Consider the following 113,459-nt stretch of genomic DNA (forward strand, 5'->3'; position numbering starts at 1 on the left):
AAATCTTACAAACCCTGATGTTCGATTTAATTCAGAATGGAGAAATAAGTTTAAAAACATCCAGTTAGCAGGAGAGAAAAACCTTCATCACAGAATCTTATAAACTGATATTTTACTCAAAACAGAACATCTAAAAATATCCTGAAAGATGTGAGCTCATCTTCAATTTAATTGCAGCAATATGTATCATAAAAAATGGGACAGGTTCCTGTTTCCCACTGTGTGGCGTCTCCTCTTCTTTTAACATCAGGCTGCAAACATCTGGGAACTGAGGAGACCAGCTGTTGGACCTCTGGGAGATGGATGTTGTCCCATTCTGTCTGATGTAGGACTGTAGCTGCTCAGCAGTCCTGGGCCATTTTTTTTCAATGTTTTCAGGTGGTGAAACATCTGGACTGCAGGCAGGTCAGTCCAGCTCTAGATGCAGCATGTGGTTTAACATTGTCCTGCTGAAATATGCAAGGCCTTCCCTGAAGAAGACATCACCTGGATGGAAGCACATGTTGCTCTAAAATCTGTTTAGACCTTTCAGCATTGATGGAGCCTTTCCAGATGTGCAGTTTCCAGTTCCATATCAGGTCTGTTTTTAATGCAGAGCTGCCTGAAGCAGAGATGTCTCCAGATTCTCTGAATATTTTCATGCTATTATGGTCTTTAGATGCTGAATATTCAAAGTGTGAGGAACATTTTCCTGAAATTTCTCCACAATTTGTCTCTAGTTTTATGCAGATTTCTGAACCTCTGCTCATCTTTACTTATGAGAGACTCTGCCTCTGCAAGGTGCTCTTTTTTTAATACCCAATCATTTTACTGACCTGTTTTTTTTTTTCAATTAACCTGCCGAATTGCAGTATGTTCCCCCAGCTGTTTCCTTTTTTGGCACCACTTTTCCAGCCTTTTGTTGCCCAACACTTCTGAGACGTGCTGCTGCCGTCAGATTCAAGATGAGCTCATAACTTTTCATAAAAACAGTGAAGTCTCACTTTCAACATTTAATGTGCTCTCTGTGTTCTGTTGTGAATAAAAGATGTTAATTGATGAGATTTGGAATGAATTTAATCCTGATTTTCTCAACATTTTACTCAACTTTTCCAGAATTGGGATCGCCCTGAAGCTCCTGTTAATAAAAAAAAAAAAACTTATTTTGGATCCTCAGAAGCAAAATATGAAGACGTTTTTCTTTTTTTCTTCACCACTGAGGTCATCCTCATCATCATCGTCACCACCACCTCTTCCTTCATCTTCTTTGTTTCCTTCTCCTCCAACATGGACAGTTTTGACACCCTCACCATCATCCCTCCATCACTATTATCATGCCTTTGTTGTTTATTTTCTACATCTTCATGTTCTTCTTGTTCAGCTTCACAGATCTCTTCATCGGGTTTATTTTCCAGCCATCATCATCCTCATTATCGTCTTCATGATGAAGACCACCCACTGATCTTCGCCTACAGTAAGTTTTGTGAGCTTCATTTTCACCGTTCTCACCTTGTTTTGTGTGTGTCACAAAAAAGTGTCACCTTCAGCATCATCGCAGCCTTCATCACCACCACTGAAGCCTCTGTTTTCACCCATCAAACATGACTAATCATCTTCATCCCAGTCATAATCAGGCTGTGGTAATTGACTCCGGACCCGCTTCTTAAACTGTTTTCTTTCATATTAAATAAAATAAATGTTTTAAAATATTAAGGGGGGGGGGGGGGGGTTAAAAGAGGAACATGCATTCTCACCTCTTTGATCGTGCAGTATTCCGCCTGTGGAGACCATATTCGCCTCCTGTAGAAGTAGTTCAGGGCGATGAAGAGCGCGGAGCCCAGGGCGGCCACGGCGGCGGTCAGGGCGACGGAGATGTGCCGGAGGAGAACCATATGTGGCCGGGGACCGGAGACGCGTCCAAGCCGGGGTTCGCTGCCTGCTTCCTGGACACCGACGGCGCTGAGAGTGGCTCCTCCTCCTCCGTGGTTGTCGCTGCTGCACGCGCTGCTTGTAACCGAGAGCTCTCTGCTTGTTTTTGTTTCGGGGAAGCGCGTGAAGGGAAAAAACGCTGCGTTCCCTGCAGCTCGGAAACTTCGCTTCTTTCCTGTCGAGGCGGCTTTTCGGTGACGATAACGAAAGCGACTATTTTCTATCTACGACTGCTCTTTTTATTCATTATTCGTTTCTTATTACCTTTTTCTTTTTTACATCTAAAAAAGTCCATTCAAGTTAGAATAATGTGATTATAACCCCAAAATATCAGATGAAGTTAAATTATCCACCAGGACCTGAAGGCATCACAAGCTTCCTAATATCAGACAAAAATAAAAATTACATTTAATGAATTTGAGCTGAAAAACAAAGAGGTATTGGTTTGAATCTGAAGTGAAACATAAGCTCAGTTTTAGGTGATGGGTGCTGAAGCTCCTTAGAGACTGAGGTTTGCACCTTCCATGAGAGGAGCTCAGAGCTCCACCTGCAGTCAAGATTTATTTAAATCACAATTAGATCTGAAAGGAGGAACCAAGAAAGAGAAGATTTGGAGCTTCTACTCCAGGCTTTATACTGCATGACAAACCAACATTAATTGGCAGCCATTCATACAACACGAGCACATTTATACACACAACATTCACAGGAATGTAAGATCACCAGTTAAATAGTCATGACAGTGCAATCTTCAGATTTCCTACGTCTTTAAACTTTCCAAAAGAGTATTCTTGCTACAACAGCCCCTATGTAGTGTCTTACTCTTGGTCCTTTCTGTGCTCCTTGCTCTATAAAAGCACTGGGATGCTCCTCATCGTGGTTTAAATGCCGTGGTTACCAGTAAACTGTATGTAGGTGAGGCAACAACACGTCCATCAATCAAAGTATTCAAATAATTATTTACAAAGTACTCTGTGTCATTGTTCTGTTTCCTGCTCCTGGCCACTTCTAACACACACCATATGGTCACTTAAAATGACTTAGCTGTTATTCATAACTGGATTGCCCTGTTGATGCTAATGCTCTGCAAACCATAATACTTAGAGTAGTGCACAATAGTAGAAAAATATGAGCTATACAAGTCAATAAGCGGACCAGAAGGTTAAAGTATAACGGAACTGTGTCCTTTGAGCTGTGTGTGCAATTTCAAAAAGTATGGAGCACAGCCTGAACCCTCTTAGACCAGCTTTCTGTAATTTCTTTAAGTATTCTTCAGGAATAGTTCTCCAAGCTTCTTGAAGGACATCCCAAAGCTCTTCTTTGGATGTCGGCTGCCTTTTGTTCCGTTCTCTGTCAAGATGATCCCACATTGCTTCAATAATGTTGAGGTCCGGGCTCTGGGGAGGATTCATCCCTCCATAAGACCTGTTGCCACTGATTTTCAGTCCACTTCTTTGCTGGATTTTTTCCTCTTTCTAGAGGACATCACTTTCAGATACTGTTCATCTGCTGTAGATAGTTTTTCAGGCCTGACTCTTCTTCTTTGTCCTCCACTTGTCCAGTTTCCTCAAATGTTTTAAGGACACACTGCACACCATGCTGAGATATGCAAAGTTTTCAGCTGAAAGCTCTTTGGGAATCACTTTGTTGGAGCAAAAACACTATTTTCTGTCTGTCAAACTGTGTTATCATTGGGGTTTTTCAAAGATGCAACTAAAGAAATGGGAAGAAATGCTGTGTCTTTGTGACAAGCTGCTAGTAACAAAGTGCCTAAAGATACAATTTAAACTGTTTCTTTGCTAAGTTGTCTGTTATGTGTAGACACAACACTGGTTCATCTCTTCAGTTAGGAGCCTTTTTTCTGCTTGAATGCTTCATAGGTCAGAGTTAAGTGGCTTAACAAACAAAAAAACATATTCCTCTGAAAATGTTCAAGTACAAGGACTGGACAGAAAATGTGTGAAAAAGCAGTGAATCATTGATCTGAAGAATGCAGAGTTTTATGTTTTTACAGCATCTCATGAGCAATTTTTAAAAGAGTCACGTATAATTAAAAAAAAAGTGAGTGTGGAAATTTCAGAATTTTAAACTCAGATTTGGTCTTGTTTTTTTCTAATGGAACCTTCAAGGACAAACATTGGAAATTTCTTGTTTCAACCACAAGCTGTAGGAAAAAAACTGACATAGTTCACACTCTCAGACCAGATGCTGAACATCGTTGGCTTCAAAAGACTTGACATCTCAATGACTTCTCTGAAGTTGGGTCTAATGGGTAAAAGAGAACATTTCTCTGAGGGTTAATAGACAGGAAACATTTCTAAGAGTCTTTCAAAAACCTGTTTCGTGAAGTCTTGGCTGTTCTGTTTCAAACGTTGTTTAAGTTTAGTTAAATTAATCTGCTGTGGTTTATTTCCTGGCAGAAAAACTGAAAACAGTTGCAGGACATTACTGTGTGATGGCGTGAACACAGATCCATACCAGGAAGGGATTGATCATTTAAAGCATTACAATGAAAGAAGCACCGCATGGTAACACGCTCTTCCCAAACTCCTTCCATACCGGATTCATCTGAGTGTGCAGGTAGATGTATTTTAGAGAGTTGTTTGGACTAACGACCCCCCTCCCCCTTTTTATTTTATTGACCACAATCTGATGAGTTTTAGGTGATGTAAAGCCTGTAAAAACTAACCTGAAGTCCGCAATAGGAGAATTCCTGCAGCAGTTCATCAGCTGGCCTCCAGGGGGCGACGTTGGCCTGCAGGTTTGTGTAAAATGAAACAAATGAAACAAAAATCCCTTTTCTGTCTCCGTACTTACTTTTCTTTTTGTCTAAAGTGTTCATTGATCAAGTGAACAATTAGTCAAGATGAATGAATAGTGAATTATTTAAGTCATTTGAAATTTATCACGCAATTCCTTTGAAAGTTTAACCGAAAAACGAGACTTATTACATTTTTAAACAGAGTTTAAGACTTTCCTTGATAACAAAATAGGATATATGGTTAATGATGTAATGATTTAAGCTGAAAAACATGTCAAAGGGTCACATTCTGTCAAGCTGTGACTTTCTGCCCCCAGCAGAGACTCATGAACATCTAAAGATATCCAGACTGAAGAAAAAACACAACTAGCTCAAAATGTCAGAGACAATTATGGTTGTTGTGTGTCTCTGTCTGTGTATCCTATGACCCTGTGGTCAACCTGCATCTGTTTTGATCTGTTCTGATGACACTTTGTGGTAATTTGGCACCTCTTCGTTGTTGTCTGTGCTTCATTTGAGTCTTATTTTGATGGCTCTCTCTGATGTTAGTTGACGTTAGTGTTTCATCTTTACTGATTTCATGTCACATCATGGGTTTCATTTTGTGCATCTTTGTATACAATTTGCATCTCTTTGTTGTCATTTTGAGCCTAATTTGAGCCAGTTATTCAGTTGTTGTGTTCATAATACAGTCAGTTTGTTTGTTTATGATTGGAACAAATTATGACTCATTTTGATCATTTTACATCTGTTTGTGGTCTTTTTTAGGGTTTTTTGCGTCTTTGCTTGGTTTGGGTCACATTGCACATTTATTTTAGGTCATTTTGTGTCTCCATGTGGCCATTTTACATCTCTTTAGAATATGTTTTCACCAATCTTGGTTATTTTTATTGGCATTTTTGTTCTTTAACATTCAGTTTGTTTCACTTTGTGGTCATTTTGCATCTCTTTTATAGTTGTCTCTGTTCCATGTATAACATTTTTGTCTCTTTTCGCTCATTTTCAACCTTCATTTTGTTTGATTTGTGTCTTTGTTTGATTTGTGGCACATTGTTTTGTGTAATTTTGGTGCTTTTGTTTCTCTTTGTGGTAATTTTGCCTCCTCACACTATCTCATAACGCCTTATTTACACAGTTTCTTTTTCTTTGTGTTCACTTTGTGTCTCTACGGTCTTTTAGGATGTCTTTATGGTTGTCTCTGTTCTGTTTAGAACATTTTGTGTCTCATTTGGATGCTTTTAAATCTATTTGTGGACATTTTAGAACCCAGTTTTTGACTGTTTTCGGTTACCTCCTTATGGTTCCTTTTATTTTTTCGAAGTTCACATCAATTTTGAATCACTTTGAGGTAATTTTTTATCTCTTCGTGTTCATCTTTGTTCCTTGTGGAGCGTTTTGTGTCTCATTTTTTATTTTTTTTGTCTGTTTGGTTTTATGAAATCTCTGCTCATTTTTAAATACACTCTTTTAGGTCAGGCTATTTTATTTGTACCCACAAGTAGTTGTTAAAGACAGACAGATAACTAAAAAAATTTACCTTTAAAAACAATAAAATAGCTTGAAATAGAAAAACGAATACAAGTTATCTGATTCCACAAATCAAGACTGCCAGGGGAAAAAAGGCTGAAATCATCCTGATTTTGTTTATTGACCGGAAGTCTAATTTTGTAGGCTGAATTGGTCAATACTCGTTTTATTTTGAAACCGGAAGTGAGACCGTTAGTGACTACTATGCCTTGATCGCGGTTGACAGAAGTGGTCGGGACTGAGGGAAGTTTACCGCCGCAGCCGGAGCTATCCTCCCGGCCGCATTTGAACGGAGAATTTAACAAGACAACAGAGAAGTTTGTGGCGGATTGACGGGATTTTAACGGCTGTGGATTCGCTCGCTACTTTCTTCTCCGAGGGCGGTTCAGAACGTTCGTAACCCCCGGGGCTTGCGGCTAGCATCGGTTACTGTTGCTAAACATGGTGGCCTGGTGGTAGGAGAGGAGGCAAGCTCCGTCTGGGGAATTTGGAGGAATTTTTGGAGCCGCTCGGACCACATTTTACCGGGAAACACCGGAGCTCCGGAGACGTTCGCGTCTTCGGGTTGGTTTTGCATGCAGGTTTGTGGACTTAGGGAGCCAAACCACCGCTTCTGTTGGTGTAAAGACCGAACAGCAGCCGCAGAGAGAGGACCAGCGCCGTCCGTGTTCTCTGGACCGTGGATAATTGTAGTTTACTTCAAAAGTTATCACCAGGCCGCCTCAAAGTTTCCAGCCCGATCGGGAAAAGTTGGAAGACACGCTGGAAAACACGGCACGTTACAAAAAGGATTAGTTTTGACCCCGTTGTGTTTATATTACGGATGCTGTGACTCTCGGAGATGAATCGGTGCAGCCAGCTGGAGCTACTTCATCCTCTGAAATAGGTCCCATTAACAGCCCCCTTTTTTGAGGTTTGCTTCGTGAATAATCTGTGGATTATTATGGATTATTACGATGGCCTAATCCCGACCGTTGCAGGCCGGGTATTTTGGGAATAAATGCGCATTTTTGAAGATGATGATGACAGAGAAAAGCGATGGTTTCCCTTCGTTATGATTCTGAATAGAGAGGAGTTTATTACATGGAGACTCGCCTGACATGCCAAGGAAGGAGTTGCCACTACCTGAAGGTTGGGAGGAAGCCAGAGACTTTGATGGCAAAGTTTACTACATTGACCACATTAACCAGTGCACCAGCTGGATCGATCCCCGGGACAGGTAGGAATGTGTGAGCTCACCTGAAACAGATGCTTTGACCCCTGACATGTGTTCATTGATAGTCAATGGAAAACTATTCTGAATATATGTGCATCATATAAAGCACAGCAGGTCCCGAGTTTAGGTGACATTTAACTGCAGATTCGACAAGCATTTATTGATTTTAAGTAATTAGAAAGTAACAGTCCTGTACACAATTCTTAATCCATCTTTTATTTCTTTATGTTTTCCCTCCAAGCAGCCAGACTTTACTGTGATCTTTTAAAGTGGTCTTGAGCAATAGTTCTCCAGGCTTTCTGAAGGTATTTCAAGTTTTTCTTGGGCTGCTTTTTCACACATTTTTTTCAATCCAGTCCTTGTACCTGAACATTTTCAGAGGAATGTGCTTTTTTTTTTCTTTGTTAAGCCACTTAACTTTGACCTGTGAATCATTCAAGCAGTAAAAAGGCTCCTAACTCAAAGGGTGAACCAGTATGTCTACAAATAACAGACAACTTAGCAAAGAACTAGTTTAAAATTGTATCTTTAGACATTTTGTTAACAGCAGCCTGCCACAAAGACTCATAATTTGTTCCCATTTCTTTTGTTGCATCTATGAAAAACACCAATGATAACACAGTCTTACAGACAGAAAAAAGTATTTTTGCTCCAACAAGGTGATTCCCAAAGAGCTATTAGCTGAAATAGTGTGTCCTGAAAACATTTGAGGAAACTAGTCACATTAAAAGTCATCCTAAAAAAACAATTTACAGCTGATGAACCGTGTCTGAAAGTGATGTCCTTAAGAAAGAGGAAAAAAATCCAGCAAAGACCTGAGAGATGCATCTGGACCTTCAGTTGATGCATCTACTGTTGGCCCAAGCCTCATCAGAAATGGTCTCCATGGAAGGGTGGCTGTCAAGAAGCCATTCTTAAGGAAGGGAAACAGGGAGAAAAGGCTGAGCTATGCCAAATGACACAAGAAGTGGACTGAAAATCAGTGGCAACAGGTCTTATGGAGGGATGAATCCTCCCCAGAGCCCGGACCTCAACATTACTGAAGCAGTGTGGGATCATCTTGACAGAGAACGGAACAAAAGGCAGCCGACATCCAAAGAAGAGCTTTGGGATTTCCTTCAAGGAGCCTGGAGAACTATTCCTGAAGACTACTTAAAGATGTGACAGAAAGCTGGTCAAAGAGGGTTCGAGTTATGTTGAAGAATAAAGGTGCTCAGAACAAATATTCACTTTCAAGCTCCTTGAAACTGTACAAAACTCAGTTTTTGTCATAGATACTTAATTTAATTTTTATGTTTGACTATATTTTAATAAATGACTGAACCTCTTTCCTGTTTTCCTGACAGTAAACATAAAGAAATGAGGGTCGGCTCAAGACTTTTGCTCAGTTCTGAATGTTAAAAAGTGAAAGAGGCTCCCAGCAGTCTCACAACCTTCTTATGAAGTTATTCCACCAGTAGTTTTTTTTTTTTTTTTTTTTTTTAATTTAAAAAAGGAAGAAAAGCGCAGTGAATCAAACTCAAGCTCAGCAAATATCACAAGAAAGAAGTTGGTTCGTATCATTTAAGGAGAATATCATGATTATTTCTCTGTAATCGCTTGTCTTTAAACTTTATTTATCTTTTATTGAAGACAAAACGAGCAGAAGCTATAACCAGGTCGGAAGCCCGCAGCCAGTTAATGGCTTTAATAAGCAGTTATTGGAGAAAAGTGGCGTCTCATTTGCTATAAAACATCACCTTTTTGAGTTTGTCTGCAGGATTTGTGTTCTTTTTCTTGGCTTTTTGATATTTGCATGTCTGTGCCAGCTTGGGTTGTTGATATCTTTTGGTTTCAAACGTCTTGATAAGAATTTCAGCATCCCAGCTGGCCGTCTGAGAGGTTAAACCTGGTTGTAAAAATGAATGCTGCTCAGCGTCTGTGTGGATAACTTAATTTCATAGTAAAACAAATGGAAGCCAATGTTTTTGTGGAGATGCAACGATCCGCTTTTTTTGGGCTTCCGATCCGATTCACTTATGTGAATTTGGATCTCTGTTGATTCCGATATATTCCGTTATCGAATTGGCTTTATTTGAATCTTCTTCTTCTTCTTCTTATTGTTGTTGGTGGGGGTGGATTTCTGTAAGGTTTCATTGGGTGTTAGTAAATAAATTTTTTTAAATTTATTATTGAAAGAGCAATAAATGCCCCAAAAACTATCCATCCATCATCTGCCGCTTATCCGGGGGTCGGGTCGCGGGGGCAGCAGCTTGAGCAGAGAAACCCAGACGTCTCTGTCCCCGGCCACTTCCTCCAGCTCTTCCGGGGGGACCCCGAGGCGTTCCCAGGCCAGCCGAGAGACATAGTCTCTCCAGCGTGTCCTGGGTCTTCCCCGGGGTCTCCTCCCAGTGGGACGTGCCCGGAACACCTCCCCAGGGAGGCGCCCAGGGGGCATCCTAACCAGATGCCCGAGCCACCTCATCTGACTCCTCTCAATGCGGAGGAGCAGCGGTTCTACTCCGAGCCCCTCCCGGATGACTGAGCTTCTCACCCTATCTCTAAGGGAGAGCCCAGACACCCTGCGGAGGAAACCCATTTCGGCCGCTTGTATTCGCGATCTTGTTCTTTCGGTCACTACCCACAACTCGTGACCATAGGTGAGGATGGGAACGTAGATTGACCAGTAAGTAGAGAGCTTCGCCTTCTGGCTCAGCTCCCTCTTCACAACGACGGGTCGGTGCAGAGCCCGCAACACTGCAGACGCCGCACCGATCCGCCCGTCAATCTCCCGCTCCATTCGTCCCTCACTCGTGAACAAGACCCCGAGATACTTGAACTCCTCCACTTGGGGAAGGATCTCATTCCCGACCCGGAGAGAGCATTCCACCCTTTTCCGGCTGAGAACCATAGTCTCGGATTTGGAGGTGCTGATTCTCATCCCAGCCGCTTCACACTCGGCTGCGAATCGCTCCAGTGAGAGCTGAAGGTCACGGCCTGACGACGCTAACAGAACCACATCATCTGCAAAAAGCAGAGACCCGATTCTGAGGTCGCCAAATCGGACACCCTCAACGCCCTGGCTGCGCCTAGAAATTCTGTCCATAAAAGTTAGGAACAGAATCGGTGACAAAGGGCAGCCCTGACGGAGTCCAACTCTCACCGGAAACGTATCCGACTTACTGCCGGCAATGCGGACCAAACTCTGGCACCGGTCATACAGAGACCGAACGGACCCTATCAAGGGGTCCGGCACTCCATATTCCCGGAGCACCCCCCACAGGACTCCACGAGGGACACGGTCGAACGCTTTCTCCAAGTCCACAAAACACATGTAGACTGGTTGGGCGAACTCCCATGCACCCTCCAGGATCCTGCCGAGGGTATAGAGCTGGTCCACTGTTCCACGGCCAGGACGAAAGCCACACTGCATCTCCTGAATCCGAGGCTCGATTATCCGACGGATCCTCCTCTCCAATACCCCCGAATAGACCTTACCAGGGAGGCTGAGGAGTGTGATACCCCTATAGTTGGAACACACCCTCCGGTCCCCCTTTTTAAAGAGGGGGACCACCACCCCAATCTGCCAGTCCAGAGGCACTGTCCCCGATGTCCACGCGATGCTGCAGAGGCGTGTCAGCCAAGACAGCCCTACAACATCCAGAGCCTTGAGAAACTCAGGACGGACCTCATCCACCCCCGGGGCCTTGCCACCGAGGAGCTTTTTGACCACCTCGGCAACCTCAGCCCCAGAAATGGGAGGCCCCGTCTCCGAGCTCTCCGACTCTGCCTCTTCCGAGCACGTGTTGGTAGGATTGAGGAGTTCCTCGAAGTACTCCCCCCACCGACTCACAACATCCCTAGTTGAGGTCAGCAAAGCCCCGTCCCCACTGTAAACAGTGTTGACTGTGAGCCGCTTCCCCCCCCTGAGACGCCGGATGGTGGAACAGAATCTCTTCGAGGCCGTCCGGAAATCGTTCTCCCCAAAAACTAATTAAATTCATATGTATTCCAAACCTTTATCGGGCTCCTGAAGTCAGTATTTGAGATTAAAGATCGAGAACTTCACAGACACATAAATATCTACACTACAAAAACTTAAAATCAACCAATAAGCTGAAACAACAGTGTGCCTGGCTGCTTCCTAACTCTGAACAGGACGAATAAAGTCAGGCTGTATTGTACAATTGGTGACTTTCAGTGTGTAAGCCTCTTAAGAATGAATGGATACAATAGATGCCTTTTAATTTGAACAACACTTATAAGATGAAAGGAAATAAGTAGAACGTTATGTTGGAATAAAGAAGACGGTGGCTCTCTGAATGGTTCCATCTGATGAATGCAGTTAAAAGGCTTCCAAAGAACATAATATTTAAATGAATGGAAGTCGGTGTCAGTCTCACAGGTGAAATCAATGGAGGTCAATCTTGGATGAATGTTGGATCTCAGAGTAAAATGAGTGAAGGTCCAATTCTGTCTGGGTGTTTGAACGCCACAAACAGATGAATGGAAGTCATATGTTGTATATGAAAGGTTAGATTTTATAGTGAAAAGAATGGAGATCAAGTGTTTGGTTTTTGCACTGCTTATCAGTCGGTCTGATCTGTTGAATCTCGGTCGAATGAATAGAAATCAATGGCTGTCTGAAAGTTGAAGTTCACAGAAATAGGAGCAGAGTTCAGTGGCTGTTTGGATGTTTAGATCTTCTGTTTTATTTCTGCTTCTTTGGACATTTAAATGGTTTTCGTTTCTATCATGAATTTTTCAAAAGACATTTTTCTGGTCATTTTTGTGGCTTATCTGATTGGTCGTCCATACTGTACAGATTTGTTGCAAAACCAAACAGGGTTTTTTTGTGACTAACTTCCTCGCATATACGGTACATTTCTACCACACGGAACATTCTGCCAATTATTTAGTATCTGAAAGCCTTAATTTGTCACAAAAACACCGCTGAGGTGTAAATACAGCCTGACAGCAGGAGTTATTTTGGTCTGCTGTGCAGCTCCATGGGTACATCCTGCTTTTTTACACGGCTGTAATTAAAAATCATGTATGAAGGTGTGAGATAGCTTCTTTTTTTTTTCTGCTCTGTTATAGAAATCCCTCGGCGTAATCGGCTTAAAGTGCCGAGCATGACACAGTCCCACTCGTACAAAACAGCGCAGGGTGGAGAGGAGGGCAGATTTTCTCGGGGACTCGTTTTTCATCTCTACCAGTTACTTAAGACCCCTCGGACTTTGACACCAAATCTCTTTAATGGCTTATTTCTGGAATTCTTAAGTCTTACCACTTGTTTTCTTTTTTTTTTCTTTTCTGTGTGGGATGTTTTATTGCAAACCAACACAGGATCTTATTGCAGTTATTTCCCTTTATCTACTGTATTTTACACTTTTTTATTTATTTATTTTTAGATATTATGTTGTTTGTTTCATCTGAGAAATTTACCCAGAGGTGGGACCAACTTCAAAATTGATTCATGTCTCTTGGTGACCTGGATCATCATGTTTATTTATAGTTTTTTCTTCTAGGGGCTTGTGTCAAATCTGCTCAGTTCAAAAGGAAGACCAAGAAAAGGAGACTTGGTCTTTGGGAACGTTTTGAACCCCCTCAACGGTTAATATAAAGAGGTACACGTGCCTTTAAGAGCTCAAGCATGTAAGTTGGAGCCTGTCCATTATGGCAACGTTTTAAAATCGATCCTCTGGTGAACAGGAAGCCAGTGAAAGCAGTGGAAAACCGGTCCATAGACGGGTGGCAGCATTTTAAACCAACGGCAGACGTCAAATGGGTGACTGATCTAATCAAGACGAGGAGTTACGAAGGCACAAATCACCCTCTTTAAGAGATATGGCTTCACTGTTTTGATGCTAATTGGGAGAAACTGGACCTGACTAATTTAAAAGCACTATGAAAATATACACCAAGATAAACAAACGGACCAAGAGTGCTCATATCAAGAAGTTTGAGATTTCCAAAGACTAAAACCTCGGTCTTACTTTTATTTAGCTGAAATAAGTTTACACTCGTTCATGACTTATTAATTAAGACAAGCAAGCTTTTTTTGGGGTGGATATAAGGCTGATAATACAGTTTCACCGCTAAATTGGGGCGAATAGAAGAGGTTAGCATTTTGTTGAGCGGCGGTATCGTAGATGGGACGCAAGGCCCCCAAACCAAACGCGGTGCGAGAATTTGACGATTCAAAAGTAAGCTCGTCCAACACATAGGTCAACCATTGGTTCTGATTCTAAAAGACCGCCTTTTAGATGGAGATCGGGCCCTGGAAGAAGAGCAAACCCACACTGCTTCTTCAACGTTGAGTGTGAGGCGTGAACTTTGACTATAAATAACACGATGTGACGTCTCTACCTGCTACAACCGGATCATTAGCATACATCTGAAAACCTGCACCAGAACTTGAGAAAGATCAGTCTTTTCAAGACAAAGATGAAGACAAAGATGATTTGTCACCATCTGTGATGAGACACATTCTGTTGGAAAGACTGGATCAGCTTCTTGTTTTATTAAACAGAACAACACGGGTGGATATTTGATGTCTTGAATGAGGTTTGAAGAGTGTGTTGTTCAGTTATTCTGGCGGTTAGTGAGCTATCACACCCACTTTCTCCTGTTGGTAAAGCCCTCTGTTTCCTTCACACTCTGAGCTCTAAGAGCACAGAGGAGGATGAAAACTTTAGCAAACAAACACACATTCCTGAAACACACGACACGAAGGACCGAGCAGAGCCTCGACTCGCCAACCAAAGGGTCGATTCATCTGAAATCCCTTTCACCGCCTGCCAAGGTGCACGGGGTCGAAGTGCATCGTGAGGCCCTGCAAACTGTTAACTGGGATCAGAATAGAGGCCGGCTCCGTCGCTGCTCTGCGGTTGCTTTTAATGCTTAACCAACTCTCCCATGACTTATTTATTTGTGGCGGCTCTCAAAACGGCGTCGAGACCTCCAGGAATGTGTTTCAGTTTGGGACGTCGGTGATGCTTTTGTTCACGTGCGTGGAAACGATCCAGTAATGCCCACACTTGTCTTTGCTATGATAAAGTTTTAGAGTTATTTAAAGGTCAGTTTGTTCATTTGAACTTACAGGAGGAGCAGGTTGTGTCTTTAACCTCTGCTGTAACACTTGACAGCCATATTTTAAATTCTTTAACCACCCATGTGCAGCTGTCTCCTGTTAAGTTGCCTGTTTTTCGCTGATCTGTTTCTGGTTAACATCACTCGCCGTAAATCCAAAGCATTTCCGATCGAGGGACGAGCTCTTCTCCCTCTGCTGTGCCAGCGTTTGTTTTTTGTCTTCCACGCTCTGCTCTCTGTTCTTGAAATTTCATCCATGAAATTTCTAGCTGCTCCTGCTGGGAAGAGCTGCGATTGGCTCACGCAGGAACGTGTTTAAAAGGTAGCGCTTGATTTGCTTTGCGTTGCATTGAAGGCATTTTAAATATCGGACGATCGGCCATTTGTTGTCTTCCACTTATCAGAGATCGGGTTGTTGAGGCAACAGGCCCAGGAGGGAAACCCAGACATCCCTCTCCTTTGCCACACTCTCCTGCATCTCCAGAGGGATACCGAGGCATTCCCAGGCCTTAAGGGATATTTAATCCCTCCAACGGGTTATGGGTCTGTCCTTGGGCCTCCTCTCAGTTGAACGTGCCTTTAAAAAACCTCTAAAGGGAGGCGACCAGGAGGCATCCTAACCAGATGAACCACGTCAGCTGACTCCTTTTGATGTGGAGGAGCAGCGGCTCTACTCTAAGCTCCCTCAGGATGGTGGAGCTCCGCCCCCTTATCTCTAAGGCTGAGCCCAGACACCGTCTAAAGGGAACTAATTTCAGTTTATCTCAGAAGTGATGCCTACTGTGATCCAGCGAGCAGAGTGCGCCTCAGGCTTTGCTATAAATATTAATTACACTGTGTTGATGTCCCATGATGGCGCACAAGGAACGGGAGGACCAGGCAGCTTCAATCTCAGGTGTGTGGATGAAGGTTAAAGATCCTTCACCTTTGTTGGCACCATCATTAACAGGGTTGAAGAGATCTTCGATATATAATATATCCATTAGGACAGCTTAGCTCCTTAATTACCTGATGTTAAGGCTTATTGTTCTTGTCTTTGTTGATAATTTATTCAACATTGAGGTTGTTTGACTTCCCCTTCCTTCGCAGAAGTGTCTCTTATGTTGACAAGAAATGAGGGCAACTCGAACATTTGAATCTCACCATCTGTTGAACATAGTTTCGAGGATTAGAAGACGAGTCAAGTATGAATGCCAGTAATTTAGATTATTTTAATACTGGCAGCGCATCTTGGAAGTTTCGCCCTTGTTGCTGTTTTCTCATGCTGTTCCCAATAACACATCTCGTTCCCTGTGACATCGCTGAGGCCACTTTGACTCGCTCTGAACGAAGAGGAAGAAACAAACTGTTAAGATTGCTGAAATATTTCCCACAGTCAAGTTTAGCCCTACTTATGGGTAAGATGTGGCAACATGTTCGACCAGTTATGCGCAGGTGTTGAGGAAAAAAACCGCATCGACGTGAACATGGCCAGAAATGTAAGGACAGAGGATGTGTTTTAATTTTGGGTTACGGTGTCGGAAAACTTCTGCTTCCTGGAAGAGGGAATCGACATAAAAAGAGACGGAAACATTAATGAAATTCAAGAGCTGGATGGTTTAAATTCTCTAACCCTCCCATGTCAGGTTCAGGAATGAAGAAAGACCGCACACCTTTAGTCACCGTCAGCTTTAGCGCATTCAGAGGAAGAGCGAAGGTATCTGATGCTCCTCATTTGAATATCTAAATGCCCCTGCAGCTCTGCACAGCTTCCAGATTGTAGTGCTGATTTCCTATGTTTAAACCCACCTGGTTGATATTTCTTTTGACATTCTTTTGCTCTTGTATGACTTGCTTTCTGCCCACAAACATAAAAGAAAAAACCAGTCCCTCATAAAAAGTGGCCCGAAGCTCACTCAGCATATAAAGCTAAAAGTTGAGCAAAAAAAAAAAAGTCAAATCCCAGGGGGAGGAAAAAAAGTGCCTGTGAAGTGGTTATAAATTCTTCGGAGTGCGGTATCTCCTTTCCACCCTTGCAGTGACGCATCGAATGCATATCGTCAGGTGAAAGGAATGTTGGCTGCCAGATAACACACCGACTCTGGTATGACAAGGGGATAATTTGCAGAAAGGCTGAGACAGTTTTTATGATAAAATCACCGTCTATTTGGAATCATGGTGGGTTACACGGAGTGTGAAGCGGGAGGCAGTTGTGTGGTTACTTTACAGTCGGACCTTGAGCTGCTGTGTAATGCAGTTTGAGGAATTTATGTGCTTTGAATGAGTGTTTCTCTGCATTGCCGTCTGAGTCACCATTTAGCTATGCGGCTTACCTTTCTGTTTGTTTGCACTTGGCCAGTTTGCATCAGCCCAGTGTGGCTCTTTACCTGAGTATCTCACACCTGGGGGGGCTGATATGATTACTCTTGATAACCTTTAACTTTATTTTGATGCCCAAACAGCTCAAGAACTGAGTATTTTCCTGGTGGAGCGGGAGATAAGCCTCTTAAGAAAACATGCAGCCCTTCATGTGATGCTAATTGAAAGCTATGCTTTTTAAATGGTAGGTGTAGTTATGTTAGGAATACCTGTGGGAGGTGGAACCTCATGTATTGCCTCATGGCTGCAGGGATAGACTTCAGCCCCTATCACCTTCTGCAGCTACTGGATGGATGGTACTGGTTAGCAGTTATATAACCGGTAGGATGCAACCATGCAGTTGCCTCAGACATGTGGTCAATTTAAAGAGGAAAAACAGAGAAAATGAAACTTTACTTTGTTCTAGTTGGTGGTGTGGGTGAAATCGTACATGTGAAAACTCGGCCTTCTTCTACAAGCTTTGCCAGTGGAAGTCAATGAAGCTGAAAAACAAGAATAAAACCATTAGAGACATGGATCGAACTCTGGAAGATTAAGAAGAAAGAATGCTCTGGTAGACCAAGGCCTTCACTTTTATGACAGAAGAATCTTCTAGAAATAATCAGGACTGTCGTGCACGTGTAAAAACAGCTGTATTTGCCAAAAAGCAATTGTTAAGGTGCAAGAATATAATATGATTCTTCATAAAGAAAGAGCATCTCTTTAAACCTAAAGTAACTTATATGAGGGACGTTACTTCTATTTTGTGTTAACCGAGAAACCACAAGATTCATGTTCTGTCTATAAGATGACCAGAATAAAATCAAATAAATTGGTCAAAGCTGTTAGAATTAAAACCACAAGCAGTGCAACAGCAACTAATGTGAAACGTTTGCTGTTCCGGGGGGGCGGTTGTGCTCATTATCTGCTTCTGTCGTGTCGGGCTGCCACAGCCACAGCAGGCAGTGATAGTATCTGAGATCCGCTACAGGTGGCTATTGAATGACAGTGAAATGGAGGCAGTTGCCGTCAGTTGGTCCCTGACCGAGCGCGGCGAGTTGAGGTCAGCGATTAGAGGGCAGGATTTAGTGGGTGAGAAGAAAGAGGAAACTAATAATGGGGATGTGGGTACCCAGCCAGTCGGCTTTCTCTGGGATCGGCAGTCGGCAGCAGGCTCCCGTTCCTCCAGAGATAAATTTAGAGCGGAGCTGAGGGGGTCTCCCAGGGCCCCCTTTCATTATTCACCAGCTGAAAAAGGACCCAGTTCAGTTGCTCTGTGGTTGTTAGCGTCTGCACACAAAACACAAGAGGCAGCACGTTAGAAAAAGGCAGAGATGAGTCTCAGTTTCTGCTCTGCAGGTTGTGTCGGTTCATTCCGTTTGATTTCAGTCCTGTTTGGATAAAGCTTTGCCGAACGATGTATTCAGTTGCTTTCTACCAAGGAGAGTAATGGGAACTTTTCTTATTCATATCTTCTAAAATTGAATCCAAACGGCGATCGAAATCCTTCCATTGTTCCAGCGGTGACGGCTTATTTTCAGGATCCCTTGTCCACACCGTCCCTGCTGTCGCTCAGAGGAGAAGCTGCACCACCACACAAAACTTACAATTTTAATAGCGATCGAATGGCAATTATCTATAAAAAGTAGCATCAAGCCAACAAACACGCTGCATTCTGTGTAATAACAAAAAAAACAGTGGGTGGGAGCGATTGAAAACTAATGTTTATGTTTATGGTTTATTTGGGCCAGATGATGAGGAAAAAAAGCAGCTGAGCTGCTGTTACTTATCAGAGGAGGAAGTTCAGAACACGAGTCCCCCGTGGTTTACTTGGTTAGATAGTTGAAGAAAAAGTGAGTTTTAATGGTTTTGTAATGGTTTAAAAGCATTCATTCAGCAACACAATATGTGATGTTCCTTTGAACAGCAGGTTGTATGTCATATAAAAGTGATGCATATGAAAGACGCTCGTATATTAAGCCGTTGCGTTTAATTGCCGCCAGATTAACGTAACGAAAAGCGTGTTGTTACAATAACAGAATGCTTTATTTAAATGCATATGTGATTACAAACTTCTTCGTCTTTTTATATTCTCTGAAAGATTCCACTAACGAACATTAGCTCAGCGGCTGCATACGAAGTGAATCTCTACTCTATAAATCCTGTTTATTTTACTAAATATCTGCTTTAGTTTGTTTTGGGTTTTTTTCAACACGCAGGCTCATTATCGCATGCTGATTCAATAAAAAGTGAACTGGATGGAGCAGTTTATTCAACACATTGTTTCAATCCTTTTGTGTAATCAAAGTCTGTTTATTATGGGTCATTATATGATGCCGGTTTGTCGTCGTCATAACACCAGGTGGTTTGTTTTGGGCGGCTGCGTTTAAGTCGGCGTATGGCCGCTGTAAGGCTGAGGGTTGCCCCGGAAACCTCCAGGCGATGCGTCAACGCCGCTTGTGGAATTCCACGAGTCGGTTTCCTCCTATTGTGGCCCAATAGAGGGTTCCCCCCCCCTCTCTGCTCCACCCTTTCTGTCCTACTCTCCCCTCTCAGGGGGTGAATAGAGGACTGGAGTAACAACAGACCGTCCACCTCCACCCCCCCATACTCACCCCACCTCCCAACGCAGAGAGCAACTCCAGCTCCCAACTGTTACTCGTATGACTGATAGTTCTGTTAAGAAAACCATCAAAACCTCACATTTAAGGAGAAAATTTGTGGTATTTCCGTATGATTCTGCAACCCTGAACAGGACCAAGCTTCTGTAAAAGGTAGATGGATGGATGGACATTTCTATGGAGGATTCACCAAACTGTGACTGATCCTGCTGCTGTTCTCCGGAACTGGTCGCGAGGCAGTGTTTGGTCAGCAGTTTGGACCAAGAAAAATGTCCGCATGGGACAATAAAGTATATTCAGTTTGATTTGAAGTGATGCAGTCAGGTTGAGGTCAGATTTGCTGCTGTGTTTGGGATCATTGTCCTGTTGATGACCCAGTTTCAGCCAAGCTTTAGCTGTCAGACAGATGGCCTCACATTTGACTCCAGAATACTTTGGTATACAGAGGAGTTCATGGTGGACTCAATGACTGCAAGGTGTCCAGGTCCTGTGGCTGCAGAACAAGCCCACATCATCAGCCCTCCACCACCGTAGAACAGCCCTCTTGTTCAGATGTAACTTTCCAAACCTAAGCTGTGCTGCCATGTTCTTTTTAGAGAAAAGAGGCTTTCTCCTACAACCCTTCCAACGAGCCATACTTGTTCAGTCTTTTTCTAATTGAGCTGTCATTAACTTTAACATTTAACATGCTAACTGAGGCCTGTAGAGTCTGAGATGTAGCTCTTGGGTTTTTGACCTTGGGGTGAACTTGCTGGGACGTCCACTCCTGGGAAGATTGGCAGCTGTCCTGAATGTTTTCCACTCTTGAATAATCTTTCTCTCTGTAGAATGATGGACTGTAAATAGTTTGGAAATGGCCTTATAACCCTTCCCAGATTGACGGGCAGCAACAGTTGCTTCTCTAAGATTACTGCTGATGTCTTTCCTCTTTCATCCAGAAGTTTTTCACGCTCGACTTCTGCATTTTGTCTCATTTCTTTTTTTAGTAAATGAATGATGACACAGTGTTATATGTTCAGTCTTGTTCATCTGATTGAATGTATTTATCTAAGTTTAACACCTGGTAATGAGGACCAAATAATTCTATTTTAAAGTCCTGACATGTGAAACCTTAGAACTGAAAGACGGTGAGCTTTTTTTTTTCAGATTAATGTCACATCAGCTCACCAGCTCACCTGCTCTGTTCCTTTCACAGAGGCTGCAACTGTTACCTTCAACAGCCTTTTGTGAACCAAATCCATGAACCGATTTCCTCATGCAACATCAAAATGCCAAATGATTGGTGACAGAATAGTCGAGTGATCAAATTTTTCTCCTTTTTTTGTGACTTTGACAGCAGTCGAGTACAAGATGCTTTAACTTTAAACGTGTCTCTTTAAGAAACACCAGGAGAACAATAGTTGAGTTAGTTTATAGGTGGATTATTAATGACAGGGTTACATGCACTGCCTGTGAGGTTGTTCAGAGGGATCAAATGTTTGTGGTGTTCAGTAGAACAGAAACTTAAATAACTACAGTAAGTGGGTTGTGTCAGAAAATAGCTCCATCTGTGACACAGAGCTTTTTGTTTCTTGTCTTACTCTTCACATGTAAGTTGTTTCTTTTCCTCTCACCATGAGCATCTTCCCTGTATCTGACACGGTTCTCTTTCTGCAGGCAGACGAAGCCTCTGTCGTTCGCCGACTGCTTTGGAGATGAGCTGCCGGTCGGCTGGGAGGAGGCGTACGACCCGGTCGTCGGACCGTACTATGTCGACCACAACACCAGTGAGTTCTGCTGCTTTCTTATTGAGATGCACGATGCAGGCTTTGGTTCAAAGTACCTGTTGGTTCAAGCACAGTGCGTCTTTGTTGCGCTTAAACGCAAAGTTTCCGAACAGAAAGTGACCGTCTCTGTCAAAACCCTTGGAATTATGTCAGTTTTAACCAGAGAGGTTCAACCAACAAACCCTTCGCCAGGCGAAGGGTTCGTTTCTGTATGTTTGTACGTTGGCTCAGGACACACCGTCATGCTGACTGTGGAGAGTTACGTACGTACGTGTTTCTGTGCGTCCCCTGTCATCAAAACCTGTCTCTTAATGAGGTAAACACAGACATAATGAAGCTATTCCTCCAGCTCTATATATAGATTTAGATAGTTTAGATTTAGATATATATAGATTTAGATCTATTGAGGGAAATAGTTGAGCTACGTAGCTGTAAGTTAGCAGCTGATGCTAGCAAACAGCACTTTCTCATCAACAGTAATGGACCAAGATAATAGTAATGGAGATGTACACACTGCAGTAAATACATGTGTACCTTTAATTACTGAGTGAAATATTATGTTACTCTGTCTGTTTAAAAGTGCTGGAAAACCAAAGTTAATATTATCATTCCACGCTGTGACGGGCCGCCTGTGATGTTATGCATAATAATTTGGAACACGGTGTAAACCTGAGTGTGGAAACTCGACATAATCTCTGTATTCAGAAGCTCTGCCATTTTCATTTCCTTCCAGCATTTTGTAAGAACTGGATAATCCTTAAAAAACATGGAAATGGTTATCTTATCTTTGGATCTCTAGCATGATTCGTCTCTTCTTTGGGGGCTTTGTGACAACGAACCTTCTGCTTTTCCATGGTTGTAAGCTTAATTTTCCCCATTCCTCCTTAATATAGCTTGTGTTCCACCCTCTAATTATTGCAATGCATTGTACAGTTTTGATCTGTTTCTGTGTTTTGGACCTGAATTAGACTCACCCAACTCATCCTTTGTTATGGTTCTTACCAGATGGCGCAGAAGTTCCAAAAAAAGATTCTTATGATCCCGAAACTGTCCGAATGTACCCCCTTTATTAATATTTTGTGTTGAGAAGCACTTTGTGACACATGTTCTTTAAAAGTGCTGCATGAATAATTGACTTCACTGACTTGCTTTTCCTCCAGAGAGCACCCAGCTGGAGGACCCGCGGGCCCAGTGGCAGCGGGAGCAGGAGGCCATGCTGCGGGACTACCTGGCCGTGGCCAGCGACGCTCTCAGCGCTCAGAAGGAGATCTACCAGGTGAAGGAGCAGCGGCTGCGGCTGGCGCAGCACGAGTACCGGCAGCTCAATGACGTGTGGAGGGACAAGTCGACATCGCAGACGAGCTGTGAGTGCGGTGGGGGGAGGGAGCTGTTTGTTTGGATCATATCGACAAGGCTACAGTCGCACTACTCAGAGTCCATATTTTTGCTGAGATACAGTTATAGTTTAGATGCGACCACCATCGGACTCCAATGTGAACCGTCTACGGCCCTCGAGTGACCTGCGTGCACGGAAGAAGACGTTTATTGAAGTAAAATACGGGTCCCGTCGCCCTCCAGCGCGAAATTATGACGTCCGTCTCACTTCAATGACGTAAAAGTGGAATGAAATGCGACCAATCGATGAGTCAGCTTTTCTTCTTCCTCGTCCTTTTGGGCTAACGCCGCCCCAAACGAGCAGTTGATGTGACCGCATGACGTTGATGTGGCCTTCCCCGCCCAATTCGAACTATCCAGGTGTGAAAGTTTCCTGATAGACGTCCAGAAGTCTCTGGTGTGACGCGAGGCCTCCTCCACTTCTTCTTTTCTGCTTTGATTTTAAACCGCATTCGTTTAAACTCGTTTTAATGCCGCTGTTTAAACACTTTGACACTCAGTTTTATCTCTTATTTTAATTGGAATATATTTAAATTCTTTGTTTTATTTGTTATTCCTGTATTTATCTTTGTATTTTTTTTCATTTACATCTTACTGATCAACTTTCTTTAATTTGCTTTAACCATATATTTTACATTTCTTGCACTTTATTTGAGTAGTTTACAGATGTTTATGCTTCTCTGTCATTTCTCCCCATTTATTTCCCTCTGTTTTTACATTCCTTCTCCACGTCCTGCTTCATGATTCAAATGAGGGGGTGATCCTCCAGATTACGAGTAACAAATAAACAAAGAAAGAAATTCAATTCATTCCAATTAGAATAAGAAATTAAATTGAACTGAGTGGCAAAGTATATTATAAACGGCGACATTAAAACAAGTTTAACTGAATGCGGCTTGAAATTAAAGCAGAAAAATGTATTAATTTTTCACGTTCTCGATCGTCTCGTCAGCACCGATCCAATCCAGAGACTTCTGAATCCAACGATCTTCTCCAATCACTCATGTCGGATGAGTTTTGATGCTCAGATTTTGGAAACCGCTGGGAAGCTGCTGATGTTAGAGGCTTGATACAGTTTTCTTTCACAGTATTTACAGCTTTTCTTTGACCTACAGTGACTCGAGGGGATGGCTCCTTTGGTTGATTTTCTGTCAGATCTCACCAGTTTATCTCAAAAAGTTTTAATTTCAGCTCTTTAACACAGCTCTCTGATTTCTGTTTGTTTGTCCTGCAGTGAATTCCAGATCATCGTCCTCCAGTAAATACGACCCAGACATCCTTAAAGCTGACATAGCCACGGCCAAAAGTCGGGTAAGAACACCGGAGAAGATGCAGCCAGATCACGTGTGAACAATAGTTCCAACTCATTTCAACCAGACATGCGTACCACAGGTCAAATATCCAAGAAGAAGTCACTTTCTGGAAACAAACATCTCTTTCCTCCATTCAGTCTGACAGAAACCAAACGTTTGAACCTGTTTTGGAAAAAAGACTAATTTCTATCTCTACAACTCGAGTAGAACATTTGAACGTCAGTGAAGACGCAAATAAACTGCAACAAATGCGGCAAAATTCCAGTGATGATGACACAAAACTCAAGATTTTAAAGGTTGATCACATAGTTTCAGAAAGTCACCGCAGGACTTCGCCATAATTCCCCAAAATAAAGTAAAGAATGCTGAGTTTGTTGCGAGTTATCGCATCTGAGGAAGCCCAAATTACGATGACGGCGTTAATCAGAAAAGTAGCAGGACCATCAAAAACTGTTTAAGATCTTTGATACCTTTAGTAACAGCTGGGAGTTTATGGAGCTCTTTAAATGTACAAATGAGAAGAAGACAACACACACACACACACGTTATACACTCGATTTTCAGGATGGAGACTCAATATATAACAAAAACACTTCAGTTATCTCTCTCTCTCTATATATATATATATGTATATATATATATATATATATATATAGAGAGAGAGAGAGATAGTTACTCTATTGATCCCAGAGGGAAATAGTTTAGCAGTGGAGCTATATGTTAGCAGCAGATTCTAGTAAACAATGCTTTCTCTAATCAATGCTAATGGACCAAGCTGGAGATTTACACAGCGTAGCTCATAGTAATGCATGTGTACCGTTAATTACCTCGTTTAAACATTTTGTGTATATTAACCTCATTAAACAGTTGCACCTACATCTTTATCAGAAACATGCCGATAATGTAATGTTAACACACCGAGAGAGGTACACAGCGTTTAATGCAGCAACGAGAGTCAGGAGAGGACCCGTGTTACACCTTATCCACACAGCTGCAGGTTGTCTGAATTACAGAACATAACTGTTCAACTAGAAAGCTTCAGTTAACAAAGTAATGTGGTAACAATGATGTTGATCTTTCAGAAAGTAACAGCAATGACTCCTTAGAAGTTGGTGTAGATGCATGGATGGATGGATGATAGAAAGATGGATGATAGATGGGTGGATGGATGGATAGATTAATGAATGGATGATAAATAGATAGATGGAAAGATGGGTGATGGATGGATAGATAGATGTATGGATTCATAGAAAGATGGATGATAGATGGGTGGATGGATGGATAAATTAATGGATGGATGATAAATAGATGGGAAGATGGGTGGATGGATTCATAGGAAGATGGATGGATGATTGATAGATAGATAGATAGATAGATAGATAGATAGATAGATAGATAGATGGATGAAAAGTGGGTGGATTCATAGAAAGATGGATGGATGGATGTATGGATGGATGGATAGATTTGTTTGGGTTTCACTAAAATAAAAAAGGTTGAACCTGACTTTGAGAATCATCAGTTATGAACCGGATCAGAGGTTTTGGCTCTCAGAATAACTCTGTGGTTTCTAACTGGAGTTTCCTTTTGTATCGGATGATTTTTCTGGGTTTTTCACGTTTATTTTCCCGATCTGAGTCGGAGCGTGGCAGGAAATTGCATCCGTAACAGTTTCCCTGTCCTTCTGTCGCAGGTGAACAAGCTGAAGCGAGACCTGGCCTGCATGAAGCAGGAGCTGCAGTACAAAGAACAAGGCTTCAAGACTCTGAGAGAGTAAGTGTTTCAGCCATTTCTTTAAACTTAAGACTTTTATTTCTCTCTCTATGAGCTAATGAGCTTTTTAAAGACCCGGGGAGGGACACTGAGTTTGTCAGAGTTTGTCCAGATGTGGTTTCTAATAGTTGTTTGGGGCTGTCTGTCGTTCATTATTTAGCTAATTGATTATTCCATTGATTATTGCAGTAATATTCAATTATTTGAACTTATTTGATTTGTTTTTGACTGTCACACAAACTTACTTATTGGTTGGTTTCTCTGTCCCAGAAGGGAAAAACCTAAAAGCATCAGATGAGTAAAAAACTGAGCAGAGGCTTATGGAGTTTTTCTCCCACCAAAAAGAAACTTCTGCTCAGCTTCTAACCATTCTGACAGCAGAATCCTCCCGCCTCCGTCTCCTCCGTTTCTCACAAATTCTTTTTCTAAAGAGGAGATAAAGACGCGAGGACTTCCAGCTGTCGAAACTGCTCGGCTTTTCAAGGCCGACGCAGGTGAGCCGCTGCTTATCGCCTCGGCTTTATCACACATTCCATTCGACCATTAAACAGCAGCACAGCTGTCAGTACAGGAAACGCTCCGTCTGTCTGACCTACTTCTGCGCCGCAGAACCCGAAGCGAGCGAACTCTGAGAGAGGGCCGAGGCCTTTCTGTCGGACGCTGAACTGAGCAGGAATGTCCGCTCTGTTTGTCTTACCCCCTGCAGCACGGTGAGAGTGTCAGGAGGATTAAACAGCAGCTGAAGCTGAGCCGTCGGACGGCATTCCTCCGTGACTTTCCTCTCCCGTTGCAGCCGCCCGACGGCATTCAGAAATAGGCTTAGACTGGAATGCAGCCACACACTCCGGCGCTGATAAGATTTCACCAAATAACTGCAGCACAGGAGAGTCAAAGTTACGTTTCCTGGACTTTTTATTTGCTTTCGGCTGGTTTTGGCCCGCACGGTTTTTAATATTCAACACGCAGATATTTTGCGGATTGACAGTGGAGAAAAGCAGAGAAATATTCGATATTTCCCCTCCCAGAAACTGTGAAAGTAAAGCTAAATTTATGATTTAAGTGTCACAGTTTATAATGGTTTGCAAGCAGACATCGATGGGTTTTTAGACCTTTTTTCAGGCACAATATTAAAGTTTCTCACAGCTGAGACAGTGATGAAATATTTCTCCTTCACTCCTGGGAAGATTGACAGGAGTTTTTCACACTCTACTTCTGCATTTTGTCATTAACGGCGCAGTGGGACACGTCACGTGTCGACCTCATCAAACTGGAGAACTGATCGAGTGTCTCTTTGCTGACCGTCCAGGTTTGAGTGCAGAGCCCCTCGTTCTGTCCCTGCAAAGCAGCTGTTTGGATTCTAATCATGAAAATCAGCTTTCAGTCCATGTTTGAGAAGGACTTTGAGAGGATTACTTGTTCCCTGTCACAGACGAGTGCCTCCCTCCCTCACTTCCTCATTCTCTCTCACTTGTTTTCGACACAGTCCTCCCTCTCCTCGTCCTTCACTGAAGAATGTGGAGGAACCGGTTTTTTTGGGTTGCTTGCATGACTTGCTGGTGTTGGGTGTGACGTGGCTGCTGCCTCGGCGCTGTTGTCAGGTAGTCTGAGCAGGCGTCGGTCGGCCGGCTCGGTGTTTTTCCTGATGTGAGCACTGATGGCACCTCGTTAGTGAGAGAAACGTCTTTTGAATCAGCTTGTCCAGCGTGAGCGCTCACGCTGAAGCCGTTGGATGAACAGCAGATTAAAGCTTATAGTGTGAGCTTTGCACGACTAACAAAAGAAGGAGAACCTCTGCCTGGCTGCAGGGTTTGATATGTGTGCAGCATCACTCTTCTTCAAGTGTTTTGTTTTGCTTTAAAAAGAAACGCATCACAGAAAAAAAAGGGACTCTGTGGGAGTACTTAGGGAGGTCTCCATAACCAAAATAAGAGCTGTGTCCGCATTATTGGCACAAAGGCGAGCTTGTTGGACTCCACCGGGGCTGCAGTTTCTGCAGTGAAGTGGCCTGGGCCAGATATTGTTTGAATACAACAGATAATCCCAGCGTTCTGGTTTCATCAGGTTAGACTATCCGGCCAGAATGTGACAGCAAAACGATGGAGAAAAAGCAATAGAATAAACAGACGGAACATGAGGACAGTCATCCATGAGCAAATTTCTTGACGTTAGCAGTAACTTAAATATTCAGGGATAGAAGTTACAATTTGAGCTTTCTCTTAAAGATGGATGTGGCTTGGGATATTTTTAAGTTTTTACCAGTGATTTTCTTTTTATTCTCGGGCTGTGTGTCGGAATGAGGTTTGAGGTGGACTCTCTGAACCACCTTGTTACATTTCACCGGCATCCTGGAGGTAATTTTACTCTGCAAAGCCTGAGGAGGTTCTAACAGTGGAAGAGGAATGAAACTCTGACCATGACGAGGCAGCGTCAGACTTTCTTTTGAAGAATTTCCGGCTCGGAGAGCACAGAGAGCGGAAGACGATATCCCAGCTTTAAAAGCAGAGCAGCATATTTATCCTCAATATGACATTTGAAATGAAGGAATTCATTGATGAATTTCAACGGCTGTGTTTTATGTAGTTCCAGGTTTTCCCTCCAGATGCCTTTGAGGCCAAAAATGCTTCACTGACTTCCCTTAAAACCGCACTTTTTAGTCTTACTGCCATTGCACCGTAAAACCATTCAGTCTGAAGCGGTGATATTTGACATTTCTGCCGTTTTTCCATTGTAGGTCGCTGCTTGTTACAGACTTACAGGGGTCCCAAGAGGGATTTGTTAGTGTGTGTGTGTGTGTGTGTCTCTGAGGCGTTTGAGTAAAAACGGGAGCTTTCCGTGTCAGACTCCCCGTCGAAAGCTTGTGTCTCCTTCAGATTCACAGATCTGGGCGGTGACTGAAAGGAGGTCACGGAAAAACAAACAGGTGTCGTATATGAAGATTTAAAGGGCCGGGACCTAAAACTGTACCTTCAAGGGACACCATAATTGATTTAGCTTTCAGCTGATCGATCCTCCTTTGTAGTTTTTTTTTTTCTGTCCGAGTTAACTGTATGAGGACGAAGACGCCTGTCATGTTTTGAATCGTTGTCCAAACTGACCTCCACCTCCCGTTTTTCTCCCCTGCTCACCTTCCAGGATCGACCAGAAGGTGTCGAACAGCCCGTACGGCTACAAGCTGCAGGAGGCGCAGGCCATCCTCAGCGAGGTCCGCTCCATCCGAGACGCCATCAGCTCCGGGGAGAAGGAGAAGCAGGAGCTCATGCAGGTAATGAATGAATCCCATTTTAAGAAGAACATGTGCTACTTCTCCTTTCATATCTTATAGTAGAAACACAACATGAGCTATACAAGCCAATAAGCCAGCCAGATGGTAGAAATATAACAGAACTGTGTCCTTTGAGCTGTGTGTGTAAATTCAAAAAGTATGGAGCACAGTTTGAACCCTCTTAGACCAGCTTTCTGTCATTTCTTTAAGTAATCTTCAGGAATAGTTCTCCAGGCTTCTTGAAGGACATCCCAAAGCTCTTCTTTGGATGTCAGCTGCCTTTTGTTCCGTTCTCTGTCAAGATGATCCCACACTGGTTCAATAATGTTGAGGTCCGGGCTCTGGGGAGGATTCATCCCTCCATAAGACCTGTTGCCACTGATTTTCAGTCCACTTCTTGTGTCATTTGGCATAGATCAGCCTTTTCTCCCTGTTTCTCTTCCTTAAGAATGGCTTCTTGACAGCCACCCTTCCATGGAGACCATTTCTGATGAGATTTGGGCCAACAGTAGATGGATCAGCTGAAGGTCCAGCTGCATCTCTCAGGTCCTGTGTCAGGTCTTTGCTGGATTTTTACCTCTTTCTTAAGGATATCACTTTCAGACACGGTTCATCTGCTGCAGATAGTTTTTTTTAGACCTGAATCTTCTCCTTTTGTCCTCCACTTGTCCAGTTTCCTCAAAAGATCCCGGGTCACTGTTCCACAATCACTCCGAACCGTTTGGTTCGGACGAGGCTCTGTGGAGTTTTAGTTGGCGAATCTGCTTCGCTGCAGAATGAAAGAAGCTTCTTAATGTCAAAGACATCTCTGTTGTCTTCGAGTGAGCTACTTGGTCCAGTTTCTGCTTGTCGGGGGCTGATCTTTGTTTAAAAGCTGCTGGAGGCTGTCTGTTTCATTTCTGATCTCAAAGCATCCGCTCCTTGAAAAACAAAAGAGGGAAGAAAGGGAAGAGAAACAATCCAGTCGCTGACACCTGACCCGCAGAGCCACGTGAAACGTGTCAGAAAGTTTTGTCTTCTAATCAAAGCAGAAAGTGTTGTTCAGCTGTAGTGAAAGGACAGAGTCGCGGTTGTTCTTTTTATCTGTTTGGATAAAAACGTCTCAGCAAGAACGACTCGTCTTTGGGTCGATTTTGATGGTAAATGAGCAGATATAAGCAGAGTCTACGGGAGAGCGTTCCTGGGAGCATATATTAGGAGGTCTGAAGTCACTGGCAAGTGTAAAACTCCCCAGAAAGAGTTATTTTTGAAGGATAAACGATCATTTTCCTTCTTTTGTTGTAACTGTGGACCTGTTCAGTCATTTCAAATGTTTGGATTTATTTATGGTGCAAAAACAAATGTGTACATCTGTTATATTGTTTTCTGAATAGCTGAATAAACTACTGCAGACTAAACAGTCATAAAATATCCCTTTATGAGGTAGTTTGTAAGAAGGAGAGCTGTGCTGCTTCGCTCCAACTGCTGCCTCAATGATGTTGACCCAGATAAAATATTAAAGGTGATCAGACGGAGCAGTAGACCAGATATTATTAGTTTATTATTCTAATGTCTAAACGACCCAAAAGTACTTAATTCATGATGATTATTTAGCTTAAAAAGCTGAAACGGGACAGATGTCACAGCTGCTTGGACTGTAAACTTCTGCAATCAGCTGTTAATTATTGACAAACCTAATTTAAGTCAACCTTGTATTTAATCTCATCGTCTGGCTGCGAAGCGAACTAAGAACTAAATAAAAAGATAGTTTTGTTAGACATCAATGTGATGAAAATCTGCAGATTGTTTTCTTAAAACGGGAGTCAATCAAACTGTTTAATCCTCTTATTTCATCTGTTGTTCGTTTACACGGGTAAGACTGCACGGGTTTTCTTTTTGTTGATGAATTTAAAGACAAAGAATCAGAGATAAAGCATCAAATTTGCACATTTCCATGGCAGAAGCCAGCAAACGTTTCTTGTTGTTGCTGAAGAAGCATCTTAGATAAATGTTGGTTTATCAGAGTAGCTGCAGAACGATGCTCTGCTCTGCTCAGGGCTTCAGAGACACCAGACGCCATCAAACATTAAACCAAAGATGGCACAGAAATGAATATTTTCTAAAGGTCTGGAGGCTGCGGGGCTTCGTTTTAACTGAACGCTTCGAAGCCTGAAGCTTTTGCTGAAGACGAAATGTTTAAATTCATACTTCAGTCTGGTTCTGTCTCTTTCATCGTCTCCCTTCAAAGCTCCACAGCTCTCCAGACGTCTGTTTTGCACAAACGACAGTCTGATTTATAGTTTATATGTGCCACCCCTCCTGTATTCATCCACCAGCCTTCCCTGCATGCGACAGCGCCGCAGTGTTCACTCATACATATTTCCAGCACGGCTGCAGAGTCTATTAAAGTTGCATGATGGGAGTTGGAGTCTGCTCTCAGGTGTACATGGCGTTTGTTTATGGCGATTGCTTTGAAATCCCTCAGTGTTATAGATCCAACAGGCACCCCCGTAGGAACACGTAGTCTTAGAATATCAGGTCAGATCTGGGTGCGTGTTTGTTCATCTCATATTGGTTAGAAGGTAGAGGAAGAAAAGTGTGTTTAATAATACATAATCTGCTCACTGCCTCCCCCTTTGCCATCTGCAGCTGACAGCTCAGTGCGTCTGCTGTCGCCTGTGTTCATCTCCTGCATCTTTGTGTGGCTGCAGGTGTGTTTGTTGTTCATCTGCAGGGTTTTCAGAACAGATTAGCAGTCAAAATTAGAGAAATTAACATTAGGATTAACAGCAAGACTGGCAGTTACAGGTAGAAAATGTTGCTTCAGTCCAAAAACATGAATATTTAAGGGTGCCAATGCGCAGCTGGACAGAAGACGTGCAAAAAAAGGACATGGAAACAAGCGCCCCCCCTTTGGCTACCAGCAGCCACGTGTTGCTCGAAACGCAGCAACATCACTTACGATAGAGGCGCTTTGTTGTTTTCTGCTCCATCTGAAAAGCAGAGATAAGGTGCGTTCCTGAGCGGGCTTCAATACGAGCCGCGTGTGATTTTCATCACGGCCTTGATGATGAAACACGGCGCTCTGTGGAGCTGTGGGTGCGACTCAGGGAACACAGAGGAAGTGGCCTTTACATTTTACTGCTTTATTGCTTCACACGAGCCCTTCGACCCGAACAGCTTCAAGTCAAAGACAAGCGTGTAAAAAGGAGTAGTTTGTTCATAAAGCAGCTACAGAAGGAATCCTTGGACTCCAATGATGGTTCTTTGTCTCCTTTTGATATGGGGGATGACTGGGTTTTAAATCCCAGAGCTGCAGATCCTGCAGTTCAGGACTTCTGTTTGCAGAATTAACTTTTGATTTTGAAGAAAACTAAGAAAACATGATTGTTCTCTTTCAGCCTCTAGACTCTAGTGTTACAAAAAATCCCCACACATTTTCAGTGATTACGATGAGGTAAAATGACGTTTTATGGGATTATCATTCAGGGTTGTTCAGCAGAACTCTTCATAGTTTAAAAACGGTTGTCATGTTGGGGCTTGAGTAATCTGCAGCATCCCTGTGTTGCTTTTTTTCTCAGAAACTGGCGGTTTTAAAGGATGGATTCCAGCTGGATTCGGGCTCCCAGCAAGAGCTGTGGAGCAGCAACCCGTCACTCGCCAACTCTGAGATGTCCATCCCACGACTCTACTCCGACGCCGGCTCCCAGACTGACATCCCCGCTGAGGTGAGTCTCATGCAAGCGCTCAATTTCACTTTCTTTCCCTGAAGAGAAGAAGAAATTAAGCCTTTTTCCAGCAAATCTATTAAATGTGCCATTAAGAATTATGGATTCACACTTTTTCCTTCTTTGTCTTAAAGCTTTTTGCACCTGTAAAAGATTCACAGTGTTACATAAATCCAGTTATTAAAGTTATTCTCTCCCACTTAACAAGCTGCTTCTGAACGGCCTGAAAAGCCTCGTTTGTAGTTTCCTGGACTTGATGACATCACACTGTAAGACATTTGCATAAAGCCTGCTGATTGGCTGCTGTGGCAGTCCCCAAACAAAGAAATTCAGACCCTTAAAGAGACAGGAGCTAAAAGGTTCCCCAACTATAAACAGCAGATGCAGATGAACACAAGATCTTTTTGTTTTTTTTTTTAAATGTAAGCTTATTCTAGCAGATCCACAAAATATATTTACATACCTCTAAACGAGCTTATGATACCGTGAGAGATTGTCAGTTGCACCGGGGGAAATTGTCCAAATTTCACTTAATCAGTCCAATAAGATTTTTATGATTCAGTTGCTGCAAATAATTTGCTATCTTGAGCGTCTTTGTTTGGAATAGCGGCTGGCTGAGGAACTAAATCCTCTTCCATGTCAGCAGGTGGCACAATACAGACCTTATTCATTAAAGACAGCAGAGTTAATAGATGCAGACTCTAAAACGGGACATCAATGTACGCGGTTTAAGAGCCCAGAACGAGTAGTGGGGAAATAAAACAAAAATATAGCTGCAAGCAGCGATGGCGGGGTCTAGCAGAACAGCATGTAAGCCTGCGGCTGCTCAGGAAGGCATCATGAGTTCATAGACCAAGTTTGGTGTTTGAGATGAACTCGTCTTCATCCAGGGATTCCAACGGTACCTCATTTGTCCAATTTGAACCAACGGCTCCAAAGCTATGAGCAAAATGCAGTTTTTCTACTTATAGCGCCCCCACTGGGTGGACGTTCACCAGACTTCTTGGGCCTCTTAAAGACTTGGTCATGAGTCTGTGTTATAAGTTTGATGTCAAAAGATTAAATGGTTGCTGAGATATGGCCTCACGTCCTGTTTGGCGCGTCATTGCTGAGTTTGATTGGCTGCTACGGGCAAACGAAAGCGAATTTAAAAATTTCACATAATAGCTCTTGTGAGGCTTGGTCGGAAGATTCTATGTATCAAGTCCCGTGGAAATCAGACAATCTGGGTGACCTGTAATGCGTTTTGGAGGTTTTTGACATAATTAAAAATGGCGGACAATCCGAGATGGCGCGAATGACGTCATAGGATTCGTTGACCTCGGCTATATCCACGGATTACAACAATACCTCATTTGTGAAATTTGGACAAACGGGTCAAAAGTTATGAGGAAAAATGCATTTTTGCTAAATATAGCGCCACCTATAGGTCAAAGTTCTCCAAAATTCTTGGGCCTCTTCAAGATCGAGTTATGAATATGTGGTATGAGTTTGATGTCAAAAGATTAACCGGTTGCTGAGATATGGTCTCACGTGCTTTTTGGCGTAGTCGCCGTCAACTTTGATTGGATGTACTGGGTGAACAAAGTTGAATTTGAAGTAAAAAACGAGCAACTTTTGTGCGGATTGGTCCTAAGATAATCTCTGCCAATGTTCATGAGAATTGGTCAAAATTTGTGACCTGTGAAAATTTTTTAAGGTTTTCAACAAAATCCAAGATGGCGGAAAATCTAGTTAGACGGAAAATGACGTCATAGGGTGCGTTGGAATCGTCATGATCCAAGGATTCCAACGATGCCTTGTTTTTGAAATTTGGATCAACGAGTCAAAAGTTATTTAGCTGAATGGGCTTCAAACTTTGACATGTTGGTGGCGCTAGAGAGTTTAGAATTTGGGCACGAAATTTGTTGAATTTGCTAATGGGAATGTGCTAAATAGATGTGCCAAATTTCACAACTTTTTACCATTGCGTTAATGGGGCTGCCATAGACTTCAATTGCAGCGGAAAGTAGAAGAATAATAAATATAGCTGCAAGCAGCGATGGCGGGGTCTAGCAGAATAGCAGGTAAGCCTGCGGCTGCTCAGGAAGGCGTCATGAGTCCATAGACCAAGTTTGGTGTTTGAAATGAACTCGTCTTCATCCAGGGATTCCAACGGTACCTCATTTGTCCAATTTGAACAGACGGCTCCAAAGCTATGAGCAAAATGCAGTTTGTCTACTTATAGCGCCTCCACTGGGTGGAAGTGCAACAGACTTCTTGGGCCTCTCAAAGACTTGGTCATGAGTCTGTGTTAGAAGTTTGATGTCAAAAGATTAAATGGTTGCTGAGATATGGCCTCACGTCCTGTTTGGCGCGTCATTGCTGAGTTCGATTGGCTGCTACGGGCAAACGGAAGCGAATTTAAAAATTTCACATAATAGCTCTTGTGAGGCTTGGTCTGAAGATTTTATGTGTCAAGTCCTGTGGAAATCAGACAATCTGGGTGACCTGTAATGTGTTTTGGAGGTTTTTAACATAATTCAAAATGGCGGACAATCCGAGATGGCGCGAATGACGTCATAGGACTCGTTGACCTCGGCTATATCCACGGATTACAACAGTACCTCATTTGTGAAATTTGGACAAACGGGTCAAAAGTTATGAGGAAAAATGCATTTTTGCTAAATATAGCGCCACCTATATGTCAAAGTTCTCCAAAATTCTTGGGCCTCTTCATGATCGAGTTATGAATATGTGTTATGAGTTTGATGTCAAAAGATTAACCGGTTACTGAGATATGGTCTCACGTGCTTTTTGGCGTAGTCGCCGTCAACTTTGATTGGATGTACTGGGTGAACAAAGTCGAATTTGAAGTAAAAAACGAGCAACTTTTGTGCGGATTGGTCCAAAGATAATCTGTGCCAATTTTCATGAGAATTGGTCAAAATTTGTGACCTGTGAAAATTTTTTAAGGTTTTCAACAAAATCCAAGATGGCGGAAAATCTAGTTCGACGGAAAATGACGTCATAGGGTGCGTTGGAATCGTCATGATCCAAGGATTCCAACGATACCTTGTTTTTGAAATTTGGATCAACGAGTCAAAAGTTATTTAGCTGAATGGGCTTCAAACTTTGACATGTTGGTGGCGCTAGAGAGTTTTGAATTTGGGCACGAAATTTGTTGAATTTGCTAATGGGACTGTCCTAATTAGATGTGCCAAATTTCACAACTTTTTACCATTGCGTTAATGGGGCTGCCATAGACTTCAATTGCAGCGGAAAGTAGAAGAATAATAATAATAATAAGAAAAGCTAGTAAAACAATAGGGTTCTGCAGCTTCGCTGCTAGACCCCTAAATATAGCTGCAAGCAGCGATGGCGGGGTCTAGCAGAATAGCAGGTAAGCCTGCGGCTGCTCAGGAAGGCATCATGAGTCCATAGACCAAGTTTGGTGTTTGAAATGAACTCGTCTTCATCCAGGGATTCCAACGGTACCTCATTTGTCCAATTTGAACAGACGGCTCCAAAGCTATGAGCAAAATGCAGTTTGTCTACTTATAGCGCCTCCACTGGGTGGAAGTGCAACAGACTTCTTGGGCCTCTTAAAGACTTTGTCATGAGTCTGTGTTAGAAGTTTGATGTCAAAAGATCAAATGGTTGCTGAGATATGGCCTCACGTCCTGTTTGGCGCGTCATTGCTGAGTTTGATTAGCTGCTACGGGCAAACGGAAGTGAATATAAAAATTTCACATGATAGCTCTTGTGAGGCTTGGTCTGACCATTCTATGTGTCAAGTCCCGTGGAAATCAGACAATCTGGGTGACCTGTAATGTGTTTTGAAGGTTTTTGACATAATTCAAAATGGCGGACAATCCAAGATGGTGCGAATGACGTCATAGGATTCGTTGACCTCGGCTATATCCACGGATTACAATGGCACGTCATTTATGAAATTTGGACAAACGGGTCCAAAGATATGAGCAAAAATGCATTTTTTCTAAATATAGCGCCACCTATAGGTCAAAGGTCTCCAAAATTCTTGGGCCTCTTCAAGATCGAGTTATGAATATTTGTTATGAGTTTGATGTCAAAAGATTAAACTGTTGCTGAGATATGTCCTCACGTCCTTTTTGGCGTAGTCGCCATCAACTTTGATTGGATGTACTGGTTGAACAAAGTCAAATTTGAAGTAAAAAACGAGCAACTTTTGTGCGGATTGGTCTAAAGATACTCTGTGCCAATTTTCATGAGAATTGGTCAAAATTTGTGACCTGTGAAAATTTTTTAAGGTTTTCAACAAAATCCAAGATGGCGGAAAATCTAGTTAGACGGAAAATGACGTCATAGGGTGCGTTGGAATCGTCATGATCCAAGGATTCCAACGATGCCTTGCTTTTTAAATTTGGATCAACGACTCAAAAGTTATTTAGCTGAATGGGCTTCAAACTTTGACATGTTGGTGGCGCTAGAGAGTTTAGAATTTGGGCACGAAATTTGTTGAATTTGCTAATGGGAATGTGCTAAATAGATGTGCCAAATTTCACAACTTTTTACCATTGCGTTAATGGGGCTGCCATAGACTTCAATTGCAGCGGAAAGTAGAAGAATAATAAATATAGCTGCAAGCAGCGATGGCGGGGTCTAGCAGAACAGCAGGTAAGCCTGCGGCTGCTCAGGAAGGCATCATGAGTCCATAGACCAAGTTTTGTGTTTGAGGTGAACTCGTCTTCATCCAGGGATTCCAACGGTACCTCATTTGTCCAATTTGAACAGACGGCTCCAAAGCTATGAGCAAAATGCAGATTTTCTACTTATAGCGCCCCCACTGGGTGGACGTTCACCAGACTTCTTGGGCCTCTTAAAGACTTGGTCATGAGTCTGTGTTAGAAGTTTGATGTCAAAAGATCAAATGGTTGCTGAGATATGGCCTCACGTCCTGTTTGGCGCGTCATCGCTGAGTTTGATTGGCTGTTATGGGCAAAGGTAAACGAAATAAAAAATTCCACATGATAGCTCTTGTGAGGCTTGGTCTGAACATTCTATGTGTCAAGTCCCGTGGAAATCAAACAATCTGGGTGACCTGTAATGCGTTTTGGAGGTTTTTGATACAATTCAAGATGGCGGAAAATCAAAGATGGCGCGAATGACGTCATGGGGTGTGTTGACCTCGGCTATATCCACGGATTACAACGGTACCTCATTTGTGAAATTTGGGCAAACGGGTCAAACGTTATGAGCAAAAATGCATTTTTGCTAAATATAGCGCCCCCTATAGGTCAAAGGTTTCTGAAATTCTTGGGCCTCTTTGAGATCAAGTTATGAATATGTGTTATGAGTTTGATGTCAAAAGATTAAACTGTTGCCTAGATATGGCCTCACGTCCTTTTTGGCGTAGTCGCCGCCAACTTTGAGTGGTTGTAGTTAGTGAACAAAGTCAAAATTGAAGAAAAAAACGAGCAACTTTTGTGCGGATTGATCCAAAGATACTCTGTGCTAATTTTCATGAGAATTGGTCAAAATTTGTGACCTGTGAAAATTTTTTAAGGTTTTCAACAAAATCCAAGATGGCGGAAAATCTAGTCAGACGGAAAATGACGTCATAGGGTGCGTTGGACTCGTCATGATCCAAGGATTCCAACGATGCCTTGTTTTTTAAATTTGGACCAACGAGTCAAAAGTTATTTAGCTGAATGGGCTTCAAACTTTGACATGTTGGTGGCGCTAGAGAGTTTAGAATTTGGGCACGAAATTTGTTGAATTTGCGAATGGGAATGTGCTAAATAGATGTGCCAAATTTCACAACTTTTTACCATTGCGTTAATGGGGCTGCCATAGACTTCAATTGCAGCGGAAAGTAGATCAATAATAAATATAGCTGCAAGCAGCGATGGCGGGGTCTAGCAGAATAGCAGGTAAGCCTGCGGCTGCTCAGGAAGGCATTATGAGTACATAGACCAAGTTTGGTGTTTGAGATGAACTCGTCTTCATCCAGGGATTCCAACGGTACCTCATTTGTCCAATTTGAACCAACGGCTCCAAAGTTATGAGCAAAATGCATGTTTGCTACTTATAGCGCCCCCTCTGGGTGGACGTTCACCAGACTTCTTGGGCCTCTTACAGACTTGATCATGAGTCTGTGTTAGAAGTTTGATGTCAAAAGAGCATATGGTTGCTGAGATATGGCCTCACGTCCTGTTTGGCGCATCATCGCTGAATTTGATTGGCTGCTACGGGCAAACGGAAACGAAATAAAAAAATCAACATGATAGCTCTTGTGAGGCTTGGTCTGAACATTCTATATGTCAAGTCCCTTGGAAATCAGACAATCTGGGTGACCTGTAATGCGTTTTGAAGGTTTTTGATATAATTCAAAATGGCGGACAATCCAAGATGGCGCGCATGACGTCATGAGATTGTTTGACCTCGGCTATATCCAGGGACTCCAACGGTACCTGATTTGTGATATTTGGACAAACAGGTGTAAAGTTATGAGCAAAAATGCATTTTTGCTAAATATAGCGCCACCTATAGGTCAAAGATCACTATAATTCTTGGGCCTATTAAGGATCGAGTTATGAGTCAGTGTCTTAAGTTTGATGTCAAAAGACCAACCGGTTGCTGAGATATGGCCTCACGTCCTTTTTGGCGTTGTTGCCGTTAACTTTGATTGGTTGTAATGGGTGAACAAAGTCGAAATTGAAAAATCCGCTTCGTATCCTTTGTGCGGATTCGTCCAAAGATACTCTGTGCCAATTTTCATGAGAATTGGTCAAAATTTGTGACCTGTGAAACTTTTTGAAGGTTTTCAACAAAATCCAAGATGGCGGAAAATCTAGTTAGACGGAAAATGACGTCATAGGGTGCGTTGCACTCGTCATGATCCAAGGATTCCAGCGATATGTTGTTTTTGAAATTTGGATCAACGAGTCAAAAGTTATTTAGCTGAATGGGCTTCAAACTTTGACATGTTGGTGGCGCTAGAGAGTTTTGAATTTGGGCACGAAATTTGTTGAATTTGCTAATGGGATGTTCCTGAAGATATGGGCCAAATTTCACAACTTTTTACCATTGCGTTAATGGGGCTGCCATAGACTTCAATTGCAGCGGAAAGTAGAAGAATAATAATAAGAAAAACAGCTAAAACAATAGGGTTCTGCAGCTTCGCTGCTAGACCCCTAATAAATATAGCTGCAAGCAGCGATACGGGGTCTAGCAGAATAGCAGGTAAGCCTGCGGCTGCTCAGGAAGGCATCATGAGTCCATAGACCAAGTTTGGTGTTTGAAATGAACTCGTCTTCATCCAGGGATTCCAACGGTACCTCATTTGTCCAATTTGAAACAACGGCTCCAAAGCTATGAGCAAAATGCAGTTTTTCTACTTATAGCGCCCCCACTGGGTGGACGTTCACCAGACTTCTTGGGCCTCTTAAAGACTTGGTCATGAGTCTGTGTTATAAGTTTGATGTCAAAAGATTAAATGGTTGCTGAGATATGGCCTCACGTCCTGTTTGGCGCGTCATCGCTGAGTTTGATTGGCTGCTACGGGCAAACGGTAGCGAATTAAAAAATACCACTTGAAAGCTCATGTGAGGCTCAGTCTGAAGATTCTATATGTCAAGTCCCGTAGAAATCAGACAATCTGGGTGACCTGTAATGCGTTTTGAAGGATTTTGATGGAATTCACAATGGCGGACAATCCAAGATGGCGCGCATGACGTCATGAGATTGATTGACCTCGGCTATATCCAGGGACTCCAATGGTACCTCATTTGTGATATTTGGACAAACAGGTGTAAAGTTATGAGCAAAAATGCATATTTGCTAAATATAGCGCCACCTATAGGTCAAAGATCACTAAAATTCTTAGGCCTGTTAAGGATCGAGTTATGAGTCAGTGTCATAAGTTTAATGTCAAAAGACCAACCGGTTGCTGAGATATGGCCTCACGTCCTTTTTGGCGTTGTCGCCGTTAACTTTGATTGGTTGTATTGGGTGAACAAAGTCGAAATTGAAAAATCCGCTTCGTATCCTTTGTGCAGATTCGTCCAAAGATACTGTGTGCCAATTTTCATGAGAATTGGTCAAAATTTGTGACCTGTGAAACTTTTTGAAGGTTTTCAACAAAATCCAAGATGGCGGAAAATCTAGTTAGACGGAAAATGACGTCATAGGGTGCGTTGGACTCGTCATGATCCAAGGATTCCAACGATACCTTGTTTTTGAAATTTGGATCAACGAGTCAAAAGTTATTTAGCTGAATGGGCTTCAAACTTTGACGTGTTGGTGGCGCTAGAGAGTTTTGAATTTGGGCACGAAATTTGTTGAATTTGCTAATGGGACTGTCCTAATTAGATGTGCCAAATTTCACAACTTTTTACCATTGCGTTAATGGGGCTGCCATAGACTTCAATTGCAGCGGAAAGTAGAAGAATAATAAGAAAAGCTACTAAAACAATAGGGTTCTGCAGCTTCGCTGCTAGACCCCTAATAATAATAATAAGAAAAGCTACTAAAACAATAGGGTTCTGCAGCTTCGCTGCTAGACCCCTAAATATAGCTGCAAGCAGCGATGGCGGGGTCTAGCAGAACAGCAGGTAAGCCTGCGGCTGCTCAGGAAGGCGTCATGAGTCCATAGACCAAGTTTGGTGTTTGAAATGAACTCGTCTTCATCCAGGGATTCCAACGGTACCTCATTTGTCCAATTTGAACCAACGGCTCCAAAGCTATGAGCAAAAGGCAGTTTTTCTACTTATAGCGCCCCCTCTGGGTGGAAGTGCACCAGACTTCTTGGGCTTCTTACAGACTTGGTCATGACTCTGTGTTATAAGTTTGATGTCAAAAGATTAAATGGTTGCTGAGATATGGCCTCACGTCCTATTTGGCGTGTCAGCGCTGAGTTTGATTGACTGCTACGGGCAAACGGAATCGAATTTAAACATTCCAGGTGATAGCTCTTGTGAGGCTTAGTCTGAAGATTCTATGTGTCAAGTCCCATGGAATTCAGACAATCTGGGTGACCTGTAATGCATTTTGAAGGTTTTTGACATAATTCAAAATGGCGGACAATCCACGATGGTGCGAATGACGTCATAGGGTTGGTTGACTTCGGATATATCCACGAATTACAACAGTACTTCATTTGTGAAATTTGGAAAAACGGGTCCAAAGTTATGAGCAAAAATGCATTTTTGCTAAATATAGCGCCCCCTATAGGTCAAAGATCACTTTAATTCTTGGCACTGTTTGAGATCGAGTTATGAATATGTGTTATAAGTTTGATGTCAAAAGATTAAACTGTTGCTGAGATATGGCCTCACGTCCTTTTTGGCGTAGTCGCCGCCAACTTTGATTGGTTGTAGTTAGTGAAGAAAGTCGAAATTGAAGAAAAAAACGAGCAACTTTTGTGCGGATTGATCCAAAGATACTCTGTGCTAATTTTCATGAGAATTGGTCAAAATTTGTGACCTGTGAAAATTTTTTAAGGTTTTCAACAAAATCCAAGATGGCGGAAAATCTAGTCAGACGGAAAATGACGTCATAGGGTGCGTTGGACTCGTCATGATCCAAGGATTCCAACGATGCCTTGTTTTTTAAATTTGGATGAACGACTCAAAAGTTATTTAGCTGAATGGGCTTCAAACTTTGACATGTTGGTGGCGCTAGAGAGTTTTGAATTTGGGCACGAAATTTGTTGAATTTGCTAATGGGAATGTGCTAAATAGATGTGCCAAATTTCACAACTTTTTACCATTGCGTTAATGGGGCTGCCATAGACTTCAATTGCAGCGGAAAGTAGAAGAATAATAAGAAAAGCTACTAAAACAATAGGGTTCTGCAGCTTCGCTGCTAGACCCCTAAATATAGCTGCGAGCAGCGATGGCGGGGTCTAGCAGAACAGCAGGTAAGCCTGCGGCTGCTCAGGAAGGCATCATGAGTCCACACACCAAGTTTGGTGTTTGAGATGAACTCGTCTTCATCCAGGGATTCCAACGGTACCTCATTTGTCTAATTTGAACAAACGGCTCCAAAGCTATGAGCAAAATGCAGTTTTTCTACTTATAGCGCCCCCTCTTGGTGGAAGTTCCCCAGACTTCTTGGGCCTCTTACAGACTTGGTCATGAGTCTGTGTTAGAAGTTTGATGTCAAAAGATCAAATGGTTGCTGAGATATGGCCTCACGTCCTGTTTGGCGCGTCATTGCTGAATTTGATTAGCTGCTACGGGCAAATGGAAGTGAATATAAAAATTTCACATGATAGCTCTTGTGGGGCTTGGTCTGAAGATTCTATATGTCAAGTCCCGTGGAGATCAGACAATCTGGGTGACCTGTAATGCGTTTTGAAGGTTTTTGACATAATTCAAAATGGCGGACAATCCAAGATGGCGCGAATGACGTCATAGGATTCTTTGACCTCGGCTATATCCACGGATTACAACGGTACCTCATTTGTGAAATTTGGACAAACGGGTCCAAAGATATGAGCAAAAATGCATTTTTTCTAAATATAGCGCCACCTATAGGTCAAAGGTCTCCAAAATTCTTGGGCCTCTTCAAAATCGAGTTATGAATATGTGTTATGAGTTTGATGTCAAAAGATTAAACTGTTGCTGAGATATGTCCTCACGTCCTTTTTGGCGTAGTCGCCATCAACTTTGATCTGATGTACTGGTTGAACAAAGTCAAATTTGAAGTAAAAAACGAGCAACTTTTGTGCGGATTGGTCTAAAGATACTCTGTGCCAATTTTCATGAGAATTGGTCAAAATTTGTGACCTGTGAAAATTTTTTAAGGTTTTCAACAAAATCCAAGATGGCGGAAAATCTAGTCAGACGGAAAATGACGTCATAGGGTGCGTTGGACTCGTCATGATCCAAGGATTCCAACGATGCCTTGTTTTTGAAATTTGGATCAACGAGTCAAAAGTTATTTAGCTGAATGGGCTTCAAACTTTGACATGTTGGTGGCGCTAGAGAGTTTTGAATTTGGGCACGAAATTTGTTGAATTTGCTAATAGGAATGTGCTAAATAGATGTGCAAAATTTCACAACTTTTTACCATTGCGTTAATGGGGCTGCCATAGACTTCAATTGCAGCGGAAAGTAGAAGAATAATAAATATAGCTGCAAGCAGCGATACGGGGTCTAGCAGAACAGCATGTAAGCCTGCGGCTGCTCAGGAGGGCATCATGAGTCCATAGACCAAGTTTGGTGTTTGAGATTAACTCGTCTTCATCCAGGGATTCCAACGGTATCTCATTTGTCCAATTTGAACCAACGGCTCCAAAGCTATGAGCAAAATGCAGTATTTGTACTTATAGCGCCCCCTCTGGGTGGAAGTGCACCAGACTTCTTGGGCTTCATACAGACTTGGTCATAAGTCTGTGTTAGAAGTTTGATGTCAAAAGATTAATTGGTTGCTGAGATATGGCCTCACGTCCTGTTTGGCGCGTCATCGCTGAGTTTGATTGGCTGCTACGGGCAAAGAGAAACGAAATGAAAAAATCCACATGATAGCTCTTGTGAGGCTTGGTCTGAACATTTTATGTGTCAAGTCCCGTGGAAATCAGACAATCTGGGTGACCTGTAATGCGTTTTGAAGGTTTTTGACATAATTCAAAATGGCGGACAATCCAAGTTGGCGCGAATGACGTCATAGGATTCGTTGACCTCGGCTATATCCACGGATTACAATGGTACGTCATTTATGACATTTGGACAAACGTGTCCAAAGATATGAGCAAAAATGCATTTTTTCGAAATATAGCACCACCTATAGGTCAAAGGTTTCCAAAATTCTTGGGCCTTTTTACAATCAAGTTATAAATATGTGTTATGAGTTTGATGTAAAAAGATTAAATTGTTGATGAGATATAGCCTCACGTTCTTTTTGGCGTAGTCGCCGCTAACTTTGATTGGTTGTAGTTAGTGAACAAAGTCGAAATTGAAGAAAAAAACGAGCAACTTTTGTGCGGATTGGTCCAAAGATAATCTGTGCCAATTTTCATGAGAATTGGTCAAAATTTGTGACCTGTGAAAATTTTTTAAGGTTTTCAACAAAATCCAAGATGGCGGAAAATCTAGTTAGACGGAAAATGACGTCATAGGGTGCGTTGGAATCGTCATGATCCAAGGATTCCAACGATACCTTGTTTTTGAAATTTGAATCAACGAGTCAAAAGTTATTTAGCTGAATGGGCTTCAAACTTTGACATGTTGGTGGCGCTAGAGAGTTTTGAATTTGGGCACGAAATTTGTTGAATTTGCTAATGGGACTGTCCTAATTAGATGTGCCAAATTTCACAACTTTTTACCATTGCGTTAATGGGGCTGCCATAGACTTCAATTGCAGCGGAAAGTAGAAGAATAATAATAATAATAATAATAAGAAAAACTACTAAAACAATAGGGTTCTGCAGCTTCGCTGCTAGACCCCTAATAATAATAATAGGAAAAACTACTAAAACAATAGGGTTCTGCAGCTTCGCTGCTAGACCCCTAATAATAAGAAAAACTACTAAAACAATAGGGTTCTGCAGCTTCGCTGCTAGACCCCTAAATATAGCTGCAAGCAGCGATGGCGGGGTCTAGCAGAACAGCAGGTAAGCCTGCGGCTGCTCAGGAAGGCATCATGAGTCCACACACCAAGTTTGGTGTTTGAGATGAACTCGTCTTCATCCAGGGATTCCAACGGTACCTCATTTGTCCAATTTGAACCAACGGCTCCAAAGCTATGAGCAAAATGCAGTTTTTCTACTTATAGCGCCCCCTCTGGGTGGAAGTTCCCCAGACTTCTTGGGCCTCTTAAAGACTTGGTCATGAGTCTGTGTTAGAAGTTTGATGTCAAAAGATCAAATGGTTGCTGAGATATGGCCTCACGTCCTGTTTGGCGCGTCATTGCTGAATTTGATTAGCTGCTACGGGCAAATGGAAGTGAATATAAAATTTTCACATGATAGCTCTTGTGGGGCATGGTCTGAAGATTCTATATCTCAAGTCCCGTGGAGATCAGACAATCTGGGTGACCTGTAATGCGTTTTGAAGGTTTTTGACATAATTCAAAATGGCGGACAATCCAAGATGGCGCGAATGACGTCATAGGATTCGTTGACCTCGGCTATATCCACGGATTACAACGGTACCTCATTTGTGAAATTTGGACAAACGGGTCCAAAGATATGAGCAAAAATGCATTTTTTCTAAATATAGCGCCACCTATAGGTCAAAGGTCTCCAAAATTCTTGGGCCTCTTCAAAATCGAGTTATGAATATGTGTTATGAGTTTGATGTCAAAAGATTAAACTGTTGCTGAGATATGGCCTCACGTCCTTTTTGGCGTAGTCGCCATCAATTTTGATTGGAGATACTGGTTGAACAAAGTCAAATTTGAAGTAAAAAACGAGCAACTTTTGTGCGGATTGGCCTAAAGATACTCTGTGCCAATTTTCATGGGAATTGGTCAAAATTTGTGACCTGTGAAAATTTTTTAAGGTTTTCAACAAAATCCAAGATGGCGGAAAATCTAGTCAGACGGAAAATGACGTCATAGGGTGCGTTGGACTCGTAATGATCCAAGGATTCCAACGATGCCTTGTTTTTTAAATTTGGATCAACGAGTCAAAAGTTATTTAGCTGAATGGGCTTCAAACTTTGACCCGTTGGTGGCGCTAGAGAGTTTTGAATTTGGGCACGAAATTTGTTGAATTTGCTAATGGGAATGTGCTAAATAGATGTGCCAAATTTCACAACTTTTTACCATTGCGTTAATGGGGCTGCCATAGACTTCAATTGCAGCGGAAAGTAGATCAATAATAAATATAGCTGCAAGCAGCGATGGTGGGGTCTAGCAGAACAGCAGGTAAGCCTGCGGCTGCTCAGGAAGGCATCATGAGTCCATAGACCAAGTTTGGTATTTCAGATGAACTCGTCTTCATCCAGGGATTCCAACGGTACCTCATTTGTCCAATTTGAACCAACGGCTCCAAAGTTATGAGCAAAATGCATGTTTGCTACTTATAGCGCCCCCTCTGGGTGGACGTTCACCAGACTTCTTGGGCCTCTTACAGACTTGGTCATGAGTCTGTGTTATAAGTTTGATGTCAAAAGATTAAATGGTTGCTGAGATATGGCCTCACGTCCTGTTTGGCGCGTCATTGCTGAGTTTGATCGGCTGCTACGGGCAAACGGAAGCGAATTTAAAAATTTCACATAATAGCTCTTGTGAGGCTTGGTCTGAAGATTCTATGTGTCAAGTCCCGTGGAAATCAGACAATCTGGGTGACCTGTAATGCGTTTTGGAGGTTTTTGACATAATTCAAAATGGCGGACAATCCGAGATGGTGCGAATGACGTCATAGGATTCGTTGACCTCGGCTATATCCACGGATTACAACGGTACTTCATTTGTGAAATTTGGACAAACGGGTCAAAAGATATGAGCAAAAATGCATTTTTTCTAAATATAGCGCCACCTATAGGTCAAAGGTCTCCAAAATTCTTGGGCCTCTTTAAAATCGACTTATGAATATGTGTTATGAGTTTGATGTCAAAAGATTAAACTGTTGCTGAGATATGGCCTCACGTGCTTTTTGGCGTAGTCGCCATCAACTTTGATTGGATGTACTGGTTGAACAAAGTCAAATTTGAAGTAAAAAACGAGCAACTTTTGTGCGGATTGGCCTAAAGATACTCTGTGCCAATTTTCATGAGAATTGGTCAAAATTTGTGACCTGTGAAAATTTTTTAAGGTTTTCAACAAAATCCAAGATGGCGGAAAATCTAGTTAGACGGAAAATGACGTCATAGGGTGCGTTGGAATCGTCATGATCCAAGAATTCCAACGATGCCTTGTTTTTGAAATTTGGATCAACGAGTCAAAAGTTATTTAGCTGAATGGGCTTCAAACTTTGACATGTTGGTGGCGCTAGAGAGTTTAGAATTTGGGCACGAAATTTGTTGAATTTGTTAATGGGAATATGCTAAATAGATGTGCCAAATTTCACAACTTTTTACCATTGCGTTAATGGGGCTGCCATAGACTTCAATTGCAGCGGAAAGTAGAAGAATAATAATAATAAGAAAAACTACTAAAACAATAGGGTTCTGCAGCTTCGCTGCTAGACCCCTAATAATAGGAAAAACTACTAAAACAATAGGGTTCTGCAGCTTCGCTGCTAGACCCCTAATAAGAAAAACTACTAAAACAATAGGGTTCTGCAGCTTCGCTGCTAGACCCCTAAAAAACAGCTAAAACAATAGGGTTCTGCAGCTTCGCTGCTAGACCCCTAAATATAGCTGCAAGCAGCGATGGCGGGGTCTAGCAGAACAGCGGGTAAGCCTGCGGCTGCTCAGAAAGGCATCGTGAGTCCATAGACCAAGTTTGGTGTTTGAAATGAACTCGTCTTCATCCAGGGATTCCAACGGTACCTCATTTGTCCAATTTGAACCAACGGCTCCAAAGTTATGAGCAAAATGCATGTTTGCTACTTATAGCGCCCCCTCTGGGTGGACGTTCATCAGACTTCTTGGGCCTCTTACAGACTTGATCATGAGTCTGTGTTAGAAGTTTGATGTCAAAAGAGCAAATGGTTGCTGAGATACGGCCTCACGTCCTGTTTGGCGCATCATCGCTGAATTTGATTGGCTGCTACGGGCAAACGATAACGAAATAAAAAAATCAACATGATAGCTCTTGTGAGGCTTGGTCTGAACATTCTATATGTCAAGTCCCGTGGAAAGCAGACAATCTGGGTGACCTGTAATGCGTTTTGGAGGTTTTTGATATAATTCAAAATGGCGGACAATCCAAGATGGCGCGCATGACGTCATGAGATTGATTAACCTCGGCTATATCCAGGGACTCCAACGGAACCTGATTTGTGAAATTTGGACAAACAGGTGTAAAGTTATGAGCAAAAATGCATTTTTGCTAAATATAGCGCCACCTATAGGTCAAAGGTGTCCAAAATTCTTGGGCCTCTTCAAGATCGAGTTATGAATATGTGTTATGAGTTTGATGTCAAAAGATTAACCGGTTACTGAGATATGGTCTCACGTGCTTTTTGGCGTAGTCGCCGTCCAATTTGATTGGATGTACTGGGTGAACAAAGTCGAATTTGAAGTAAAAAACGAGCAACTTTTGTGCGGATTGGTCCAAAGATAATCTGTGCCAATTTTCATGAGAATTGGTCAAAATTTGTGACCTGTGAAAATTTTTTAAGGTTTTCAACAAAATCCAAGATGGCGGAAAATCTAGTTCGACGGAAAATGACGTCATAGGGTGCGTTGGAATCGCCATGATCCAAGGATTCCAACGATACCTTGTTTTTGAAATTTAGATCAACGAGTCAAAAGTTATTTAGCTGAATGGGCTTCAAACTTTGACATGTTGGTGGCGCTAGAGAGTTTTGAATTTGGGCACGAAATTTGTTGAATTTGCTAATGGGATTGTCCTAATTAGATGTGCCAAATTTCAAAACTTTTTACCATTGCGTTAATGGGGCTGCCATAGACTTCAATTGCAGCGGAAAGTAGAAGAATAATAATAATAATAATAAGAAAAGCTACTAAAACAATAGGGTTCTGCAGCTTCGCTGCTAGACCCCTAAATATAGCTGCAAGCAGCGATACGGGGTCTAGCAGAATAGCAGGTAAGCCTGCGGCTGCTCAGAAAGGCATCATGAGTCCATAGACCAAGTTTGGTGATTGAGATGAACTCGTCTTCATCCAGGGATTCCAACGGTACCTCATTTGTCCAATTTGAACCAACGGCTCCAAAGCTATGAGCAAAATGCAGTTTTTGTACTTATAGCGCCCCCTCTGGGTGGAAGTTCCCCAGACTTCTTGGGCTTCTTACAGACTTGATCATGAGTCTGTGTTAGAAGTTTGATGTCAAAAGAGCAAATGGTTGCTGAGATATGGCCTCACGTCCTGTTTGGCGCGTCATTGTTGAGTTTGATTGGCTGCTACGGGCAAAGGGAAACGAAATAAAAACATCCACATGATAGCTCTTGTGAGGCTTGGTCTGAAGATTCTATGTGTCAAGTCCCATGGAATTCAGACAATCTGGGTGACCTGTAATGCGTTTTGAAGGTTTTTGACATAATTCAAAATGGCGGACAATCCAAGTTGGCGCGAATGACGTCATAGGATTCGTTGACCTCGGCTATATCCACGGATTACAATGGTACGTCATTTATGACATTTGGACAAACGTGTCCAAAGATATGAGCAAAAATGCATTTTTTCGAAATATAGCGCCACCTATAGGTCAAAGGTTTCCAAAATTCTTGGGCCTTTTTACAATCAAGTTATAAATATGTGTTATGAGTTTGATGTAAAAAGATTAAATTGTTGATGAGATATAGCCTCACGTTCTTTTTGGCGTAGTCACCGCTAACTTTGATTGGTTGTAGTTAGTGAACAAAGTCGAAATTGAAGTAAAAAACGAGCAACTTTTGTGCGGATTGGTCCAAAGATAATCTGTGCCAATTTTCATGAGAATTGGTCAAAATTTGTGACCTGTGAAAATTTTTTAAGGTTTTCAACAAAATCCAAGATGGCGGAAAATCTAGTTAGACGGAAAATGACGTCATAGGGTGCGTTGGAATCGTCATGATCCAAGGATTCCAACGATACCTTGTTTTTGAAATTTGAATCAACGAGTCAAAAGTTATTTAGCTGAATGGGCTTCAAACTTTGACATGTTGGTGGCGCTAGAGAGTTTTGAATTTGGGCACGAAATTTGTTGAATTTGCTAATGGGACTGTCCTAATTAGATGTGCCAAATTTCACAACTTTTTACCATTGCGTTAATGGGGCTGCCATAGACTTCAATTGCAGCGGAAAGTAGAAGAATAATAATAATAATAATAATAAGAAAAACTACTAAAACAATAGGGTTCTGCAGCTTCGCTGCTAGACCCCTAAATATAGCTGCAAGCAGCGATACGGGGTCTAGCAGAATAGCAGGTAAGCCCGTGGCTGCTCAGGAAGGCATCATGAGTCCATAGACCAAGTTTGGTGTTTGAAATGAACTCGTCTTCATCCAGGGATTCCAACGGTACCTCATTTGTCCAATTTGAACCAACGGCTCCAAAGCTATGAGCAAAATGCAGTTTTTCTACTTATAGCGCCCCCTCTGGGTGGACGTTCACCAGACTTCTTGGGCCTCTTAAAGACTTGGTCATGAGTCTGTGTTATAAGTTTGATGTCAAAAGATCAAATGGTTGCTGAGATATGGCCTCACGTCCTGTTTGGTGCGTCATCGCTGAGTTTGATTGGCTGCTACGGGCAAACGGTAGTGAATTAAAAAATATCACTGAAAAGCTCATGTGAGGCTCAGTCTGAAGATTCTATATGTCAAGTCCCGTGGAAATCAGACAATCTGGGTGACCTGTAATGCGTTTTGAAGGTTTTTGACATATTTCAAAATGGCGGTAAATCCAAGATGGCGCGAATGACGTCATCGTATTGGTTGACCTCGGATATATCCAGGGATTACAACGGTACCTCATTTGTGAAATTTGGACAAACGGGTCCAAAGATATGAGCAAAAATGCATTTTTGCTAAATATAGCGCCACCTATAGGTCAAAGATGGCCACAATTCTTGGGCCTGTTAGGGATCGAGTTATGAGTCTGTGATATAAGTTTGATGACAATAGACCAACCGGTTGCTGAGATATGGCCTCACGTCCTTTTTGGCGTAGTCGCCGCCAACTTTGATTGGTTATAATGGGTGAACAAAGTCGAAAATGAAAAATCCGCTTCCTAGCTTTTGTGCGGATTCGTCCAAAGATACTCTGTGCTAATTTTCATGAGAATCGGTCAAAATGTGTGAACGAAGAATCCTTTTGAAGGTTTTCAACAAAATCCAAGATGGCGGAAAATCTAGTCAGACGGAAAATGACGTCATAGGGTGCGTTGGAATCGTCATGATCCAAGGATTCCAACGATGGTTTGTTTTTTAAATTTGGATCAACGAGTCAAAAGTTATTTAGCTGAATGGGCTTCAAACTTTGACATGTTGGTGGCGCTAGAGAGTTTTGAATTTGGGTTCCAAATTTGTTGAATTTGCTAATGGGAATGTGCTAAATAGATGTGCCAAATTTCACAACTTTTTACCATTGCGTTAATGGGGCTGCCATAGACTTCAATGGTGGCGGAAAGTAGAAGAATAATAATAATAATAAGAAAAGCTACTAAAACAATAGGGTTCTGCAGCTTCGCTGCTAGACCCCTAAATATAGCTGCAAGCAGCGATACGGGGTCTAGCAGAATAGCAGGTAAGCATACGGCTGCTCAGGAAGGCATCATGAGTCCATAGACCAAGTTTGGTGTTTGAAATGAACTCGTCTTCATCCAGGGATTCCAACGGTACCTCATTTGTCCAATTTGAACCAACGGCTCCAAAGTTATGAGCAAAATGCATGTTTGCTACTTATAGCGCCCCCTCTGGGTGGACGTTCATCAGACTTCTTGGGCCTCTTACAGACTTGATCATGAGTCTGTGTTAGAAGTTTGATGTCAAAAGAGCAAATGGTTGCTGAGATATGGCCTCACGTCCTGTTTGGCGCATCATCGCTGAATTTGATTGGCTGCTACGGGCAAACGATAACGAAATAAAAAAATCATTATGATAGCTCTTGTGAGGCTTGGTCTGAACATTCTATATGTCAAGTCCCGTGGAAAGCAGACAATCTGGGTGACCTGTAATGCGTTTTGAAGGTTTTTGATATAATTCAAAATGGCGGACAATCCAAGATGGCGCATGACGGCATAGGATTCCTTGACCTCGGCTATATCCAGGGACTCCAACGGTACCTGATTTGTGAAATTTGGACAAACAGGTGTAAAGTTATGAGCAAAAATGCATTTTTGCTAAATATAGCGCCACCTATAGGTCAAAGATCACTGAAATTCTTAGGCCTGTTAAGGATCGAGTTATGAGTCAGTGTCATAAGTTTGATGTCAAAAGACCAACCGGTTGCTGAGATATGGCCTCACGTCCTTTTTGGCGTTGTCACCATCAACTTTGATTGTTTGTATTGGGTGAACAAAGTCGAAATTGAAAAATCCGCTTCGTATCCTTTGTGCGGATTCGTCCAAAGATACTGTGTGCCAATTTTCATGAGAATTGGTCAAAATCTGTGACCTGTGAAACTTTTTGAAGGTTTTCAACAAAATCCAAGATGGCGGAAAATCTAGTTAGACGGAAAATGACGTCATAGGGTGCGTTGGACTCGACATGATCCAAGGATTCCAACGATGCCTTGTTCTTGAAATTTGGATCAACGAGTCAAAAGTTATTTAGCTGAATGGGCTTCAAACTTTGACCCGTTGGTGGCGCTAGAGAGTTTTGAATTTGGGCACGAAATTTGTTGAATTTGCTAATGGGACTGTCCTAAATAGATGTGCCAAATTTCACAACTTTTTACCATTGCGTTAATGGGGCTGCCATAGACTTCAATTGCAGCGGAAAGTAGATCAATAATAATAATAATAATAATAGGAAAAGCTAGTAAAACAATAGGGTTCTGCAGCTTCGCTGCTAGACCCCTAAATATAGCTGCAAGCAGCGATACGGGGTCTAGCAGAATAGCAGGTAAGCATACGGCTGCTCAGGAAGGCATCATGAGTCCATAGACCAAGTTTGGTGTTTGAAATGAACTCGTCTTCATCCAGGGATTCCAACGGTACCTCATTTGTCCAATTTGAACCAACGGCTCCAAAGCTATGAGCAAAATGCAGTTTTTGTACTTATAGCGCCCCCTCTGGGTGGAAGTGCACCAGACTTATTGGGCTTCTTACAGACTTGATCATGAGTCTGTGTTAGAAGTTTGATGTCAAAAGATCAAATGGTTGCTGAGATATGGCCTCACGTCCTGTTTGGCGCGTCAGCGCTGAGTTTGATTAGCTGCTACGGGCAAACGGAAGTGAATATAAAAATTTTACATGATAGCTCTTGTGGGGCATGGTCTGAAGATTCTATATGTCGAGTCCCGTGGAGATCAGACAATCTGGGTGACCTGTAATGCGTTTTGAAGGTTTTTGACATAATTCAAAATGGCGGACAATCAAAGATGGCGTGAATGACGTCGTACGTTTGGTTGACCTCGGCTATGTCCAGGGATTACAACAATACCTCATTTGTGAAATTTGGACAAACGGGTCCAACGATATGAGCAAAAATGCATTTTTGTTAAATATAGCGCCACCTATAGGTCAATTGTCTCCAAAATTCTTGGGCCTCTTTAAGATTGAGGTATGAATATGTGTTATGAGTTTGATGTCAAAAGATTAAACTGTTTCTGAGATATGGCCTCACGTCCTTTTTGGCGTAGTCGCCATCAACTTTGATTGGATGTACTGGTTGAATAAAGTCGAATTTGAAGTAAAAAACGAGCAACTTTTGTGCGTATTGGTCCAAATATACTCTGTGCCAATTTTCATGAGAATTGGTCAAAATTTGTGACCTGTGAAAATTTTTTAAGGTTTTCAACAAAATCCAAGATGGCGGAAAATCTAGTCAGACGGAAAATGACGTCATAGGGTGCGTTGGAATCGTCATGATCCAAGGATTCCAACGATACCTTGTTTTTGAAATTTGGATCAACGAGTCAAAAGTTATTTAGCTGAATGGGCTTCAAACTTTGACATGTTGGTGGCGCTAGAGAGTTTTGAATTTGGGCACGAAATTTGTTGAATTTGCTAATGGGACTGTCCTAATTAGATGTGCCAAATTTCACAACTTTTTACCATTGCGTTAATGGGGCTGCCATAGACTTCAATTGCAGCGGAAAGTAGAAGAATAATAATAATAAATATAGCTGCAAGCAGCGATGGCGGGGTCTAGCAGAACAGCAGGTAAGCCTGCGGCTGCTCAGGAGGGCATCATGAGTCCACAGACCAAGTTTGGTATTTCAGATGAACTCGTCTTCATCCAGGGATTCCAACGGTACCTCATTTGTCCAATTTGAACCAACGGCTCCAAAGCTATGAGCAAAATGCAGTTTTTGTACTTACAGCGCCTCCACTGGGTGGAAGTGCACCTGACTTCTTGGGCTTCATACAGACTTGGTCATGAGTCTGTATTAGAAGTTTGATGTCAAAAGATTAAATGGTTGCTGAGATATGGCCTCACGTCGTGTTTGGCGCGTCATCGCTGAGTTTGATTGGCTGCTACGGGCAAAGGGAAATGAAATAAAAAATTCCACATGATAGCTCTTGTGAGGCTTGGTCTGACCATTCTATGTGTCAAGTCCCGTGGAAATCAGACAATCTGGGTGACCTGTAATGTGTTTTGAAGGTTTTTGATATAATTAAAAATGGTGGACAATCCAAGATGGCGCGAATGACGTCATAGGGTTGCTTGACCTCGGCTATATCCAGGGATTACAACAATACCTGATTTGTGAAATTTGGACAAACGGGTCCAAAGATATGACCAAAAATGCATTTTTGCTAAATATAGCGCCACCTATAGGTCAAAGGTCTCAAGAATTCTTGGGCCTCTTCAAGATCGAGTTATGAGTCTGTGTCATAAGTTTGATGTCAAAAGAATAAACTGTTGCTGAGATATGGCCTCACGTCCTTTTTGGCGTTGTCGCCGTTAACTTTGATTGGTTGTATTGGGTGAACAAAGTCGAAATTGAAAAATCCGCTTCGTATCCTTTGTGCGGATTCGTCCAAAGATACTGTGTGCCAATTTTCATGAGAATTGGTTAAAATTTGTGACCTGTGAAACTTTTTGAAGGTTTTCAACAAAATCCAAGATGGCGGAAAATCTAGTTAGACGGAAAATGACGTCATAGGGTGCGTTGGACTCGGCATCATCCAAGGATTCCAACGATGCCTTGTTTTTGAAATTTGGATCAACGAGTCAAAAGTTATTTAGCTGAATGGGCTTCAAACTTTGACCCGTTGGTGGCGCTAGAGAGTTTAGAATTTTGGCACGAAATTTGTTGAATTTGCTAATGGGATGTTCCTGAAGATATGGGCCAAATTTCACAACTTTTTACCATTGCGTTAATGGGGCTGCCATAGACTTCAATTGCAGCGGAAAGTAGAAGAATAATAATAAGAAAAACAGCTAAAACAATAGGGTTCTGCAGCTTCGCTGCTAGACCCCTAAATATAGCTGCAAGCAGCGATGGCGGGGTCTAGCAGAATAGCAGGTAAGCCTGCGGCTGCTCAGGAAGGCATCATGAGTCCATAGACCAAGTTTGGTGTTTGAAATGAACTCGTCTTCATCCAGGGATTCCAACGGTACCTCATTTGTCCAATTTGAACCAACGGCTCCAAAGCTATGAGCAAAATGCAGTTTTTGTACTTATAGCGCCCCCACTGGGTGGACGTTCACCAGACTTCTTGGGCTTCTTACAGACTTGGTCATGAGTCTGTGTTAGAAGTTTGATGTCAGAAGAGCAAATGGTTGCTGAGATATGGCCTCACGTCCTGTTTGGCGCGTCATCGCTGAGTTTGATTGGCTGCTACGGGCAAACGGTAGCGAATTAAAAAATACCACTTGAAAGCTCATGTGAGGCTTAGTCTGAAAATTCTATATGTCAAGTCCCGTGGAAATCAGACAATCTGGGTGACCTGTAATGCGTTTTGAAGGTTTTTGATATAATTCAAAATGGCGGACAATTAAAGATGGCGCACATGACGTCATAGGATTGGTTGACCTTGGATATATCCAGGGATTACAGCGGTACCTCATATGTGAAATTTGGACAAACGGGTCCAAAGATATGCTCAAAAATGCATTTTTTCTAAATATAGCGCCACCTATAGGTCAAAGTTCTCCAAAATTCTTGGGCCTCTTCAAAATCGAGTTATGAATATGTGTTATGAGATTGATGTCAAAAGATTAAACTGTTGCTGAGATATGTCCTCACGTCCTTTTTGGCGTAGTCGCCATCAACTTTGATTGGATGTACTGGTTGAACAAAGTCAAATTTGAAGTAAAAAACGAGCAACTTTTGTGCGGATTGGTCTAAAGATACTCTGTGCCAATTTTCATGAGAATTGGTCAAAATTTGTGACCTGTGAAAATTTTTTAAGGTTTTCAACAAAATCCAAGATGGCGGAAAATCTAGTTCGACGGAAAATGACGTCATAGGGTGCGTTGGACTCGTCATGATCCAAGGATTCCAACGATGCCTTGTTTTTTAAATTTGGATCAACGACTCAAAAGTTATTTAGCTGAATGGGCTTCAAACTTTGACATGTTGGTGGCGCTAGAGAGTTTAGAATTTGGGCACGAAATTTGTTGAATTTGCTAATGGGAATGTGCTAAATAGATGTGCCAAATTTCACAACTTTTTACCATTGCGTTAATGGGGCTGCCATAGACTTCAATTGCAGCGGAAAGTAGAAGAATAATAATAATAAGAAAAACTACTAAAACAATAGGGTTCTGCAGCTTCGCTGCTAGACCCCTAATAAGAAAAGCTACTAAAACAATAGGGTTCTGCAGCTTCGCTGCTAGACCCCTAAATATAGCTGCAAGCAGCGATGGCGGGGTCTAGCAGAATAGCAGGTAAGCCTGCGGCTGCTCAGGAAGGCATCATGAGTCCATAGACCAAGTTTGGTGTTTGAAATGAACTCGTCTTCATCCAGGGATTCCAACGGTACCTCATTTGTCCAATTTGAACAGACGGCTCCAAAGCTATGAGCAAAATGCAGTTTGTCTACTTATAGCGCCTCCACTGGGTGGAAGTGCAACAGACTTCTTGGGCCTCTTACAGACTTGGTCATGAGTCTGTGTTAGAAGTTTGATGTCAAAAGATCAAATGGTTGCTGAGATATGGCCTCACGTCCTGTTTGGCGCGTCATTGCTGAGTTTGATCAGCTGCTACGGGCAAACGGAAGTGAATATAAAAATTTCACATGATAGCTCTTGTGGGGCATGGTCTGAAGATTCTATATGTCAAGTCCCGTGGAGATCAGACAATCTGGGTGACCTGTAATGCGTTTTGAAGGTTTTTGACATAATTCAAAATGTCGGTAAATTCAAGATGGCGCTAATGACGTCATAGTATTGGTTGACCTCGGATATTATCAGGGATTACAACGGTTTCTCATTTGTGAAATTTGGACAAACAGGTCCAAAGATATGTGCAAAAATGCATTTTTGCTAAATATAGCGCCACCTATAGGTCAAAGTTCTCCAAAATTCTTGGGCCTCTTCAAGATCAAGTTATGAATATGTGTTATGAGTTTGATGTCAAAAGATTAACCGGTTGCTGAGATATGGTCTCACGTGCTTTTTGGCGTAGTCGCCATCAACTTTGATTGGATGTACTGGGTGAACAAAGTCGAATTTGAAGTAAAAAACGAGCAACTTTTGTGCGGATTGGTCCAAAGATAATCTGTGCCAATTTTCATGAGAATTGGTCAAAATTTGTGACCTGTGAAAATTTTTTAAGGTTTTCAACAAAATCCAAGATGGCGGAAAATCTAGTTAGACGGAAAATGACGTCATAGGGTGCGTTGGAATCGTCATGATCCAAGGATTCCAAAGATGCCTTGTTTTTGAAATTTGGATCAACGAGTCAAAAGTCATTTAGCTGAATGTAGTTCAAACTTTGACGTGTTGGTGGCGCTAGAGAGTTTTGAATTTGGGCACGAAATTTGTTGAATTTGCTAATGGGAATGTGCTAAATAGATGTGCCAAATTTCACAACTTTTTACCATTGCGTTAATGGGGCTGCCATAGACTTCAATTGCAGCGGAAAGTAGAAGAATAATAATAAATATAGCTGCAAGCAGCGATACGGGGTCTAGCAGAACAGCAGGCAAGCCTGCGGCTGCTCAGGAGGGCATCATGAGTCCACAGACCAAGTTTGGTGTTTGAGATTAACTCGTTTTCATCCAGGGATTCCAACGGTACCTCATTTGTCCAATTTGAACCAACGGCTCCAAAGCTATGAGCAAAATGCAGTTTTTCTACTTATAGCGCCCCCACTGGGTGGACGTTCACCAGACTTCTTGGGCCTCTTAAAGACTTGGTCATGAGTCTGTGTTAGAAGTTTGATGTCAAAAGATTAAATGGTTGCTGAGATATGGCCTCACGTCCTGTTTGGCGCGTCATCGCTGAGTTTGATTGGCTGCTACGGGCAAACGGAAGCGAATTTAAAAATTTCACATAATAGCTCTTGTGAGGCTTGGTCTGAAGATTCTATGTGTCAAGTCCCGTGGAAATCAGACAATCTGGGTGACCTGTAATGCGTTTTGGAGGTTTTTTGACATAATTCAAAATGGCGGACAATCCGAGATGGCGCGAATGACGTCATAGGATTCGTTGACCTCGGCTATATCCACGGATTACAACGGTACCTCATTTGTGAAATTTGGACAAACGGGTCAAAAGTTATGAGGAAAAATGCATTTTTGCTAAATATAGCGCCACCTATAGGTCAAAGGTCTCCAAAATTCTTAGGCCTCTTCAAGATCGAGTTATGAATATGTGTTATGAGTTTGATGTCAAAAGATTAACTGGTTGCTGAGATATGGTCTCACGTGCTTTTTGGCGTAGTCGCCGTCAACTTTGATTGGATGTACTGGGTGAACAAAGTCGAATTTGAAGTAAAAAACGAGCAACTTTTGTGCGGATTGGTCCAAAGATAATCTGTGCAAATTTTCATGAGAATTGGTCAAAATTTGTGACCTGTGAAAATTTTTTAAGGTTTTCAACAAAATCCAAGATGGCGGAAAATCTAATTAGACGGAAAATGACGTCATAGGGTGCGTTGGAATCGTCATGATCCAAGGATTCCAACGATACCTTGTTTTTGAAATTTGGATCAACGAGTCAAAAGTTATTTAGCTGAATGGGCTTCAAACTTTGACATGTTGGTGGCGCTAGAGAGTTTTGAATTTGGGCACGAAATTTGTTGAATTTGCTAATGGGAATATGCTAAATAGATGTGCCAAATTTCACAACTTTTTACCATTGCGTTAATGGGGCTGCCATAGACTTCAATTGCAGCGGAAAGTAGAAGAATAATAAATATAGCTGCGAGCAGCGATGGCGGGGTCTAGCAGAACAGCAGGTAAGCCTGCGGCTGCTCAGGAAGGCATCATGAGTCCACACACCAAGTTTGGTGTTTGAGATGAACTCGTCTTCATCCAGGGATTCCAACGGTACCTCATTTGTCCAATTTGAACCAACGGCTCCAAAGCTATGAGCAAAATGCAGTTTTTCTACTTATAGCGCCCCCTCTGGGTGGAAGTTCCCCAGACTTCTTGGGCCCCTTACAGACCTGGTCATGAGTCTGTGTTATAAGTTTGATGTCAAAAGATCAAATGGTTGCTGAGATATGGCCTCACGTCCTGTTTGGCGCGTCATTGCTGAGTTTGATTAGCTGCTACGGGCAAACGGAAGTGAATATAAAAATTTCACATGATAGCTCTTGTGGGGCATGGTCTGAAGATTCTATATGTCAAGTCCCGTGGAGATCAGACAATCTGGGTGACCTGTAATGCGTTTTGAAGGTTTTTGACATAATTCAAAATGGCGGACAATCCAAGATGGCGCGAATGACGTCATAGGATTCGTTGACCTCGGCTATATCCACGGATTACAACGGTATGTCATTTGTGAAATTTGGACAAACGGGTCCAAAGATATGAGCAAAAATGCATTTTTTCTAAATATAGCGCCACCTATAGGTCAAAGATCACCAAAATTCTTGGGCCTCTTCAAAATCGAGTTATGAATATGTGTTATGAGTTTGATGTCAAAAGATTAAACTGTTGCTGAGATATGGCCTCACGTCCTTTTTGGCGTAGTCGCCATCAACTTTGATTGGATATACTGGTTGAACAAAGTCAAATTTGAAGTAAAAAACGAGCAACTTTTGTGCGGATTGGTCTAAAGATACTCTGTGCCAATTTTCATGAGAATTGGTCAAAATTTGTGACCTGTGAAAATTTTTTAAGGTTTTCAACAAAATCCAAGATGGCGGAAAATCTAGTCAGACGGAAAATGACGTCATAGGGTGCGTTGGACTCGTCATGATCCAAGGATTCCAACGATGCCTTGTTTTTGAAATTTGGATCAACGAGTCAAAAGTTATTTAGCTGAATGGGCTTCAAACTTTGACCCGTTGGTGGCGCTAGAGAGTTTTGAATTTGGGCACGAAATTTGTTGAATTTGCTAATGGGAATGTGCTAAATAGATGTGCCAAATTTCACAACTTTTTACCATTGCGTTAATGGGGCTGCCATAGACTTCAATTGCAGCGGAAAGTAGATCAATAATAATAATAGGAAAAACTACTAAAACAATAGGGTTCTGCAGCTTCGCTGCTAGACCCCTAATAATAATAATAAGAAAAACTACTAAAACAATAGGGTTCTGCAGCTTCGCTGCTAGACCCCTAATAATAATAATAGGAAAAACTACTAAAACAATAGGGTTCTGCAGCTTCGCTGCTAGACCCCTAATAATAAGAAAAACTACTAAAACAATAGGGTTCTGCAGCTTCGCTGCTAGACCCCTAAAAACACTGAGATCAAGGCTACTTGAGGTTTAGAAGTTTAGTGTGGAAAACAAGAAGTAATTTTAAATGGATTGGATGTCAACCTCAGTGTTTTGCTTGTTAGTTTTTGTGTGCTTGAAGACAGATTTTTGAACATTTGAGAAGTTTGTCTCAGTGTTTTACAGATTTGTTTGTGATGCAGAATTAGACCACAGGTTTTTCAGAGGGTTTTATCTGTGGACTGACGAGCGGTAGCATCCCTCATGGCGTTATCTTTTTTATTGTTTGTTTGTTTTTCTCCTTTGTAGTTCATGACCAGCACCAACAAACTGGCCGAGAAAGTTCGTCTGAGCCTGAAGTACGAGGAGACCAAGAGGAGGTAAATTTGACTCTCGGTGTTCAGATTTATTGTTGTTCAGTCGACTGTTTTTGTTGTTTGAGGTTCCTTAAACATTCGATTACATGGAACTCGGTGTTGAGTACGATCTGCCACTCTTTAGTGTTCAAGTTCCTGTTTTCTCTCCACACATCCTGATGTTTTTTCTTGCAGGATTGCCACCATCGAGGTACAGATCGCCAAACTGGACAGCGAGGCGTGGCCGGGGCTGCTGGACCCGGAGCGAGACCGCCTCATCCTCATCAACGAGAAGGAGGAGCTGCTGAAGGAGCTGCAGTACGTCAGCCCCCGCCAGCGCCTGGAGCCCAACGACGCCGAGAAGCTGGAGACCGAGAAGAAACGTCTGGAGAGAGACCTGCAGGCCGCCCGAGACAATCAGAGCAAGGCTCTGACCGAGAGGTGAGCCGAACGCTCCGACACGTCATCATAAACAACTAACAAACCGTTATCTGAGTCCTTCCTGCAGTGATTTAAGTAATAATTGTCACAGGTTGATGACCTGGCTGCTTGAATACCTGTACTATCCAATCAGAAGCGGTAAGACATAAACAGAAAGTCGCAGCATTGTTGGAGGTTACGTTATCAAACTTGCAAAAACAGACTTTAAAGCTTAAAGGAGAACTCTGGTGTTTTTTTTAAACCTAGACCTTATTTCTGGCTTGAAATATGTTTATCTACTCACCGAGAACAGTTTGGCGGAAGTCGACGTCCTTCGAAAGCTATTTAGAAAACTCAGAGTATATCCATATGACAGAGTGAACAGGGCAGGTACGATGCAGCCTCTAAATAAGGCTAATGGAGGGATTTCCTACACAGGCACTCTACTGGGACCACTTCATCCACACGCCCCCCTGGAGCACAGTTTGTTCATTCCTTTCTTTGTGACAGACGGCTAACTTCACACAGAGTTTGCTACTGCTATTTTTGTGCAAAATGGCAGGATATTTATCAGATTTTGACGAGTGAAAGACGACTTTGAGTAAGATGGACGTTCTTACCAGAGTGAATGAGCTGTGCTGCAGCCATGCGTATCGATGAAGTGGTCCCAGGAGAGGTGTGTGTAGAATTCCCTCCGTTAGCTCTCCTATAGCTGCAAGTAGCCACATAACGGCACCTATGAGCTAACAGAGCTATAGTACACGTTCGTTCATTCATTCTTCATACAGTATTGGTGAAATAAAGACAGATAATGCCTTATTTAGAGGCTGCATCGTCCCTGCCCCATTAACTCCGTTATATGGATATATGCCTATCGCAAGTTTTCTAAATAGCTTCCAAAGGACGCCGACTTTCGCCAAACTGTTCTCGGTGAGTAGATAAATGTATTATATATATATATATATCTAGGTTTAAAAATACCTGAGTTCCCCTTTCAAACACATCAGTCAGCTGTTGAGCTGTTGAAACTCGGGTGGGTTTTGATCGACTCGCCAAACACAGTTTTAAACTTTGAAGACCAACAACAGTGGTCTGTCATCCTCCACAGTCACATGACCTCAACCCCACTGAACATTTATGTACAAAACATTCCTGAAATGATACCCAGATCATGCTCGGATCACATGGATTATCATCTTTAGTGCCAACATTTCTGAAGGTTTTAACCTTTTCACACCTATCTTCAGCCTCATATTGTCACAAGTATCTAAAGCTATTGAAATAAATTGAAAACAAATGAAAGCATCTTCACTCCAGCAACAGTCGTTCTTGTCCTGGGTCTTTACACTCTCCTTTCACAATATTCTGCTCTGTAGATGCTGAAAGACCAAAGCTCTTTACAATCTTACTCTGAGAAATATTTTTTGAACTTATTGATGGATGGAAATTTTCTCTGATGCAGAGCTCTAAAAGTCCAAACCAGGATCTTAATGTTGGACTCTGAAGTTGATGGGGGAGCAGTGCAGCTGAATTAGGATTTAATTCGAAGCCTCGCTGCAGACGTTCCAAGGAGTTCTACAAAATATTACAATAATCCAAACCTGATGAAATAACAATTTTACAGTTCAGAGTGGGACACAATGGGACTAAACTGTGCAATAAAAACAAGAGCAAAGGAGAGATTTGATGTGAGCATCCAAAGTGAAAGCTGTGTGGAAAGTTACCCCAAGGTTCAAAAGAAGCAAGGTGACCTTGAGTTTCCCTGACATTAGACGCAATTCTGTCAGAGGCACAAACATCAATTTCTGTTGTCTCTTCGCTAAGTTGGAGGAAGTTGACAGCCATCCAACTTTTAAAGGAGTCTGAGCACCTATGAAAGATCTGCAGCCAGCTGAGAAACTTCTTGGAGCTTAGAAGAGATACAACTTAATGTAATCTGCAGTAGCAGTGATAGGATATGTCCCTATTAGAGCTCAAAATGTGCTGAAGAGGCAGCAGATATAACAGAAACAATTGAAGCCCCCAAAACAGAACCTTGTGGCACACCGTAGACAAGAGAATTCAGAAAAGGAGCTGAAGTTAGAAGCAGCAGCAGAAAGTGATCCTAGATATCGTAGATACCACTCCAAAGCAGAGCCCGATACACCCACCCAGTCTCAGCCTTTCGAGCATAATGTGATGGTCAACGGTATCGAAGGCAGAGGGGTTGTGTTTTTGGGAAGTTTTTAAAGTGACTTAAAGACGACGTCTGTACAGTGAATTCAGCTGTACTTACATGTACCGTGATCTCCCACAGAGGAAGTTAGAGGCAACAGAATGTCTTAAACATTTTCACACATATTTCACTCAATACCTCGATTCCCCTCCCATGCATGTGTTCTGAGACAAAGACAACGACCTGAATTCATATCAGTCAAGCTGTAACCACGGCTCAACTCAGCTGTGTATAAGTGTCTTGAGAAAGTCCTTATCAGAGAGAAAAATGTGTCTGTGAGGACTAAAAGAGGTTCTTTCTGATGACTGGCTCAGCGGCCTCTCGGGTTACAGGAACAGGAGACACAAAGAGAGTCTGAGCTCAGGTAGAGTCTGACCTGAACAGCGAACAACGGGAGTCCTGTTAGAAGGGAGGAGGGGGAGGGCTGCTGGTATTATGGAAACAGAGAGGAAGAAGGAGGGCAAACAGAGGATGGTCACATTCTTCTCCAGCTCTTAGCAATCATGTTAGCGTCTGTAGAGGTCGGACACATCATCAGCAGATGAGAAAGTCACGACAGCGGATACACGTCAGACACCGAATCTCCTCCACGACTCTTAACTTTAGACGTAAACGACCCCCGCGGGGGCGGAGCCGTCCAGGTGTAGCTGCTTTATGAGGTCAGGTGGTCTTTATGGAGCTGATGAGAGCAGGACATGGAACGTACAAAGAGAAAAGGAAATGCAGAGGTTGAATCTTAATTTCAACCTTTGTAAGTGTCATCATATTTAGAAACAAACCGAGAAGTTGATACATCAATATATTTGAAGAAAAAAACAACAACAGGTGGTTCAGGATTGGGTATAAAGTCTATATAACAATGCTGTTATCCACCCACTGGATACGTTTAAGATGGTGCTTATCTGGCAATAAAACTAGTCGTAAATGTCTGTTTATGCACAAATTCTCTTTTCCAGAAACCAGGCCGACTTTTAAAAGTGGGTCTTTTGGTCTAGATGCGTAAAATGCAGAGTTGCTGCCTTGTGATTGGCTGATTAGCTGCTTGTGTTAACATGCAATTGAACAGATGTACCTAATAAAGTGGCCTGCGAGTGTGGAACAGCAGTTTTAAAGCCTCTGTGTTGGTTTGTTGTCAGCTTCAGAAGTGTTTTTAAGAGTCTTTTTCTCTCTTTTTTTCTTATTTACATATTCCCTTTAGGCCAAATTATTAGATTATCTAATGATATTTCGTATCATCTCTATGCTGATGACATTCAGCTCTACTGTTCTTTCAGAACCTCTGAGTTTTATAGATTGTCTAGTTTAAGTAATTTAAGTAAAAACAAACAGTGGCTAAGTGACAACTTCTTTCAGTGAAATACAGATGAAACGGAAACTTTGATGGTGTGAATCCAGCAACGATGTGACATATTTAGGCTCTTCAGTTCAGTCGAGGCCTCAGAAATGTCGACGTCATCTCTATCCAAACTAATCTGCTTGGGATCACCTTCAGACTGTGCTCAGGCCTTTCAAAGGGCACCGCTGGGTCACTTTTAAGACTGTAGTTTTAACTTTGAGGGCCCTACATGGTGAAGCTCCCCAGTTAATCTCCGACCTACTGAGACCTCCCTCTTCTTCGTGGGCTCTTAACTCATCAGGTCAGAGGTTGCTGCACTCAAGATTCAAGTGTTTTTCATACAGACGAGCTTTTAATTGTGTTTCTGTTGCGTTCCGATTTTATTGTTCTGACTTGTTCTGGTTTTGTTGTGAAGCACTTTGAGATTTTTAACTGCTTTTATATTCTGAGCCTGAACCCTCAGGTCTTCAGTTTTTTTTTTTTTTTTTTTTTTTTTTAAATTGTCCCTAAAGTCAGAACTAAAACCCAAAGTGAGACATCTTCCTGTTGTTATGATCTGTGAAAAAGCCCTCCTGAAGCCCTGAGGTGCTTTTAAATGCTTATAAAGGCTAACTCGACCTGCCTTTTTGACCTGGCTTTTATCTGAACTGATATTTATTTCTACTCTTCTATTTCTGCTCATACTTTTCACCTGGTTTCCTGTTTTATTTATATGTTGTGCAAAAAATCTTGAAAGGTGCCGTACAAATAAAGTTTTGCTGACTTTTGCTTTACTCAGATGTTCACATATGAAAAGAGAGAATAGAAAGAGACGGGGAACAGCAGCGCTTTGTAACCTGATCAAAGGTTTTCCTCTTTGGCCCGTTTCCACTCAAACTGTGGCTCATATCAACAGCTGTTAACAAAGCAGCCGCTCACAATTACCGAGCACATCGCCGCCGTCACGTCGGGTTTCTGAACTCTACCTGCAGCAGAATGAGAAGATCAGGTTCAGGTGTTTCTTTCCGGTCCCTAAATGTGAAGCGGCTCTCAGATTTTCAGCTTCTTTGTGTGTGTTTTTATTCGTTTTAACCTCACAACTGTCTGTCTTTACAGGCTGCGACTTCACTGCAAGAGGAACAAACTGGTCAGAGAGCTGGAGGAGATGGTGCGACTGGCCACGTCTCTGCATACGCAGCTCAAAAGGTGCGTCCATCTCGTCCCCGCTGTAAATAGATTAATTTTATTATCGAAGTCTGAGGTGAGACTGAGCAGGCTGAGGATTGGTGGGTCTGTTCTGGATAGTTTCTGTCATGAAGTGTGAACATCTCATGGAAGTTTGTGAGGTTTCCTCTCTGTTGATCCTCTGTAGAAGCTCAGCAGGTTAAAAGTCAGCTCATTACCTGGTTGTTACACCTGTGAAATAATGTGGTTTTTGTTTTTTTTTACATTTTAAAGACCTTTTTAATCACTCTGCTGTCAGTGAAACTGATAACAGTTGAAAGAGAAAAAAGCAGAAGATGCAAAATATGAGATGAGAGGAACGAGCCGCCATGCCAAAAAGAAGTGACGCTTCCAGCTCTGAGCATTATTATTCCTTTCACTTTTTCATCTCTTTATCATTTTCCACAATGTTGCCCATAAATCACAGCTCCCAGAATCCTTCTGCTCTCTTTTTGTTGCTGTCACTTCTCTGAATGAAATATAGTTTCATCAGTATTCCATAACGGTGCCTCCCTGGAGGTAGTGTCTTTTTTTTGCTTCCTCTTGAGATTTTCTACTGAGGCTTTTTTTTTTTTCTGTGAAAACAAAGACTATTGGAGCAGCTAACTGAGCTTTCCAAAGCCTAAGTAATGCCTGGAATCGGACCCCAAATCAAGATGAGTTGAAGAGGAGATGTCTAGGATGCAGAGCAGGGACAATGTAGAGAAAAAGGAAGAAGAAGTCTAAACCATTTCTGGGGTTAACAAAGTGTTATTGATGATAAATTTTGATAGAAAATGTAACATTTCTTAGTTTTAACTGGTGATTTATTCATCATCAGAACAAAGCAGCTTCAAATCACCTGAAAACAAGTTTAAACTGAGAAGCTTCTGCTCATAATCAGTCGAGATGTTTCTGTATGTTTGTGTCTGACCGACGAGCTGAAACAGAATTTGATTGAGATCTTTCATCCGTTTTTTTCTTTTAATTCAGTCTGCTGTAGTGGGTTGTTGTTCAGCTCTGGTTCTGACACTCCTGGTTCTGTTTGTGCCCCCTCCAGCCTGTCGGCCAGCACCCTCTCCTGTTCGTCGGGCAGCAGCTTAGGCTCCCTGACGTCCAGCCGCGGCTCGCTGGCCACCACCTCCAGCCTGGGCTCCACCTCATCCCTCAGCTTCACCGACCTCTACCTGGAGCAGCCCGAGCTCGCTGACCCGGACCTCCGGAACAAACTGGACAGCCTCCTGCAGGAGGGAGGCCAGGGAGGCTTCCGCCCCTCCAGCTCCATCACCACCATCCACGAACACGAAGTGGTGACGGGAGGCGGGGGCAGAGACGCAGACAGGCCTGAGGGCAGAACAGCGGGCGTGAGCGGCGACGCAGGGTGTTCTGGTGTCGGAGCAGAGTCGGGCTCCTCCAGGATCCAGGCTCTCAGACTGTCAGAGACTCCTCGCTCCATGAGCTCTTTATCTCCGCGGTCGTCCCTTTCCTCGCTGTCCCCGCCGTGCTCGCCGCTGGTCACAGACACTAGCTTCCTGTCGGGGGAGACATTCGTAGGGCAGGCGGGGTCCGGCGGGTTGGGCATGGACCTCCAAAGCAGACTGGCCGAGCTGGAGCTGGACTCTGCGGAGCAGCGAGAGGAGCGAAGGGGGCTGGAGGAGAAGCAGAACCACAACAACGGAGAGGACGGAAAAGGTGAGCAGGAATACTTCCTACCGGTCTGCGGAATGAGATCTCTATAAAACCTCCTCTGATCATCCAGAAGTAAATATAGAGTCATACAAGGTGATAGAACTACTCAGTTCATCCTCTTGACATCTAAAATCTTTGAGGCTGAAGCTGGATTCTCCTGGAACAGAAACGTTTTGTTACTCCCTTCATGTGTTTTGATTTTTTTTAAAACAAGTTTCCAGGGACTCTTTGAATTGAACTATCTGACAGAGGATTCGGTGAGCAGGTGCAGGGGGTCGTGGTTTATTCAGACGTCCTCACAGGTGAGAAGCTCCTGGTGAGCCTCTGTCCAAAAGGTCAAAGGTCCAAAGGATTTGTGGGCATTCCCACAGGCAGTGAATGAATGTGCCGTTAGCTCCACATTTAACTCGTATATAGCCAGGAAAATAAGTATTGAATGCGTCAACCTTTTTCTTCTGTAAATATATTCCTAATAGGGCTGTTGACGTGACATTTTCAACCAGATGTTAGTAACAACCAAAGTAATCAACTTATACAGAGGCATTGAAACAAATAAGTCCATGAATGAAGTTATGTGTAGAAATAAGGTGAAAAGACACGGGGAGTAAGTGTTAAACTTGATACTTAAGCCGATGATACAGTTGCTGTTTCACCTGGTGTTTACGTTTGCGTTGTTACCGGATTATTCCACCAGGGGGCGCACCTGGTCACTGCTGCCAGATTAACAGGATGTAAGGAGAAACACCTGGAAGTGCTCTGTTGGGAAAATTATGAGCTCTATGAGCTCTTTAAGATATGATATGTGTGACATAAACAGGTTTAAGGCTGATGAGGTGTGTTTTAGAGCAATAAAACCTGAATCTTTTACAGCTGTTTCTGCTGTAAGACACAAATGAAACCATATAAAACTTGAGGAATTGTAACACGAGCAGGTCAGCCGTGTAGGATGAGGAACACAGCAGGCCTGTTGGTGGGAAGTGACTCAGTTCAGCTGAATTTATCTGCCTCATCTCCCCTTAAAATGCTACGGAATCGGGGCTGAAATCATCTTTTAGCTCCTGGGTGGTGTGAGTTTACATCCAACCCAGCATCTTCCAGTAAACTCTCATATCTGAGATGTGTCTTTAAACCTGTCCGAGCCTCTTATCCTCACGCAGTCGCATGCGTCTCCTGCTGATGGCGGTTAAAACCATCTCGGTTAAACCAGTGAGGAGAGACCGATTGATCTTCTACATCTGAGTCACAGCAGACATGACAGAATCACTCAGGTTTTATTGGAAAGCAGGAGTCCTCCCGCCCACTCGCTGTGTGAGATGAGAAATGTGATGCTAGGAGTGAAACCTGAGAGATGAAGAGAGGGGAGGTGAAGGTTGGCAGGGTGTTGGATTGCAGCAGCTGGATCGCCTGTGTGTGTTTCTCAGAGTTTTAACAGTAAAATACAGCTTCCTCCGTGATGTTTGGGACATCTTTCTCTGAGCCCCCCCCTCTGTAAAACTCTAAATCGAGCAGGTCAGACTTTGAGTTAGTCATTTTCATATATTTCCATTCCACCATGTAGAAATTACAACCCTTTTTATACCCTGTCCCCCTCATTTTCAGCGTTCCATAATGTTTTGGATAGTTGGCTTCCAGAGCTGCATCCAAAGCATAGCAGCTCCTTTATTAAACATTATGGTTTTATAGATGGCTGCCACAGGTACCGGCACACTTATCTTCATTGACGATAGAGCTGCTGATGGCAGCTGCACAATGAAGTCTGAGCAGGATAGAAACATCTGATCTGCTCAAGTTCCTGTAAATACCTCCAAATTCATTGGACGGAGCTTCATCGTGCAACAAGATAATGATCACAAAGATCCCGCTAAGGCAACACCAGAGTTTCCCAAAACACGGAACATTCCTGTATGTTAGAGCAAGTCACCTGATTTAGATCCAAGTGAGCTTCTATATGCTGAAGAAGACACTAAGAAGAAAGTACTAAACATGGCTGCTTTAATGTGCCTACCATTACTTTGTCCCTAACTTTATGGAAAAGTGAAATGAGGGGGACTGGGTATAAAAAAAGTGTTGGAAAATGTAGGAAAATGACTTTGGAATGTGACTTTAAGCACATCTGAATTGTTTGATTTATAGTTATACACTGAGGAGGGGGGGGGCTCAGAGAAAGATGGACTCTGTTTGAAACATTGTATTTGTCATTCAGCAGGAATATTCTCTGCTTCCAGCTGCTTTAGTTCAAATTTTTTCTTTTGTTTCATGTCAGTGGGCTGAATAGTCTTCAGGTATTTTTGTCTGATTGTGGGCAAGATTAAAATGTAAAAGTATATCCCTCTTTTCAGTCATGTGTACGAACGAGGTTTAATAGATAGTTTAAAAAATGAGTTAGAATGAGAAGGAGTTTGTGGTGAGAGTGAGTTGGCGTTTGAAGCTTTGAACGCTCTACATGTGGGACGTGACTCAGGTTCCTCTTGGAGCCACAGGTGAAAGGTGGACGTGGTGTCTGGTTTCTGTTAACTCTCCATCTTTGCTGCCAGAGGCGGGCTTGTTACCGGGTCCTAATTATACAGATGGGACTTTCTAAGAGCCAGAAAGAGTCCGAGCTTGGTGTTCAGCTCTGTTACTTTAACAGAATTTAGTTTTATATGTCGCTGTCGGTCATTAAAGGTCAAATATGTTGGATGTCAGTCACTCTCTGACTTCTTTTGCCCGTGGCTCTCATCTTTTTATTTAATTCAAACTCAGTAACATAATGTTGGAGTGGATTGTCAGTCATCCAGGTCCTGGTAATCCCAATCCTTCCACCAACTGGTTTATAACTGAAGAAGCCTTTTGGTGAAACGTCCTTATGGATCAAAAAGAAGTCCAGTTGCCCTTATTCAAGCTCTCAGGATTACATTAACAGAAAAAAATCCTTGCTGTGGAATGCATAGAATGGAGAATAAACGGATAAAGGTGAGACAAAGTGATGGAACAAACGTACAACATCACAGGTCGGAGAAATGCTAAGTTTTCCAGGACTTTTCCAGTTAATGTTTGAGGTCATGAGGAAGTTTCTCCTCATGGAGACGCAAATGCTTTCATATGCTAATGATGGCGATGTGGTGGTTGGCACTGTTGCCCCTCAGCAAACGTTTCATCTCTGTCTTTACTTTAAATCACTGGTGTTTTTGATAGTTTGAAGGTGTTCGATGCAGCTCTGTGGCACACAAGAAGGTACACCAAGTCATTCAGTGGTGGTTTGAATGTTTTTATTGGATTATTCTGATGATATCAAAATCTAGAATATCGCTCGGCTTATTTTGGAGAAATAAATACCTTCATCCTTGACATTCTTCTTCCTCTTGTCTTCAGATTCTGCCCCCCAGTTGAGAGGGGTGGGGACAAAGAAGGTGGGCGTGACCTCAGCGGTATCTGATGAGTCGGTGGCGGGAGACAGTGGAGTGTACGAACCATCAGAGCGCAAGTACGGCTTGAAAACTGCACATAGATGCATCTTTTCGTTTTGGAACCTTTTAAAAACATCACATCCAATTTTGTTTAGCAGATTGTCATGACAAACTAACTATACATGACACGATTCAGACCTCAGATCAGCCCGGTATCTCACTCAGAATCACACGAGTGTTGGTATTTATTTGTTTCCATCAGGCCGGGCCTGCCTGCAGACCTCCTCCTGGGCTCCTATGAGGAGAGGCTGCCGTCGGGCTGCTCTCAGGTGCAGCTCGGTTTCCGCTACGAGTCCAGAGATCAGCGCTTCACCATCTATGTCATGCAGCTGTCCAACTGCAGCGCCCTCTGTCTGCCGACTGACCAGAAAATGTACGAGCTCACTCCTGTGTACCAAATATTATGTGCGGTGGAGGTGAAAAGTTTAGTGTCTTTATGAGAGGTACAGATGAGGCTATGTAGTATTTTGAAATGTATGTCGGATACTTATGATTGATTTGGTACCAACACAGACGCTTTACATTACTTTTATTCAATACGTTTCCAGTAAATGGAAACCCAGCAGCATGTTTTTAAGCAAAAGTGTCATGTGACCAGTATCCTCAGCCTGTCCGTTGTGTGTCCTGCAGGTATGTACGCGTGGCGGTGCTGCCGTGCTCGCAGGCCACTCCCTGCCTCTTCCGAACACGTGGCTTGCTGCCTCGGGACGTCGTGGAGATCAATGAGGTGTTCGGCATGCAGATATCCCACAGTGCACTGCGGCAGAAGACGCTGCGAGTCGACATCTGCAACACCAGCAAGTCGGGCCACGAAGAATGTCTGGTTAGTAGAAGTTTCAAATCAACTTTTAAAGGAAGTTTCAGCGTCTAAAAAAAATGTTTTCCTTCTATTTGTTGTTTTTATACGATGAAACTCGGTGGAAAAGCTCATTAAAGAGTCTAAACCCCTCTTGTGGCATGTTGATCCCTGTTTGGGCTGCAGTTTAATTCTCCCTCCTCCTCTTCTGCCTCCAGGCGGGGGCTCAGATCAGCCTGGCTGACATCAGCTGTTCAGAGGACAGATGCACCAAGTGGTACAACCTGCTGAGCCAAGTCTTCATGCCCGAGATCAGCAACAAGGATACAGAGAGCAGAGCAGCAGGAAGCTCTAACGGGGTATGAAGGAGGGGAGACCCTGACACCCAGTGGATACTTTCAGAATTACACCCAGGATGGGAAATAAACATTCAGTGCTGCTCAGAAGTTATTTAAAAGGCAAACAACAAGCTAAAAAACTCAAAAAGTGAAAACTTCTTGTTTTAAAGGCTCCTAAACAGCATTGAAAACTATTTTCCAGATCGGTATAAGTATAAAGAAACAAGAAAATGCATGAAAATATTAGTTTCCAGAGTTGAGGCCTTTGTTCAGTTGAATTCAGTTTTATTCATACAGCGCCAAATCACAACAAGTCCAATTACAATCCAATTCATTAAACTGGAATTAAGTCAAATTCACACAGAGACAATTTAAAAAGAGCGTCCAAGCTAAAGAAACCAACAGACTGCATCTACTTCTCTTTGATTCAATCCCCCGTCTGAGCGTGCAGGAGGTGGAGATAAAAAAAGTCCCTTTTTAACAGGAAGAAACAGAGTGAGGAGAGGTGCATCATGGGAGGTCCCCCAGCAGTCTAGTCCTATAGCAGCGTAACTATGGGATATTTTAGCTTTATCAAAAAGGAAAGTTTTAAGCCTAATCAGCTGGTTCCACAGAGAGAGGCCTGATAACTGAAGGCTCTGGCTATCATTCTACTTTTAGAAACTCTGGGAACCACAAGTAAACCTTCAGTCTGAGAGCAAAGGGCTCTTTTGGGGAAATTATCGAAATTCATCATCACTCAAAAGCCAGATTATAATGCACAATAGTAACAACCACATCATGCGATGATGACATTAACAGTGTGAACCGAATGTTTCTGTGTTTCAGACTCGTTTGTGCAGCAGCGACAGAGTCCGAGCTCCCGAGGAAGATGAGTGGTGAGTCTTTTTCATCCTTCTTTTGTCCTCCTTGTCCTTCCGTTCTGTTTCATTCACAAACTTCCATCACAGAACCACGTTTCACTGCTTGAATTGAAGTGTGTTCATTGTGTCTGTGAGCTTTTTAAGATGTAATGGAGCTTGGCCATTAAGAGCTTTATATGTGAGGAGAAGACTCTTAAATTCTATTCTGAATTTATCAGGGAGCTAATGAAGAGAAGCTAAAACTGGAGAAATATGAACTCTCCTGCTAGTTTTCATCAGAACTCTCAGCCCAATAATAGCCTTGATAAAAATGAACATCTCTAAACATGGACGCTGGTCTTATTGAGATGTACGACAGCTTGTGACGCTGTAGTCGTAGCAGTCGATGGACACGAGGAATGAGAATGTGTGTGTTACCGTCAGGCACGGCGACCCTCTCGAGCCAGATGTATTTGAGGATGAAGAAGGAAATGGGATGGACGGGGCGACACCTCCGGAGGAAGAAGAGGAGTTTTATCCTGAGAGCAGCCAATGGGAGGCGGAGGAACAAACCAGAGCTCCTCTGACAGCAGCACCCATCACAGAGAAGGTAACTCCTGCTTTAAGTTGTGTTTCACCCTTCTCTGATGTTTCTGTGCCACCACAATGAAGCCGTCTCTAGTGCTGGAGGAAATCAAACTGTTTGATTCAGTATCTCACTGCTTAGATTTGGTGTCAGGCATTTTAAAACTTGAACTTCTTGTTGTGTTTCTGTTAATTTGTGGGTTTAAGTTTAACTTCCTTTTAACTTTTGACACTGAATACATTCAGAAAACCCCAAACCCAGCTGATAAAACTCCTTTGTGCTCTGATCTCTCCGTCCAGGTGAACAAGGAGACGAGCATGGACGGTTTATCGGCGCCTCATCACTGCTCTGTGGTCCGGCCGAAGGAGCGGCGCCCTGACGTCCACCAGCAGATCCCCTTCATGAGGGGCAACACCATCATCCGCTCCAAGACCTTCTCCCCTGGACCTCAGAGCCAGTACATCTGCAGGGTAACTGAAGCGCACCAACAGAAGCAGAGAGAAACTTCACCGTCTGTCACATCTGTCGCAGGGTTCATTCTCTCATGTGTTTGCAGATTAATCGCAGCGACAGCGACAGCTCCACCCTCTCCAAGAAGTCTCCGTTCGTGAGAAACGCCTCAGAGAGGCGCAGCATGCGCATGAAGAAGGTAGAAACACACCTCACACCTATATTTTGCTTCCAAGCAGCCAGACTTTGTTGTAATCTTTTAAAGTGGTCTTGAACAATAGTTCTCCAGGATTTCTGAAGGTCTTTCATAGTTTTTCTTTGGACATCGGCTGCTTTTTCACTAATTTTCAGTCCAGTCCTTGTACCTGAACAATTTCAAAGGTGTTTTTTCTAACCCTGAAGACACGTTAGCTTCACTTTCCGTTGTTGTAGATGTTTTTCTGATCGGATGATTTTAAAGTGATGATCATACCCTCCCCGCAGCCCCCTGTGCAGGTCAAAGGTCTGGACGGTCTGCTTCGCACCTCCCTGGACCTGGAGTTGGACCTGCAGGTGTCTCGAACGCGACAGACCCGGCTGGCGCAAGAGCTGCATGTGCTGCGCGAGCTGAAGACGCAGCTGGAGAAGGCGAGGCAGCAGGGCCAGAGAGAGCTGCCCGCCTGGGTCCAAGAGGACGAACGCTTCCGTCTCCTCCTCAGGCAGGCCGAGAAGCAGGTGAGTAACCGGGCTCCAGGTGAGCTCAGTTTTCTGTTTTTCCACCGAAGCTGACGTCTCTGTCCGGCTCAGACTCGTGAGGAGCAGCTGCAGGAGAAGCGGGTGGAGAAGATGATGAGGGCTGCAGCCAAGGACGTCCACAAGATCAGAGGACAGAGCCGCAAAGAGGTCCCCGAGGTCCAGACCTTCAGGTACCAGATCGGGTCTCAGTTTCAGTTTTTTTTTTTGCTCTTTTGAGCAGGAGAACACGTTGTGACCATTCGCTGTGTGATTCCAGAGAGAAGATGGCGTTCTTCACACGAGCAAAGACCAGCATCCCCGACCTGCCGGCTGACGACGTGTAGAGAAGCATTTCAAAGTATTTTCCCTCCCGAGTCCCAAACCTGCTGCTCCCACACAGAGAGGCGAACGTTCGGCGGTGTCATGAAGAATTTAACAAAAAACGCATTTAAAAAGAAAAAAAAAAAGAAAGAAAAAAAAGACGATGAAGGAACACAGTTTTAAGGAGCTCCGCGTTTCTGATGCGGATCGTCTGTAAAGTAGCGATAGAAACCGCTGAAAGCTTCTCTGTTTTGTTTCTGTTACTAACCGGCTGTTCATCTAAGCGCTTATCTGTTGAGAATCATTCCAGTCATACGTGTTCATACAAGACTTTTAAACTAAAATGTACTTTAATAGCACAACATGAAATCAAACATGGTACTGAAATTCAATTTAAACTGACGATGAAGCAAAATAAATATCTAAACCTAAAGACGTTTAATATTAACCTTTTTTTTTTTTTAAGCGCATTTTGAATATTTTATACTCAAACATAGAAGCACAGACATTTTTTTTTTTCTTTTTGTTTTTAGGAATAATTTTCTCCGTAGGTGCAAGTAAAACACTTCTACACGTGTAAATAATGAGCTTTGTGTTTAAACAGTCTCATGAGAGTTATAATCCTCGAGGTTCTTATCCTTGAAAACGCAAACGGAAAAATCCCTTTTGTAGAAACGCGTCCGGCTACGACCCGCCGTGGGGTTAAAAGTTGGTAGGCGTGGCTTCAAAGTAACCCGATAAACCACTTGGATGTCGACTCCACTCCAGAGAGAGGCTACTTCTTTTGTCGGAGGACACATTTCTAAACAGAAGTCAGGATCATGTGAATGGAAATCAAGTCTACTGGTTGACTTAAAAAGAAATCATGTGGAGACACTAACTACAACTCCCAGGGTGCATTTCAGCAGGAAACACCCAGCCAAAGAGTTGAAAAATTAAGTTTTAATCAGCAGTATCAGACATCCACGGTCTTACTTCTCATCCATTTTGGACTGGGTGATGTTTTGAGTTGCCAGATTGAATTCTTGGTCTGCTTCTTCGCTTTGTTTGACAAAAGTTAAACTTTTTCAAGCAGCTGCGGAGGCGAATACCCGTGAAAAATCGGTCTGCTCTCTCTCTCTGTGTTTGTTGGCTTTGTGCTTGGAAATATTCCAGGAGAATATTTGAAACCTAAATTTAAAGTGATTGGAAAAATGACTTGCAGTTACCACTTTTGACCACAGGGGTCGCCAAATCAGCGGTCTGAAATTTGAAGGGTTATAGCTCTCATCAGAAACTGTATTTTTATGTAAAGTAGGCAGGTTGCAGAAAACACTACACAACATCTCAGAGAGAAAAACTGGACTGGAGTGTGTCTTTGCTTTACAAACAGTTGTAGAAACGCAAGCTTTTCGTTAGTCTAACCTAAAACGTCCTCGTGATCGTCTCTAACCAATTATAAACACCTTCATCGAAGTGTAGTAATAGCACTAACTCCCACTAACACTCAGGTAGCTGATCAGATAGTCTGCACTTTAAGAAACTTAAGGAAAATGTTTTTTAAACGATGAACACAAAAAGAAACTTGATGTGGGTTTTTTTGTGAAAGAAAAGAAAATCCAGAAACCTTTTGCCTCTCGCTGGAAAGATTGTTGAAGCACACGATGATTGTCAAAACACAAACAGGAAGTGAAGAGTAAGTGTATTTTTGATGACTGTGAACTTATTACTGATTGTATGATTGATTGTTAGACTGGACGTGATTGAAAAATGATCAGTCAGCCAAAAGTGAGACAGAAATCCTACTTTATTCGTAAAGATCCAACACTTCTCTCTGATTGGCTTGTTTCAGTTCTTACTTTTTTTAGTTTCTAACTTCACTTCTTGACGTTTCCACGCTGTAATGTGATATTTCGGGTACATATCGGAGTAGTCGTTGTGTCTCTCATAACTGGACATCAGCGTGGTGCACAAGCAAAACCGATCATATCACCTTTTTATTTCCCAGAGTTTTACACAAACCGCTAAAAGCCTGTAAAGTACCGCGGCTCTTGTAGTGTCTTTGAGCAAAGTGTTTTGGTTTTTACAGCCCATAATGTTACTCTTGTCTTTTGGTTATTTTATCCGTTTACTCGATTAATCAACAAAGGTTTAGCAGCTCAAAAGCAACAGATTTTCCTCAGGAGGTGGTGGAGACCAAAAACGGGGCAAAAAAGAGGGTTAATTTCTGACTTACAATCGTAAAGTAGCCGCCTCATCATGTCTAATCTGCCCCCTGGTGGCCAAGAGAAATAAATGTCGACAGTCGTCTCTGTCCATTCCCGCTGTCATAAAGTCAAAAACCCAGCTGCTGCTCTCATTCCATGTTTGTCTTTTTACCTTTTTTTTGTAAATAAAAAGTTTTGTCCACTTTTCCGTCTTGTTTCCTCACGATTGAATACCGTACGTGTCCCCAGTCCACATTCAGGTGGCGTTTGGAAGATTTTCTTCCTACAAAAACACGATACGAACAGCAAATCTAACGCTAACAGCTCTTCGTCATGAAGAATAATGGGAGTCCAATGCTGTGACGCTGCATTTACCTGCTCAGGAGCAGCTGGATTTATCCGATATCGGTCTGAACAGTCTCAAAAAGATCAAAGATTTACCAGCTGGGACAAAGTCCTGGGGTATCACCCGTGTCCGACGCCCAGTTTTAACATCTCAAAATGACCCTGAATCCACTCTGCTGCGGGAAAAAAAGTAGTATGTGCTCTTGAATATGTGGTGGTTTTTATGTCTAATCAGAGACGACAGAAGGACTTTTAAAACTAAAGATAAAAACGTTTTTTTGGAGATGTTGGCGCCTGGTTGGTGCTTTAGCTTTAGCTGTAGCGCTGCCAGGAGGTTTTGTGGTTGTGATGCAGGGTGAAGGTTATGGTTCAAAATGAATAGATTGGCACATTAAGGATAAACGGCAGGTTGAAAGGTTAGGCCACGCCCCATTCCAGACTTCTTCTGGTCAGTCCGTGAACTCAGTTTGAGTTTCCTGGCCTATAGCAATATTTTATCTGCGACATGACGAGATCTTTTTGATTCACCTTGTTTGCAGCCGCACGTATCTGCCTTTTTTCTTGAATTAACAGCAGCCAAAGCCAGTATCTATAGTTGTTAAATGTGTTTCAGGATCAGTCTGCTTGTCATCATTTTCCTTCTTCACTGAGTAGCTGGGTTTGCATTTTTGTTTTTAATTCATTTTTAGAAAATACGCCAACTTGGAAGTGTTGACGAAACAATAAACTCACTGACTGACCTTCATCTTCTCAGATCAAGTCACCAAGTTATTCCCAGAGATGAAAGTAACTATTCCTATTTTCCTTTTGGGTGTCCACCACAGTGTTTGTTGGCTAGTACAACCTCTTCTTCTTCTGAATTATTTCCTCTGCCAGTGTAGCGTATGCCGCCCCCCTCTGGTCACAGTGACTGTTTTGCACTTTTTCAAAGGATTGCGAACGGAAACCCAGCTGATGTTTCCCTCCTTTCCTGTTTACGATCGCCACCTATCAAATAAACAACCACAAGAAGTCGGATTTCCTTCTCAGTCACTCGCAGAAACTCAGTTTTTTTCCATCTTTACCACGATCCCCCAACTATGTCTTTGTTATTCTAGATATAATAAAACATTGAATCATGTACTTTTAGTGCCTTTGAATTTTCGGGAACTAAAATGAGTGTTTGCTGTTTGTAGAAAAGCATCAAACCTACAGAGCTCATAAGTGAGGTTTGAGGCTCTCGCGTCGCTTTTATTTTCCTCTTTTTTTCTGATTTTCTGAGTTCTGATCGGACTGTTCAGGCCGATATCGATCAGGCTGATGGTCGCCGTGAATCGTCCTCCTGAATTGTGCCAGCAGAGGAAAAGTCTGAGGGTTTCTCAGCAGCAGGAGCACCACGGCACGAACCTTTGGAGTAACGTGAGAAGCGCGTGCCTTTGGAAATTAACACGTAAACCGTCATTTTCCCTTTTTTTTTTTTTTTTTCGTTTTGTTTTTAATGTCCGAACTTGGCCGTCTTCGTGTGATCTGAGAGAAGATGTAGAGCAGATAGAGTGAAAGAATAGGACTCAGCTGAATAATCAATACATTTAAAGATAAACCATTTACATAATACAAGACCTGGATGAAGGAATGTAGATTTTTGCTCCCGGAAATTAATTAATTTTTTTTTGTCATGTGGGTTTTACATTTTTTTTCGTTCATTACTTTTTTTTCCCCTGATGAATCTGTTTGTATGACGACTGCTGATGAAACTGATGGTGTGTTTGCAGGCGGCTGTGAGAAAACATACAGCATATATTTATTGCACTTTTGTGATTTAGGGTGTGCTTTTTTTTTCTTCTTCTTCTTCTTTTGTTTCCTGTTCTTCTTTTTATCGAAAGTCCCGAAAAGCTGTGAATTTTCATTCTCAGACACTGTTCTGTCGACAAGAGTTGTACATATTTCACCAGCACAAAAAAAACAAAAACGTACAGAATGTTTTGTAGTTTCACAACAAATAAAAAAAAAAAAGTTCTTCTCTTCTACTTGTGTTTAATGTGTTTTTGTTACAGCAGGGAAACTTCTGTTAAACTATTGTTTTAATGTCAGCTCGCGAATATAAAAGAGACCTCTATAGAAAAGTTGGTGTGGCACAGGTCCTGACAGTTTGATTCAGCCCTCTTACGTTCATCCTTCCACAGTCTTCTGCTTATCTGAGCTTGGGTCCAGGAGGGAAAACCCAGACTCTCCCCTACGACACTCTCCAACTCCTCCTGGGGGATCTGGAGGTGTTCCCAGGCCAGCAGAAATATATAATCCCTCCAGTGAGTTCTGGGTTTGCCCCCGGGCCTCCTTCCAATAGAACATGCCTGAAAAACCTCCAAAGGGAGGTGACCTGGAGGCGTCCTAACCAGATGAACCACCTCAGCTGACTCCTTTCTATGTGGAGGACTCCTCTCCAAGCTCCTTTCGGATGGTAGAGCGCCTCCCCTCTATCTCTAAGGTTGAGCCCAGCCACCTCAAGCCATTCTTGAGGTGACTACCCAGATCTGTGACCATAAGTGAGGGTTGGAAAAAAGATGGACCAGTAAACTGAAAGCTTCTCCTTCCGGCTCAGCTCCGTCTTCACCACAATGGACCGGAGCAGCGCCCACATTACAGTTGACGAAGCCCCAACCCGTCTGTCCATCTCTCTCCAACTCAGCATCACTGAGAACAAGATCCAGAGATACTTCAACTCCTCCACCTGAGGCAGAGACTCATCTCCAACCTGGCGAGAGCATTCCACCTTTTTCCAGTTGAGCACCATGTCCTTTGATTTGGAGGAGCTGACCTTCATCCCGGCTGCCCCACACTTAGCTATGAGCAGCTCCAGTGCAGCTGGAGGTCTTTGCTTGAAGAAGCCAACAGAACCAAAACATCTGCAAAAGGCAGAGAGGCAACCTTGATGTGCCTAAACCAGACAGCCTCTTCTCCACAATTATGCCTTGAGAATCTGTCCATAAAAACCACAAACGGGATCAGTGATGAGGGTTCAGCCCTGGTGCAGTCCAACATGCACCGTTGACAAGTTCAATTTAATGCCAAGAATGCAGACACAGAATAGCTTGCAAAACACATACGGTACCCCTGTATTTTACAACATGAGAGCATTTACATCATTGGTTGGCTCTTTTATTTTTGTGCTGCTTCTCATCCATTAGTGCAGTGTCTTTTTTTACGTATCGGTTATGGTGAACATCCAGGTCATCTGCTGTTTTAGAAACACCAAAACCAGCTTGAATACAAAACGGTGTCTAACTCTGTCTTGAGTTTAAATCTCAAACTTAAAGGTAACTTGTTGAAAGACGAATTTAGTTGTGATAGATTGCATAAAAGTATAAATAAACTCAAAATTCTACTGAATTCCAGTCGAGTAAATTGACCTGTAGGTCTTAATGTTATACAGTAGATGGCGCGCTGCAGCTTTAATGAACCGCTATTAACCCCAACGAAGAAGACAGTTCGCAGCACCGGAAATGTACTAAAAAGTTGTGAACCTCTTCCTCCTCCCGCAGTTTGTTTCATCAGCCACGAGATTCTATATCCATCAGTCAGGAGAGTCTCAACCTGCGTGTCAAAAAGATGGGAGACCCAGTGACCGAATACACAGCTCGGCTACAACAACAGGTCAGCCGCCGGTTCGTGGCAGGAGAGGCTAACGTTAGCTACACGGCTAATTGTGTATATAGTTCTACCGGCGTCAGAATGGGAAAGCCACACGTCAACACTGTGCCACACTTAATAAAAAAACCCTGCATTTTTTTTACGTATGTTTGCTCAGTTATTAAAAATAGCCACATGTCCATTAAGAAAAACACTCTTTCTTGAATAATCTGGCTCCGCTGTTAAATTCGGCGTACACTACAGCTGTCTTTTTTCGTTGAAAATGAATATATATTTTTATTTGGAGAGCTGTGGGACGTGTATTTATGAATAGTTTTTAGTATTACAAATCTATATGCTGTTATCTGATGTCTCATATCTGTGCCGAATTTACCAGAAGATAACATAGATATTTGTAGTTTAAGTGGCTTTTGGCGACGTTTTGCTGCATTTAATTCAGCTCGGAAAATAAATATAATTGTTTGACTTTCATTGTGAAGTTATGAGCTGTGATTGTTAAAGTGTGCTCAGGCGCCCTCTGGTGTTTTTTTTTTTTTTTTACCAGGGATTGAATATTTCTGCAAGTATTTTTTTCTATCTTAACAGGAAACTGCTTTTGGTTTCATGCTGATTAGCTTCGTCCTCATTTATTATCAGATCTTCTTTGCCAGAAGGATCTTTGGACCTTGTAATGCACCGAAACTCGTTCAACTCATCTCATAACTCGAAAGCAAGATTAGTGTTTGCCACTGGATTCTTTACTTGCCCGTGTTTTATTTTCAAGGAGCGGGAGATCCGGAGTTTGTCTGCAGAGATCGAGAGTCTGAAAAAGCCGCAGAACCTGAATCCGTCTCCACGTCTGGGTGAGCTTCAGGAGGAAAACGCCAAACTGAAATACCGCCTCAACGTCCTCAAAAGGGTGAGTGACGGTCGGGTACTCATTTAGGAATCAGGGAGAATTAATAGCAGCTATAGCATCTTAAATATGGGATGTTTCAGGGTCACCTGAGCCATCCATAACTATAAGTTTTATCAAAAAGGAAAGTTTTAAGCTTAATCTTAAAGGTAGACATGGTGTCTGCTTCCTGAACCCAGCTGATTCAACAGGGAGGGGCCTGATAACTGCAGGCTGTGCCTCCCATTCTACTTTTAGAAACTCTGGGAACCACAAGTAAACCTGCAGTCTGAGAGAAAAGTGCTCTGTTGGGGAAATATCTTAACAATGAGATCTTTAAGGTTTGATGGAGCTTGACTCAAGTCATCGTCTCTGTTTGTTTCGCCGCAGAGCCTTCAAGAGGACAAGACCCACTGCAGCAAAGCCATGATCAACATCAACCAGCGGCTGCAGGAGATTTTCGGCGAGGCCATACGGTCGTCGTGCCCCGAGCTCGACAACCCGCCGCTCGCTGTCACGCCCAACCAGCAGGCCAAGTTCGGAGACTACCAATGCAACAGCGCCATGGCGATGGCTCAGGTCAGACTCACGGCTTCATGTTCAGGATGTTCAGATGCGAAATATTTTGAAGTTCAGATCTTTCAGATTATTGATGCACAAAAAACTTTTTAAACTAAATGTTGACACGATTCAAGTTTCCTTTGTTTTTAAAACTTTAGCGAGTTTACGTTCTGTTCACGGCAGCAGTTCAGTGTTTCCTGTTGAACTGGAAGCCGATGGTTAAAATTAACTTTTACTTGATAGGAAAAGATGAAAAGCTCCTTTTTTTAAAAACTGAACCACAGATGCTGAAGGCGAAGGGGATGAAGGTGAACCCTAGAGAAATCGCAGAGAAGATCATCCAAAACCTTCCAGACAACGAGCTCGTCCTGAAAACGGAAATCGCAGGACCAGGTACAAAATCGGTGCCAATAAGTCAGCATTTCTCACAAGACGCATTGTGTGTGCATAAAAATAACACGCCGTGGCAACAAGCTATTCAGTCATTTATTAAAGAATCTTTATTGTCACACCAGGGGCTCTTTAAAGATGGAAATAAAGATAAATAAAACTCAAATTTGAAAGATAAATGTCTCCGTAAATAAATCAGGATTGTCCTTCAGAAGTCATTGTTGTGTCTGTATTCGCTTAATTTACTTAATGTTTTGTTTCATATTTTATTGATTTAGAATGGGATTCAGACGATTCTAATTGAACATTTTTCTCTGACAAATGAAAATGTTTAAAACAGCATTTCAGCTGTATTTTGAACATTTTTTTTGGTGCTGTGGTTGAATCCCGTCGCGGCTCTGCTTTCTATCCCGTCTTCAGGTTTCATTAACATCCACCTGAAGAGGCCGTTTGTGTCCAGACTGTTGAGCAACCTGCTCATGAACGGAGTGCAGCCGCCGCCTCTCGCTTCCAGAAAGAAGGTTTGTCCATAAGTGACACAAAAAAGCAGATTCGGGTGGTTTAGTTTAACTGAAAACTGAGGCTTCAGAAAGCTGATGTGGTGTGTTCTGCAGGTTTGTTGGCATTAAATATTAAAGTAGCTCAAAGAATAAAACCAAAACCATAAAGTCATGTGAAAAAGAAACTCCATCTTCTTCCTTTCAGTTCAAAGGTTTTACTTATGGAGACGTAATAAAAGATAAATGAGATAAACCCAACCTGAACAACAACACTTATCAGACTGTGTCATTATTCATTAAACTAAGTGAACCCCATGATCCAACGGTTTATTTCATGTTTCTGTTGTTTTACTTTCACAATAACTATTTATAGACTTATTCTGCATCACATTTGAGTTTGTTTGCAGCAATTATGTGATAATGGCGCCCCCTGTGGTCAAACTCAGAAACTACATTTCCTACTATAAACTGCATATAAATTTAGAAACAATGTTTTTTTTATGTCACAACGTTGAAGACAAAGAGTTTGAGGAAAATCCAGGAAGTTTTTTGCCAATCTGACAGGAACAGATGAATCAAATAGGTTTGAATTTAGGGATTGAAAGTCAGTCTTTGGTAGAAACCTGCAAAAAGTTCTCCCTTCAGTTCATCTTTGTGTTGTGGTGGTGCTCAGGTGGTGGTGGACTTCTCTTCTCCCAACATTGCCAAAGAGATGCACGTGGGCCACCTTCGCTCCACCATCATCGGGGACAGCATGTGTCGGCTCTTTGAGTTTCTGGGCTACGACGTCCTCAGGTCAGCAGCTGAAATCTGTATTTTAGAAACCCAACGGCTCATTGAAAGGTCTCTGATGCACCGGTTTGTTGTCATTTTGTGACTGAGTGTGTTACTGTTGGCAGGCTGAACCATGTGGGAGACTGGGGGACCCAGTTCGGGATGCTGATCGCCCACCTGCAGGATAAATTTCCAGACTACCTGACCATCTCTCCTCCCATCAGTGACCTGCAGGCGTTCTACAAAGTCAGTTCAAACCGCCTGCCTCTGTGTAAAGTTAGGGTGTACATGTTTTCTCTTTTACGCATTAAATGAGATCTCAGTTTCCTTTAAAGTAGACAACAAAGAGCCTACAGGGTCTAATTCTACAAAGTGGAGCAATGGCAGCATCCTGATTTAATCAGGGATTAAAGAGCAGCTGCTTATTAAACAAGTTAAAGCTCAGATAGTTTTTTCTTTCGAGCCATTTTTGTTCAAATCTGTTGTTATGATACGTCCTTTACGGTCCAATCAAAAGCAAACATGAAAGCAAACCGTATCGTTTTCTGATCCAGTGTGGGCGAATTAAAAAGGCGGCGGGCTGATGTGACGTTTACATCAGAGGAGGATTTCACAATTTCGACTTGTAAAAAGTAAAAATAAATCAGTTGTTTCCCAAATATATTTTACAGCTGACAGATTAGATTAGATTACATACATTACCTGATTTTTATACGTCCTTTTAAAACGATACTGGTTTAAATGAAAAAGTCTGTTCATCATGGAGCTGTTTGACAAAGATTTAAAACTCTGTGGACTCACCAGCTGTTTGTGGTTTGAGCCGACAAACAACAAACTCTGTTTTCCTCTTGTGGATGTCCATCACAGCACATCCACAACTACTTCTTCTAATGGATTACAGTCCTTAGAAATGTAGCCAGTACTGCCTTCCTCTGTTGACGCTGCGCAGCAGAGTTTATTCAAGTGAAATTTGAATAATTTTCTCTGCTTTTCAGAAGATCGCTTTAGATCTGCTTAGAGAATGGAAATAGGACTAATGTGATGTTGGCAACATTTTTATTTGCATGGAGAGCTGTTCAAAGCATTTTAAAGCAACACTAAACTCTCTGAATCCTAAAACTATGCGCTTCTGACTCATTTTGAAGTACGTTGACTTCTGTTATGCACATTCTCCGGTCTGAAACTGAGATACCGCAGTTTACTTCTTTGGTTTCCAGCCCTTGTGGGCTTTTGATGGCGTCTTTATTGCCTCTTCAGCTTATCAACCACCTAATGGTACGGCTGTGCATGTTCAGGGCTCACACAGCGATTTGTTTAACAACAGTAGGAGGAGGGAATGTTTTGAAGTTAATTTACTTCAAAAGCATCCTAAACGATATGGTGCTGTATGAACTTTGAAAGCCTTCGATTGATCAGTTATAATCGTGTAGATGAAGTCAGAAAAGTAAGCTGGAATAGAGGCTTCAGAGCCGGAAGTCTGGAGAAAAGTATACATTTTATTAAGTTTTGGTAAACTAAAAAGTGTCTGTCTGTGTGTTTGGATGCTTTAATTTGATAACATGTGTGTGTTTCACCTTCTGCTCATCGACCTTTCTTTAATTGACCCTTCGTGTCCGTCTGCTCCTCCTTCAGGAGTCAAAGAAGCGCTTCGATGAGGACGAGGACTTCAAGAAGCGAGCGTACCAGTGTGTCGTCAGACTGCAGAGCAAAGAGCCCGACTTCATAAAAGGCTGGAACCTCATCTGTGACGTTTCCAGGAGAGGTAGGACTAACGTTAGCTAGCAACAGCTGATGTGGACAGACGTTTGTGAAGGTTAACGCTTTACATTTGTTATTGACAACTCGTTCGGCAGATTTATGGGCGATAAAGAGGTATGGAGAGTAACTGCTTTTGCATGTTTCAGAGTTTCAGAGGGTCTATGACTGTTTGGACGTGAAGATCATCGAGAGGGGAGAGTCGTACTACCAGAACCTGATGACGCAGGTGGTGAAGGAGTTCGAGGAGAAAGGTCAGTGTCCCAAATTTAGGACGTGAAGAGATTTTCTCAATGTTTCATCTTTGATGTTCGAAGCCTCACTCAAGCTCCAAAATATGCAATTTTCAGTCTTTATACCTCCATGAAAAACTATTTTTCTTTGCTTTTTTATTTGACCAAATCTGCCCCATTCAATTATTGTCTCCAATGTATGATCTGCAGTTACCCGATGTCACCACCGGGTGGAGCTATTGTTTCATAAATATTCTCTTTCAGATGGTGCCCTTCTGCTTTTTCCTCTGTTTTAAAAAAATAAAAAATTCTCTCCAGTCATACCCTGTTTATTACCCTCCTTTCTCTAATGACCTTCATTTTATTGCCTTTCTTTTCTCCCTCCACCTCCTCCATCCGTTCTCAGGCCTGGTGGAGCTGGACGAGGGTCGTAAGATCGTCTTCGCTCCGGGTCAGTCCATCCCGCTCACCGTGGTCAAGTCAGATGGAGGCTACACCTACGACACTTCGGATCTGGCGGCGCTGCACCAGCGGCTCTTTGAGGAGAAAGCAGACGTCATCATCTACGTCACAGACAGCGGACAGGTGGGTGGAGCGGGAAAACCCCACCTTTGGTCAGTCGGGGTATCCTCTGACCTCCTTATTTCAGTTACAAGTTCTAAAACTCAGAGATGTTGTTTCCTCCTGTGGATAAAAACAACTTTTCAATGAGCTGAAACTATCGAAAATGAGATATTCACTTATTTTGGTTGAATTTTTCAATTGGCCACTCAGTTATTCCTTTCTGCCCGTGTGAGTACAAATTTCATCAGACTTTCATATTATGCTCATGAATTATTTTCTGCGATATTAAAACATTGTACATTTAACCAGATGGACGAAGCTTTGACTGGTTTTGAAGATGAAACAGTCCCAGACTTGCATGAGATGTAAACATGTCCAACAAATACTTAATCACTCAGTTTAAATGGATAAAACTCAATGAAAGTGTAATGTGGGTTGTTCTAAAGACCCCACAATGCTCCTCATCCTCAGCAGGAGAGGAATGAGGGCGGCCTGAGGAAATGGCCGAATCTTCTTAACTTCGGGTTTAATTAAAGAATCTCGTCTGTTTCTCCAACCAGTCGACCAAAACTAAGACTTTTTCTTTCCTTTGAGATTAGATTTATCCGTTTCTTCAGAACAAAACAACAACAAACAGGCACACGTTTAAGAACAAGTGAACAGCCTTCAGTTCTTTGTTTCCTTCCAAGCAGCCAGACTTTGTTGTAATCTTTTAAAGTGGTGTTGAGCAATAGTTCTCCAGGCTTTCTGAAGGTATTTCAAAGTTTTTCTTTGAACATTGGCTGCTTTTTCACTAATTTTTTCGGTCCAGTCCTTGTACATTTTCAGAGGAATGTGTTTGTTAAGCCTCTTAACTCTGACCTGAATCATTCAAGCATGAAACAAGGCACCTAACTCAAGGGATGAACCAGTATGTCTACACATAACAGACAACTTAGCAAAGAACCAGTTTTAAATTGTATCTTTAGGCACTTTTTTTTTTACCAGCAGCCTGTCACAAAGACACATAATTTGTTCCCATTTCTTTAGTTGCATCTATGAAAAATACCAAAGATAACAGTTTGACAGACAGAAAATAGTATTTTTGCAGCAACAAACTGATTCCCAAAGAGCTGAAAAGTTGGCATATCTCAGCATGGTGTGCAGTTTGTCCTTAAAACATTTGAGGAAACTGGACAAGTGGAGGACAAAAGAAGAAGAGTCAGGCCTGAAAAACTATCTACAACAGATGAACAGTATCTGAAAGTGATGTCCTTTAGAAAGAGGAAAAAAATCCAGCAAAGATCTGACACAGGACCTGAGAGATGCATCTGGACCATCTACTGTTGGCCCAAGCCTCATCAGAAATGGTCTCCATGGATACATTTTATTTTGTTATCTGTCTGTAACAACAGCAGATCTTTCATAATAATTAATCCTGCAGTGATGTAATTTCCCTTCTGGGATGAATAAAGCGTCACTGACTTGAGTTTGACTTTTTCTTTTCCTTTTCCATGGATATTAAATCCCATTTCATGGAGATTTCTTTTGATCGAATACCTGCAAAAGTTCTCTGAAATCGTCACATTACCAACCCCTTTGTCCACATATACGTGTGTTTGATTGGTTCCAGGCAGCAGTGACAGAACGTCTCCTTGAACTTGAAATGTGTGATCTCACCTTTAAAATGGCCTGTCTCTGCGTTTTCTCCCTCAGGGCACACACTTCCAGGTGGTGTTTGCCGCCGCTCAGATGATCGGCTGGTACAACCCCCAGGTGACCCGGGTGGAGCACGCAGGCTTCGGGGTGGTGCTCGGGGAGGACAAGTGAGTGCACAACAAACACACACACGGCCGCCCTACCTTTGGTCCTCTCAACGTGACATGAGCTCCCCTGATAGTCGCCTGAGTGCTCCCTGACGTTTCTCAGGAGTTTTCCCAAACAGAGTGGACAGAAAGTCAAGAGTCAGCAAAGTTAAAGGCAGCTCGCTGGGTTTGTTAAAGCCTGTCCAGGATCAGATCTGTGGCTTCCTGTCCAGGAAACTCCTTAAAATGACAAATGTTCAGATTGAATTAATCGAGCGATAATGACCCAAAATGACCCACAGAGAATTCACTGATCCAAACCCCAGGATTGACTGAAAAATAACAACATTTTGGCATCATTCAGTCTTTGTGCTTCAGCCTGCCCTGGACTCCCGCTCTAAACGTGAGGAAGGCTGGTTTTAAGCTTCAGAATGCGTGTTTTCATGTTTAATTTGTACATCAGCAGGTCCAAAAACACGATGATGGTTCTGTTCTGGCTGATTAGCACCTGTGGGAAGCTTGTTTCTCCTCACTTCACCTGAGCTTTAGGGGGCGTGTCCCAAAGCGTTTATGTGCATCCACTGTTGTTCGTCTTTGTTTTCTGTGCGCTTTCTTTAGCGTTCCAGCTGTAGAAATATCAGGAGAGTTGTTTTCTCACCAAAAAGAAAGATTTTGTTCACCAGACATGATGATCTGTCAACATTTTTGTAGCATTTAAGTTTTATCACACTTACAGTAAGTCAGTGAGTTGTAACAATCTCCACATAAACTTCTTTCACCCGCTGCTAAACGAAAGCTAATCTGACTGTAAATTACTGCGTTTCCATTTGAAATGAGGGCCTCAAAATGAGCGATGTGCTTTCAGCCTCTACAAACTCCACAGATGTGAGCTCGATCGTTTAGTTTCTGTGCTGCGTGACGTGCTTCTCATCTTCGATTTGACAGCAACGGTTCAATTTGACCCATTTCCAGGTCATTTTTGTCTAGTTTCTGGTTTGTGCAACAGCTCCACACACGCATTTCGATCCTGAAAATGCTGTTCAGCTGTGGGTTTTTAAACCTTCTGTCCCTGCAAACGGCACCGCTGGCTGAATTATAATTGGGACGCTGTGCTGTTTTGGCTTCTTTTCATCGCCTTGAATTCACAGCTTGATGCTCGTTTGCCAACTTCCCCCAAATCACTTCTTGGATGCGCTTTCTCCATATGTCCGTGAGCTTCATGAAACGGAGATTTGACAACACAAGATAAGACATTTTAGGTCAGATGTGCTCACCAGTTAAGATGGAGGAACAGTTCATGTTGCAGGATAACAGCTTATCAACCTCTCTCATTGTTTCTGCCCAAATTGAGACATACGTTTGATTAAATAGACAAATAATTACCTTAAAATTATAAAGAAATGCAGCAAAAGACGTAGAATTGGAGCTACAGCTTGTTGAGCCTCACACAGAACAAAATCCATGCACGAATATCATGTGCCCTGCTCATTTCAAAATGCTGTAAACTTGATCTAAAGTGCTTTAATTCAGATCACTGAAGGAATAGCAGAAAAGTTTCTGTTCGGAGCTAAAGGAAACGGTTCCGTTGGTTTACTTAAGCCGGAGAGCAAATGTATTCGGCGTAAACAAGATAAAACTATCACAGCAGCTGCTGCGCAAACAAACACTGAAGTCGGTTTTCAGCTGTTATCACTCCACGTGTGAGGAGACGGAGAGGACAGATCACCTCAAAAAAGACGATTAAAATTTGGATCCAAAAGATCAGCTCCATTTTCTCCTCCTTTTTATTGGATGAGCAGCTTACATATGTGAGGTGCTGGCAGCTAGTTTGTCCTGGAGACTCGCTGTATCTTCTGCTGTGATGACTGTATCTATCACGCTGTTTTTTTTTTTGTTTTTTTTTCCTCCCATATCAATCGTTCAGAGACGACGAGCCGTCTCGGGAAGGGCGCTAACGTTACACTTCACAGAGGCCATAACTAAGCGCAGCTAAATGCCCCACGGTAACTTGATGGGGGCATAAATTGGCCCCGCTAAGTCTTCGCTACAACAAACTCTATTAGAAATTTACCATGCTGTTTTCGTGATCGCTCATCCAGACAATAAGTGCTTAATGGAGCTGCGGGGGGGGGGGGGGGGGGGGGGGGGTAATGGCTGCGAGTAAACATTGAAGAAACGGGAGGGTTATTAAATTTTGGCTCATGCTCGGCTGATTTGCTTCACTGTATAAAATGTGTTCCCCTGAAGAGTAAGCAGGCAGAAGTAATCCAATCTTTTACTGTGGTGGTAATTATTGATGACAGAACGTGTGACTTGAGTATGTTCTAGAAAGTTCTGTTTTGGGATCTGTTCGGGGACGTTGGATTTCGTTTTCTTCTTCCAGCCTGCAGGCAGCACAAAACTCCAGTCACATGATCTCATGACCACTTTTGTGTGCCAGATTGTGCCTTTCTTTGGAAATTCATGCACTTCCTTTGTTGTTCCCGCTCAGGAAGAAGTTTAAGACTCGATCCGGAGACACAGTGAGGCTGATGGACCTGCTGGAGGAGGGGCTGAAGAGGTCCATGGATAAACTGAAAGAGAAGGAGCGAGACAAGGTGAGAACATCAGCTTTTATTCTGACACGGCGGCCGCAGAAAGTTGAGGATTGTCTTTTTTTATACTTGAAGAACAACTTCAAAAACCAAAAAAAGCAGCAGACCAGCAGCGACTCGAATTTTGCAAAAATGCAATATTTTGCACAAATGCGATATTTTGCACAAATGCGATATTTTGCACAAATGCGATATTTTGCAAAAATGCGATATTTTCTAAAGAAACCATTGCGACATTTTCCTAAAACACTGAGTTTTTCCATTAAAAATCCGACCGTGACATTTTCCAAACGTGGCAACGCAAAAATGCGAAGACGACATTCCCTAAAATCGCAGAGATTTTCAGGTAACCATGACATTTCCCAAACAATGTTTTGATGAGCGTGCCTAAAAAGTTTAAGATTTCTGAAAAATGTTTTCTCTTTAAGTGCAAAAATGCCAGATGGAAATAATCCGTTTAATTAATTTATTTTTATCTGGGTTTTTTTGTTTGCTTTTTTGGTGTTTTTTTTGGTGTTTTTTTTTTTTTTTGTTTCTAAACCTGATGATGTCACAGATTGTTTTGGGCATCCCCTTAGCCACCAGTTCATGCTGTATACTTATGTTGGGTGGTTTGCCATCAGCTCAATCTTTGTTTGCTTCTTTCATATCTACAGACATAACTAATAATCAATAATAAAAAAAAAGTTCAGTGCCTTTGTTTTAATTGTAGGAACGTTTTAATTCACTGAACCACCTCTGTGTAAATGTTCCATAACCGTTGTTATTTGGTATGATTGCGATCCGTTAACTGTTGCTGCTGTTAAAGGCGCTCTTGTAAGAAATGTTTAATCTCAATAAGATTGTTCCTGGTTGAGTAAATTAAAAATGAAATAATAAAATAAAAATAAAAACTCTAAAGTTGACTCTAAAGTTCTAATAGTTTTGTGACTGATTCCTGTGTTTAAACGATAATTCTAGTTCCTCTTGGCCTCAGTTCCCATTCATTTGAGGGTTGAAATCAATGAGCGAGACCAACTCTCCACCTCGCGTATCAGCTAATCAGACGGTGATCAGTCTGAAACATTTCGTTCATCACAAATGGCTCCGCTCTTGTTTTCTTCTAAGTAAAAGCACATCTGCAGCTGTAGAGCCTCCGAGCTCACAGACGGGATGAAAAGTTGAGTGGACCTCAGAGCTCATCGGATAAGGGTAAACTGTGTGGTGGTGTTTCAGTCCCCCTCGCGCCTGGAGGTGCTGAGAAAGATGTAGGTTGGCTCGCTTTGAAGAAATAATGGCTGCTGTAGGGCGAGGTGGTCATTACTGTAAAATACGCCTCGTCGGGGTGAATCAAAATCCAGGCTGAAGGCAGAAATAATGAGCTGCACGTTGGATGGTATCCCGCTCACTCAATGGCTGCCTATCAAGGGTTTAATATTTGGCAGAAAATGTTGATATAAACCCATTTAATAAAAGCGAAAATCATGTGAACCATTGCACCGAAAACTGTGGAGGGGTCAGCCAGAAAGTTTCACCCATAAATCTGAAATCCTACAAATTATTACATATGGAAAAGCAGGATGAACCACAGCCTTGCCTCAACCTTTGAGCTGCTGCAGCCTTGTTTTTTTAATATTCCTTTTTTTGTTTTGACCTTTCAATTTGTCTCCAAAACCAATGTAGACGTTTGCAAATTCTACCACATTTTTTTATAATTTTTTTTAACTGTGGCTACGCAGTTCAGACTGTTCAACAATCGCATTTTTGCACCAATCACTCTGGGAAAATAACTTTTTTCTGATTCTCGTCTCTTTTCTTTGACGACGCGTTTGAGTTTTCTTATTTTTTCGCGTTTTTTTCTCGTCATTTATTCACGATACCCAGTGTGTACAAATACCGCCTGGCTAAAACATTTAAATGAACACAACTTTCTGGCCCCCGCCCCCCTCCTCTCTGTTGTGCATCAGCTCTGCTTCCAGGCTGTACATGCACGCTAGTAACCATAGCAACTGTAGATGCGTCTCAGGGATTCCCTCTGGCTCTGATTGGTTGTTTCCTTCAGGCACAATTTATTCCTGCAAATCACATTAGAAGAACCTGATTCTTTTGTTTTTTTCTTTCTTTAGTCTTTCCTTCGTTTGAATTTTTCTTTACATTTTCTTTACAAACCACTGTAGCCCTTAACAAAACTCTGAACATTGAACCCTGTCCTTTACCTTTTTGAATCTGAGTTTTGTCAGTTAGAAATTCCTTAGATTTTTTCCTAAGATTTTCTTCATGAAACCATCTTTCACGAGTTTGATTTCTCTCAACCCCACCTCTACCAGCTGCTTGTTCCATCCCAAAGCTGCTGTTAGCTGCTTTTTTCTTTTCCCACAACAAAAGTTGTACCTTTGGTTAATTTGACCATCTGTGCTTGGACCCTTTGTTGTTGAATTGTTCGTATCTGAAATCAGACTTTGACAGGAGTACAAATGGAGGAGAAAAACAATACAACCTGACCTGATTAAGTATTATCTGGAGTGCTAGGTGCATTGTAAACACTCAGCGTCTCTAGTTAAACTGTAAGGATTTAATGCCGAGGAGGTTGAGGGAATTTGATGCCAACACAGTTTCCCTGCAGGCCTTTATGGCTTGGCACTCTGCTCTCTGTCTGGGTCAGTGCCCATGTCTACCATCTGCTAACCCAGTCTCATTAAAATAAACCACAGCCGAGCCTCCAAGAACCTCAGAACCAACAGTGCTTCATCTTAGCATTTGTTTTACTCCCCTGTGTTCTTCTTTTTCACAATTCTTTATTTGTACACCGCTGACCTCTTGGGTTCTGTGTTGTTGTTGCTCAGCTGTAAGCTTTTCCGTGGTTCTGCATCGTTTAGATAATCAGCAAACCGGCAAAATTGTCACCTACTTTGATAGTCAATCAAGTTAATTTTTGCATATGGAGACGGGGTTTATGGCTTCATCTTCTGAAGATTTTCCATGGACTTTAGTACAGATGTATCTTTTCGGGGGCGCACACTCTTCCAAAGTAATTCAATATACAGACCTAGATTTTATAAAGCGCCAAAGGTTTGTCCTTCAGTCAGTAGGTCACAGCTTCCAGCAGGATAAGATTTATTAAACATTATAACTGCTGTGGCACTTTCAGAGGTTTCATATCCACTGAGGGAAGACGCACCTCCTCGCACTAAAAATATAGAGTACCAAGCAGATTGAAGATATGGGGGTTAGGACTCAGAGGTGAACACAAGCCATGAACAAAAGATAAAGGTTTAAGACTAAGACTGTAAAGCATTAAAAAAACATGGCTTTTTTTTTCTTTTCTTTTTTTTTGGCGGCATGAGGCAAACCAATGGAGTCATTTTAAAGAATGCACGCCAGCCCAGCCTCACAGTACGAGTGTTGCTGGTTCAAATCCTTTCATACAACATGTATGTATATCACCAATTAACCTACAACTGAGTGTGATATGGTTGTTTGTCTCTGTGTCACCCCTGTAACTGACTGGCGACCTGTCCAGGGTGTGCTCCATCTCTTCATACGCTCCATATCTCCTGCCATTAAGCGGGTATAGAAAATGGATTAATGGATGTTCCGACTACCTCCCTGTGCTCAACCCACCCTCCAAGGTCCTCCTGTCCACTAGATGGCTGCACTCCCCATGACCAGCACTCCCCATGACCTGGTCAGTGGGCTCAATGGACTTGACGCCAGGCGTGGGCTCTCTTGTCCTCTGAGTCCTGGTCCCAACCCTCCCTCAGAATTTTAGCCCTAATGCTACCCACACACCAGAAGACTTAGAAAAGACTATCAGCTCACATCTAAAGACTAGTGTTTAGAGTTTTTAGTCCCAGACTAGCCTCAGACTAAAGATTTAGCAAAGACTGTGAATCTTGTAGGGTCACTATTTACAAGACTACAACTAGATTTTTTAGATTTTTTTTCCCATCATGCAATTTTTCCCCCATCATGCTCAGCAGAAGTTTTACAGAAATGGAGGAGAAGCAGCCATTTTCGCCTGCTTGTCGCTCGTTCTTCTGCATCCGTCGACATGTTTGTTATTGACTGTCTGCTTTCCTGTTTCCGATTTTGTCAGAGCTCATCTATTGGTTGTTGATTGTGTTATGTCATTGCGACCTGCGATAACATTAAACACGTTTGATGTGATCCCAAGCCCAAGACTGGGGAAAGACTGGAATGAAACGCGGTCGCAAACTGCAGATTACGACCTTAAACTTAACAATCGAGATGACGGGAGCGCGCCGAGACTCCAGTTAGACTCCTAAAGACTGTCAGTTTTTACTCTGGGACCGTGAAAATCGTTTGGTGTAAGCCCAGCATTAGACATGGTTCTTTAATCGCTCTGCGTTGGAGCTTCAGGAATGCACGTCTACACGTCATAGCACATTGCTGCCACTTGGGGGCAGTCTGAATTAATAAAACCTGAGTTGTAAACAGCTTCTGGTCGTGCTGGCATGTCATTATTGGTCCTTTTTTTAGCTTTTCTCTGAAGTGGAAGAGATGGAAGTCAAAGCTGACAAAGATTATAAAGATTTTCACCCTTTTCTGTATCGTTTTTCATGCTTTGTTCCCTTGTGTTGAATTTCAATATCTGCTCTCTCTTGGCTAAAGTCAACCATTGGCCTTCACCAATGCATAATGTCACCCAAGAAGCTTTGCACTGTTGACTTTTAAGAGGACGGCATGCAAGAGTGTCTGCATTGGTTGAATATCCCACTTCACCAAAAAGTGAGATAAATGTTTTCTGATCCCTCCGTGCTACCATGAATGAGGTTCTGCATCCAACGCCTTGAGGCCTGTTAACACAGGATGCCTTCAAAGGTCATATGGATCCCAAGAATTAATAAGATAAGAGTTCGGGGAACCAGATACACCTGAATATATTGGTTGTTGGTGGTCATAAAGTCATAATTTGAATCAACTTCTGTATCAGGCAAATCCAGTTCAGTTTAATTCTTAACTTTTCTACGGAAAAAGCTCGAGAACTAGAAGTGTTTCTTAACTTTTGGAGGAATAAATGAGGTATCTGCAGGTTTTATATACTCCCCCTTGGGTTGGGTCAAATATTAAACAGTTAAGTCGTTAAGTTTTCTGCGGTGAAGGAAGAAAGTTCAGGGGAAAAAAAGCATTATTATCAAACAGCCTCACCTTGATGTGAGGAAACGTGTTCCTCCTTCGCTTTTCTGTCCTTTAACAGACTCGAAGATTGGTCTGGAATAAAAAACATTGTTAGATGAATCAATTATGGAAAAAATCATTGGATGTAGTTAACAATTGAAAGGGAGCTTTCAGAGGTTGGAAGAAGAAAACAAAGGAAGTGTTTTATCGTCTGCTTCAAGCTTTTTTCTGTAGATGTGGCTTTAAAGCAGATACATGATACATGAGGTTGCTAAATAAACTAACACCAAACACGGCTGTATTCAAAGGAAAATGGCGACATTAACATATCCTGAAAAAAGTTGTTCTCACGTCGAACTCTCTCTGCTGTTCTGTTTATTCCAGATCTGTCACATTGTGACCCGTCCCTCATTTGCAGTCATGTTGCCTTCAGTCCGTCGTGCTTCTTCGCATTAATTCTTGTCCTGTCGTGTCACGTCACCTCTTCGATCTGATACCTTCTGTTTGACTGCAGGTTTCTGTTTTCCAGTCACTTTCATTCTAATCTTCCTCTCCGCTCCCCGTGGTATCAGACGCGTCGCACAGATTCAGGGGAAGGCTTTTGACTTGAAGTCGGTTTAATCTCTGCCTGAGGTTTAGAGAATTAGATTAATTATTTCGGTTAAATTCAGCACACTGGTTCGACCGTTGGAAGCAGAAAGGGAAGCGCCGCCATCTGTAATTACAGGCTGATTAAAAACCTACATTTATTAACATTCATAATGCGGTAAAGGGTGAAAATGTTGATGTGGAAGATTGTGGGCTTTATCAACCCAAACGTGACTGTGTTGTAACCCTGAAGGTGCTGACCCCGGAGGAGCTCACGAGGGCCCAGAGAGCCGTCGCTTTTGGCTGCGTCAAATACGCCGACCTGTCCCACAACCGCATCAATGACTACGTCTTCTCGTTTGACAAGATGCTGGACGACCGGGGCAACACGGCGGCGTACCTGCTCTACGCTTTCACCCGCATCAGGTAAAGCTGCACCTGCGGCCTGAAAACTGCCTGATCAGCTGTACTTTGACTAGTTTGGGCCCTTTTTTTCATGTCTTTAAGGGAAAGTTATAGATCCTTATGATAGGTGACATCTGAAGTAAACATGGGAGGACAGGATTTCAACAATTTAGGCGTTTTTATTGGTTTAACAGCTTAAAAAAACGTCAATTGTGAAAAAGATGTCATTTTTACAGTCCAACATGCGGCTCAGATAGGAGAGATTTAAGATGTTTAAAGGCTATTTGTTCTTCTGCGTCCCTTATCTGTGCCTCCTCAAAATCACAGCGCAGTGATGCCGGTACTGACCGCAGCAACTGGTCACAGGGACGTGGATGTGCTTACGTGTTTCTCATTTACTTCCTGATCCCTTCGACTGTTTACCGCTCGACAGTCGACGGTTTCCTGCTCCATCTTCCACTTTTTTACAGTGTTTCAGAAATTGCGACCGAAGTATTTGCTCCGATTGGTTCCAGTTCAATGCATTTGTGGGAAGCCATAGCTGTCATAAACAGTAAATGCCTGGGGAAGGGAAGGCTAATTCTCTCTTTTTAGGGCCTGGGATGTGACATGTGGGCTTTACTGCCACCTAATGTTGTGGTGGTGTAACAACGTAGAAGTAAAAAAACCATCAGCACGGTGGTCCCGCTGTAAAGGGCTGATGCTGAGGTATAAATCGTCCTTAATGGACACTTAAATCATAAAAATTCCAAAAAGCTAAATAACAACACATCAGTCATGTCTAACAGTTGCTACTCTAAAGTATGTTACTCCAACTGTGAGAACCTTAACTTACAAATGGTGTGAGAACATTTAGTATGTTTACACATTGATGATGTTTAATTGAAGGATAAATGTGATGTTGATGGATCTGTTTGGTCTATATATATAATATATATAATATATAAAATATATATATATTTTTTTGTTTGTTTGTATTTTTTTAAAGTCTCAGGCAGCTGCTACCATTGCGTTTTTTGTCTTTCAGCTTCATTCTCTCCAACTGTAAACTGTTTATTTTATTTTTTATTTTTAATGCATTAGAAATTGGAAAGTGTGCCTTCAAACCGCTTTATTTGTATTGCTGCTTGAGATACAAAATGCTTTCACAGAGACGAGTGCTGAGGTTTATTAGACGTTCAAGTGTGCTGTCAGGTTGTTTTTAAGCTGTTGAAGGGAAAATGGGGGAAACTTGAGGATCTGGGACAAATTACGATGGTTTGATGGATTTAAGCGTCTCCAAACAGCAAGATCTGTGAGGTTTTATTGTGGTTTGCAGTGTTTATCCACAGATTGTACAGAAGAGCCACTTTGGCTGACAACTGTAGAGAGCGTCTATGACAGACGTGAGCATCAGAACTGAACCACTTGACCATGTATCAACGAAAGATGGTGACCTGGTCTGTACAATTATGTTTTATTGTCTATCAAATAAGCTGTCAGGTGTGTGCTGTTTCCTCAACGAAGAGGAGGCAGCGAGTTGTTTTGCTACTACAAATCAAGCTGATAGGTGTAGTAAGTTACTCTGAGCCATGTTCTAATGGAAAACCCTGGCTCCCGACATTAATGTCCATGTTGTTTGGACACAAACTTCTTCAATCACAAGCACCCCTTCAAACACAATCTCCTGATGTTAGTGGCCTCGTTCAGCAGGATGATACGACCTCTGTTCCACGAAGGACAATAATACTTAACTAGTCCCCAAACTAACCCAATGAATGCTTGATGATTTGAATTAAATGAACACATAAATGTATAAAAAGAACAAAAACTGTTCACTACAAAGAGATTCGAAGGTTATTACAGTGGGACTGAAGAAGCCTCTGACTGAAGATACTTTGCTCAGTAAATTCTCATCGTCATAAGAAAAAAAGACCTTGATAAATTCAATAAATTGTCAACTAATACTTAAAAATCTGATAACTAGACACTGATGAGTCGTCCAAATATGCTGACTGAACACATCCGATCCACAAGTGTCCCACTTCAGAACCCTGAACCTGATACTACTGGACGCTAACAGAGGTGGGGTTCTGGTGGCTCATGGAAGATTTATACAGTACTCAGCAGCTGGTTTTAATGTTGGCTTTAATTTAACTGGGCAGACATTTATTATAATAGAAAAAGTGGTGAATTGGCAGTGTTGATGTCATCCAGCTGGAATTTGGGTGTTGATGTTGGCACATCGCTGGACAAAGCAGATCAAATCTATTTGTTTTGCACATTAGAGGTGAAGATGTAAGAAAACCAAATCTGTTTATTCGTTTAATAGCCTTGAGTCGTGTAGCGGAATCCAGGGCTGCTAGAGGGATATGAAAATAAACTACTGGTCCTGGCTGATGGTTTGGAAGAGGAATGTGCGTACCTTGGCAGTCCGGCTTGGGATGTAACCATCACTCTCTGGCTCCTCTTTTTGTTTGAGCCCCTTTAGCTCTTCTGGCATTTCCTGCTGGCCAGGACTACTTTGGTTCAGTTTTAGACTGGCAGACTAAGGTGAAAAAACAACCTCAGCCCTCTGGAGCAGCCTCCCTCCTGTTTCCCATGAAATATCAACGGTGATATGTGAGGCTTTTTTTTTAATGTACTTTTGTTTTTAACAATTTGACACAATTTTCTGTGGTTTTATTGAGATGTACGAGACAGGCTTGGGTGAAAGTACCAGTTGGTTTAAGCACAGCGGCTCTTCTCTGACCCCTGCTGAAACAGCTCAACCCTGCCCTTTTTGTGAGGTTAGCAGCTACTCTAACCAGCTCCCTCACCCCTCTGAGTGACTGCTACTCAGCTCATCCAGCCAAACGGCATGAAGAAAGTTTCCAAAAAGAAAGTGACTCGGACAGAACTGTGGAATTTTATTTATTTCAAACCAGAATCAAGGATCTATCAGAGAGGTTCAACCAACAAGGCTTCAACAGGACGTTGGTGAAAGGTTTGTTTCTGTAGGTTGCCTAAGGACACGTCATGCTGGCTGTAGAGAGTTACGGTGCGTTTAAGTACATGTCATCAAAACCTGTAATTTAATGAGGTAAGCACAAACATAAGGAAGTTATTCCTCCAGTTCTATGTATAGATATAGATAGTTAGTCTATTGATCCCAGGGGGAAATAATTTAGCAATATATCTGTAAGTTAGCAGCAGATGCTAGTAAACAATGCTTTCTCATCAACACTAATGGACCAAGCCGGAGTCTTCATTACCTGAGCTGTTAGCGTTAGCTACTGCTAAAGAAAAAAAAGTCAACAACTAAACCAGGAGCAATTATTTCTCAGATAATTCCATTTCCCTGGTCTGAGGTTCAGGCTCTGGGAGTTGGAACTGATCCCTCTTTGAGGCTCAGTTTCTTCAGTCCAGCGTTGAACTGGACCAAGTTGTTAAAACAGTGAGATGAAAAGTGGTTGCTGCACATACACGGTCTTTAGCTAACTCTGCTGGAACATTACCCTCAAATATAGTTTATCCACTGGGCTCTTATATCCTCTGAGGCTGCTGGCAGATGTAAGATGCTTGCTCCTCTGTACAGCTGACAGCAGAACATTAAAAGCACAAGCTGGCTTCATCCGTCAAGCAGGGTGATGTGAGTGGGCGGGGCTTATCAGAGGAGGTGGAGTCAACTAACAGAGTGACATACTTTTGAAATGAAAATCAGAACGGGCCGTTAAATGAGGAACTTTAAAAAAAAAAAAAAGAGGAGCTAGAATAATACCAGGGTTGTGTATTTGTGGAGTTTTTCCCATGCTGGTGACTTCAGAGGCCCTAATATATGCTCCCTGAACCAGAAAAATATGATTTTTTTTTTTACATGATATGTCACTTTTAAGGCTATGAGTGAGTTTTAAAAGTTGAATTGAGTTCCTAAACTTTCGCCCTGTCCTGTTAGAGAACCTCCGTCATCTTCCTGTGTACTTTCATTACCCTTATCAGATCAGCCTGCTCATGGCAGGGGATTAGTCTTTGGGGTGCTCTGGTCTCTCCTCACCCCTTATCCCCCGTATCGAGTGAGCGTCTCATGGATGCACAGAGCTGCGTTGATCCCCTTTCTCCTGCTTCCCTGGAGGTGTTAGCAGAGATTGATCTCTTCTTCTTTTATTTTATATTTTTAGCTGGGAGGAATGAGCAGTCGCCTGACAGGATCCGATGTTGCTGCATTCGGTCAGTAGATCACTCTCAAGTGGCAGCTGTTCCAGCTGTTCACGAGTTAGTGAAAACTAGAGATTTTAAAACCCAATCAAGGTTTATACAAATTATACTTTGCATGAAATGAACGATAAGTTGTTTTTACTGGAGTACAACTCCAGCCATTAGAAATCCTCCATTAAGTCATCTTTTTAATTTGGAAGTTTTTAGTTTCTGAGCCGGCAGCTCTTTACTGAACCTCCTTTATAAGCTGCTCTCCTATGTTGAATTCTCCTCGGCTTGCCAGCCTCTTCACTGCACATGCAAAGCTTTACAACCCGTGTAGTCAGGTTTGGTTGGCACTGATAGCTCAACGTACGACATTCAGGCCTCGCCTTACTGAGACTTTCAGAGGTGAGGAAAAAAATCCTTAAACATGGCACCAATTGCCGTTTTTGCTCGTATCTTTTGGTCATGTCTGAAAGGTTGCATTTTATGTTTTTAGCCTTAACTGAATTACAGACCAATCAATTGGTTTAAAAAAAATGTAGATGTTATTTTGGGGTAAATGTAATTTAACATTTGAAATGTACTTGGTGTTGAGTTTTACTGAATAATCTTTCTCGACATTACTCTTACTCTCATCAAATCTGGAGCGAAAAACCATAAAAAAAAAGATGCGTGAATCAGACATGTTTTCCATTCATGGATTTGAAACACGTAAACAAAGCTGTAGTGTTAACAGAGGGTGACGGCTATTTGCTATTTTTTATCATTTTTAATTCAGTAGAAGAAGTGGTTAATAGTCCTAACTCACTAAACAAACTTTGAGGAGAAGAAAACAATTGTGGACCTCAATTAAAGGCCTTCTTAAGAAAGATTAGTGCCTAACCATTGTCTAATAATGACGTTAACAAAAAAAAATGAGAAGCATGTGATCCAACTCAGGCATATTGTACTTCCACTCAAAGAGGACCAGGACTCAGTGTCTGGTATCTGTGTTTCTGAGTTCTACTGAAGATGGTTCCGACCTGCACCAAAGCTTTATGGGTTTATCTGTTGGCCAAGATTTTATGACATTCGTTCTAGTAGTTTTTGAATGATCTTGTTAATACAACAGTCATAATGTGTAAGAAAGAACTGCAATCCAAACAGTGCTTTCTGTTATTTCTTTAAGTAGTCTTCAGGAATAGTTCTCCAGGCTTTTTGAAGGACATCCCAAAGCTCTTCTTTGGATGTCGGCTGCCTTTTGTTCCGTTCTCTGTCAAGATGATCCCACACTGCTTCAATAATGTTGAGGTCCGGGCTCTGGGGAGAATTCATCCCTCCATAAGACCTGTTGCCACTGTTTTTCAGTCCACTTCTTGTGTCATTTGGCATAGCTCAGCCTTTTCTCCCTGTTTCCCTTCCATAATAATGGCTTCTTGACAGCCACCTGTCAAAAATTGATCCATTAAACCTTCAACTGAGACATGACCTCTGTACCACCTGAACTATGGTTGGTTTATTCTGCTTTAACAAAAAAAAAAAAGCACATTTTAGTGTATAAATATGGGAAACATCCTGGGATGTTCTGTAATTTTCACGTCTCTCTGCTGCTCTTTAATAACTTTACTCTTTGACTTGTTCTCTAATGCAAGACTCTTCTGGATGCTTTTTCCTGACTAGATTGTAAGAATATGAAACACCAGGTAATGACAGGGTATCTTCCCATAGGTCCATAGCTCGCCTGGCCAACATCGAAGAGGCCACACTGAAGAAAGCTGCAGAGACCTCAGAAATCCTGCTGGACCACGATAAGGAGTGGAAGCTGGGAAAGTGCATCCTGCGGTTCCCAGAGATCCTGCAGAAGATCCTGGACGACCTGCTGCTCCACACTCTGTGTGACTACCTATACGAGCTCGCCACCACCTTCACAGAGTTCTATGACAGCTGCTACTGTGTGGAGAAGGACAGAAAGACAGGTGAGACATTTTTAAACTGCTTTTATTTCAGCCTTCTCATATCATTATTGGAAACACAAACCATCCATCTTGTTCTTCACTTTCAGTGTTTGTTTTTCTTTTATGTGCTTGTGTTTGTCTCAATAAACTATGCTGGTAACGCATACTAACATAAGTTAACATGAAATATTAGATATCTAACATATCTATTTACAAATGAATACAATACTTATTTAGCAATATGCATCATTTATCAAGTTTATATAAACAGAACCAAACGGAACATCAGTTTTACTTCAAGATTAATGCAAACAAGACACATTAATGAGTTAACATACTGACTGTTTGCTTCGTCACTACATTAATTGACATATTTACATCCTGACATTTACCATTTTAGCAAATAAATCTGACACGTAACATTAAAATCAAAATATTAGCATAACGGTTGATGTGACAGAAGACCATCATACATTGAGATTCATACTAGCAAAGCATGCATAAGCTAACATATTGAATTTTAGCTTTGTCACAATCTGTGTACATATTTATACCATTTTGACTGAGTTACATTTATCTTTTTCAGCAGATTTATATAAAACGTTATCGAAACAACCAAGTAGAACTGGTAGTTTTACTGCAAGATTAGTGCTAACAGAACACGCTAACACGAGTTAACGTTAGCTATGTCACTACATTAAGTGATGTATTAACATTACCATTTCAGCAATTTAATTTGACATGTAACATGCTAAAACTTTGACTTGAATCTCATAACGGTTAACAGGAGACAACCTTAAATGGAAATTTATGCTAGCAAAGCAGGCTAACGTAATCTAACATATGAAATATGTGCAATGTTACTCTTTACATACTTGTAAAGTCTTCATTGAGTTGCATTTATTTTTGTAGCAGATTTGTATCAATCATTATCAAAACAACCAAGTAGAACTATCAATTTTACTTTGAATTTATTACTAACAGGTCACGCTAACATAAGTTAACGTGTTGACTGTTAGCTATGTCACTACATTAAGTGACGTATTAGCATCCTGACAGTTACCATTTTAGTATTTCTATTTTTGTATTTTTATCTACATAAAAACAACAGACAGAGACAATCAGTAAAATGTCTTTCAATCAGATCTTGGCTTGCGTGGCTAAGAACTGGTGTTCATATCTGTTAGTTTCAGTTTCTTCTCAGTGTCCAAAAATTATCAGTTAGGAATAGAGACGAAAAATCAGTGGGTTTGGTATTTGTCAAATCTGTCTCCACAATTGCAAAAACTATCGTTAAAGTGTCTAATCCCCCCCGGTACACTTCATCGGTAGTCAGAAAAACCTCGTCTTCATTACTACTGCACTAGTTTCCAGCCACATTCAGACGGCACCTTCAGCCCCGTCATTACGATCTCATCAAAGAGCATTAAAGAAAGAGAGTTATTGACAACAGAAGTTCAAAAGCTAGTTCCAGGAAGTAGTGGGCAATTTATCTTTATCTTTCGTGCTTCTCCTGTTTATCTGACAGCGAACCATGAAACCATCAAAGAATAAATTCTGACCCTCTAGATCTTCATAGGCAAAGATTTGAACCAAAGCATCTCTACTTTTAAAATATTTGTATTAATTTTCTCAGAATCTCACCGGCACATCTATGTAACTGCATTATATAATCATCATTAATCAATAAATAGTTTAATTTAATTAACTTTGTCATCAATTAACTCCTTAACTTGAGGGTGCAGCTTTGATGGTTAATATGTGATTCTATTTCAGGGTACAGACGAAGCTTTTGACCCATAAAAATACATTTTTATATCATTCCTTGTGCTTCTTCCGTTGAACGGCCTCCAACAGGTGACTGTGAGCAACCATGTAGACTCCAATTAGAGATGCTGTTCACGGTGTCATTTTCTACAGTAGAAGGAAATCTCGTCATGTAAGAAAATGTAATGAAATATTTTGAATGAAACATCCACTTCCATCAGGTAAAAGGAGCTTCCTTGCTGTTTTTTTTTTAGAAAAGATTTAATCCTCTACCTCTTCATCACATCAGCTTCTCTCCAGCACTGGAGTCCTGCTGTACACTTGGATGCGTCGTCTTGTTTGTGTAAATTACAAACTAATGTTGCTGTCCGTCAGCACCCATCGACGTTCACGCCCCTTTAACGACCTGCCTGTTTTAATGCACCCTCTGCTGCTCATTACCGACTTAATTTCCTTTGGATTTCTGCTCCGTCAGACGATTTAGCCTGATGGGGGTGGACAGTCATGGTCGTTGCATGTGGTTGCCTCGGTCATTGATTTTTATTTAATTTTGTCATGTCAGCTGATGATGGTGGAGTCATTAAATGTGCCCTCTGACCTTTTATTTGTTGGCGTGTGACTATTTCCCTGCCAGTTTCCATCTCTTCAATGCACAAGACCTTTCAATTTGTTTTTATCTACACTCCCCCTTCATTCACTATCTGTTTATTCCGATGTCCTAGTTCTTGTTTTTAATCCTCCCAGCGTGGACAAAACAATGCAGTTACTTAAATGAATAAATGGCCAGACATCTCTGATCAAACATGCTCACATTCATATTACATCACGGTATGCTGACTATATTTAGTCTGTTTACACTCTGGTTTTAACTTGTTTGATATTCGCACAAATGAATAAGGAGATTTAACCCCGTACTCCTCGCTAAATGCTGTTTATAGATTATAATACTATAACTTATTTTATATTACCTTTTAGGAAATGGTTAAATCCTCTTTTGTTGGTCTTCAGGTGAGGTGGTCAAGATCAACATGTGGAGGATGCTGCTGTGTGAGGCCACAGCCGCCATCATGGCCAAAGGTTTTGACATCCTGGGAATCAACCCCGTGGAGAGGATGTGATCCACCCCACCTCCACCCCACCTGCATCACAGTTCAGCAGTGACACCAATAATCACTGAACTTTATTTTTCATTTAGGTTATTAACGAGGGGGAAAATGGTTCATTAAATAAGATTTTTATTAAAGGACCATCTGAAAATGAGCCAGTCTGCTGTCAGTCATTTCTATTACCTTAAAGCTCGGTTTGTAAACCGAGGATTAAAACTGTCTGAGCAGCTTCTGATGGCAAATCACTTCCTCCTGAGCGGAACTAAATTACTGGATAGCCACACAGTGACAACGTGTTCCAGCTAACATAAAGATAAGTCATGGGTTTATTAACTTAAAACAAGCATTCTTCTTTTAGAAAGGGGTAGCTGGGAGGAGGAGGAGGGAAAAAAAAGTGTTCTCTGGTTGTTCTCACCCATTTACACCTGGCATTGACATATGATCTATCTGGATAATTATATTCAAACCATGAGGTTTTGTAGTCAGTCTTGGGGGGGGGGGGGTGAAATAGACAATTGAAAGTTTGTCCAAATGATATCAACACCTGTCCTTTTTGTTGCCTTAATTTTCCCAAAGTTCAAAGTATTCCGCATCACTATCCAAATACATCACTTGTTAATTTACACCTGTTTGATCACAAGGCTCTGCAGACACCACCATCCCTACGCAGATGGTATGTGTAGATACTGGGAGGTGTAAATTGGTTCTAAAGGATGGACTCTGAGACAGATGCAGCTGTAGACAGCTGGAGCTTTGTGGTTTCTGAGGGACACTAAACCGTACATAAATAACTTTTTATATGTGGTTACAATTTGTTTGACTAAACTGACATGAAACGGTACTTACAAGTGTCTTACTTGGCCCCGGCCTTTAGTTTGGAGAACAGGTGAGCTAAAGCTAAAAGCTTCTCAGAGCAGGGCCACTGTTAGTACAGGGTTGGACCCCCTTTTGCCTTTAGAACTGCCCTAACTCTTTGTGGCATTTGTTGGCCGCACATCCATGATGCAACTCTCCCGTTCCACCACATCCCAAAGGTGCTCTATTAGATTGAGATCTGGTGACTGTGGAGGCCATTGGATTACAGTGAACAAATGTAATGTTCAAGAAACCAGATTTGAACTTTGCAATGGTGCGTTATCGTGCTGGAAGTAACCATCAGAAGATGGGTACACTGTGGTCATAAAGGGATGGACATGGTCAGTAAAAATACTCAGGCTCAGTTTGGCAGTGAGGAGCTCCCCCAAACCATTTCAGCAGCCTGAACCATTGATAACAGGCACGAAGGATCCATGCTTTTATGTTATTTACACCAAATTCTGACCCCAACATCTGAATGTCGCAGCTGAAATTGAGACTCATCGGACCAGGCCACGTTTTCCAATCTTTAGTTGTAATTTTGGCGAGCCTGTGTGAACTTGGATGTGCCCTCTGACCCTCTGAAAACTTAAACCTGACAGACACACAAATGTCCCACCTTCACGTGCGACCCTGAAGTTACAAGTTCACAAAACTAAAGTTACAAGAACGAATTCTGACCCATTTTGACTCCTTAGTAAGGTGACCAGACGTCCCGTTTTGGGTGACCTGTCCCCGGTCAAAGCTGTCCCCGAAAACGTCCCCGATTTTGACACTGAGTGGGGGAAATGCGCGCAGATTCCAAGTAAGACCAGTTACTATGGTAGCCATTTAACACATCCAGAGCTATAGAGTATATACATGTTTTAAAACCTATCAATCAAAACAACTTTACATAATGTCACCTAACAACAAAAGGTTAACGGGACTTAAGTGAAATTATCATGTTAATGTCACTTTAGCACGTGTTAATATGTTAGCTTTGGTTACCAAGCTTTTAAGTTAGGTCCCTAAATCAATTGTGTTTTTAACATTAACATCTAACTAACAGTGTACTTCTGATGTAAAAAAAAACAAAACCACTTAAAATGCTGTTATTTCATTAATTTACCAGTAACTGTTGTTGACCAGCAATTGAGTTAAACGGAGCTCCGTGCCTTGTATGGAACTATTGGCGTCTCCATAACCCGGAAGTGTCGTCCGCCATTTTTTACGGGAGTCAATGGGAGTGTTGTAACTGTATATACTCTATAGCTCGAGAAGAGCTATAGAGTATATACGTCGCCAGAGAAGACGTCGTATGGCGTATAAACGCAGCAGCGTCAACAACAACAATCTAGAGGCGGCAAAAAGAAAGAAAGGGAGACCAGGGCCGCGATAAATGGTATATTGTGTATTGATTTATTTTTTTTGGCATTTTTTTATTTTTTTGGGGAAATTCTACACCTCCGCATTGGAAATGTCCCCGATTTTCATTTCACAAATCTGGTCACCTGAGTTTAGTCTCTCCACATGGTCCAAAAAGCGGTGTAAATTAACTTAAAAATTACATAAAACAGAGTCTGGTTGAGCAGTATTTCTCAGATCTTAACTATGTAACTAGAACTACATAACGGCTAATTTACTGTTAACAACGCAGCTGACTTCTCTTTTCCACGGTCCAGTAAATGCAGCATGATTTGAAATTTTGTGCAGCGATTCGGTTGGAAACTGCTGAATAATTCTGCTCTGAGCTGGTGTGGCAGTCTCTATTTGTTAATACTCTCTTCAGACACCCGAATACATGCTTCCAAGCACAGGAAATCTGTATTTTTTCCATCTCATGTCTTCTTAGTTATTCATATATGGGTTTGTGGTGGAAGGCGCCTTTTCATGTGATGTGAAAAACTCAACAGTTGTTTACTTTACTTGGACTTAAATGGAAGTTATTATTATTTTTTTTTAACTTTTAATAAATCTGGTTGTCTGTTTTCGAGCTGCTTATATAAGTTTGAGATGTTTCCTCGCTTCATTCCCAAATGCTCTGCGACGCAGTTCACATTCTGGCTTTTAACTTGTCTCTGCTCATTCCGCTCAAGCTCGAAATATGTCCACACCGGACAATGTCTTGGTCTGTTTATTTTTAGCGTTATCACAACAGATCTGTGGCAGCACAGAGTCTATCCCTATTTTTTTTTGGGGGGGGGGGGGGGGTTATTCTCAGTTACTTTGCTCTACATGACAGTGATGTGGTTTCCTTTAATGTTTGTTCAGGTGAAACGGTGAACGAGGAACTACGTCCATGCAGGATTCGTGATCATTTAACTCACCTCTGATCTCGTCTTTTCTGCTTCACATTCACTTTGTCCGGCTGTATTTTCAGTTCTAATTTTCTACACACTGAACTTCGTCTTTAAAACAAATTATGTGCCAGGCGTTAATCACATAAAAACTCTCTACATCGGGGCTTAAGGAATTAAGCAGCGAGAATTGTTTTCTATGCTTTTCAGCTAATTGCTTTTTGCAGCATCCACCTCCCGACCCGCTCTGCATCCCAGACTCTGATGTATAGGAGGTTGTGTTTGACTCAAACTGCTTTGTAGATAACAACAATTACAGTCTTCGCCTTCCATGACTCTTGTGAGTAAGTGGGCTCTGTTCGCGGTACCTCAAAGTGCGAGGAAAATAACCCCATTTGAAGTTAATTATACATCACACTCACTCCGAGGCAGCCTGGAAGCCTGTAATTGTTAAGTCGGCCTCTGCCCACCAGACAGTTGTGCTCTTCCACAGATATGAAGGTTGTTTGAGTCTAAGATTCACTACAAGTCGTATTGTAGAGTTCTTGAAACGTTTGCAGCCTTTGGTCCGTCTTTGAGACTCATAAAATATCTATACTCCCTTATGGTCATGGGACTCTCAGGCAATAAATCCTTAAGCTTTCACAGAGACAGTCTCTTTGTAAATACTTTTGTTTTGAGCTTCTGTTGATGGGCAGTCGGTCCAGGAGGAGAAAGCCCACTGTGCTGATCCAGATCCACCTGTGGAGGCAGTAATGCTCACCACAGCTGTGGATGTTGACGGTGAGGTCGTCTGTTGGAAATCCGAAGTGGTTTGAAGGCTGAGATGTGGAAGATGCTGCTGAAATAATGCTTAGGTACCGGCTGCTCAGCTGGAAGCTGCAGGTAAATACGGATCTCTGCTTATCAGTGTTTCAACACCAATCAATCGTCAATTTTCTCTCCACCTTTGCCTTTTCTATGTTCAGAACGGACGATTGGCTTGAAGAGACATTTAGATTTTTTCCATATTTGGCTCAAATTGGACTAATTTGGATTTTGATTCAATTATGATTGTATTACAATGAATTGGATCTTTGAAGTGTTTCGAGATGACACTTGTGATTTGGCACTATATAAATGAAACTGAACTGACTGATTATTTCCTTACAAACGCCTCTTTATACCGTAACCAAATAATTGATCTATAATTGAACTATTACTAATGCAGCAAGAAAGTGTTGCTGTAAAATCTATTAAAGTTATGCTAAATTTGGTGTTGATGTCTGTACCATTTTCAGCTGGAATCACCAATGGTTCAGTCTCTGAACAGACGTCAGAACACAGATCAAGTCTTCTAAACTAAAGGAAAATTGTTTTTACTTAACAGTTTAACTGTCACCAATGTACTTCCACTGGTAACTGCACATTTCCTGTTGTGGTTGCATTCATTAATTTGGGCCATTAGGGGGCAGCAGAATGATTCAGAACTATAATTTTGTGTTTTGTTACAGCTCGTGACACGTTTTTAACATCGGGCTGATGCAGAGCAACATGATCGTCACACTGGAGCCATGTTTGAGTCCAACTGATGAACATAAGTCTTACTTACTCTCTTTAAGCTTTGTTTTTAGAGTTCGTTTCCCTTTTCCTTCCATGGAGACCATTTCTGATGAGGCTTGGGCCAACAGTAGATGGATCAACTGAAGGTCCAGATGCATCTCTCAGTCCCTAAAGATATAGTTTAAAATTGGTTCTTGGCTAAGTTGCCTGTTATGTGTAGACACAACACTGGTTAATCCCTTGAGTTAGGAGCCATTTTTCTGCTTGAATGATTCATCGGGCAGTATTAAGTAGCTTAACAAACAAAAAAACGCATTCCTCTGAAAATGGTCGGGTACAAAAACTGAAAGTCTCTGTAATTGGAAGAAAATATAAGGAAATGAGGGCTGGATCAAGACTTTTGTACAGGACTGACACTTCAATAGATAGTCCTTTAAGCAATTTAGTCTGTTTTCTGGACTTTATATATGACCACATTATTTAACCTTAGGTTTCGGGTTCATCTACAGTTCACTTCATGGTGTCTTATCAACATATGCTATTCCACGTTGAAATTAAACCGCCTGCAGGTTCCTCTACTCTTCTGTTGTAATTTGCATAAATTATTCCTCTTCCTTAAAATCCTGTTTACAGTGGGGCGTGATGTCCTCATCAGAAAAATGACTTTTTGCTCACATTTTCTTCCGTGCCTCTCAGTCTGAGTGCTTATCAGTGCTTTAACTATCTGATCTCCCAGATGAATCAATGCGATATGTAAATGAGCTTTATGTAAATGAGACACAAGTGGGTGTTTCAGGCAGAAGAGGAGACAGAGGTAAGGGTTGGGAGGTTTTTTTTGTTTTTTTTTGGGAAGTCAGCGGTGTGATCACAATGCCAGACTTATTAATCTCCGGCGCTTCAGCGGCGCAGCATGGCACCTCATCTTCACTCTGCCTGCTGTTTCCTCCGCCTTACTCTGAAATTACAGTCAGTAATCTGTTTGGCACCACGACGAGTCACAGAGGAGAGAAAGAAAAAAAAAACAACAGGGCGCAGGTTCAGAGAGAAATAAACATTTTAATTAGGTGTTTGGCACTGATAAATTTAGACCTCACACACAAACACTTTCTGAAAGCTGGCAGTTAAATAAACATATCTGGATACGACATTTATATTTAGATGTACATTAAGTTAAATAATCTGAGATATGGTGTTTGGTAAATAAAACTTCTTGAGGCACACAACGGTCATTTTTCAAAAGACAAGCAGACTGGAATAAAACTGTACAAGTGCAGAGACATGCGGACATCAGGCTCTGACAGACGACATAAAATACAAATGTTAAAAGTTCGTGAAGTCACGTCGCTGGCTAGCAAAGAAGTAGATCCGCCTCCGACAGTCGCCACTGAGACGTCGTCCATTGGAGAGGTAGTTACAGCTCATCGTCAGGGACGAATCAAAAAGCAAAGACAAAAAGCTGTTTTTTCCGAAGTGCGATGGCTGAGAGATCGACACATGCTAATAAACTGCGAAACAAAAACTCCCGACCGATACAAAAGCTACATTAGCATTTTTTTTTTCAAGGAAAAGAGTTTCCAAGAGAAAGCTATGTTTTTTTGGGGAACTATTCGACCAAGGCCCTAAGCCTGTCCCTGTGTGGTCTGAGGCTGTTTTGTTTCCTTGGAAACACTTCTTTTGCATTAATTGGGAGTTTTTCCAGCAGGTGT

At 42.1% G+C, this 113,459-nt stretch overlaps 3 protein-coding genes across 4 annotated transcripts in view; 2 read left to right on the forward strand and 1 right to left on the reverse strand.

The window, feature by feature from the left end:
- Window positions 1–2,020, reverse strand: part of arl10 (ADP-ribosylation factor-like 10) — a 15,709-nt gene extending 13,689 nt beyond the window's left edge. Inside the window, exon 1 of the mRNA XM_072374533.1 lies at window positions 1,734–2,020. Coding sequence (XP_072230634.1) covers window positions 1,734–1,871 — 138 coding nt within the window. The 5' untranslated portion in view covers window positions 1,872–2,020. The remainder of the gene's footprint in view (window positions 1–1,733) is intronic.
- A 4,385-nt stretch (window positions 2,021–6,405) lies between these two features.
- Window positions 6,406–80,351, forward strand: wwc1 (WW and C2 domain containing 1). The gene is made up of 22 exons (XM_072374529.1): window positions 6,406–7,415; window positions 21,101–21,210; window positions 22,371–22,574; window positions 23,840–23,916; window positions 25,609–25,688; window positions 28,821–28,950; window positions 32,511–32,657; window positions 61,433–61,503; window positions 61,675–61,920; window positions 66,546–66,635; window positions 67,693–68,324; window positions 71,673–71,784; window positions 71,970–72,140; window positions 72,398–72,590; window positions 72,782–72,922; window positions 73,730–73,779; window positions 74,188–74,353; window positions 74,629–74,799; window positions 74,886–74,978; window positions 75,263–75,493; window positions 75,566–75,684; window positions 75,771–80,351. Exons 1-22 carry the CDS (start codon window positions 7,297–7,299, stop codon window positions 75,835–75,837), a joined length of 3,420 nt encoding a protein of 1,139 aa, XP_072230630.1. The 5' UTR covers window positions 6,406–7,296; the 3' UTR covers window positions 75,838–80,351.
- Window positions 80,352–81,825: 1,474 nt separating this feature from the next.
- rars1 (arginyl-tRNA synthetase 1) lies at window positions 81,826–107,231 on the forward strand. 2 transcript variants are annotated; one of them, XM_072374530.1, is made up of 15 exons: window positions 81,827–81,975; window positions 82,736–82,870; window positions 83,237–83,425; window positions 83,692–83,800; window positions 84,218–84,318; window positions 84,971–85,092; window positions 85,197–85,317; window positions 86,704–86,833; window positions 86,976–87,080; window positions 87,466–87,644; window positions 89,319–89,428; window positions 91,899–92,004; window positions 97,961–98,133; window positions 103,978–104,225; window positions 106,980–107,231. In XM_072374530.1, the coding sequence occupies exons 1-15, from the start codon at window positions 81,931–81,933 to the stop codon at window positions 107,087–107,089; spliced, it is 1,983 nt and encodes a 660-aa protein (XP_072230631.1). In that variant the 5' UTR covers window positions 81,827–81,930; the 3' UTR covers window positions 107,090–107,231. The 2 variants fall into 2 exon arrangements, with proteins under 2 accessions (XP_072230632.1, XP_072230631.1); XM_072374531.1 differs by lacking the exons at window positions 89,319–89,428; window positions 91,899–92,004 and having other exon boundaries at window positions 81,826–81,975.
- The last annotated feature ends 6,228 nt before the right edge of the window (window positions 107,232–113,459 follow it).

This window comes from Leuresthes tenuis, unplaced genomic scaffold (assembly GCF_036924035.1).
Source record: "Leuresthes tenuis unplaced genomic scaffold, fLeuTen1.0.hap1 SCAF_21, whole genome shotgun sequence".
Lineage (NCBI taxonomy): Eukaryota > Metazoa > Chordata > Actinopteri > Atheriniformes > Atherinopsidae > Leuresthes > Leuresthes tenuis.

Coding starts and splice junctions, on each gene's coding strand:
- wwc1 (XM_072374529.1), top strand. CDS start 7,297: ATGCCAAGGAAGGAGTTGCCACTACCTGAAGGTTGGGAGGAAGCCAGA. Junction 72,591..72,781: donor CGGGCCACGAAGAATGTCTG/GTTAGTAGAAGT, acceptor TTCTGCCTCCAG/GCGGGGGCTCAGATCAGCCT. Junction 75,494..75,565: donor TCAGGCAGGCCGAGAAGCAG/GTGAGTAACCGG, acceptor TGTCCGGCTCAG/ACTCGTGAGGAGCAGCTGCA.
- rars1 (XM_072374530.1), top strand. CDS start 81,931: ATGGGAGACCCAGTGACCGAATACACAGCTCGGCTACAACAACAG. Junction 83,426..83,691: donor GCGCCATGGCGATGGCTCAG/GTCAGACTCACG, acceptor ACTGAACCACAG/ATGCTGAAGGCGAAGGGGAT. Junction 84,319..84,970: donor CTCTCGCTTCCAGAAAGAAG/GTTTGTCCATAA, acceptor GGTGGTGCTCAG/GTGGTGGTGGACTTCTCTTC.